Raw genomic sequence first — 144,179 nt, forward strand, 5'->3', positions numbered from 1 at the left:
TTTTAAGAATCCTGAACTTCTTTTGCCAAAGAACTAAAGTTCTGTGTTCAACAGAATAGTAGGTCAAAAGTAAAAAGTTAGTGAATTTTAAAATTTTACACTACATCAATGTGAATCCTTTAAGTCTGAAAAATTAAAAATATGAGTCTTTAATTTTCTGCATGTGTGAATGTTTAGTAGCAAAGCACATTCTCTCCCTGGTCAGTGCCTTCAGATACATTAAGGAAGTCTTCTGGAACTAGGCATTGGTAAAGACATATGCTCTAAGACAGCAAGGAAGGAAATACGAGTGGAGTGAAAAGAAAACTGCTTGCCACAGAAAGCCTGCAGTGCCAAGTATTGATAAAAACAAGGAAAACTCCCAAGCTGGTTCCAAACCTCGTAATTTTACTCTAGCACTAAGAAACTGTGTAGAAAAAACCCCATCAATAACAAAAAAGAAACACCAACAAAATCAGCTCATTTTGATAGCTAGTGGTGCTGAGCTACAAGAAATTATATAAATATTTATGCATGTTAGTCATTACTAGAAAATAGATACTTTCAGTGAGATATATCCCTACTGGGATATAAAGAAGATCAGATATATAAATCAAATCTTATATTTTGCATTAAAACTCGATGAAAGAGCAAAAATATATCAGTTTTATCCCAGAATAAAAGACACAGTTGTTTTTTTAAGTCCCAGTGTCAACTTAACCATGAAAGTTTATCTGGATCCATACTTGAAGAAATATTAAAGGGCATATGAGGGGTACATAGAAGGATCACATTTTTGATGAAGTTTTAATGAAAGGAAGATATTTAGCAAGAAAATACAAGGGTGAAAAAGGAGAGGCAAATATTCTTCCTTCTTAGTAAAAGGAGGGGCTCTAATATTCATTGTAGAACATAATCACAAGAACTATTGCTGTGTCTTTATAAAAGTAACTAAAAGTCCTCAATTGTTTTAAAAGCTGGGATTTTAAAAGCTGGGATTTAAAAGCTGAGGAATATCAGAATGTGCATCATATAGCTAGATCTCATTATTTGGTGCAGAAATTAAAAAAAAAGCAGCTCTGCTGTGTCATCAAACCAGGACAGGGTCTATATGCCATTCCTTGCATCATCAGGGGAAGGTTAAGAAGCTTGGAAGTAAAACAGACAGAGACCCACAATTTAATGAACTGATGTTTACTCATGTAAATTGTCATTTAAAAGAAAAACAGTTATATTAGGGGGTATAGAGAGGTGGGTGGGCACAGTCTGCATTCTGAAAACCTGCACTTAAAATTATTCAGTTACCATAAAGCCTGGACTGCAGCAAGTGAGGCTCAGAGGCTAAAGTACACTGATAATAGAAAGCATGGTAAAATTTGTTGAGGGTTAAAATGCATTTTTTGTAATCCTGTAAATACTTCCAGCTATTATCATTAATGTTTTTATTGGTATGTCACTGAAAGTGCATACAGCTTCCCAAGCTGCTTAGCTTCAAGAAATCAGACCTGTGGGGTTTGAACAGTAGAAAATTAGTCTTTGTAAAATCCTGTTTTATTACATGGAACCTATTTTGCTGGAACAAACAAAGCGTGTCAAATGTCGTCAGCAGAAGACGATTTTAAGCTTTGTCTGAGACAAATTTTGCCTAGCAGGAATAGCTGGCTTTAGCATTTGATTTGTGCCAGTGCAGTTAGTATCTGATCCAATTTGGATGGAAAGTGCCTTTTCCAAATGTTTAGCAGATGGAAGGGTGGTGAGTAGTCACAAGAAACAGGTTATTTCTATTACAATAAATTGCTTGGAAAACTAGGTATTCCTCCACTGCCACCGACAGATATCATTATAGCAGAGTGTCTACTGTCAACCCAAGAACAAGGTCTCTCACTCTGCCCAGTGCTGCTTTGTAAAAACCAGTTGCTTTCCAAAGGAGTGAGCTCATTGCTCAAGGCCACAGTTACATTCTAAAGAGCTTTCCTGGCACATTCAGCCATCCCTTCAGAGCAGGGTAAAGCTCATGGAGTGGAACAGGAGACCTTGCCACTGTAAGGACTTCGTGTTCAGGCCTCTCTGTATTTCACTGCTATTTTGAAAATTTCTTGTATGAAGGAAATATTTCATAGTACTTCTGCTGCTGCTTTTAGTATTAAACATAAAAAGTACAAATAGGAAAATAACAGAATTAGTATCTCTTTCTTTTCCATACTGTCACTTATAATTCTCTCGGCATGAGAGCTGCCAGACACTTTGACTCATGCAGTCAGAACTAATATACCAGTGTAAAAATAAGAGATAACTGAGACAGCAGGAAGTGTTCCAGAAAAGCAGTCTGATCTTCACACAGCTTCTTTTCTGCTTTCTTCTACTTGGCATGCTGTATTTTGCAGCTCATTAGTTATCGTATGTTCACTTTGCTCTCTGATTCTCATGATAAATACCTCTGGTAAAGAAGAGCACAGCTCAGAGGATCTGCCTCCCCATTTTAGGTACACTGAAGAAACTGCTTTTAACTCCATCATCCCTAGTTCCAGATTGAAGTTGTGATTTTGGGATCCTCATCTCATAATCCATTTGCTGTTGCTTACTTAAGAAAATATTTTAAAAATGTAGCAATAATACAATCAGTTTAAGCTGATTGGGTCCCCAGTATTTATTTGGGCTAGGCCATATTCCTCACATTGTTTTATCCATGCAGTGACAAATGCAGGAAAGATCATAATTTTGGAGTACTCACTTAACCCTGATCTACTTCACTGTCTATAGAGTACTCAGTTTCCTGTCTCTTTGGCCAATTGAAGAGGAAATTCTCAAAGTATTTTAGAAATACAAAAAAAAGGTTCTGATTTTCTCACAACAGATCTTTTAAATGTTTCTTTTTAGAAGACTTGAATAATTTCTTAAGTGGTATTTGAGTATTATTAGTATGTTAGTTTTATCTTTATTTTGCTAATTCTAGCATGGCAATTCACAGCTGTCTGTGATGGCAGGAAGATTTGTGCCTTAGTATATATCAGCGATTGAAAGCTTTGTGATGCTGGAAGCACTGTTACCACTGTGCTTCCAACCAAATAAAACCAAGGACGGGTGTAAGCATAACTTTGCGAGCAGCACTGAAGATGCAATGTGACCATTACAAAGTATTCTTCCTGTTTCTGTATCCAGAAAATCATCATTGGGTGACAGAAATATTCTACAGGCTTAAACCATAGCAAATATGGAAGGGCAGAATGTGCAGTCTTGTCATTTATCTGTCCTCTGGCTCTCTCACAGACAGATATCCCCATCTGATTAGTTTTACTTATTCTTCAAGTTTAGGTTTGGAGTTTCTCAGTGTTTGGATAAAGCCACAGTAGTGTCCAGTGTTATCCTCCCAGTGATTCAGTGTGTGGAGAGCACTTGCAGGTAGACAAGCTTGAACTCTGCAAGATTTATATTCTGATCTCAAGAAGGCACAGCGTTTTTCATCTCCTGTGGGTCATCTTTTTCTATGTATGCATGTTCTTCTTAATATGTAGTAACAAATATATCTGTATTTAAGTCAGTTCTTAAATGCCATGGGAATTGGATTGAGAGCAGTTCCCACATTTCAACAGAAATTAAAAATTAGGAACTGGGAAGACATCCAATACATATGAATTATGCTTCTTCACTTCCGCTGGTTTCCATTTACAAAGAGCCAGAGCTGGTAGTGCCACTCTGAATATTAGAGTCTTACACTCCAGTGAAACTATCTTCTGCCTCCTTATCATTATTATTCCTAGTTCTTACAAAATGTTACAAAAATAATAAATATGAATAATTAAACAAAATATTATTAGTTTCAATATTACAATAGCATTTGCTTTAGGAAAATGAACTGGAAAACTTACAGCCCAAACTTGCAGCTGGCCAAAAACATTTTCCCTAATACAGTTGTTCTGCAGCACAATTCTCTCAAGCGTGAGAATTTCTATTCCTGCCAAATTTTTGACTATTATAATTTTTGTTACAGTTTTAGGTATCCATAGAAATAGCTCAACACAAAACTTGTCCAACTCCTCATCTTTATGTTATCATATGTAAACATGTAACATTGACCAATGCTGTCTTGTGAGAACATTCTTTAAACATTAATTGGTTTGAAGTCTGCCAGAGAACTCTCAAAGCTATCTGACCAAAAATATTGTTAAAACATATTGAAACTTCTTTGATGATAAAATATTAACTTAATCTTTTAATTATAAGTTGGGCAGGAAATGGAGCTTTCCACTTTGAATCTGAAATACAACCTGCATAAAAGTCTAACAAGAGAATGTCTTGTCCAGTTTCAAAGAACCAAGAGTAATCAGAGATCTGGTTTGTTTCATTCTTTATAGAAACATTTTTCTGTCATTGTGATGATACTTTAAAATGACTAAATGAAAGAAAACACACATACTGTCTGTTGAACAAAATATCCAAACCCTAGTTGTATTGCTCTTTGGGTTGCCTTGTGGTTCTCCAGATGCTGATGTTTAAGATTTAATGTCTACCAGCACTACCTGGGTGTGAAGCTCAACGTGTTAATGGGAACACCACGTCTTCTACATGATGTGCTACCACTGTACCTGATTCTTTGAAAGTTCCCTGTGATATGGCTCGTTTTAATCTGAATCCAGAATAAAAATATTCTGCCTTTATTTTCTTAGCAACATACTTAGTTCTTGTACAAACGGCAAATGTTTTGAGTCTCCCCTGTTTTGTGAGCATTTTTAACTCTTATTCTGAAGCTTTGCTGAGACAAACCTCTGAAAAATGAAGGAATTCCTCATCTCAAATACCTTCATCTGTGCTGATCAGTGCATTTGTGACTGTGCTGAGTTGTTAAGGTGCTACACAGCAGATTAAGGAATTTCTGGGAAAAAGAGAAAAGGTAGAGAAATCCTGATTCTCTTTTGCCACTGAAATAATTGGAGCTGGCTAGAAAATCAATTTTATTTCTTGTAATTTATTCCATGTGACAAAAAGGCCTTTTTCCTTTGGGGTCCTGTTTTTGTGAGCTCCCAAAAACCCCTGAGACCGATCTAACTTCCCTCCCCTCCCCCATAAAAGGGAACCAATAAACACCAAAAAAACACAGGGAGAGGAATGTCCTGCAAGCAGAAAGAAGAATCTATTTGTGGATCCTAGAAACAGAAATAAACGTGTTCATAAAAAAGAGAAAACAATTTGAAAAGACAAAACTAGACTGACAACACCTACATGACATGACTGTACAAAGTGTCTTTTAAAGTAATCTTTGGAAAGTGACCATAACAACAGGCTCCAAAATGGGCTTTTAAATGTTTCGGAGGTTTTTAATCACTAGCAATGAGAGTTTCCCAGTATTTACGTTGTGAAATGTTTTATAGTTTTAGAGGAGGATTGATCAGAAATACTCCTAAATTTAACAATTCCAGTGGCAGAGTAAAAGTTCCCGTAATGTGAAAGCAAATCTTCCTGCTCAGGCAAAAAGATACAATAATTCAAGCTCTGAAGACTGGTCAAATATGGAATATAAACATGTTTTAGACAAGTCTCTTTGTATAAATTAAAAATTCTCCTCATGTCTCTGCCAATGTATCCTTTTCCAGGAATATGAAACTGAGATCTTCCAAATTTGGCTTTGTATGTTTTTAGCAGCTTTTTGCAACTGGACCTGCTATTCAAACTGATACGATAGCTCTGTTTTTCTTCACTGGGTTACTGCAGATTGATGACAGATTGCAAAACAGCTTCATATGGAAAGAGTTTCAAAAATCTTCCCAAATTGTTAGCAATTTATTTATTTTTCTCCTTACTGTGGAAATGTTTTGGCTCTGTATTGCAAGGTAGCATCTTTAACTGGCATCACTCAGCCAGTTTCAGGCCATTTCATTCTACAGCAGCCCTCTGAGCAAGCTCCAGAAAGGGACCCTTTGAACCTTCACAATTCTGTCTTCATGGAGTCACTGTTATGTTCTCAGTAGAATCAAGATTTAGGCACTTCAAATCACCTGACAGGAGTCAGACATGAAAGAAATCTATAGAAGGGCAGTATTTATGCAATCTATACCATACTCTGTCTTCAAAACCCAGTCATTGTGCATGCACTTGATGAACCAGAGCCCTTTCCTGCTCTGCCTGCCATGTGGCCTTTATCCCCTTCTTTTCTATTAGATTTGTTCCCTTGGCATGATCATGGCCCTGAGCAGCGCTGAGAGCAGTGGAGGGGAGGAGCAGTTGGGTGGGAGAGTTCTCCACCATGAGTTGCTTCCCTTGAGAGCCATGCAGGATGCACAACCATGCTCAGCTCCTGCCTTGCAGCGTCTGAACTCCAGTCAGACGTGTGCTCTTCCGATCTGAGCAAGAGTTGAAATTTCTGCTTCCCTTGACAGCCATGCAGGATGCACATTGGGACAACCATGCTCAGCTCCTGCCTTGCAGCAGACTGGAGGAGAAGGAACAGTCACTGTTTCACTTGTGACAAAACAAGAAGCCAGCCAATATCCCTATGTGCGGGTTGCTGTGCAAACAAAACACTGCTTCTAACCCAAATAGCAAGGTACTATATATGAAGACAACTCAGGGGGAAAATAGCATTTTCTGGATCTTTACATGAAAATGTGAGAGGTTTTATCCTCAGTTGTTCAAGAAAGAGATTTTGACGAAAAAAGAATCAAGAAATAGCCATATGCACAGGTAATTTTTACCCATGGAGTTAAAACTGACCACAGGAAACAAGGCCTCTGTGATTGAGGTAATCTCAGAATTAACACATAAGGCTGTCACATCTCAGATCTGATCTCTGTAGAGACAGGTGGTTCATGAGGTGGTTCACCTCAGGCCTATGCTGAGCTTTCTGCTTGCAGATATAAACACCTCCTGGTCTTCGTGGTTAACTTCTTCAGTGCAGCTAAGGTTTACTTCCAACTTTTCTTTTTCTTAGCATTATCTATATGAATATCTTATAGCTTAGTGGTATGCTAGTCTAATTAACTTTTTTATTCTATCATCAATATGTTTATTTCCTTTGAAGCCAGGTCTTTAAAAAAAAAGTTTCTCTAGAACTTAATTCTTTGATCTTTTTCTCTGGGCATCAACACATAATGCTTCCAAATATGTAAAACAATTTTTAACCTCTTCACTTTATTTAAATACCCAAATTTTGCATTTGAAAAAAAAAAAAAGAAAAAAAAAAAAAGAAAAAAAAAAAAAGAAAAAAAAAAAAAGAAAAAAAAAAAAAGAAAAAAAAAAAAAGAAAAAAAAAAAAAGAAAAAAAAAAAAAGAAAAAAAAAAAAAGAAAAAAAAAAAAAGAAAAAAAAAAAAAGAAAAAAAAAAAAAGAAAAAAAAAAAAAGAAAAAAAAAAAAAGAAAAAAAAAAAAAGAAAAAAGAAAAAAAAAGTTTCAACACCAGATAGGCTATCTCTGGTGTGTCTTCCCAAAGAAGTGGCAGCTCTAGTGCAATGATCCCATTTCACAATACCAGTCCCAGGGACCTGCTCAAAATCTATTGGCAAGGCCTATCATGGAATCACGGAATCATTTAGGTTGGAAAAGACCCTTAGGATCATTGAGTTCAACCATAAATGCCAGGTACGTGGCATGGTGGTGCCATTAACAAGAACACTGTGTCTGAACTGAGATTCCTCTGGATGAATGTTGCTGTCTGTCATAGGAAAAAATAGCTTTGCCTGGTGTCAGGGAAAGCATCTACATATTAAAATGTAAATAAAAACATAGTATGTGACTTGTGATGGGTAAACATCTTAAAAGGTCATGCCAGATCTGTGCAGACAGAAGGTGCTCAAATGCAATTTCTGAACCCCTTTAAAACAGGAATTAATCATAAATAACTGTCTCCACACATGTTCTTCCTTCTCTGTGACTTTTTATTTAGCCAGTCACTCATTGCATGCAGCACTCAGCTCAGTCACTGAATAATTGCCTTGTCAGGTTTTGTTTGTTTGTCTGATGTGTCTCACTTCCCCTGCAAGTTCTCCCCCTTGCTGCTGGGTGGCCCGCTTCCTCTTTTGATCTGGGATGCACCATTGCATATTGAATTTGCTGGATTTAAGGCCAAAATGTAGCAATTGACATCCACAAGAGTGTCTGTAATCCATGTTCAGTAATTTAGGGAAATTAAAGCTGCTGAAGACAAAGAAATAATGGTAGGGATGGAACTTAATCCTGCAGGGTACCACTGAGGATTATTGTGTACATTTTCACAAAGCAAATGAAATAAACAATGTAAGAAGGCACAGACAAATTTATTCTTGCATGATAACCCCTTCTTGGGTCCCTAAGGATGCATGCCCATGATTATGAGAGGCAGATGGAAGAATATACAGACAAGCATTCATCTGCACAAAGGAGATCATCATTCAACTCACACTTTCCTGAATGTGCTCATTCACTGCCCACAACTTGAACTCCTTTTAACCTGCAAACAGCGGGTGGAGCTGAGATTAACTTCTCCTTGGGCACAGGGATCTACCTCATCCACCTATGGCACAAAGTGCAAATCATCACGTCCCCTGGGACATATCACACAAGGAGCTGCTGGCTCAGAGAAGACAGGCTGGGCCATCAGTCACATTCCAGACTCAGTAAACACTGATTACACACCAGACTTGCAAGTAAACAAGTCCAATGTAGGCCTCTTTCTTCAGATGAGCTGTACCTAGGTGTGGGCACATACTGAAGTACCCTGCTGAGTCAGATAGACTCCATCATCTGCTGGTTCAGAAAAGATATCTTCAATTGCTTCAAGTTTGGAGTGATTCCAGAAAAAAAAAAAAAAAAAAAAAAAGCTATTTGACCATCCAACATACATTTGTAGCTACTTTTCTGCATAATTCCTAAAAAATCATGTGTGCTTTTGGAAGTTTTTCCAAACTACTGGTTTACTTAAAAGGGCTTAAAAACTTTGAGACAAATCTGCTTCTTTTCAGCAAGTCCTCAGCTTGCTCTATTTTATCATTAATACTGAACACTTACCTTGGAAGGTAGATATGAGAAAGATAAAAATACTTTCATGCTGCAACACTGGTTTCATTGATGAAAAAATTGGAAATTAAGCAGAGTGCCAGAAGGTAGGGATAGATTCAGAAGCTAAATGCTTTCCAGTACTTTCAAACATAAATATCTGTTAGATGAAAGCACAAGACAAGAAAAAGGAAAGACCATATGGTTTCAATGCTGTCGATGTGAAAACAATGCCACTCTTAAAAATTAACTGATGATCTTTCTGAATTAGATCAGACATCTTCCTGCCATTGAGAGGAAGAAGACATAATACTGCATGCCACACAGCATGTTCTAGAAAAAAGAAATCCTTGCATAAAACATATATGTAAATAAATTATTCTACTGATTCTAACAGCTATTTTTATAGGCATTCTTGTGTTTCATTGGTTTCTTGGGAAGAGGAAGAAATAAGATAAAAGAACTATAGGAAGAGACAGTTATGTCCCAAAAATGGATTTCCTACAAGCTGTGTAAACAATTTATACTGAAAACAAATGAATTTCAAAAAGGTTTAAATATTAACTTTTCAACAGAACATTTACAAGAAACTTTCCCCCCTCCCCTCCCTACCAAGTTTTGGCTCTCTTGGAACAAAAAGTTCACAAATCTCTGCAGCCTGTCTCTGAGTTTGACATGTTAAAAAATATTGGTTGATCTCAGATTCCTCGACTAATGCAAGTATTTCTGAATGGAAATGTCAACTGAGTTGCAGAAAGAAAAGCACTGGACAAGGTTTCTGGGACAACCTGGGAATATTGCACTGTATCAGGATTTTCACATTTTAGAAATTGATGGTGACCCACTTTTGGGTCGCCTTTGGAACCCAAACCTATCTCTGGATCAGCTGACCTCTTCTGGAGGGAGGAAAGAAAACCTGTGCCTGATTTTGAGTGTTTCCTCTTAATTCCGTACAACCTCGTAGCTATCAGCAGGAACTGCTCAGCCTGAAGTGGATGTGGCATTGGCTTGACTGCAGGTACTGGAGTGACTTGAGACCACTGCTTAGGGCCTGCTTTCACTCTTCTACCTTGGGAAATCTGGTCTGCTGCTAAATCATTCTGCTCTGCGAGAACCTCTGTGAAACCTTTTCTTTCTACAATCCACATGATGACAGCTTCTGATTTCGTCAAGCATATTGATTTGGTATTCCTGAGTTTTACATTGTGCATAGGCTTGTGACAGATGTTTGGAGCTTGATTTTCCAGCCACAACCAATGTGAGCCAGGTGAAATCACTTGTAGATTTTTAATTTGTACTTGAGGGCAGTGCCAGGGCTCAGGCATATGGGGCTGCATGACTGGGCAGTTTGGCTGAGCCCCTGCTGCTGTTGATGGTCTTCACAGCCCCTGCAGTCTCCAGTGTCATTCACAACATTTTTCCTGTAATGCTGACACGTAAATAAGACTGTATCCACCAAACCTAAGCACTGAGGTTTTGCTTTCAGTAATTTTCACTGCATTCAGTAATTATAAAGAAAATATACAATTCCCACATATGGTGGTCAGAAAGATTCCATCACACTTTTTGGTAGGGAGAGAGAGCAGCAACCAACCCAATAATCATTGAAATTGAAAAACTCTCTGAAAGGCCAGAGACATCATCAGTGTTTGGGCCAGATTTCCATGTTCAATTTTTCCGTGAGAAACTAGGTTTACATGTTATCTGTGTTCATGCTATTTACAGTACCAACTGCTAACACACATTCATAATATTAGTGGTGTGTCCAGCTGTGTGCACTGCTGAGGGATAGAGGCAAAGATATTGAAAACACAGCCCAAATCCTAGCTATTTGTGGTGTTAGGATAGCATAGTAAGGCTGACAAATGGAGAGGAATATAAAAATTGTTCTATTTATTTCCATGTGCAGCTTTCTGTTTATTTTATGTATTCTGTTATTTTTCATTTCTTACGGATTAGTCAGTAATCTCCCAAGGGATGGTAAATTTCAGCAAAATCAACTTAGCACTAGAAACGGAACTCCTAATGAGCTGAACATTTACTTTGGTGTTTCCTTATACAAGCCACTCTTTAGTAACAGGAAGTCTCATGTTAAATAAAGAAAATGTTAACTGGAAAAATATAAGCTACATTATGTTTTGAGAAAGGCCTTGAAGTTCTTGTAGAGTAGCAAAAGGATGTAGCTTCAGTTTCTTCCCATATCTGAATGTGGTAACTATAAATAGTGAGTAAACACTTGAAAAAAAAAAAAAAAAAGAAAGAAAGAAAAGGTATGCAAGAATAGCACATGATTAAAACATGAAAAGGGACTTTACGTCCCAACACAGTCTTATCTAAGGGAGCTACCTTGATCATTGAGCAAAGACCAGAGCCAAGATGTTTAAAAGAAACACCTAAATTTCTCTCATGATTATCATAACACATACTTCTTTTTCTCAGAGTTATTTTTACTCATTCCTGAACATAAATTCATTACTTTAATATTGATCTATGAAAAACCAATATAAGTTTTTCATCAATAATCTGAAGATTTCAGCTCACAAAGTGTTTGTCAGTCTTTTATGCTGGCCAAACAGAAAATGTCCTCTGATCAAAACAGAGATAAAGCAAGAATGAAACAAACCCAAATAACTCGTTGGAGGTGAAAACATAAAACATATTTTCAGCCTCTCTTTCTGTCTTAAAAACAGCAGCTAGGTAAGCTCAATCTGTTCTCACTGTGATGTGAAAAACTGAAATGTTGGATGCTTTAAGAAAGTAGCCATTAACTTGGACTCTGAAAAAAAAAATCTTTATCCTCTGTCTATGCAATGTGAAAGCAATACCCCTTGAATTCTGACACTTGTCTGTGTTTTGTTCTGAAATTAACATCTTTTTGTTTAACCTTGTTTTGATACGTTGTCCATTTATTAATGCTGAAGTCTTACAGTTCTGCTTTTCTCTGTTCCTCTCTTGTCCCTTAAGATATAAATCCAAAACTTTATACATCAGACACTTAAACCCAAAGCCTTTATTAATGTTAATGAGGATTTAAATAATCCCAAGGCCTTGCTTTTTGTTTTCACTTTTGTTTGTCCTCTAAAGTGCACTGTACTGATCATCTTTGAATTCCTAAAGGGCCCATCACAAAGGAAATTCAGAATCAAAGGACAGCAGTCTTCTCCTTTTTATAGGACACTATCTGAATGAAGACAGAAAAGGGATTGATATCCATGGCCTTGTATTGAAAAGCTGGTGCAAATGCTGTCATTAAAAAAGTTAATCCTTCTTAGCAGCTGAAATTATATAGGGAAACAGCCCCTGTGGTAGCAGGATCTCTCACAGAGCTTAGTCTTCAGTGAGGAATGCTGACAGGGAATTTCATTCTGCATTTCAGTGACTCTGCAGTGGAAGACCATAGTGTCTATTCCACTGTTTTTCCTCCTCTTTCTTCTGTAGTGTCTCGATATTGAGGTGAAAAAAAACCAGATTCATTTTGGCTAGCTCTTATTCGAAGAAGTCAGCATTTCTTGCTGATTTTATGAGAAGCATGAAAATTCCAGTAAGGAAAAGCCTCACTCATATGTTGCAAAAACCGGTGTGATTTGAGTACATACATTTATCTGACTCCTTTGAAAACCTTGCCTAAAAATCATTGAGGGATCTGCAATGTTAGAATATATAAAAGAAATTTTAAAAAGTAGGGAAATATCAAACAAAACAAAACTCTGAGAGTAAGAATGAAACTCTAAACTCTCCTTTGGAGAACAGTTGTGCTGACTAGTAAATCACGAGTAATTCCTGTCTAACAAGAATTTCTTGCTGATATAGTCACTTTTTTTTTTTTAATTTTTTAAATTTTTTTTTTATTCATAGGCAAAAAACAAACCACCTGAATAGGGGTTGGATTACCTCAAGATGCTGAATAAATGCTATAACATATTGGTCAATTATCAACTTTATTTTCACTCCAATGGAGCAGCAGAAAATATCCACACTATTATAAAAACAGCTATTTGCTCAGCAGGATTACTTAATGGAATGATAAGAATTAAGAGAGAAAACCCTGCTGCCTTAGCACAGCAAGAAATAATTCCCATGGCTTGAAAAAGAATTTGCGAGGATAAGACTGCTAAATATGGCCATTTAGTCAAGTAAATAATCTAGAAAATCCATATATTATCAGCTGAAAACACAATTACTAATTAAGAGTACATATAGTCAGATGCTCATAAGCTAACTTCCAGGAGAGCACTTGTAGAGTGACAAAAAGATGCCCCTATGATGTTGGTTTTTCTGTTCATACAAAGTTGTCTTTTATTTCTACAAAGCTGATAGCTAAATATAGTTGCAAATATAATTAGTAGTCAGCAGTTGAGCATATATTTATAAAAGTGCAATCTTACAAATACTATAATACTTATTATTAAATTCATAAGGAGTGCAGTGCTGTCTGTATTTCTGATTTCTTGTTGTTGAAGCAGATTAGATTTAGCATCATCATTTAATTTTGCAATAGGTCAACAATAGAAGTAACTTAATGAGGGTTTTGTTTCCTTAGTAACCTCCATTCACGATGAAAATGTGATACTTGGTCTGTAGATTTGGAGTAAAGTTCATGTTCCTCTAGTAAAAGAGTTTTGTTTTGTATAGAACTGTCACTCTACAGGGTAATTTCAGAGTAGATAGTTCATGGCCTTCTTTAACTGCCTGCTGAAAGGATGCTTCATTTCAGCAAATAGTATATCCATGGTTTCTGAACTTTCACTGAAAACTTATCAGACTAGATGTAAGGCTGCATTCTGGTATATGACAGTAAGCATTGTGCCCCGGGGAAAAATACCCACAACAATACTATAAAAATATTAAAATTGCCTGCATATTGCTCATGCAGCTCATGGGGACACACCGGAGGGCATATGATGTTAATATTGAAGCCAGTGCATTTGAACTAGAGAGACTTGAAAGCCAAAGAAGATGCCAGCAGGGAGGTCCACAGCTCAAACCTGGACCCAAAAGCAGAAGCCATCATCTAAACCACAAATCAATGCCAGGTGGGGGCTGAGCTGTTGACTTCCCTCCATGGCACAATAGGGATTATTTGGCCAGAGCACCTAGGTGGCTCCTGTTACAGACAGGCATGAGGACCAGAACTGTCATCACCCAGTCGAAAGATCACTCCTCAGGAACTGCAGAGGAGCAGAAATTTTACATTGAAAAAGGGATGTCATTCTCCAGATATCTATATGAACCCATGAATTTGTTTCACTGCTTCCCTGCAGAACCCAGTACTTTCTAATCTTTTCACTGCAATCCTTATACTGAACACAAATAAACTAAGTGTAGGCAGAAAACACTTTGCAGTGTATCAGGAGAGTATCCCATAGAAACAGATTAAGAGCTGTTCTAGAAAACCAAGCAAGCCTTTAAATTAAATGCAGCTTCGCTTTGAAGTTGGTGTACAAAGTGTTTTTGATGCCCTTAAGACGCCTTTCTCTAAACAGAGGTTCCCATTGTGACATTCCTGTGCAGAGCAGTAACAACATGGGTTTACTCTCTGTTTGATAATGTTGCGTGCCTTAAGTCTGACAACATTCCCCACACTGTGTTGCCTATCAGTACTTTGAACAAAGCTCTATTTTTTCACTTGAAAAGAGTGCTGATGCATTATTAATCCAGGAATAAAATTGTGGGTTATCAAACAGTATTTTAGAAATTGCTCCCAAAACACTGAGTTTTACAAACCAAATTTGAAATTTCTTAACAGTTTCTAGTTAAATATTAAGCATCATTTGCACAGAGACACTGTTGTGCAGTCAGTCACAATGCAATCTAAACAATATCTAAATGAAAATTCTATTATTTCTGCTACTTGTAATCAATTGTTATTCTTACTATACCCTCCCAATTTGAGGACCAAGAATTCAGAAAGTTTCAAGGAAGCTTTACAAAATGAACATTAGCTAACAACATAAGGTCTTCTGTTCAGGAGAGTGAAAGAAAGACTGACAATGAATACAGCAATGGAATAATCATCTGTTGAATAGTCCATTCAAAATATTTCTCAAATTATTAATAGACCTTAACTGAGTCTTCTGGCAAATTTTCAGTGATATCAAAGCTGTTATCCTTAGCTGATTAAGGACATCACATATAAACAATTACTTAAATGAGGATTTGTAAAAAGAACAGGAAAAAATGTTGAAAAGATATTTAGGAGCCTTATTTTACATGTATTTTTTAATCCTGACTTCTTCATGACCTACATGAATGCAATTTGGCTGAACATTAGAGCTGCTTGGATCTGGATTAGCTAATTTACTGAAATAGCTTAATCACACTCCAGACATGTCTCTCTCATCTATTAGTTGTACAGAAGCCTTAGAGAAATGCAAAGCTTAATTCAGTCACTTCCTCTCAAATACAGATGCTGAGTGTGATTGATCTGTGCCTTCTTTTATGGTGGGGTGGTCCTTCCAGGCAAAGCCCAGCCAGATAATCACTTTGATCTAACTGTGCTGCTGATTCTTGACAACAGGCAGCCTCTGTTTACCCTCTCAACTTCACAGAGCTCTTCCCTATAGCAAAGAAAAAGAAACTATGGCAAGGTCCTCATTGGACCCAGTGGGACCAGCAGCCAGGTTAAGGGCAGCATCCAACAAAGATCCAGTTTTGCTTTTAGCAGCAAATACAACTTTTTTAATACCTCAAAGACTACAACATAAAAAATAAATGCAGTTCCATGTTGACTTCTCCAGATTACCATTTCATCCACCTCTACAGCCCAGTTCTCCTGCTAGCTGAGGTATCTCCGTACCCCAGTGAATTGCTTGGTGTGGATTCTACATCTTGCTTCAGACCCACCTTGAGCCAGCCCCAACACATACCCTGCTGCTGCCCTGGCTCCAGGAAACAGCAGGGACCTGGGGCTCTGATACACAGCAGTTGTGGCAAAAACCTGTTCTTTCCCTGAGTTTGGGTTTTCAATGTCCTACTGGAGCACACTTCCAGATTAACACATTTCAGTATGCCTATGTCCTGAACAGAAGCTGCAGTGGCTAGTCAACCTTGTGGGAAGTCAGCATTGTCTTCTGACTTCTTGTCACCAGTCTTCTGACTTCTTGTCACTTTTACACTTCTTGTAAAAGTCTCTCAGGACTGAGTAATAACTGCTCAGTTCTCTGCAGACGCAGTCATTAAATGCTATCTTGTACAGCAGGTTTTGTTATGGACTTTTTTATAGACAATGCCAAAAATGTAGAAAACAGATCACTTGGAATTCCAGAATATCTGGCAGTCTCTGAAAGCAGTTACCCTGCTAAATTAATGGCCTACTGCTGGTGGTTAAAAGAAAGCTTCAATATACTACTATCACCTCTACAGGCTGCTTCAAGTAAACACAAGACCCTATCCTTCTCCTGAAATTTGCTGTCTATATTTTTGTTCTTGGCAAATTTGGACACTCCTATCATCTGTAAAGCAAAGTTCCAGATGTGTTTGCTGACACTTAAAAGCTCATAAGTATATAATGTTTTGCTTGTAGTAATGTTTACATGATTAAGTACATTTTTAATTAAAAGTAGCAGAAGACGTTAGATCATAGAAATTAAATAACCGCCTCATTGACTGATTTATTGGAAACATTTAACAAGAATATTTTACTCCAATAATGGTGATAGCACCAGGTTCCTATTTAATGTACGTTTTCAGAGATATTTAGCCCACAAATATTTCAGAATTATCTCACACATAATATCAAGTTGTTATGAAGAAACTGTGTAGCAATAATCAGAAATACGAGATTTGAATTACTAATACATCTTTTCCCCTTTTCAATTTAGGTTGGGAAAGTTTTTAGAAAAAAGGGTTCATCTTCTTAAATGTTAAACATAAATTGTAAAATTTATGCAAAGATTGATCAAATTAAATAATTTGAAGCAGTGGTGCTGTAAACAAATACAATAAACTTAATCAAAGCTTTAAGAGATTATATATGATTTAAAGTTAGCTTCAGCTCCTATGCCATCATAATTTTTTAAGGTAAAGACATATTTGAAGTGATAAGCCACCAAATTCCAAGAAGAAAACTTTTCAGTAAATATTGAGACTAAACCACTACTTCACTTTTTTTTTTCATATCCGTTCTCTGCATGCATTTTAATTAGAAATATTATTTCAATAGCAAAATATGGTAAACAAAATCAAGTCTCTCTTGTGATCAAAAGATCACCCATACATTACTTGAGTCAATGAGTTTTGTTTGTAAAGGTTTTGTCTTTGTGAAATAGTTCTTGCCGAATAAAGACAATGCTACCTTAAGCTCATGAAAGGTGAATCCAGAAATTACCAGCAGATTGCCCCCACATGCCAGGTATCCATCAGGTTTACCTCGGGTTTCTTTGTTTAACCGGCCCCACACATCATCTGATCGTTGGTATTTTAAAAAAGGAGGTGGAAAATGGGGAAATCCTTTTCACTGATTTTGAATCACAAACGTCTGAAACTGGCATAAAATGTAAGGTGTTTTATTTCACTTCTCAGCAGTCCCTAACAGCAATGATGATGTTAATGCCAAATGGTTCTGTAATAACCACAGGAACATTGTAAAGTCAGTGAATTAAATCACTTCGGCATTACTTATGCTTGTATTACCAGAGCCTTTATCTCTTTGCAAGCTTTCATTACCACCGTGATTCAAAAATAAAACCAACTTCCCAGCCTTCTTTTTAATTTACAAGAGATTAAATAACTATCTGTTTGAGGAACATGCCCTAGCTCTGTAGCTATTTGTGCATACAAAACCAATTTAAAAGCAATAGAGCAAGCTGGCAGTAGTACAACGTAATAGCTCCTCATTTTTTAATACTACCCAGAAGTCTTGCTCAAGCAAGCTAAACATTCTTCAGTGATTTTCAAGTATCTGGGTTTACCTGAATTATGGGAAATTTTGATTCAATATTTGCAGTAGAGACTACAGACAAGATGGAAAAATTTGTGGGGCATGACAGCTCTATTCTGAGCCAGTTCTTCTGACATTTCTACAGTTCCAGTGCGGACCTGACAAATTAATACCTCAGGCAGGTTGTAACTTTGAAGTTAAATGTGCAATTCGTCCAGTTGAATGTAAAATATTTTCATGACATGAACTGCCTGTGAGGCAGCAATTCATTTACAAGACTACAAGATAGAAGGTTTAATATCAGTCATATAAATGGCATTTTGATCTTTTTCCATCCTGAACAGAAATACTTGTTGGGCCTCCTGGAAATCAGCGATATGATCGTCCTCAAATGCTTTCCTTTTTTAAAATTTGGATATCTGATTCTATTACATGATTAGGAATTCCCTAGTGACAATTTTCCCAGTGTTCATGAAGATAACAAATCTTTTTTTAGAGGGTGTGTAGGATGAAAAAATTAATGTCAGTTGTAGGAAGAGGACTGCATGTGAATGCAGTGTGAAACCAATAGAGCTCAACTGCTGAGCTCAGAACCCTGACTGTTCTCTCCTGCATGTAATGTTAAGTTTGCATAGTTACAGAAAACAACAGAAAAGCAAAAAAATACAGACATCTCTCAACAATTTCTCTAAAACAGAGAAAATTATTAAGACTGAGATTTTGTAGCAGGAACTTTTGGTACATTTTTTTTTATAACAGTAAGTGTAGACTTGCATATCATTAGATACACATATACCTGTGCATGCATACAAATATATCTGCATATATTGATTTATGAAACCATGAGCTGAGAGATCACTCATCCATCCATTATAGATGTACACACAGTATCCTAACCCAAGAAGTCTGCCATTCTTTCTGGTGAAGAACAGTCCAAAACATTCTCTTCAAAGGAAAGGATTGGAGACAGATTCTACTGAGATTCTTTTTGCTTCATTGGGAGCCAGAACTATCTTATTCTCCATTATTTTTTTCATATCAACATATCTAAACAGCCACTGAAATGAAAGGACAATTCTCAAAAAATACAGAATTTCACTAATTGTGCTAAAAACAATGTGCAAGATATCTCTGTGAAGAACAGAATCAGATGTAAGGAATAAGTTAAAATATAGCAAAAGATCTTCTATTTCCTTTTGTCAACAACAAAACTGTTTTGTCAAAACAGTTTAGTTTTGCAAATAAGTTTGGGAATAATAGAACTGAATTCAAGTTACCTGAGAATCATGCAGATGAATTCTGACATACACATATATGTGGCTTATGAATAACATTATGACCTAATTTATTTATTAACTTGCTATTCAAATTTCAAAGTGACAAGGAAAGGCAACCCATTAAATTCAATTTTTGTTTCACAAATTGCACATGCATCCCAACTCCATAGCCAGATTTGTTATTCACTCAAGCAGTGTTTAGTACTGAGAACTTCCTGTGAAAATCCTGGCTGCTGGCATCAGAGCCTGCCCCAGTCTGTCAAGAAATGAGACAAGAAAACCTGCACATCAGCAACCATGTTCAGCAATAATGCCAGATGTGAAGCTCTTGTTAACACTGAGTGAGATCCTGGCCCTGAGGAAATCGATGACCCCAGACAGGCCCAGCCCCCTGAGACTTCCCTTTAACACAGGGATGCTGCTGAACGTGTTAGCATTGATGTGCAGCTGAGGAACAGAAAGCCTCAGAACAGACAAAGCCCCAGTACAGACAAAGCACAGACAGGTTAGTATAGCGAGGCAGTAAGCTGCATTTTAAAAGATGTTTGAATCAATTGCTATCAAATTATATGACAGCTCATATTCTATTGCCAGTTAACAGTTATGTTAAGGCATTGTCCTGAAAATGGTTGGTTGGATATAATAAATCATAGTGGCCCTAAATTTCTACTTTATTATGTCATGCTGAGTCTTACAGAATAATCTCAGGGCAATCTCTCTTTTTCCATTTAACATTATTTTTTTGAGTTATTTTGTCTCTCTCATATTTTTGGAGCAGAAAAAACTAATGGAGCAGATGGTCATGGCAGAACACTGATTTCAAATAGGAAAGTGTGAGTCAACCTGTACAGAGATGCAGACAGAACAGATTAGCAAAGAACACTGACCCTCTGATCAGGAATTCAAAGCTCATGTAAAAGGGAAGCCTGTGAATGCTCATGGGTATTTCAGACAAAGTGAGAACGGTGAAGTTGCACCAGGGGTCCGATAGCAGCGTTACCCAGAGGGAAGGAAGCAGATATTTTTCTGGTGCCGGGGAGAGGCTGCAGCACCTCCCTTGTCCCCTTTCTACCACCCACAAGGAAACATAAGCCATGCCATTTTGTGCAAACATGTATTGCAGCATCTGAAAGGTTGAATGCAGCAAATATTTTATTCAAATTCACAAATACTTTTTTTTTTCCTTTCAGAAGTAATATATAAATGTAGACAAGGGCTGCAACATGAGTCTAGAATGGATCCATGAGAGTTCCTTAGCCTCCAAAGGTGTTCCTATAAGTGTGACAAACCAGAGAAATTCAGAATAATGATTACACATCACATTTCTGGTACCATTCCTTCTCTAAAGATCTTTTAATGATGTCTGGATCTTGAAACATGCAAGATTTTTTTTGGCACCTACAGGTTAATTATATGTTCAGGTAGTATCTGCATACTACTGTATCACTGTATTCAACTTTGTGCATGTATTCATGGAATTTAAAGCAGAAAGGACCATCAGATACTGCTGTTTCATGGCCTGCTAAACACCTGTTAACCCAGTGTTCTGACAATTACTAATGTCTGTCTTGAATTTAATTAGAGTCTATTCTGCTGCAGATCATCAGTTCTTTATTTGAAGGAAAAGTGTGACCATAAGCACATGACCTTTAAAAGCAGCTCATTCTAGTTGTTCATTTAATAACATCTAATGTTCATCTAAGGTTGCTCTAGCATGCCTCATTTAAATTTCCCTGGCTTCAGCTTCCAGGCACTTGTTCTTCTCATGGATTTTCCACAAGGTTAAAGAATCTGCAATAAGAATTTCTTCCTTTCATGTGGCAGATATTTGTGCATGGTATTCAAGTCACCTCATTTCAATGAACAAACTGAATTCATTGCCTCTCTAATTCAATAAGTTTTTAAAAATATATGTTCTTCTTGAGTGTCACTGCTTTCCAAGGTTTAGTTTATTATTCTGGGCTGGAGTTTGCACTCCTAGTCCCTAGACATATTTTGCATTTAACTCTATCTGAATACACTTTGCTTCAACTTTCCCAGCCTGACTTTGCTGGGATTCACCCTCTGCCTATTGTCATCTGCAAATTTTACTTACAGTAATTTTTCCAGTTATTTGGTGTGAATATTTATGTGCCCTGTACTGGGCAGGAATGGCTGCAACTCTCTGAAATGACTGCATAAAAACCTCCTGCTTTAGTCCCAAATGAAAAGTTAACACTGCGTTGTATCAATAAATCTCAGGTGGTTTTATTAGACAAGTCTAAACAAATACCTCTCAATAGGAAGGGTACATCAACTATCTGAGCAAATCTTGATACATCTATGTTGGTGCAGAATGATTTGTTAAGCTCTGCCTTTCCTGAAAATTTTTTACTAAGTTCTCCTGCCTATTTTGAGTAATCTGGCAAGAGAAATTATTCTTGTTTCTGCCCCTTTTAACATTTTCCAGCTTGCTAGCTTTTTTGCTTCTGCTATTATGTTCTCATATTCCATAAATATTATTTTAAATTGACTATTTTAAAAAATATTTTTAATTTTTAATTCAAACAGTTAAGCAAATGCTCTATTTTAGTTTTCTTTGAATAAATGTTTCTCTTTTTTTTTGTTTTCCTCAGATGTGAAATTGTAAATACTTGTGCATGTAGACGAGTGTACCTCAACTCACAATATGATCATTTACTCACATATTCTTCTGAAAATTTCTGTATTAGCCACAAATAGTAAAAGACTGATGTTAAAAATATCTTTTAAAATAAACAGAAAAGCCTCACAAACATTAAAATTTGAATGACAATATAACAAATTCCTAAGCTGTTTAAATAAGAAAACGTTTTAAAGAGAATATTTAGTTAACAGAAATCAAGCAGTATCTCCTGCTTTATAATGCATAAAACCTAGGTCAGTCAGTATAAGGGTTTTTACTCTGTATGCAATGTACAAATAAGGTAAGCTCAAATAGCTCTTTACAAAGTCAAGTCAAGTATTACTCTCTCCAACCAGAATTTTCCAAAGGTTTTTCTCCTCTGCTTTAAAGTTTCAGCTTTGGAACTTCAGTTTAGGAAGGAGATGAAGTGGCATACATTTTGAGGTCAGACAGGGAATGATTTTATAAGTGAACACAAGTCCATGCCTCCTAACTTGGAAGGTTTCATTGTGTGCTTCACTAGGCTTTTGTTGGAGTTTTGGTTTGGTTTAGGCATTTGTTTCTTTATTTTGAAAAAATTCTTATTCTGAAATTACTAATATAATGTGGGTGGAGAGCAAGACCCTGTTTCTCCAGTTCCCACAGAAAAACTGCTGGGATTAAGAGACATCTGTGTAGGGAAACCAATGTCTTGTCTCCTGTGGTTCTTTTAAACTGACACCCACTTAAATTTTCTTTAGGCTGCCAGAGAGCAAATAAACATTAAAACTTTTGGGTATTTTTCTCTGTAAATAAAGGAACTTTCATAGATACTTTGGTTGAAACACTGCCTATTAAGCTCTTTTAGAGCCTACTGTGGATAATAATGATGTAATTACCGTCCATTTAAGGCTATATTTTCTGCATGATAAACTAGCAGTTACCTAATTAGAAAAATTTTGGACACAAATATTAAGTATACAATAGACAAGTCAGGTCAGATAGGCAATAATGGACAAGAATTCTGTTGTTCCAAACCAAAATGTACCTAAAGGCAGTGTTTTGTGCATGTGCAAAACATGTTTAAAACCTGGATTTTCCTTTAATAAGATAAAACCATAGCAGATGTTAGTTTCGGTTGAAAATTACTTTGTTGTTTTGTGTACTTATTTTTAAGTTTATTCTAGTTTCCTACTAATGTAAATCTGCCATACCAGGTGATACATTGTGAATTCTATTTTTAACCTAACTCATTGGAGGGATGGAAATGTATCCAGTCTATAGAAGTATAGATGACTTATTAATTACAGTGTAAGAACTTTCCCAAAAAAGTAAACTTACAGAAGTATGGAAAGAACTTGGATCACCTTTCAGGTCCAGTGGTAACTTAGCTTTCTCTACATTCTTCGGTCTTCAGTCAAGGATTTGTAGGACATGCAATCATTACTATCATGTGATTGTAACCTGCAACAAAGTCTGCAAAGGGCAGGAAAGTTAGAAAGTTGGAAGTTGGAAATCAAATCAGACCCTCATAGTGTGGGGAAACATTTAAGTAAAGCATTATAAGTTTCGTATTTGGGGAAAATATTAAATTGGTCTGTAATAACATGGGAACCAGGGGAACTGAAGAAAGAAGTGACCCAGAATTGGCACCCAGGTAAATGTGTTAAAGGAAACAGAAAAGCAGGCCCATACCCACCTAAAGTGGAATGGGTAACTCAAGTGTAGGATATTTTATTAGGATCCAGTATCTGTGGCATGAAAATCCTACCACAGGCTTGTCTGGAGAGCCTGGCAGGAGAACAGAGATTAGCCTGCTGTGAAGAGGGTGTGGGGCCCTGGGGAACATCTCCACCCCATCAGAAGCTATGGTCCACCAGTGGCATCCCCGTGATGACAGAGCCTTATTTTGATGGTGCTAGAAGAAACAGAGAAGAAAGTGTCTGGCCAAGGGCAGCTGGGGCAGGAGATCCACAGCTCCTGCCCAGGAAAGTCCCTGATTTCGCTGTGATGGAATCAGCAAAATGTTATTGTTGGAAAAGTTTCTGTGCGAGTACATGAGAACAGAGATAATCTGTGTATTTGAGGTTATTTTACTTTCAAATTAGAAGAGTAAGCAGCATGTGTAGGAAGAGTAACTGTCTGAGCTGATATTATTTAGATATTGTTAGCAGCCCACTTTCCTGAATTCTCACGTCACTATTACATACAAGTGACCACAATATCCAAAAGGCAGTGTATGTAAACATTTGGAAGGGCAGCTATTTTAATTCCAATTCCTTTTTTTGCTCCTGAACCATAATAGCAAAGAATCCAACTGTTTTTAAAAACCCTTTCACAGACATTTTAATGATTTTTTTATGAGAAACTGGCATTTACACACACATTTTTGTAAATGAAAATCATACCAGCTTCAATGTCAATGAAAATATACTATCCTATATCTGGGGATTTGTCTGTGTCCTGGGAAGTGCCCCTAGAACAGTTCTGCTGTAAAAATATTCTTGCTTGGATCTCAAGCTGTATTTGATGGTTATGTTTCCCATTTGTGATAGAAACAGACAACTTTCCTACCATACACATTTGTGAGTTCATGAACTATGAGAGGAAGTTTTCATATTGTGAACATCTGGTTTTTTTCCCCATTCAGCTGCACAACTACAGCTGGTAAAGACATGAATTGAGCTGTTAATCATTTCTGAAATAAAAATAGATACAGTCTATGACTTTAAATTTTAGCTACGAGCCTTTAAGGCATTTTATTCCACTACATTTTATTATGTTAACTTACATAATTACAGGATTCTTATTTAAGAAACTATTTTAAAAGCATACAAGAAAAGCACAATTTTTTTTTTATTAACTAAAACCCCTTTTTAATGGACCACCTTCCAAAGATAACTAATTTTTTGTCTCTTCTATCATTGACTAGCCAACACACCACAGAAAAAACATATGGATCCAAACAGTTGAAAAATTGTCATGCTTCTTAATCTTTCTACAGGAAGCCCTGATTTCTGGAAGTCATTTCATGTAATGGTGTGAGTTAGGTGTGGCCTGTGCTCTCTCCCCTATATTTAGTGCTAAGCAGTACAATAACATATTTTTAAAAATCTAAGAAATACTTATTATGAACAATTTTATTTGAGAGCTAATTTCAACACAGCAAATAGAAATTTAGGCATTCTTCTGAAGAAACAGTGGTATTGGGCAAGTTTATCCAGTGGAGACACACATGGAAAGAGTGCTTTCCAACCCACCAACCTCTGCTGCATTAATGCTTCCCTGTCTGGGATATCTGGGGATCTCCCAAGTGAAAAGAGTATGAGCCAGGAGTGGGATCAAGGACAATGGCATTATTTCCTCTGTGACTACTTCACAGTTAATGGTTTTCCAAGGCCTATATTCCATGTTGCATTTCACTTTCAATAATCCTTTAATTCAATCTAGTGAATAAGCAAACCAATTTCAGGTGACTGCAGCTGACCTAGGTGTTTCTTTTTTTTAAATATACTTCTCACCTCCTCCAGGAACTCTAGTGGCATGAGTATTTTTACAAGGTTTTGCAATGATCAGTGAGCTCTCCAGTGCATATCAACATCTTCAAGCAGCCCCTAAGACAGCTCATCAGGTGCCATGACAGCAAGCACTGGCAATATTCCTGTAAACACAATTTTACAAGAAGATATCATATATCAGCAATTACAGTCAGTCTCAGTCTTTGGAAGATCAGATAATGGAGAAAAGAATGGCTTCTTTAAAATGAACCTCACAAAGAGAGGTGATGTTGAACTGTGAAGGAAATACTCAAAGATGTGTTTGCAGACATGCTGCAGTCCTTTTAATGGTACACTTATATGACTCAGTGGTTAATACACCATTGTAAAAGTCATCCAAGTAAGGTGCTCTGCTATATCTGGTAGTGGAATGTGTCCCTCCCTGGCAGATGGTGGCTTCATCCTGCATATGTGTCTTCTCTCACTTCTTGGAAAACAGCAGCACATCTGGCCATAAAACTGAGTCTTTAGAAAGCACTGATAGAGACCAGATGAGTATGGTCCCCTAACCATTTGTCTCCCAGGAAGCCCTTCCCTGTATCTGCACCTTCTCTTCCTGTTTGTAAAACTTAGGAAGAGGTTTAAGGCTGGCAGAAGAAATCCTTACCATAGGGCAAAAATTCACCTATTCAGAAGACAGTGTTTTACTGAACTAATCTCAGACTAAAGAACAAATCTGCTTGAAACAGAACAGCCACTGCAGACAATCCTGTCTTTTCTCATACAGGTGCAGTAGGACAGACCTGTGTTATTTAAAAGGGAAAAAAAAAGACACTAAAAACTACAAGTATTATTTTTTCCCTTAATGACAGAATAAATAAAGAAAATCACTATGTGATAAATATTATGTGACTTAGTACAGTACTTACTCTGACTGCTATTTAATGTGGTGGCAAGCATTTGTGTTAAAGCTTGTGTCATCTGTTTTGCAAATTCACCTCATAAAATGGACACAGAAATGTTTTTCTGATAACATTTTCCCATAAGTGTGTTAAATGCTCTTTCTGTTTACAAAATGTGTGAGTGAGACTCAGTGTGGGAGAAGTCATCACAGGAGTGCAATGGGAACTTGGACGAAGAGGAGAGCATGGAAATCATTTCTATCCACTGGCAGGATCAGCTGTCCTCCCTCCTCCTGATCTTGTTCTGCTCTTCCTACCCCACTTCCTACTCTCCTACTGTTCTCTTGTTTTGAATTCCAGCATTACACATCTTGTTTAACAATTCCTCCCTCTCCTGGAGATTTGAGTTAACTTAGATCACCATCCTCAAATATCTTCTCTTCAAATATATTTTTTGTGAGATACTTTCAAATGGGAAATCATGAGAAGCTGGATCAGCATAAGAGAGCAGGATTTATCTGACAATAGATAATTTTCATGAGTTATCATTTACTGTAGATAAAAAGAGAATAATTGATTGAGTCTTGCTCCACTAGGGAATGGTATTTTGCTGATTTGCAAATTTTTTATTTGCCCCCTGTCTGCATACAGGAAGATAATAATACACCTATTAACTTCCTATGTTGAAGAAAATAATAGTCATTCATATGCACATTTCCAAACCAACTCACTCACCATTTGGAGGTTCTTGATATTGACACCTCTGTCCAGGCCTATGAAATGTGAAACAAATGCCACCTATGCACTTTTGAAGAGATTTTTTTCTTTTCTCTTTCAGCAAGAGCAAGAGCAAGCCGCTTCTGTCCTGCTTGCTCTGGCAAAAAGCTACAAGTATATGCAACATATTTCTTTAGCTGAGATATGAACCCAGTGCAGAAGCTAGAGGAACTGCTGATGTCTTATTTATGGGCATAAAGATGCATTAGCAAAATTCACTTTTTGGAAAGATGTGGATGCATTTAAATGCTGCTATTTTTCTGTACAGTGTTGTCAGCTAATGAAAGGGAGAATCTGGGTGGTGTTGATGCACTACATGAAATGGTGGGGAAGAAAAGGCTGATGGACAGAAAACTGATGCTGCTGTAGCTGTGATTAAGTGAGAAGTAAATATGCAAAACCACGTATTGGTATTTCCTCTGATACATCTGCTTCTATGGCTCCTATGACTGGAGCATCTGCACAAACTCCCCTGCTTTTACTCTGAAGATTGCAACAGCTGCTGTGAGAATTACTTTATTTTCCTGCACTGCAAATTATTATTCAGTATTTCTCACAAGTATTACAGAAGACTTGAATGCCCACACAGATTAAACAGATAGTATTTTTCTGCATATTTATCAGCACAATATACAATGGCATAATGAATGTGTTGAGCTTCCTTTTGAGAAGCAACTCTGGTGTTGCAACTCAAAGCCTAATAAAGAAAACTTAAGCAAATATTTCCTGAGGTTTTTGAAAAGTCCAGCTGTCTTTTCTAAAGTTGAACTGCTCCTTTCCTTTAGCCTTTACCACACCCTTGATGAAGACTGAGACCCTGGAATTGCAGGGGTACCACTAGTACTCACTATGGGTGAGCCCCAAGCACCCTCACTATTCTGCACAGCAGTTTGGACAGGGTATATCACTTATCACATATCTGACCCAAAGGGAATCACACAGAATTTGAGCATGAACCTGGCTTAACTTTCCCTGTTGATGTGATTCCTTCTGGTGCAAAATATGACTGTACCCCCTGTGGCTCCTGCGGGCCAGCTCCTGAAATCCTGCTAAGAATACACCTAGAGCCTTTAGGTTATGAACTTCTTTGAGCAAGTTATCAATATCTTGAAGGCAAATCGAACCATATCTTCTTTTCCAAAGTGTTTAAGTTTTAGTGAATCTGGGATACAACTGGGAAGCTAAAGGGGCCCCAACAACCATCTCTAGCTCAATCAGACAGGAGGCACAATGGCAGCTTCAGGGCCACCAGCAGAACTGCCTCAGAACCTGTGAAGAAACCAGTTGCATCTATATACAGGAGAAATCTTTGCCATTTTTGCCCCTGCGACTTTTCTGAGCTTGGACAGGAATCTGCACTTGTACGAATATACTCGCAGCATCCGTCTTTTAAAAAACTTATGTTGTTAAAAGTATCTTTTAATGTTGTTAAAAGTTCAGGAGCAGAAAATAAATGAGTAAATGGATCAGTGACTGAAAATTGAAATTGGTTTTGGAGTAGCTTCTCTCATTTTCTCAAAGACTAGCTAAATAAAAGGCAGTGGACTTGACAGACTCCTCTCAAACTACTAAACAACATATAGAGCATGCAAAGGTTCCAGGAAATATTTAGTCATGCTTTCATTCCTTCTAAGAGAGCACAGACTGGTGAGAAGGTCACTCCTTGATTAGTGTAGAATTTGATTATGATTTGGTTTTAATTTCTATTTAATTATTAGGGTTTTTGGTGATTTCTTTACGGCTGTGAATATCTTACAAGATGAGGATGATTCTTAGATCCTTGAGAAGAGCTGTAGTGAAAGCAAGAGTTTGCTCCAGATTTCAGAATGGAAACCACTTCTTCTTTGAATGTATATAATGTTGATTCTTGTCTTTGATTTTGCTTTAATTTTGGATGTTAAAAATTCAAATTCATCTTTTTCCACCATATGCTGGCCAATAGATTTCTACAGCTGCCTAGTGGGAAACTGAGATCAAAACAGTCATTCATCTCCATTTGTTTAAATGTCACTTTCCCCCACTATCCTCTGATAACTCATGCTTCCATATGTCTATCATGAGGTCTCAGATTATGAGGAAGGCCCATATCCTAGGAATGCTCGACCTCCATCCCATCTTAGTGGTTTCTATTGGACAAACTTCTAGAGCTGGATGTGTAAGATTTTTATTGCTTTATCTCAACAGATGTGACATTGTCCATCAAATTATAAAACTCCTTTCCTGAAACAGACTCCCAGGAATAGCTCAAATCTGTTACCAGTTAAAAATTCTGATATCCACTGAGCATCTTTTTTAGGAAAAAAATGTATTTTTAAACTTTATGAACTGGACCTGCACATCTTTTCAAGTTTATGTTTCTTTCATTAGCATTTTTTTAGGTTTGTTCAAAATTATTTGTCAGTTTATATTAGCTCTGTAGATCAAGCACAATGAATTGGGTGCTTAATTTAAAATTTGACAGGCATTGATTTCTTTTAAAATCTTATGAAGGTTATCTTCCATATGACTGAAATTTGTAGCATTGGTGTTCATTTTTCATCACTCAAAACATTTGTGTAGAAGAATATTCTAAGATTATTTAAGATAACTAATTTCCCATCAAAATTCCAGAGGTTCATACACTTTTGAAGGTACATATTTCAAAAAATTTCATTTGTGAGGCTTGAAATGATTCCTTGAGTAACATAGAAAAGATTTCAATCCATAAAGAAGTTGGTATGCTAAACAAAATGGAACTGCTTTGGGAGCAAAGGAATACATTTTAATGTTTAGATAAAAGCTCCCTTGAATTTCACAAGACAGAAATGTACAAACATCCCATCTAACATTTGGCTGTATTATATCTGATATCCTGAATTACTACAGGATGAGAGGCTGAGAAATTATCTCAGGACATATGGAAATGAAAATGTCTTCAGATCCATATGGGAAACATCTCTGAGAGCAGAGAAGTGATTTGCAGGCTGGTGTTACTTCCTGTGGGAAAAGAAAATTTTTTCTACAGGAATTGATCTTATCCTGTGTATTTCCAAAATTTGTTTCCAAAGTTTTATATATGGATGGGAAAGTTTTTCAGTGTCTACTGATTCTATGTTTGGCTTTCATACTGATTATAAAATTTCTGTTAGCTAATTCTCTTTCTTCAGTGAAATTGTTTAGCTGGTTTGCATTCTTTACAGAAGTTATCTTCAAAATGTGTAATAAAATGGCTGGACTCAATGATCTTAGAGGTCTTTTCCAACCCTAATTATTCTATGAATTTTTTCTTCCTTCACATGCAAAGTCTTTGAAATGTTTAATCATGTAGAATAAAACTGTTTACCTAGCTCAAATCAACAGCAGACTAGAGACTAAATTTTATCCTAACCATGCTAGAGCTTATTTCACAAGTACCTTGAAACGAGTGTATGAAAACCTGCCAACACTGAGCAGTTCAGAAGTGGGTGTTTAACAGTCTCACTGAGCCCAGACAGACGAGCTGACGTCTGTGGATAAGCTGGGCACCACCAACCAGCAGGAGAGGTGAGCCAGGGCTTGGTTATCTGAGCTCTCAAAAGAGGAGCATCACATCTCTTGCCTGCAACTCACATAGCTGTGGTGGGGCTGATAAAATCTGAGGCAAGGACTGAGGCTGCCTTCAGGACAATGCCCTTTGTTCAGGAACAGCAAACACGAGGGCACAGTGTTTGCTTACACGTGCACATGTATATATGTGAACTTTTTTTTGCCAAATGTACAAAGGGCAAGATCAAGTGATTTATATTTTTGATAAAAATATCAAAACCTATTTGAGGGAAACAGTTAGAAAAACTAGTTATCTAGTTATGTCGGGATTGCTGAGATTACTGGAGAGGATGAGAGAAGGCATTGTGGCAGGGACTGCTTCCCCACTGCAGCTATCTGAATAAAACCAAATGTTGTCAGCCTCACTTGCTGATAAATTCAACTTTGTCTCTCAGTACCCAAATAGAAAAAGGAAAAGACAGTAAACCGTTTGGCTACTGGTCATGCTGCTAGTTGCACTATCCACCTGCAGATATAAAGAAACTTTTCCTTCTTACCCCGCAGATATTAGTGTGTTCAATAAGAAACACATATAGCAAATTCACCCTTTACAGGATAATTTGTTTTACATTGCTAACATCTGTGAAGTCAGTAACCAGTTTCAAATGCTGACAAAGGTATTTTTTTGCCTCATGTTTTGTACTAAAGAGAAGAATACTACCATGTATCTATCTGGCAGTTCTCACCTCTGGCTCTCAGCTTTAAGTAATATTTGGTACCTGAAGGAAGAAAATCTGAGCACACTCCTACTGCTTTTGCCACATGTCAGGAAGTGACACACGGTGCTGAGACTACATCTTTATTGCTTCAGGCAGCATAGACTGGAGAGCAACTGAATGGTGCCAGCCCCATGGCTCCCCCCTGCACCCCAGCACCCCTCAGGACACCTCCAGCAGAGCCACAGGCATGCCCAAAGGTTTAGTGCATCCAGCAAGGCCAGCAGCGCCTTGTCTGTCACCTGCTGGCTGTGGCAGTGCCCACTTGGCCTTACTGCAGCCACAGCTGTCTACAAAGGGGAGCTGAAAATTAGCTGAAAAATGGCCTGCCTGACTTCTCTGCCAAGCACAAAGGATGGAACTTCAGTCTGACACAATGCAAACAGCTGGGTGGCTCCCAGTTAAACACATGGGACAGTGTGAAAACACAACAGTCACCCAGGATGTCCTACATTCTGCCATTGCTCAGGGCTGCCCTCAGCTACTCTAGTCCTTTAGTGAGAATCGGGGCATAGATGAGAAAAAATTCAACCACCTGTGGATATTACAAGTGCACTGAGGAGGAGAAGAATTATATGCCCCTGCCTTGTTTTATTTCTTGTGACGTGCATCACCTTACACCTGCATGTGTCAAAATGTATTATGTCTCATGGTACTTTGGGTGGCACTGAAAGTGTCTGTCAGGCTGCAGAAGTAGCTTACTCACGACAGACTTAAAATGAACAAGAGAGAAAAATGCAATAAGTTTCCAAGGCAGGGGACCCAGCAGAATTTACACTTTAGTCTATGAAATCATGCCAGCTGGGACTTCTCTGCTCACAGAAATGCATCCTGAGCAAACCACCAACTATTTTGCCTCAGTTGTATCTAATCTCTATGAAGCGATGAGCTGAACTTTATTAAGCAAGGGAAAAGAAAAACAATCAGTCAGAACTAATACTTTGTTAATTCAAAAGATTTGTGATGTTTGAGGCTTTCAACTGCAAATTTTTCATTTGGCTGCCTCAAACAAGTATAAATGCATGTTTCTGCAGAGGGAGTTATTCTTTCATACTTCACTACTGCTAAAATAATGTTAAATTGATACTATTGAATATATAGTGTAAAAATGCTAACTTTTAATTTAATTTCCTTTATATTGTTTAGATTTTAAAACTTGAATTCAAACAAGAATGATGTTTATCTTTCCATTTAGCACTTTGTAAAAGGAAAAGAATCTTAGAAATATCTAAAAGATCCAGTTAACCACAAAAGCTCATATCTCACTGAGATGACTGGGTACAAGAATATGCGGAACTGTTGCAAGTGGCTGAATTAAATGACGGAAGTAAAGAGCAATATATTATGGCTGAGTTATATTCATGACTGTTAAGTGGCAAAAACATATCCCTCTTTTGAAAAAACAGCCAATATATCTTCTATAACATGTATACACTAAAAATGGGAAGAAACTCTTAAAATACAACATGGATTTTCTTCCTTCACTCACGTCTTTATTTTCCTAAGCTTCAAGCAGTTTCTATTTGCAAAGCTTCTCTGGAGTTGTTACACTGGAAGCTCAGCAATCTCCTGCATACAACTAGCTCAGCTGAAGCCTTGTGGGCTTGCCACTTGGTGAAAGGCACCCTGATGCCACAGAAAGAACTTTATAGCTCTGTAATAAAACTCCTGAAGTGCTAGTAGGAGGAGCCAGGACAATGGCTAATTTAGGAGAAGCAGGGATTGTTGGCAGGCAGAGCAAGTATCTTTTGTTAGACCAACGAAGAAAAGAAAGTGGGAACACATCTGTGTTCAAGCATACAAACATGAGGTTAACCAAACCCAAAGAAGGGTTCACATCCTGCAGTTTTGCCTATTTTCATACAGTTTAAACATTTCTTTCAGGTATTCTAATAAGATTAGAAACTTTAAAAAAAAATCAAAGTAAATTACTCATTTCAATGATCAGTAAAATATTAATTGGCTGATTAAGTTCCCTTCACAACCAGGCTCTCTTCATCTCTGCCAGCAGGCACACTAGAAACAGTCTCTACTTTTTCAAGTTGTGGGTGAAATAGGCCTTTTTAATTCTGTAGCAGAAGAGTATTTTGGTGTTCATGGTGTGGATTTGAAAGTGGTGTTCCTTTCAGTCCAAAAACACAGTTTCCTCTCACTTGTAGTTAAACATCAAGAGTTTTACCCTGAAGGATGATTTTTTTCTGTCTTCATGCGAGTGAAAATAGGACATACAGTGCAGACCAGAAAACACGTGTTTCAATTCTTATTGAATTCTAACCATTATTGATTTAGTTTTGATAATGTAAAGATATAGAAACAAAGACATACAAACTAATACATTTCTTTTAGCCTATTTCCATGCATAGAAAGAAAAAACAATACAGAAGCAAATGTGGTTCTGTTTCACTTTTTCTGCACTCAGCACCAAGAAATTGCAATACAATAATGAGAGCTTCATGTGTGCTTTTGACAAACAGCTAGTGATAACTTGTGGTCAAGGAAGTGGTTTCTGTTTTGTACAACAGCAGGTACAAGTGGTACTTGAGAGGCTGCTTGAGTCAAGCACAGAATTTCTGTAATACTAAGAATGAGAAGTCAAAATAAGTTCAGAAGCAAGTAATGAGAGATACACCTTTTAGTCTGCAAGGCACACTTGGCCCTAGACGAGTGAAGAAAGGACACAAATAGAAACTTCTCGTAGCAATTCCATACAAAAGTTGCTTTGCTCCCAGGATTTAACCATCCTTACATTGATAGTGTCTCCCTTGTCATTGTTTTTACCACTACCCCAAGCTGTGCAAATACAGAACTTCACACTACATGAAGTTCACACACATATTTCCCACCATTTAGCCCCAGTGTATCAATACATACATATTAGCTTTCACCAGAATTCAGCGCTGATATTTTACTACTTCAAGATTGTCCCAATTTGGCTGTTGTGCTTATTTGCACTTCTAGCAGGCCACAGTAAAACCATAATTTACACCTTTCAAGGGAGAAAATTCAGAGGCAAAGAAGGGAAAGGTGTTACTGTTCAAAAGCTGTCACAACAGAAACTTAATCAGGGAAATACATATGAAAGGGAGTGTGGGACAGTATGTGATGACAGCCTCTTGTTGCCATGCCTGTGCACAGCATGAGGCTTCTGCATCACACTACTTCTGAGCAGCTGAGACACACACTCTACTTTCCAGGTGTCGGAGCTCGGTAAAGCAATCTCTTCATCATCTCACTTCCTCTGTAATGTGATCGAATCCGTCATTCCTTTTGTTATCTCCTTTTGTGTTTGCTTTGCCTTGTGGTAATTTGCTCACTGCAAAGCAGGCAAGTGCTTAAAAAACATACAAGGCCACTGCAAGTTAAGTCATACTTATCAGATGTGCTGGTAATGAATCATGCTGACAGATTGGCTCTGTTTACCTTAAACAAACTGTCAGAAATTTTCAGTACACGAACCAAAGCATGGGAAAGGCTTTCAAATACACACGCAGATCAGAACATAGCCCAGCACTTCATATTTGCATATTTCATAAAGGTATCACATGTACATTTGCATGTAACAGTCTGAACATGCTGCTTACAAAGATATTTGGTATCTCTACAAGAGAAAGCAATTAAGATTCATGTAGCTAATGGGGCAGGAGTGGATTTTCTTGCACTTGTTCTGCTCAGTGAGGCTGTCTGAGGGCTGCAGGAGCTGCTGCAAACACTGCTCTGGTTCTTTCACTGCTCTGTCTCTCTGCTTTGTACCAGGCTCCCAATGGTTTTGCGTCGCCCTGTGCTGTGCTGTACTACAGACGGGCCGTGGGAGCATGTGGTAATGAAAAGTATGGGGGAACATGACAGCACAGTCTGCAGGAGTGGCCAGAGCACTCATGTGCCACAAAGTAATAAGCAGCATTAAAATGTTTGTTAATTTGCTTTACATTGCCTGGGAATATCCCTCTCCATAGAGGGCTGTAGAATACAATCTTGCTTTCCTTTCTCTGCTTCAGCCTCACAATTTTGGTTCAAAGATCCATTTTCTTAGTAATTTTAGAGACATTTTTTAACTTCTTGAAGAGACACATTCTCTTGACACGGTCATATTTCCAAAGCCTTAAACAAACATGCATACAGCTATGTTCATGTACAGTTTGTTTCTGTGTTTACCTATTTGCCATAGACACCCCTCACCCCTTCACCCCTCAGTGAAACCAAGGTGACATTCCCAAAAGTATCCTTAGACTCCTGTGATTCCATTTCCAATGCTCTTAAAAGAAACCCTTTCTTTGTCATAAAGATCTCCTAAAATAATGTATGGCCCCTCACTTTACAAACCCCAGTTGAAATTTGTGATTGCAAGTTCAATACTGTAAAGTCTGGGGAAATAAATAGTTCATCGTAAAAAATGTATCCACAGCCTTCCCAATATTAAAATGGAAGTCAAGTGGCACAATCTAGAGCAGAGGAAGCAGCAGAGGGTTGTTTTGTTTTTCACTTCTCCTCAGTTTATTTTTTGTGATTTCTACCTGTGAAAGTAGTCAGAAAGCGTCCCCTGAGGCTGTGAGGCATCATGACTGACTTTCCTGAGCAGGCACCACGCCCCAGATGCTCCAGATCTGCACTTACCCAAAGGGGCTGGCAAGCGTTAAAAGAGTGAGCAAGGTTTCTCACTGGAAATAACTACAGCTACGTTTCAGGATGGGGAATGTCCTGATGAGAAAGGGAATACTGGTTACAGCTTATTTATGTGTACAGGAAATAATTTATGATTGACTTGGGAACCCAGCAACATTGTTGGGATAGGATGACTTACATGAAAAAGGTTTTCCAGGGCTGTGTTCTGGCTTAAAGCTGCAACGCCTGTTGCTAAGTCTGCCTGTTCCCCAGAAAACCACAGCTTGTTTGCATCCAGTACCACTGAACATAGCAAATAAGGCACTCTGAAGGGTTCTGTGGTTAGAAACACAGCAAGTGGATGTGATACTAATGCTTATTTTGTGATTAAGATACAGGACAGGTTTGCAAATTGGCATCTCTCCACGCTAGAAAATAATTAAGTAAAAATTAATTGCCTCAAGCTATTTTGCTGCTGGTGAAAAATCAATTTGTTTATATAAGGAAAATAGGATGGATCAGTAAATTCTTGACTTTAAAGGCAGTTCTTTGCTGCTAGGTGAACAGAGCTCCTGACTTCTTACCCAATGTGTAGTGCTACAACCATCAGCATGTTTATGAAAGGGACTAAGAAGACTGTGCTATGACTTTTTGTGCTTAACTTTCATTGTTTTAGTTTTGTTTCGATCTCAGTTTTGTGATTTCCAGCCATCCTTTACCATAAACCAAGAGCTGCAGAGTGAGGGAAGAAATGGTGAGTTGTTCTAGCCAAAATACCTGCAGTATTGTGGCTGCTAGCAACTTCCTTTCCCTACATTTATGGACATCTGTTATTTAGGGGGAGACAAACCTTTGTAGAGGACAAGAAGAGAAAAGTCTAGAAAGATTATTCTGGGTCATTCAGACAACCTGCAGAAATTCACCAGAAGGAAAGAAATACAGGCAGAAGCAAAAGCTGCCTGAAAGATTTCTTTATATAGATATTTCTTTCACTTTTTTTTAAAGCGTTTAGCAATAACATTTTAGTTTTGTAAATATGGCAGCCAGAAATTTTTCTATTTCTGTATAGCTTTTCACATTCATAAATTGGGAAATAATATGCCACTTGTCAACTCCAAATGAAAATGCAACCTTCTGTTCCCTCTTGAATGGTATTATCTATATCTATAGTACAGGCTACAGGAATGGAAAAAAGCCAAGCTAAGACATTCTCCCTGCTCTATGATACTAGAGCAAACTGCAAATACATTTAAAATATCCCCTTACAGTACTTTGCATGTTATATAAAATCCTGGAAATGAATTGTCCTCAGATGGCAGATACTTTTAAACAACAAGCTAAAATGAAAAAAAGTTTCCAATGGCATTCACAGTCTGTGAAACAGACTCTGCTCAGGCTTCAGCTTTGGGCTCAGCATTTAAGTGACTGAATCTGCCAGTCACCAAAGGGCCCTGGGCTCTTTCTTGTCTCCTTGAGTTTGTTGACAGCAGCTTCTCAAGTCTGCAGTACCCAGATTCACCACCTACACAAACAGATGTACACAAAACATTTTAAGTAAAATACCTTCAACAGTGGTTTGGAAATAAGCTTTTTCTCATGAGATGAGAACAAAATTGTTGTGGAGTATTTTTAACACAGTTACAAGTATGTTTCTTTAATGGCTCCTTCTCAATTTTCCTTTTTCTTACTGAAACCATTTTTATTCAGTTCACTGATAAAACCACTGAAAACCTATCCTTGAGACAGCATAATAGGACACTTTTTACATCACCAGAGAAGACACAAGCAGAAGAAAAAATTTCACAACCAAAGGGTCTAGTGTGAGATAGATATGCTAGCATCTGCTCTCCTGGATTTATTTATAATATTTAATGTCTAGCAGTTTCAGTGGAAACTTTCAAATCTTGACAGCGGAGTGGGATGTCCCCAGCTGCATATAAAAATGAAAGATCCTGTTAGTTAGCAGTTTCTTTTTCCAGTAATAGACCCCTGGTTAATCAGATTTTCAGTCATATAAGGCACAGGAGATGAAAAAATTCTGACCTTTTTTTTTTAGATATATTACCTAGTTCACTGGAGTTTTTTGTCTTTCAGACAAACTTTCTTGCAAGTAGCTTCAGGTGTCTCATGGCAAATTTCTGTTCATTTAGTCATATTAGAACTGTCTCTTTTTGTGTGTTCTGTAAACCCCTAATTGTCCCTCCATTTATCTCTTCCTCGTTTCCCCACTACCACTTTTAAAAAGTAGCATTATGCTTTTCTATGTTGCTATGGCGACATTTACACTTGCCTATTGAAGGCAAAATATGTGGCTTTCTAGCATATTTTTGTCAGCTCTTGTGTTAGAGGGACACACAGGGGAATGAAGGCAATTGCAGATAGAGCTTTAGCAGCAGACTGCAACTTCATTTATCAACATAAAGGGCATTTAAGTGTGCCTAGTATGGATTTACCTATGTGTTCCCCTAAGACAGATTTATTTGTTTAGTCTTCTGAATCTTCTTCAATGCAACAAAAAAAGTAGAAACCATGATGACTTCAGAGCTGCCTCTCTCTCCTGCCTTCTCTCATGCAGGCAGGAAGAACAGCAACATTAACAATGGCCTTTGTTTCTAGACCTTGTCAACTCCTTACAGAGATGGAGAGCAGCTAAAAGCAACCAGAGGTTCAAAAAGGGTGCAAGTTACTTTTTAAATCAGAAGGCAGAGACAAAGAGAAAAAGACCTTTTGTTTACCCTCCAGTTTCTCAGAACAAGGCCTTTGAAAATGCACATTGCACTGCAAAATTATAGGAACTAATGCTTGCCCCTGATAAGAGTGACGGTTGATTCTATGGGCAGAGAGGGGGCTGTGCTCTCTCAGCAGAATCCTCACTGCCTTGCTTTCCATATTGTGAACAGACTGACTGAACTCTGCCTCTTCACTAGCAGAATCCTCACTGCCTTGCCAATGACTTTCCATATTGTGAACAGACTGACTGAACTCTGCCTCTTCACAGGCCTAGGAGCTTGCTGGCAGCTGGTCTACAGAAGTAAAGAAGAAATCTCCTCCAGAGATGGAGGTTTTGAAACAATTGGGTCTTTATTGGAAATGCAAGGAGCTAAATAAAACCTCCCTTCACAAAATGACTGAGTCTCCTACTGGAGCCACAGGATCTTATTTAGTGAAATAAGTCTTACAGACTTCAGCACTCTGTGTTTGGAACATAAAAACAGATGGAGACATCACATTCCCTCCAAGCAATAGAGTTGGGCTGGCTTAGATCATGCTTATTTCAGATCTCTTTAGAAGATATGCAGCAGATATATCTCTACATTTCTGGCACTGTTAGCAATCTGAACTGCCTTCTCCTTACCAGGGTGTGGAAGCACGGTCCTCTGTTTAACAGAACATATCTCTGAAACATACTAACACACCAACTGAAAAAAAACTTGTTCTTGCTGAGCATGGGAAAATACCAAACTCTGAACACAGCCTACAAAGATGCTAAGCCAGGTTAACAGGCTATAGAAGTAACACATTTGAAAACAAAATGTGTTTTATTTAAGGAGATTATTAGCATGTTCTCTAGGTTCTTTGTTTTGTAGTGGTGCCAGGTGAGTGGGTTTAGAAAACTCACTGCAGTCACAACAAAGTCCTATGAGAAGCATGAAACTCCAATATTAATCTAGCCTGTCTGAGCACATCATGAATTCTGGGGGAACAAGGGCCTCTCTTTCTCCAGCACTGAATCCTGGATTGTTGACTGATTTCCTATCACACTCACACACAGAGATATCCCTCAACAGAATGCAATCTAGACAGACTGGCAGTTAAATAAACTGAATGTTATCAATGTAGAACAAACATGATTTAGCATGCTCAGAGGCCAAATCAAGTTTGCACAATGCTGGTGACAGTTCCACTTTTGGCAGAAAGGCTGGATACTGGCAATGTCTCTTCGGCACCCATTTCCAACTGCAGAAAAACAACTTAGCAAAATAAGAAACAGAAGGTGACTGCAGCTGTCATGCAGAGAACCTGATGATCTCCATCCCCAAAGGCTGAGGTCTAAGTCACATCTCCATTTCTCAGTTCCATTTTTATTGCCCTGTGCCTTTCTGTCTGTGACAGCAACTACTCTCTGGATTTGATTAGTGGTGTCAAAATTTTAACCACTGTCAGCTTCTTAATGTTTGGGGGTTTTTAATTTAAAGATTTATGTTAGAATTGAATCCTGCCACCCTGAAGGACACTGATCTGAAGAACTCAGATTTTCTACAGATTTGCAGCATCTGGGAGATACAAAGCCATTACTGAAAGAGGCAAGTTTTGGCACACATCATTAGCATGTACTACATTGGTGATGGGAAATGTTGTTCCTGTGTAACATGAGAACTCAAGGGAAAAGACATTTGGAGTAGGGGCCTCTCAGTTTCCAGACCTTTAGTCTTTCAGAGGGCCATTCTTGCACATGGTCATTTCTGCCCACTGGAGAGCAGAGAGCAGCTCTGGGTGGGATGTGCTGTGGTGTGGTCCAGGGCACACAGGCAGAGGGAAAACCCTGGTGCCCACACAACAGCAGAGATGAGGCGCAGCACGATCCCCCTGTGCCTCAGTCCTGCTCCCTCTTTTCCAACATGTTTTTATGCCTTTGCACAGATTGACTGTGGCACATTTATATCCAGCAGTGCTACTCTACAGCAGGGAATTCATGTTGTGAATTTATGGCTGGATTATGTCCCTCTTTGAGTCACCTCATAGGACAAAGCTGCTGTAACACATGGTCCTCACAGCACTCCTGCACTGGAAGCAGGCTTGAGTAATGGGCAGTAGTCTCACTCAGCCTCTGTTAATGTGTTGTCACAACAAACTCCTCTAATGTGGTAAGAAAATTTAGACAACACCCTTTTCCCTGAAGTAAGCAGATTTAAAACTTGTATTTCAGCTGAGTGGTTTAAGAAAAAAAAAGGAAATGTAGTACACCTTTCTTCTGAAAGCATATTTTTGGAATCTAAACTGTATATATTTTGGTTCATGTTATATCATTCTGGTTAAAAACTCCATTATAAAAAATCCACAACATAAATATAAAACAGCCACTTGGGTTTTTTTCTTCCCCCAAGTCCTCAGTGACATTACTGCATGTATGCAAATAAAGCCATATTTATTAGTCCACAGTACAGTCTCTCAGCTCATTTTTTTCTGTCCCAAGAGAGCAGTCTTGGAATTTCAAGTTTCCTAAATCAAATAATAGTAAATAAAAAACTTCACACTAGAGACAGGGAGTATTACCAGTTCATGCTAAGTTCCCTATTCACAAGTACTAGCTGCTGTACCATCCTGTGGTGACATAACACTTTGTATATTCCCAAAGGACTAAATGATCTGTACCTGTAGATCCTACCAAGCACATATCATAAGGTATTGCTTTTATTCAGATTGTGCGAAATATCAGTCTGGAGGCACACACGTGGATGTAGAGGTTACAATTGGTGAATGCCTGACCCATTTAGGGTGTGTTGGTTGCTGTTTTGTTTTTATCAAGAAATTGGTTGCTTTGTTTTGGTTTTAAAAGCCAAACAATGAAACTTTAATAATCAGCCATGGGAAACAGTTCACAACCTGACATTTCCATGACAAGAGGTATCTTGATTTTCAGTCTTAATTTTCATTCGTTTAATTTCTACTTCTTATTTATTTGTTGTGTATGTCATGCTGACTACTTTCTCTCCATTATGTGGCTGTAGTCCTGCACATATTTATGTATACATTTAACTTTGTTATCACAAGGCATATGAGATAAAGGTGGTAAAGCAATGAGTGTGTTTATGTGTACAAGGTGTTGGGCATCTAAATATCCTCAAATATCTCTTCACTCAGATGGCTACAATCTCCTTAAATGCTGCATTGTCAACCTACACTTTTTGCCTGCATTAGTCTCCTGTCTGAAAGCAGTCCATCCACATCATTAATCATGCACTGATTTTCCCCTGTTAAATATCGTGTCTCTTCAGTTAATCAGGTATCCTAATATGTACACTGTATTCCACGTTTGATTTCTTTGCATCTTTTCACTATCATATAACACTCATTCACATGGTTGGTCACAACCATTGACATACATCCATGTTCAGAAAGACACAGCTCCCAACTGGAAATGCTCCTGGGGTGAACAGCATATGCTCCATTTTATGACACTGGAATGTGTGTTGCTCAAAAATGTTCCATACTTTAAAAAATATATAATTAAATAGGACAGAAAGAGTATGAAGATTTCATAGACCCAGAGCATTCTCTATTAAGACAAATCAGACAAGTCTAAAGGTACAGTATCTAAAATGCTCTGAACAGCAATTATCAATTTAATGTAATTCAGAACCTTTTTCTCAATTAAAAGGAAATTAGGAGTACTAGAAGTTCAAGGGTTCTGTGGTGTTCCCACATGAAGAAAAAAAAAAGGCATAAGGAACAAGTAAATAAATAAATAAATAGGAAGTGCACAAATATTAAGTAACAGTATGGTAATCACTTTGAACAGAGAAATATATAAATAAATCCTTATTTAACCCTCATTCTTACACCCTTTTAATGTCTTTCTCAAGTACAGAGGATCTGGCATTAATGTCCAGCAAATCCAGGCTGTGCCAATTTGTCAGCTCTCCCTTGTATTCAGCTGATATTATTATCAGACAAGTAAAAAAAAGAGTTGTATGGGCTCTTCCCACTACTGTAGCCTCTGCAAGCAGTAGCAGGTGGAAAGTGTTAGAGCAAATACACAGTGCTTTTTTAATAATGATTTTTCCACACATTATAGTACATTTAAGTGCTGTGCTTGCTCTTTAAGACGGCCTCATCTTGATAATCAATGTAGCCAGTCTAGTGAAGTGCCACTTCCCTGCTGTGAGAAAGCACAATTCCTCTTACTACCACAGCCCCCTGCTGACATGTTTTACAACATTTAAAGAAGGAAACTGTTAAACCTTACTTCTCACTTTTCCCTCAGTGCAGACAGAAATCTTCTTTCCTGCTGAGGTTTCTGTCTTGAACTAAGAGCCGTTAAGATGTGCCCTGACTTTTACACTGAGCATTGCCCTAACTTTAACCTTGTGCAACGGTTATCTTAATTTTACTCAGATTTTTGGATCTGACTCATTCAATAAGACAAACTGAAAGCGTCTGGTAAAAGAATAGATTTCCTATAAGCTCGGTAAAAAGGTCATCTTACCAGGCTTTCTTCAGAGGCAGCAGGAGTCATTCTTAGTGCACTGACATACAAACCCCATCTAGTCAGACTGGGGCATTCTTGCTGCTGTAAAGAATGTAAAATGCAAAGAGGCTGTGCTTGGAATTCTGCATCTGCAACGTCAGGCACACGCCTTCATGGCATGAGCCCCACTTCTCACCAGCAGCATTTTTAAAGAGGGAAGGGAAAAGTGAAATATAGGAGTCGATAAGTGAAATATAGGAGTCTGTCAAGCTGAATAAGCACTATTAATGGATGTTAAAATTATGACTGAGAAGATGAGCAAGTTTTATGAGTGTGAAACTTTACCTTGACATAATGGGTAAAGTTGAAGCCTGAGGTTTTTATGCCATTATGAGAGGCTCTGTCAGTGAGCACTGTAACCTAATTAGTTTTGATGCAGCAAATCAGCAAAGCCACCATTGCTTATGACCTCTGCCAAGAGCATGAGAGAGCCAGACAAATGAAGCTTAAGATGTTATTAGTTGTTCTGTTCCAAAGTTCCAGATAAAATATGACAGGATGTTGTTGCTTGACTTCGGCATCAGCTCTCCAGATGGCACTCAGCACTGGCTTGTAGCGAGGCTCGCAGGGAGGCTGCCACATTGTCTCTGTCAAAACGAAAGTTTTCCAATTACAAAGAGATAATTTGAAGAGATGCAAACTTAATCTCCTGAACGAAAGGTTGCAAGCTGTGTAATAGCAGTTGAGGGGAGAGATTTCGCATAGTTCACTTGCTGTAAACACTGCTGCTCAGGAAAGCTTTATTATCCTGCCTGGTGAAACAAAGTAATCAGATGCTCTTGACTCTGTGCGTTGGGACAGCTGCGGCTGGACACAGCCCCGGCACAACCTCTCCGGTGGAATTAGTGGGTCTGATCCATCTGCAGGGCTGTTTGCGATGATCAGGAAAGAGATGAAATGGTGTAAGATGAATCTAAAAGGAAAATCAGGGACTTTTGAATTAGCTGGCTGAGACCTGTACTTGTATTTTATAGTAGACCAGGTAATTTCTGCCAGTTTGGTTGAGGTGTGTTTTTTCTCAAATTATTATGAAATCTGTAGTGGATAAAAGAAACAGAATGTCATGCAAGTGGTGAACTCATGGAACGTTTTAAAATATCTTCATATTTATAGCACTGTACCAGGCATGTTGAAGTTATTCAGCCGCCTCTGTGACAGAATGACAAGGTAATGGTTTGATAACAAGCAGAAACAGTATCTAACCTGAAGATCATTTTGAGTTGCTGGGAGCATTGGGAATTGTATAAAGGATAGAAGACAGAGCAAAGAAAATATCCGCCTCTTGACCTAGGTACACAAAGAACTTTTGAATGAATGTACCACGTTCAATTTGGAAAGCTCTTAGTAGTAAGGCTTTTATATTTCACTCAGTATCACTAAGTGAATCACAGCTGTGCTTTTCAGAGTGTGTGTCCCTTTCCACCTGACACTCTGCTGACAACTGAAAGCAATATGTTTCAGGAACACTGTTTGAAATACGTGAACACATGAAATTCCCTTTAAGCATAAGAGAAAGTCTTCACCTAGTGAGGATGGTCAAACACAGGAACAGGTTACCCAGAGAAGAGAGGCATTCCCATCTCTGGAAATACTCGAAGCCCAGCTGGGTGGGCAGTCAACTGCCTCTGGTTGACCCAGACTGAGCCAGTGGTGGCATTGGACTAGCTCTGGAGACCCCTTCAGCCCCTACTGCTCTGAATATCTATGAGTCTATTCAAATTATCATCTACTAAAAATTATTATCTACAACAAACCAATTTTAAAAGAAAGTCACACTCTCTCTGCTTATAGGGAGGTGCACATAGAAAATATGCAAATGCAGGCAAGTAATATAAAACCATGAAGCAGCAGGATTAGTTTTGATTCCCTGGTTTCTAAGATGAAACTGCTCAAGCAGCCCCACCAGCACAAAAAGTAGGGGGTTTGTTGCCAGGACAAAGGCAGCATGAGAGCAGCCCTGCACCATTTTGGGCACTGGCAGCCTCCCAGAGGGCTGAGCACTTTGTGGGTATCCAGAGCCTAACCCAGCCTGGCTTTGGCACTTCCCTCTTGCCCCTGGCCTGGGTGCTTTGTGCTGCTGCCATGAGAGGGGTCTGGGGCAGCTGTCTGTGTCTCACTGGGGCTCTGCCAGGGAAGGAAAGGGGGTAAGCTGAGAGAGGGCTTTTTCCTCTTTCTGTTTTTAAAAAGGCTGAAGGACAGTGAAGCTGTATGAGTGGGGCAGAATGACAGGGGTGGTCAGAAGGAGACCCTACACATCACAAAGTGGAGTTACAATTTTCTCTCTGAAGGATGAGATGGCAAGAGAAAAGGACTTGGAGGTCTACACAATCTTCCGGATTGCGTTATCCAGAAACAAATCTCCAGATGGATCTTTCACAGGGGTATTTCTGTGCTTAGTTTTCAATTTAGTCCAAACAGGCAATTCAAAGTCAGCAACTTCTGGCTTTAAGATGTTCTTTTTTCCCCCCAAATTCTGTATTTGTACACTAGCTATGTTGGTACATGGATTCTCTTGACAGTACACTAATGGCTGTCATAATTGCCACTGTGACTTAGCCGCAAATATTTAGTAGGTAAGAAATACTCTGCTTATTAAAATGAAGAGGAATGGTGACATATTGCATAGGCAGAGTCAAAAACAGCCTCATTTTCACAGATGTTACTGTCAGTAGTTTCTCTTTGAATACTGCATCTTTTTTCCTCTAAGTTAGGACAGGACTTTCACACAGGTACGAACAGCCATGGCAGCCTCAGGGATGCCAACATGGAATGAGAGAAATCCGGGAAGCAGGTCACTGAATGGCAGAAGGCCTTATCTGCAACGGGTTCTTCTGGTGAGAGCAGAATACTTTGAAATTTCCCATCAGTGGCATAGTTTGAGATACTGAAATCCTGAATCTGAAGAGAAATGTGAGAACATTTTCACTCTTTTGGAGTAACATTTGTTCAGACAGCCAAACATGGCAAAGAGTTAGAAGATTTTCTTATAATTAGAGTATTTGTCTTCTCTAGGGGCCAGAATGCAACTGTCCCAGATTTTATTCATACATATAGTTTTTAAAAAAATGTACCCTTCCCAAACAGCTGTACCCAAAAGTTGAAATAACTTATATTGGAAATGGGAGCTGCACCATGAAAAGGGGATCCTACAAAAGAGCACCAAGTGGGTAAGAGACTGCTATTAACTGCCTTGTAGGCAGCAGCAAGTTGGTAAATGCTCAATAGAAGTACGAGGTGTGCTGGTGGGTTTCCCCAGGGGACTTCATGCACAGAGGGAGCTCAGATGTCCTGAAGCAGTTTGCTGGGGCTCTGCTCTATAAAATAGGGAACAGATCAGAGGCTATGACTGCAGCACAAGCCCTCATCTGATGAGTGAAGTTGTGGGATGGACATGGAAAGCCTATAAGGGAAGAAAACTCTTGCATGTTTGATTTGGTAGAGATGAGAAGGGTCTTTTTCCTCATCAAGTTTAATGTTCCTTCAAATGCAGAGAGGTAGAACAGCAGATCAGGGCCTGCCACTTCTTCCTGGTTTAAATTATATTTTCCGTTGTGGCTAAAAAAAGCCAAGGAAAGCATCCTACTCCAAAGTGTAGCTATAAATTCAACATTAATAGAATAGAATAAGAGAAGGATATTTCTTTTCCCCACTGAAATAGCAGGGTGTATAAATCTCCAGTGCAATTGAAGGAGGACTGAAAGGAGGGCTCCATAAATGGGGACTAAAGAAATAGATAAATATAAAATGTAAAGAGAGGAAATCAGAAATTCATGCACAGAAAAATGAAAATGTCTAAAGCAGAACAGCTTGGGGGAAGTGATTCTAGTTTCACACAGGTGTGGATGAGAACAAAACAGTGGTGAAGGGAAACGCCCTACAAAGTGTACATATGTATTTACTGAAATTTTTGTAGAGCTATGGGGTTTATGGTTCTAACTTTGCATTGTTCACAAAATTTGCAAAACCTTTTATCTCTAACCATCCCTGCACTATGAATTGTTCCCTGCTTTATCTTTCTGAAGAAAAGTTCTTTTTTTCCTTACTGAAGAAAAATAGGCTTGATGCAACAAAATTTTTGCAAGAGCACATCAATTTTCGTCAGTTTCATGGGAATTATTGAAAATCCCCTCTGTGCTTTTGATCAGGTGAAGCCACTTTGTTCTGGCTGCTCAGATGCTGACGGTGGTGCCCTGGAAGGCACACATGCAAGTGGAAACACCAAAATGAAAAATCCTGATCTTCTCTTAGCTCACTGTCCAATAACATTCCCTTTGGTATTCGTGAAGTTTGTGATTTTTTTCTATTCCACAACTTCTAAAATGTCAACTCCTAATTCTGTTTTGGGATGAAAGGACATTCTGAAATGTTAAGCCTGGTATTTGTTCATGTTCGTGCAGCAGAGGCAGAGAGTTCAAGACTTAAAATTTTCTTTTGTTGGACATTATATATGGACAGTATTTTAATAATAAGATCCTGTAGCCTGGTTGGAAACATTCTTTCACAGCTGTTGATGTATTAATCCAACATGGGAAAGAGAAACCAGAAAAAACATTTCAGCCATAGGGTTTATATTTTTAAAAAATTAGAATGTTGTTTAAAGCTGACAGCATGTTTACATCTGGATCCTGTATGATAGCAATTGATACATTTAATCTGGCATGTGGCATAAAACAGGATTAGATAAGGTTTTCTTCTTAGCCATGCTTCTCTTGTGCAAAAGAATATTTATAACAGTGCTCCAAACAAATTACATCTCAGTGCTGGATATTGTGTTGAAATGCATTGTGCATCAGCAGTATTTTCCAAAGGTTATGTTCCTGTGATTTGTGTTAATTAGCAATGAATTGACTCTGGAGTAGATGATATGCTCAGGAGCATAGAGGTTTGAGTTTAAAAGCTCAAACTAACCAGATCATTCCCCAAATTAGTTGGTATGAATGCATCTGAAAAAAATAGTTTGGAACAGGACCCCACATAAAATTTGATATTTTGGAGCTAGATTATTCATAATTGAGAAAAAAAATATATATTAATGTGAACATTGGGAAAGACTGTACTTGAAATCCTAGGCAAGGGCCCAGGAACTATTTTATTATTTGATGTTTCTTATCCAATTGACTTAATCTTCAAGTCCTCCCAGATTCTGAAACTGCACCAACTTCTATTTGCACAGTCCTTTACAGCTGCTAATTTCTGTGTGCTTCCCTTCCCATCTCCTCAGCTCCTACAGCACTATTCTTCCCAAACTGGACACACAGGTCCTGAGCATGATTTCTTTGTGAGAAGCCTAACTAATCTGTAATTATGCATTCAGCAGAAACCTTCTTCCTCATATCCTCGTGCTGAGCATCTCTGTGTATGTCACTAGAGTAGCTGACACTGTGCTGGGGGCTGGAGTGCCTGGCACTGTGGTCCCCTGAAAAATAGGAAAGAAAAAGAGTGAAATGTGAACCAAGGGAAGCTGCAGTGTGTATTACTGATTGCTGTCCATTGGAACTCACTATCCAATACCTATCAGTGATGAGTGAGGGGAATGGACACTGAATATACTTTCCAACCTGCAGTAAACAAGAGTGAGAAATCATGCCTCTACATGTGCTGCAGGTACACATTCAAATCCACTTTTAGGTAATAGATACATATATGGAGTTAAAAGAGATAGGGAGACCATGCTGCTAGTTTTTCCCTAGGCTACAGGTATAAAAACAGGCAATATTTGATGCTGTGAAAAAATATGCAACTCACAGCCTAGAGAAAAAATGCAGCTGTGTTTTTATATACGTCTACTAAAGACTGGAAGGAAAAATGCACATTTCTGTAGCTATTAGTAAGCCCTGCTGACATCTGTCTGAATAAGAACAAATAAATATCATGAATATAGAAATAAGGAAATAAAACAGGATTTGTATTTGAAGAGAGAGACAACTTATTTCACTATGTAACTTGAGTCCATTTATAAGTCATGAAGTCTAAATGAGAGAGCTAAAGCACCAGAGACAGGTAATAAATAAGGCCTTAGAAATGCCTGCTCTAGCATGTGCCTCTCCATCAGGAAACGGAAGCATTCAGTAGAGAGGAAAATTGACCAGACACCGACAGGAGATAATGGACTTATCTGTTAAAGGAGTGGAGATAATGTAATGTTTAATATGACATTCCTGATAACTAATCAGGAAGATCTACCTGTACCAGATTTCCAAGGTTATTTGTAATTGAATGCAACTGGATATCACTAGAAAGCAATGTGAAAGGAAAGGAAGAACCACAGTTGTTCGACAGGAGCAGAGCACCTTCAAATCTGAAGACAGGGTCTCCATCTTAAAAAGCTTACAGGCCCCAGTTTAGGACTGATTTATATTTAAGAAAGCAGCTAAGCACTCTGCAGGAAGAAGGCAGCTCATTTTCCTGAGAAGGGCAGATATCTTCCCACCCCCCTGTCTCTGTGTCTCTGCCCCTGCTCACAGCTATGCAGTCTCTCCCATGCCTGTGCATGAGCTCTAGCACATATCTGACCCCACACTGAGCTGATGTAATGTAAGGCAGCTGCACAAAACCACATCTTTTTTTCCCTATGTTCCTTGTTTGCTGGTTTAATGAGTTGGGTTGGCCTGTCAATCATTTGTCAGCTGCTAGAGGGCTGGAAATTGCAGCTCTCAGTGGGCACAGTCCTCAGTCCTCAGTGCACGGTAGTAGCCACTGAATGTGTGGAGAAGAGTGGGGCTGACAGCGCTTCCTTCCTATTGTCCTAATAGTGTGATGCCTGATATATGTTGAATGATTGTTTTTTCATTTAGTGTAGGCTCAAATCCCCCACATCTGCAGCAGTGCAGTATCTGTTGGGTTTGGTGCAGCTGGTATAGGGCCAAGAGAAAAATTTAGATGGTGATGTTCAAATCTTTCATGGAAGACATCTGGGCTACTCACTGCACATACGTATAAAATCAAATACTTATTTTTTTCTTCTTACCACTTTTTTTCTCCATATTTTCAGCCTAGGTGGAGTTCCTCCAGAAAAAGAGCATTCATTTCTTAATGCTGAAGGCATTTAAAAAAGATGTATAGGGCAAGCAAAGTGCCAGTAAGGGTGTGTAAACATTTAAAGATGATGACTAAACTGTGGTACTGATTTTTTATTTATTTTCTTTTTCAAAATATATCTTCATTCATTTAGAAAAATGACAGCATATTTTGGGCACTTACAGGATAGCTTTGTAAAAATAACATTTTGTCTACAACAAATAGAGTTGTGGTACTTCTCTTTTTTCATTTACAGGAACTTTCTGTGGCCACTCAATCTTAGACTTCCAGTCTTCCCATAATTTCTTAATTTATTAAACAAAATGTGCAATAATCCAACAGTTTCAGAATCAGCTTTGTCACTAACCCTAGTCCTTTATCCCTAACCCATCTCAGGCTGAGCCTGAGACACCTGGCCAGGGACCAGAGGATAAGCTCATGCAGAGACCAGTCTTTGGGCAGCACAGCCTCTCCCTTGGTGGCCTCCATCCTATAGCTCTCCAACCCAGGGCCAGGCTTTGTCTGCCTCCCAACCCCACCCCTAACCCTAGTGGGATGAGAGCAATAAAAGCCCAGTGGGCTCAGAAGATGGCAGGATGGAAGCCAGGAGGGGAAATCTGCACCTTCCTGTCCATGTCTTTTTTCTCACAGTTGAATGACCACCCCTTTCCCTGGGAGGAGGACGAGTAGAGCTGTCCATCTGTCAATCTGCCACCAGTCAGGTCTAGCTCCAGAATGTGTTTTATTTTCTTTGCTCCCACTGTCTTGCTCCTCTTTTTCACAGAAAAGTTAGACAGACTTGTCTAAGCTTTTGGGTTTTATGCAGTTGGGCTTTATTTCTGCCATTTGCATTGTGTTGGATTTTTGTAGCCACAATGGAGGCTGAGCTGGCCCTCAGTTATGGGCTCTCTGAGGAGCACAGACTCCCATGCTGAGCATAGCTGGCTCCTTGCCACCTGCTCCTGTGATAGAGGATGGGTGTCAGAACAAAGCTGGCGGCATGAATTGGCATGATGAGGTGAGAAAGTAGGGTGCACTGTGCTCCAGCTGATGCTTGCCAATGTAATTGCCCTTCAGGCAATAATTCTTGCCAGTGTGATGGCCTCCAGGGACCTTCTGCATGCCAGCCAGAGCCACTTCTGCTTTCCCATCACTCAGCCGCCGTGTTAACCTTATATTAATTTAAGACTGAAGTGCTACCTTCACATTAGTATTTCATAATAACCAATTGAAGGAAATTAACTCTTCTTTCAAAATGCTTAACGTGGGTGGTAAAGAAAACATTAGTGAGGCTTGGGAGAAAAATCTTTTGTACTGGTGCATATGCCACTAGGAAGGTGTACTCATCTGGTGCTTGCAGCCTGCTTGGCACTTACTACAGTAAATTTGTTGGTCTTAAACCAGCAGAAGCAGCTCCCAAAGCCTCTTTCACAGTGCATCACTAAAAATGGCTGGGAAGGAGAGAGTCAATTGTACGACAACGAAAGCAGAAGGTACTGTAAATTTAAGGGTGAAAACAGCAGGGGGACAAGACCTGAAAATTCAGTTCCCTTAGTTGACTGTAATGAAAAAAATCATTAGTCTTAGATTCCAAGAGACAGTCAGATCCTCACAGCAAAAGTCAGTTCTGGCAGGTGAGAGCAGGTAGTAACCTTATAGAATTTTAAACTTTCCTGTCTCCAGGGCTTCATGTTTCACAAATGTGTGCATTGCAGGACACTACCAGGACGTCCTCCACTCCCTCTGAAGAGCTGGGGCTTTAATGCTAAGGAACAGCTTGTCAAATTGCTCTCAAATAACTTTTTCATTTAATTCTCATTTTGTAGGTACACAGTTTGTGGTAATTGGGAGTGGGGCTGTGGCTGAGTCTCATCCCCAGTGGGCACAGCTGTGTAGGACAGGTGATTGGTATTGAAGGTAACGAGCCATGGAGTGCCCAGGGGCACTGACCAACCACCAAAGGGAGCAGAGGGCACACAGGTGCAGTGCATGAACATGAGGGGCACACAGGTGCAATGCATCAACAATGAGGGTATAAAAGGCTCTGCTGAAGAATAAGAAAGAGCAGATGCTTTCACCCTTCTGAAGTGTCATGACAGTACTCTGTATGGGCAGATGCTTGAAGCCTTCTGATGTGGTATCGTGTTACTCTTTTGGGTAAATGCTTAAAGCTTTCTGAAATTGTACCGTGATACTCTGTGTGCCATGGCCACCTCAGCTGTGACATATGCTGGACATAATTTTGTGAGTGTTTTTATGTTACTGTGTGGCAAATGATCCTTAGCTCTGAATGACTGTCATTATACAAAAAACTGAGTTGGGTTGTGAAACATTCATCCTTTCTTTGTAGCTCCTCCTTTAACTAGAAATTTAAAGGTTCACAAAGTCTAGCTAGACTTAACAGCAGGTAGAAGGCCCAATACTCCAAGGGAGTGAGCAAGAAGGAATGGGGCAGATAGGCCATGCAGTGCCTAGGGTCAAGTATAGTGTCATGAGACCTCTCAGAGTACTGCCCTGTGTCCAACTTCCAACCTAAAACCTGGTCATTTTTTAACCAGCCTTTTAACCTGCTGCTGACTGTCAAAATTGCTAAATGCTTAAAAAGCCCACAGCTAGGCAGTACTGGCTCCTCCCAACATAGTCTATGGATGTAGCACAGGATTTCCAGCACATTTGCAGACAGTACAACACATTCAAACATAAATCTCACAATTTGCATCAAACATCCTCCTTTACAGTTTATGGCTATGTAAATGTCTTTAATAAAAACCCTACCACAGGAAACATCTTAAGACAACTGCTATTTCACAGCTTCACTACAGGTTCCTAATATAAGTTAATAAAGCAAACACAATACCTGATGTTTGGAATGGTAATTGTGCAGGCCTCACTGTGAATGATGGCTAAATCCGATTGTGCATGACTTCCTTTGCAGAGTGTCTGAATTATAGTGTAGGTTGAAGCTTGCAGAATCAATGGCTGCTATAATCACTCAATTAAAGCCTTTGAAAATCATTAACAATTTGGTAAATTTAAAATACTTAACCATACGTCATTTTTAAACAGAGAGTGCCAGACCAGCACAGCTCCATTTGTTACACTGGGGAACTGCTGCCAGAGGGGTAAACAGGAACAGCATCAGGCACTATGGCTGAGTAGGCAAGGGTATCACTGGAGCTGAAAGCTGAGAGAGACACAAGTCACCTCTGTGAGCTTTACCTCATTTACAATGTTTAGCTGAGGTTACCCTTCAAGTGGCCAAATACATGTCAAAATCTTGGAAAAGCCTTGCTGGCCTACAGAGCAGTAGTCCCCTTACAAATGCCACAGGTTTGGATGAACTCTGAGCCCAAGAAGCAGAGGGGACTGCAAAGGTGAGGAAGCAGCACCATCAGAATCCTTTGTTACTGAGAGAAAACCAGTGGACAGCAAGGCCTGGTTTTAAAGTGGGACGTATGAATGAATGTGGCCTATAAAGAGAGGGAAAATAACTTACTGATGCCAGGAGTCTAATATTTAATTTCCTAAACAAAATAGAAATTGAATATGATATTTTACTCCATCTGGACTAAATCTGTCCATCTGCAAAGATTTAGCTTTGAAAAGTAGTTGAAAATATCTCTTATGAACTTGCATGTTTATTTTCTTTGACAGCCTGTTCTTTGGAAGCAGTGGCATCTAAGTGCAGCAGCACCACTATTCTCGATATATGGTCCGTCTGTCTGAGAAGAAAGAGACACTCCGAGAGAATGAGCAAGTTGACACTGGCCAGTGCACCAACCCTCGCGTTCCCCTAGGGCTGCTGGATTTATGTAAGTGCTATTTAACTTTGTGGAGCTAAGCAGCTTAATGAACTGGAGAGAGATGGAGTATGGGGCTAGGAAGAGCTACTTCACTTAATCTATTGCAGCTTCTAATCTTTAACAATTTTGGGGTAAAGCTACATTTTAAAGCGAGTCGTCTGTCCCTAAGAGCGCAACGCGCGGTGGTTGTTGAGCAGAGCAGGCAGCAATCCATCCCCACGGGCAGGGAAAGCCCCGGGCCGCGGGGTCTCGCCCTCCTGTACCCAGGGTGCCGGTGCGGGCTCGCAGCCCCTTCCGCTGCTCTGCCGGGCGAGGGGGGCCCGGAGCGCAGCTCGGCACAGGCGGGGCTGGCGGCGGCGCGCCCGGAGCGCACCCGGGCTCGCCAGTACCCGGTGCGGCAGCGACACCTCGCGGCGTCCGGCCCGCCCCTACAACTGCGTCCGGGAAAGGCCACTCGAGGGAAAACTTCTCACGGGCTTTCACTGTTCCTCTGGCTCGGTATTTACTTTTTGCCCTAACTTTAGTTTTTCTATATGGCTGGGTCCAGACACTAATGTTTTTCATTTAAGAATGGTAATTCAGGTCATTTTTATAGTAAAATATCCACTGAATCAATGAATGAAGCTTAATTGATACCTTAGTGTTTTTAGTTCTTCATCAAAACCATACTGATGAAAAAAAGCTATTTGAAAACAGTAACATGTAATAGTGAATAGAACTAAAATGTTAATTTTCTGTGATAACCGGTATTCCAGTGAAATGGCAACACATTTGCTTCCCAGTTAACAGGGAAACCTAGGTAGGAGCAGAATAGCATACAGTGTTTTAATATTTCTCCTCAGAAACTGACTATGATTTTAAAATTGTTTGTCGCTTAAAGTCCACTGCCTATAAATTAGGAACTGTAAGTACTGGTAACTTTTATTTAACATGTAGTCAAGAGTCTCAGCTTGGTGCAAGTTTTCACAAAAGTACATTTAAAACACTGGAATACATAAACACAACCCTAGACTTCTGCACTTGCACAAAGCTGCCATCCTGAGTGTAAGAAATGCCATCACACTCCACTGTACCTCAACAGTAGCTTCCTTGCTTCCTTCCCCTCCCATTTATCACTTCTACATTTGCAGCCCCACTATTGCTGCCTGGCACTGTGAATGCATGCTAGGCTGCAGATTTCCAGCCCAACTCTATCCTTCAGACAAACATCCAATGGCTGTGTTCAGAGGAATGGTCTCCCACAAGATTTGTGATTCACCCTGTCTACCTATATGATATCCAGGAAACTAATCTCCAGGATGACAGCTCATTCAGCACTCTGGAAATTTACCCACGCTGAGCTCCTCTTTAAATAATGACCTGACATTTGTTCTGTAGAGGGAGACAAAGCCCAGACTGATGAAAACGGTTGGCAGCTGCTTTCATTTGTGCCATTCAGAAGCCAGATGATAATTTGTCCTCAGGGACCCATCACTTCTTGGCAGTCAGACCTGTCCACTGCACTTTGCTATTACTTTTGCTGTTACCTCCCACCCCTGGTGCATGCAGCACACACACAGAGTCAATATGCAAAGTAGACTAAACTAAAATTTACTGCCAAGAGTCATGAAGGATTTAATGTTTCTGAGAAGTGGGAGATAAGATCACATATTAATTTGGTGTTGATAAATATAAAGCAGTAGATATTGGGAAAGACATGTGTTAGATCCACATAAAAGGTTAAATTAGCTATTGCTCAGAAAAGAGATCCCAGCCTCTCTGAACAGTTTAATGAAGGCATTAGCTAAGCAATAAAGCATTCTGAAGTAGTAGGCAAACAGATCAAACCAGAAAACATTGTTCCAGGTGAACTTTGAGTTCATATTTTGCATGCAGTGTGGAGCTCTCATTCCTTTAAGTTAGCTAGAGAAGAATTACAAAATGTACAGACAAGGGTGACCAGGATCTTCAGATATACCTTCCATATAAACACAGATTAAATAAATGAGGACTTTCCAGCCTGGAAAAAAGAGGTTACTAGGAGGTGATAATGATGACATATAAAATCATCAATGGGATCCAGGAGAAGAGATGTAATTATTCCTTATTTTTCACAGTATAAAACTGTGAAAAGACATAAAATGAAGCACTCACATACCAGATTGTGTGAAATAATTACCTAACAAAGTGCTTTTTCACACAGCCAATACATACCTGTAGCATTAACTGTCAAAGGATGTTACGGTAATAATTTAGCATGGTTAAATGAGGTATTTACCTTGGACCACAAAGTTAAAAAATCCTTCCCAATACTTGGAAACACTATATAAATAGATAGGAGCATCCACACCTCAGCTGTGGAAGAGTGATAGCAACGAGATGACTCTGCTTTTATATTCATGCATGTGGTCCCACCACATCTTAGATCTCTCTAAATGCAGAGCCTGTGGTCCCCATGAAGGGAGAAGATATATATTTTTCATGCTATGCCTCTTCTATCTATCCTGACAGTTCTTATTTTTAAGGATCCTCAAATTGTTGCTAGTATGTTGGATGCCATTTCTTCTACCCAGCAACAGAGGAAGTCATAGCTGCCCTCCAGAGACATGCATGCAGAGAGATGGGGAGAGACAAACTGAAGCAGGCTTCCCTTTTTAAGGATTAAAAAAGCAAAAGCCCCGGTGTTCCAGCCACTATTTTCCAAGTACATGATCTGCTCTCTCATCTAAGCTGAACACTTGAATGTGTCTAACTCTCACGGCAAGGTACAGGCAGCCGTGCCCTGCTTCTCCCTTTGGAACCAGTGCTCTATTACATAATCCCTCCTGTGGCACTGGAACCTGGCTGCAGCCACCTTCAGTCAGGAGTGGTTAGTGAAGGAAAGGGACTGGGGGTTCAGCCTTGGAGTTGCTGTGCAACACAAATGCAAGTGGTGCCACCAAGGAGAAGTTGAAGGGACGCTGTGCATAAAGCAGTTCTCAAATGTATCTGTTTCCCTGGCTATTTTGGCACAGGCTGCCAAAATACAATGCTGGTTTATGGCTGAGTCAAATGACACTTTAGTCACACTACTGTCATTGTCCTTTGCAACTGCTTTAGTCCAGGATTCCTGCACAAGCCTTCCTTCTCCCACAGAAGTATACATTGATGATTTTTGCTGAAGAAAATGCAGGCAAGGTGGAATTCCCTCTTCTGCCTGGAGTCAGGAGTCCTTCCTTTGCTGCTTCTGCCCACGCAGACAAAACCCCTGAGGCACAAGGCCATGAGCTTTTTGTAGAAGCTGCCGTGAAGCTTTCTTCCCTCCAGCACTGAGGGGACTCGGGCAGGGCCCTGGGGAAGCTGTGCAGCCAGGGCTGCACTGTGGCTCAGAACTGCACCCAGCCACCGCAAAGCCCTTCAGCTCTGCAGCTTTCCTGTCATGGTGCAGGCATGTGAGAACACCTCAGAGAGGCCACAAATCTGGTTCTCACACGTGAAGGTGAAAAAAGGAAGAAGCTTGGTCTCATTTTCAGCAATACTAATGGCCAAAAATAAGCTGGTACAGAGCAGGAACTGGTGTACCACAAAGCCTGAAAGAGTTTCCTTTTCCCCCAAAGAGTAGGGAGGGAGCAGAGCATGAACCCCAGATCTGGTGCAGTTGCTTTCCTTACAAGGCTGCACAAGCCTGGCCCATGGCTTGGGCTGCCCTCTGGTCTTGCTTTCTATGACTCCGTTCCTGTACCTTCCTGGCTATAGACTTGGAATGATCACTACTCAGCACTGATTAGTGAGATTGTCTCCATGTCAGGCACACCACACATCACTGAGATATCAAGAACATGTTAGTGCAGAAACAACAAGGCTGACATTTATTAGCCTCTCCACTGTGTGCAGTATTTTTATTTTTTAAACACATTTACCTATCCCTTCTCATTTGCTCTGAATGTAGCCACCAGCTCAGCTGAAGAGGTGCTTACCCCTCTGTATTCCTCAGGTGTGTCACAGACTGGGACTGCTGGTTTCCACACCACATCTCTTTATGCCAGGTCATCATGGAGCCCAGTTTGGGCAGCTTCCCAGCCAGATGCACGCATTCCACATTCAAATCCCAAAGAGAACAGAAAAAGAAAAGCCCATCCAAGTTGGAGAAGAAGAGGGCATGCACAGTATCATCAGCTTCACACAAAAATGTCATTTCAGTTCACTGTTTCCCAAACACAGAGCCCAGTGATTGGTGATAATTTTCTGTTCTATCTTCTTAAAACTGTAAAAGAGGATCAGTGCTATTCTTTGGTAGCATACAGTATTCACCCCAGCACAGCCAGGAAGGAAATAGTTTGAAACACCAGATGCTGTTTGCAACCAGTGCTTTGGATATATTTCCAGCAGGGGTTTCTTCCCTCCCCATGAAAACAGACACACATTCTCATTTAACAACTAATTGATTTATTTAACAATACAAATTTCTTTCTACTGCATGGTTTAGCAGAGAGAACTTGAGAAACAAAATTAGCTTCTTTTCTTTTTCTTTTAAAGTTTAAATGTTTACACAAAAACAACCTTTACTTCCGTAAATATAAAATTTACACACAAAAAAAAATCTACATTAAAAAAGAACAGAATCATGACAAACCAACAAAAAAAAGAAAAAAAAGAGGATGGGAATTCAGTGTAAAGGATCCAATTGCAAGGAAGGCAAGATGGGGCAACACTAACAAGGCATCCCATTTGTACACCTAGGTGTCTGAAGTTGTAGGTACGATACAAACCCAAAATACATTAAAATTAGAATTAAAACCTGTATTTTTATAGCAGAATATTTTATGATATAAATATCTGTAAATTCTGTAGGCAACACAGTTAGTGCATGAACTCCATAGCTTGCTCTCCCCTGGAAGGTCACTGGAGTGGTGTAGGAGCACGCTGTGGCCCACGAGTGCACTAATGGTCAGCAGGGAGCAGACTTCAGACGTGCAGCCCAGATGTGATAGCCCCTTGTTTCTTTGCCAATCTGTGCTATTTCTCACACATCCAATGACATGACAAGAAATTCTGGTCACCTTCAGCAGTGATTTCCAGCACTTCATCTCCTGGCATTAGTCTGTTACCTGACTTAGGCATATTCACCTGCCAGATCCCGTTTCTCATTCCCTTTTGCACTTCTTAACCTGAACTCTAAAGCTATCTTGTAGCTACCAAGAGAGATTGGCTTCTAGGTTGAGATATATGGGATACACAGTTCTTCAAGCCACCTTCAGGCATCTGTAGAAATATTTAAAGTAGGGTGGACAATTCATGGTCAAAGGTTATGTGATACAAAAACCAGGGACCTGTATAGTAATGGTTAATTTTAGATCTAAATCTTTAGTATTTTTTGTATTGATTTAATATTTAAACTTAACATTCAGCTTTCATATATTAAATGAGCAGAGCATCTTATTGATGCAAGTGCTACATTATCTCCAAAAACACCAGGTAGTAAGGGAGACTGCAAAATTTAAAATTAAGTGTAATTTTAAAAATCATTTAAAGGAATCAAGTGTCTTTTTTTTTATAATCAACACTGTGACTGGCAAACTATAAAAGCTTAAATTATAAAACTATTAGTGACTCTACCTTTTAAACTGTACTATAAAGCTGTATTTTTGTACTTACAGATGTTACAAAATTTCCAAGGCAGGAAGTGAAGGGGGGAAAAGGTAGTCTAAAACACTTTTACAGATTTCATTTTTACTAAGAAAGGTTATATCCCCCACAACTGTTTTTATGTCATATAAATCTGATTAAATTCATTGTACTCCTCTCTTTTCTGGGTAGATGATACAGTGTTCAATCATGCTTTGGAAGACCTTTTTCAATGGATAACTCAGTTCTCTAGGTCAGCAAGTCCAACTTGCTTTACTCAGAAAAAAAGCACCAGACTATCTCTAACTTGGCCATCCTCCTGCAAAAAACCTTTGTAGCAAGACTGAGGCAGCCTGTTCTGACAGCAGGACTGGCCCTGAAGCAACCAGCTACATTAACTTCTGGAGTAAGGATATGAAATGTGATAATTTCAACTTGAGAAAGAGCTGAAAAGTATTAAATTTCAGAGAATTTTAGAAATTTCACTTCTTCTGTTAAAAACAAACCAGGGAAACTTAATCCACAGGTGTGCATTAAACATTTAATAGCAAGTCTTTGCTTATGTATATTAATTTAAAAATTATCCACAGGGATCTGTGATACATTGGCCTTGCCTTGTTACTATAACTAAATTTATTAAAATATTAATTTAAAATAGGAAAACAAAGAAACTACTCCTTGGGGAACATGTTTATTGTGTTTGAGATGATACACTGGGTGCTCTCTGAGCTACAAAGGGAAAAAGGAAATCCTTTCATTACAAACTGACAAAGGTAAAAGTTAAAACAGTTTCCACAACAGCATGTACCACATATTGGAAATAGATCTGGGTTTAATACAAATGACATAATTCCTAGTAATCTACAGCTACCTTTAATAACTTCATACAGATAATGAATTAGGCTAAAATGCACTATAATATTTGGTTGACTTCAGGAACAGTATCCTTAGTACATCACAAAATACATTTTGATATCCCAAAGAAGCAAGACTTGCAAGTAGGCATTTTAAACATAACTAATCTACAGCTACAAACTTCTACTCTTGATAGCATTTACCTTTTTGGGGGGCAGTATCCCAGTCTTCAAAAGGATAAAAGCAGAGTAGAATCAGTATAACATATACACAGAAGTCCGTATTGTAAAGGCTATAAAGATTTGTTGCACACTGCAAAGTTGCCTTCTGCACCTTCACACTGCACAAGTAGTTTGTCATTTATGTTGCATATCTCTTGGTCCACTGTCTGGCTATCCTGTCATGTTCTGCTCTGTTGGTCAGGTATTGAGTGGCTATGCTTCCAACCAGAGGGTCAGCTGCAAAAGGCATGAGAAAATGCATCACAATCCATCCCACAAGTAACAAAAAACCCCAAGTAAAAACATCGTTTAAAACACAGCTTCCATTCCAAAATATAGTTTAGACCACAAATATAGTGGAGCTCTTATCATGTAAGAGATTTTCAAGAAAGCACACATGAACAAAGCACAACAAACAGAAAAAGAAAACAGGAAAAATCTATTGTGGTTATCTGCATATGAATGCATCTTGCCTCGGGCAGGTGCTCTGCTTTCAGCCCTTTGCCTGCAGGACAGTTCAGCAGTGCTGCCTGGCACCCTCCGGTCAGGGAGGTGTGCATGACTAGAGTGAGTTAGAGCATTAGGGCTGCAGGACACACCGAGGGGGGCCCTTCAGGAGCCATCCAGCCTTTGTACCCAAGAGGCTGATCCATTTCTCCCTAACAGTGACCACTTTCTGTAAATGAACGGTCCCTTAGCACTATTGCTCAGTTCCTGCCCTGACCGCAGGCAATTAGCATCCATTGCCTAATGACACTGGTCACACAGTTGCTGCTCCTCCCCTCCCCACAGGATCCAGGAAGTGTCTTTGAAAGAGGGAGAGTTCTCTCTGAACATCACCTCCCTCACATTTGCAAGATTAAGCCTTTCAACTGCTGTCTTAAGAGACTTCCTGCAGCCTCTTCCGACATGCAGGATTTATAACTCAGGAGAATGTTGCTCCTTTCCTGGACTGAACACTCATTTGCTGGACCTCCTTCAATACAGACCTTCAATGACATCAGCTTATTTTCTCCATCATATCTTGGAAAAAAAAAGAACTTAGTGCTATTTACTTTCTTTGTGTCATGGGAGTGAAAAACATCATTAAAAGAAGGACCACATCCAATATGGAGTGCTTCATCGCAAATTAAAATAAATATTAAATTTTATTTAATCTGCATGCAATCAAATATACAAATTACACTCCATGGCAACTAAGTCAAATGACTGAGAGTCTCTCAGTGAACTATCAACTCCTTACCTGGGTTGCAGTCTGTCAGAAGTGAACAAATAGACAGCAGAACCTTTGAAATAGTCAAAGCAGGGCTCCAGTTGTCTTTCAGGATATCCAGACAGATGACTCCCTGACTGTTGATGTTGCAGTGGTAAATTCTGGTGCGGAAAGTAACCTGAAATCACAGCATAAGAGACAGAGAGAGTCATTCAGTGCTGCCCAGGGATGGTGCCCCTTGGCTCCAAGCAGCCTGTGGGATTCCCAGCTCTGCAGAGCTTCTGCAGATGCAGCTTCTCTCTGCTTGGTTTCCAAATCACAATTGTTCAACAGAAGAGTGACTATTTTCTGTAGCCTGGGCTGCCTTTAAGAAACCTACCATGATGAGATTAGGGGCATAAACTGCTTTCACACTGGCTCTCTGTACGGTACCCACAAAAATAAGGACCTACTTTACAGTATGGTAGCTATTTAATGAACATACCACACGTCAGGAACATTCTAATCACAAATGTAACTTTACTGTAGTTTCTGAAGGTGAAGAAGTACACAGAATTTGTCTGCATGTGCAGTATTAGCTGATCTTTTTCTTTCTTTCAAAAGCCTAAATACAGACCATGAAAATTAGTCTTGTTAAATTAACAATGAAATATTTGTCCTTACCTTCATTAGGCAGAATATAATATACAGCCAAAACAATGCTATTACACTAACTAAATCCATCCTTAAATTACTTCAGATTAATATGGATAGAGCATTTGAACATTCTGCACAAATAAGAAGTGAGAAATATGTAACTGCTTTAATTATACAAAGCACAAGAACATATGGAAATTTTTCTTTTTCATACTGATTGGAGGGAGTGGAATCCACAATATATCCTGAAAATTTAAAAACTATCATGCTCAAAAAAAATCTACAAGATTTGAATGAGGAATCTGTCAAAAACTGTGCACCACTTCAGTATAACATTCGTAATTCAGAACATATTAATACAGAGTGTATATCCTTTTAGTTGCAATCATTCTAGCAATGAAAGAAGGTATTCAATTTATAGTAACATAATTATGGCCCCCAAGGTGTAAGTCGTAGAAAATCTTGTGTGGTAAAATGTATTCAGTCATGAGAGTTTTGCAGTGTCTTTTCTGGTGACTTGGTGAAGAGCTGTAATTTGACAGTAAGGGAGGGGAAAAGGGAATGACCTTTAAATTCTTTCATATCCATTAGTAAATTACCATTTATTAGGTGTCCATGCTATTTCTGAGCAAGGAATTGACATTTTAATTTAAGATTAGTTTAATTTAATAAAAAGAGCTTTTGCTCAGAAACATTATCAAACAAGATTGCTGATTTTAGCAGCAGTAAACAGACATTTTAAAATAATGGAAATTCATCACATTAATTTACCCAATTTTCAGTCACAATATAGTATAACGTTCCAGTTTTCTACATTATTTTAGCTTTTTCTTATTTTTTAAAAAATTACTGATAATATTTATTACAGAAACTGGCTCATAACAGGAAAAACTATTATGCATATATTTTAGTAGCTAGAATGACAAGAAGGAAACAAGACGGTCTTGTGTTGTCTTCTACTAGAACTAAAATTTCTTGAATCTCACCTGTTGATCAGAACTATCATCTCATCTAACACTTGGTGAAGTCTGGAAATCAGTACTGACAGTGGTAATCAGGAAGTAAATTAGATGGGATTTTTCTGAGACTGCAAGCCAAGATTTTGGACCTTGTGGTTTTCAAGACAGCATAAACAAATTTGATATTCATAAAGTGATGTGCAGTCACTTGGCTGCAAGCTACATTCTTCTCACATGAAAAAATGATAAGCACAGTACAAAACCTTACTCTTACCTTTGGTGGCTTGAATGGATAGTCAGATGAAAATGTGATATCCAGGAAGAAAACGCCTCCTTCATATACAGAACCTGGAGGTCCAAGTATAGTAGATCTCCATTCATAAATGTTATCTCCTTTAGGACCGGCACTGTGTAAAGAAAGAAGAGGAGAGGGAAAGAAAGAGTCAGATGTTACCTTTGAGAGAGGCATTTTATGGATTTCCTTCAGCATTCATTTACTGAATAAAAACCATTTTGTTATTTTTAACACCTGCCCAATTTCCAGCTGATTTCAGTGGACTAGGTGTTTTAAACTGGCACAAAAGCTGGGTACTCTGCTGTCCCTTTGAAGATACAGCAATGAAACGGAATGACCATGCACTACTGGTTTTTCACTGTCCAAAACATATCCTCAGATCTATTTTCTTGAGTATGTCATTGCTCTGAGTTTCCACATCATTTCATCACCTTTTCTACACCACCCTTTCCAAGCCATCATATTCAGAAACAAAAGGAGTTTTACACCTTGACCACATTCATCTTCTCCGAGCATTTAACAGATCACACCTTCATAAAAAACGTAGCTTTCAAGTATATTGATACACATTTATTGCTACTTGTTTCCTAGGCTAGAGTGAAATGTTATACCCTTGGGCAGCAAAACTGGGGAAGGGTGAGAGAATCAAGTAACGTGGAATTGAGCTTCTTGCAGCAGTCATTCCAAATAACTGTTTCTTCAGGATATATTTGTGTTATGCCTCTGGGCAATCAGCAATGAGACAACGAGCCAAAAATATTTTATTTTAAGAATGCATTTCTCACTAGGAGAAGGGTTACTGTATAATTAATTATTAAAGGTTTGAAAGAATGGATAATGACCCAGCATTTTCTCAACTTCTGAGCTGTCACTAATGCTATTATCACACAGTAATCATCTAACATCCTCAGAAAAACCCCTAACCAAACAATAAACCCCTCCACCTTGCCCCCAAAGGAACAATCACCAAAAAAATCAAATCTTCAGCAAGCCTGGATAAATATTAACCTAACCTTCCACAAAAGGTCCTGAACCCACCCTGCTGAGAGCCAAACTTATTGAACTGACTGTTATGGAGAGCAACAGCACTGAACTCATGCAGACACAGTGGCTTGATCACATTTATGCAGATAAGCCAATAACACAGCACTGTAAGAGATCCTTTCAGTTTTCCCCACCTGGGCAGTTTCCCAGGCACCACCTCCATTTCCCAGACATGCTGAAGCAGCCCCATCCTTCTCCCTCTGTGGTGCCCAGGAACAGGCCCCGAGGACTGCCACACGTGAATCGCACATGAAGCGAGTGACAGCGCATGGCACCCCACTGGAGCCTGGGAATTGGTGGTTTCTGGAACTGCTCGACACACAGAGGAAACTCCCTACAAATAGAAGGCTTTTCCTATGTCATGTCACCTCACATATTTGTCACAGATACGTTTGCAGTCTGTAACACAACATGTTGGACATCCATCCTTACGAGGTAGTCAAACATGGAGATATTCATCCGAGACGAGGAATGTGAGCAGTCTGCACTATGGATCTGCAATCCTCCCCCTGCCAAAATGTAGCTATTTTTACATTAAGATCATATTTGAGAAAAAAAATGCTAATTTTGATTAAGAATTCACTTTCAATTCATAATTTTCCAAGATGCTTTTTATCTTGTAGACATTTCATGTACCAAATGTTGCAGTTCTTTCACAAACAGGACAAATAATGGAATTTGGATGACATCCTAGTTAATTAAAAACAAAAAATTATTTTATTAAGCTAACTAGATTATTTTATGAAGCTGTAGCTATTTTCCTGTTGCCAAAATGAAAGCAGGTAACAATAGAGTGCTGGCCTCCAGAGCACAGCTAGGGAAAAAACCCTACAGGTGCTGTCAAAAATAACGTTTGGATGTAAAATCCTACTTTCTATTTGCAATGCATACATAAAAGTGGAAGGAAAATACTACATACATTTTAAGGGGAAAAAAAGGGAAATCTAGAAGCAAACAGGTCCATTTTTGGTAATACAATGAACCATTTGTACCATCAGTCACTCCAGAAGATAATTTTATTCACGCTCCCTAAAAACCAATTAGTGTAAGAACTGAAAATATTGGGGCAATAACGACAACATTTAAAACCCACACAGGGCACTGAAATGTTTCAATTAATTCTTGACATTCATCAAGCTTACAGCTAATTAGTATTGTGCTTGAAAACCAAATTTCTGTGGATCAAATCAATTTCAGTATAAGATGACCTAATGACTGCTTTATAGTTTAATGCAGAGGTTAGTGCTCTTGCCTTGCATGTCAGGTACCTTTCTTTCATACACCGCCAATGGCTGGACACATTTCAATCAAATTAATGAAATTGATGTATCAAATCAGTGACATGTTTCAGCCCAATGAATCAGTCATGATCAAGTGCAGCACCAGTCCAGGGTCAAACTCTCTGGTAATCACTTACCAAGTCAGAGCTAGGGCATCCATGAGCTGGTAGCCACAAAACACAAAATCTTGGTGGAGCAACAGGTCCAAATGACAACTTCAGTATTTTGGCTACAGAGCATACAAGTGCAGCCCATTGCTAACAGCCTGCTGTCCTCCTAAATTAGCTTCAGAACATCATAAATTCAGTAAAGGCACCAATACTTCATTCTCAATAAAAAATCCACTTGATTAATTTTTTTACAATATGGGCTGAAAAATCTCAGACAAAATAACAAAGCAATTTAATTGAAATGACAAAATATTATTTGCAAGATTAGGGGGGTTTACTTCACACATTAAAGATGGATTGCTTTTTAAAAAATAAATTAGAGTTAACTGGCTGCATCTGCTTCCTAAGCAAATATTCATTATGCCACTTCACTGAGGGATATATACCTGATTCAGATAAGACAAAGGATTTATGACCATGCTGTAACCAAGCTAGTTCATGGAACAGATTTAATTTACAAGTGTGACTTCAGATGGTAAATTTGAAAAGACATGAGGTTAAACTTGAGGGGCCCATGGGTTCACAGCAGGTCTGTCAAACCTAACTCTGCTGAACCCTGGCTCTCAAGTTTCCCGAAGATGAAGGACAGCTTTTCCAGAACAGTGTTAAGAGCATTCATGCGGATGCAGCGGCATTCAGACCCGCAAGAAGCCTCTTAGACTCCCATTGCAGTGGTTACAGAAATCCAAGTTCAGCTTTTATTGCAGCTTATTAAATCAAAATGCATTGAAGCAGCCCATATGGAACTAAATGCAGGACAAGAAACTAGGACAAGAGATTTCCTATCTACAATGTTACTGGTAGCATTTTGCTTTCTGCATTTACTAAATGCACTGCTGTCAACAGCCCTTCTCTAAAACACAAGGCTCTAAATCTGGCAACAGAACACAATTTCTTAGTACCAAAACTGTGCTAATGGAGAAGAAAAAGGATGAAAGAAAATGTTATTTGGCTAAATTTGATGTTAACTCTGTGTTATGCTTTATTATGATATAGAATATGGGTCTGTAACAACATACAACTGGGGGTGGGTGTCCTTGTTTTTGCTTTCAGCAGTGAAGTCTTTCAGACTCTAAAAGCCTTATGAGAAATGTCATTGGTATCATAGAACTAAAGGTCTGCTGCTCTACATCTCAAAAATCCACCAGAGGTGTCTACATGGCACAGGGTTAAGTGGTGGAATATTTTTTCACATTCTCCTCTCAAAGTCTCCACCCTCAGGTGTGATACCCAAGCAGGCAGAATCATAGAACTGTAAAGGTTGGAAAAGATCTCTACTCATTATTACAAAGGCAGCAGCTAACAAACCAAATGGGGCACCTAGGGTGAGAATGATGTAAGGAAAGACCTTCCTCCATCCTTCCCAACGTTGATTTCAAAATGAGATTCAGCCAAAGTAAAACTCTTGTAAGTTCTTTACAGACTGCTCAGCCACAACTCTGTCACTGTGTAATTTTTACAGCAGTGTAAGTGAAGACAGTGCTTTAAGAGAGGGATAAGACATCTCTTTTGATTTTTCTTATTTCAACTGAAAGCACAAAGTAAAGAAAGAAAAATGCCCTCAAGCATGTTCCACAACCTTGTGCTTGAAAAATCCACTTCATAATGCTACAGTATAGTGAAGTTCTACAAAATCTTCAACACAGCTTTGGAAATTGACTTTTACAAATCCTGCTGGAAGAAAGACACTCAGGATGTTACCAGGACAAAAGTCTCTGTTTTGGACACCACTGTCTCAGCTAAAGCTGTTGAATTATCTAGTTCAGTGCGACACCACGAGATACTAAAGGGGCTGTGACAGATCCCACCCGCATATACTATTCAGGTAAATATGCAGACCCCATCTGCAGGGAGTCTGTCTGCTTCACCATCTCAGCTTCTGAGCTTGGTGAACTCATTTCCAGTGAAAGAAAAATGCCCCAGGCTCAGGTAACTTCAACTTATCACACAGGTGGAGATTCATATTTACCATGCAGGATATCTGATGTTTGCCCCTCAGGCTACCCAGACAATCAAGACAGAGAGAAGACCTGGAACATCTAAATGCTCCCTAACACCAATGTGTTTCATCTCTCCAGTGACACCTACCTTTCACCAACAGCATGGGGAACATGGCTCCTCACTCAAGATGCTAAGCTCAGCACTTGAGAAAATCCTCCTCGCCCCTCCATGCAGTGAGAAAGTGAGTTAAAACAGAGCTAGACAACCATATCTAGTAGCACACTACCTTTTTATCTAGCTACAGATACACACTGTCATACTGCTGGCAATTAAAGAACAAAAAATCATCTCACAAGCAACCAAAGGATCTCTATATAGTGCAAGCTTGCTCAGTGAGGCCTGGAGAGAGCACAAATCACTTAGCAATAGTTATGTTTCAATGTCAAGCATGGGAATAGAAAATGCTCAAAATATTTTCTTGCTTTCATATTTTCAACATTTTGAAGAAAATTTGTCCATTATCCTTTTTTTTTCTTAATTCTCTTTTCCCAGTGTGGAGGCACTCTTGTGGTTTTGGTGTCGAGTGCAAGAAAGGAAATGAACATTAATTAAAAGGCATATGTTTGTGGGTGGCTTTCACTTCTATGACCTGTGACAAGCATGGATAACAATGTCCATTTTCTTTATTTTTCAATGCCTTGTTTACAAGGCTCTCTGGAGTGCTTATTCTCAGCACTCATATTATCAGTACCAGTGCCTAAGCACCGCTACTTAAAGAATCTGGGTACTATATCCTGTAGACACAGAAAGCATTTCTGGTTTCACTGGTAGGAGCTACAAGTATAGTCCTAATTTTAGGATTACAGCATTTTTCTAAGGTTGGACACATGAGGGCCGTCTATAGCAATGCATCAAAACTGTGCAGAAAACACATTTTGATAAAGTGCTCACTATTATTAAGGTTTATATGTTATGTGCAATTTTTTACAAAGAAAAAGTTTCTGTCTATTGCGTTCTTTATATCTACAACTGTTTCTATTTTACTTGTCACTGAACTACCTCCCACATTTGTTTGCTGGAAAAGGTTATTTACTGCTTCTAGCAGATCTACAGAGGCTCTGTGGAATTGAGGCTATAAGGATCTAGTTCAGTGTACAAATCTTTCCTTGTGTTACCTCCCTAAAGTCTATAATGTCCTTATGATTGAAATCTAGAAATTAGCATTAAAAAAAACCAAACCAAACCTATTTTTATCTTATGGATCCCCTGATAATTCAGCTGGTTGTGAAGCAGTGCAGGACTTGTGCCCAAGGACATGGTTCAATGCAAAGCAAGTGCAACTTGAGAGCTCCTCAAAAGCAGTATGGCTACTCCAAGCAAAGTGTTGATCCAGCCTAAACTAACTTGGCCAAACCATACACGTTCAAAATCATCCATGGATTATTAGCTTCATGCTTAATCAGGTGTCATTTGCCCTCCTGCAGCCAGAGCAGGGCATGAACTTTACTTGCTTGCTCTGGCTTAGAAATGTAACCACGTGGCTGTGTTTGGTTCAGGTCACACTGTACCACCAGGGGAACTCAGCCAGGGCAGATCTGCTATTAATCACCCTGAAGGAAAAGATATGTTTCACACCACTAGAACCTCCTGTGCTAAACTTGCCATTGCTGTTGTTACCAAAGGAAGCTAAGTAACAAATCATTTGCTAATTCCATCAAAGCTGTAATATGTAGAAAACCCAAGAAATGTATTTTGGAAAGCTGACAGTTTTCCCACTGCCTAAAGCCCCATTAAATTGGTTCATTGCTACAACAGCTTTAGATTACTTTTCTCCTGCTACTTCCTAGGACCTTTCTTGCTGCAGTTAGAAGTCTGTGCAGGTCCTTCCCATCTTCCAGAACAACCCAAGCCAATTATGGAGGCGGAATTCCTTTAACTTTTCTTTTGAAAAAGTAACTAAATACCAGAACACAATTTGCTAAATTACAACAGAAATACTTAACTTAAATCATGAAATTAAACACATCAGATTTTCTATGTCTATGGTCCTGACAGAGGAGTTGTACCCAGGCAATACACAAAAAAGTTTATCAAATGTGAGTTGTTTCTGAACACAGAAATCTCATAGGCATGAAGAAATTTAAAATAAAACAAATGTTCAGCAGGAACTAACTTGAAATATGCACAGAAATCCCTCTCATATGCCCACACTGGAGAAATTATCCACACTACCTAATAAAACACAGAGCAGGACAGTCAGTAAAGGGAAACATTTCCTGCTACTCCACCATGTGTTCATAATAACAAAGCTTTAATTTAGCATTAAATAAAAGACCAGATCCCTTTCATCACTGTTAAAAGACCTGTAGTGCTAGTGTCAAAACACTATTTTCTTGCTGTTGATATAAACTCAATTTGCACTAGGGCTAAATAGTTAAAGAATTTCTTTCGTTGAAGGAATTTATCTAGCGGGTACACAGTCCCCATTTTTCTTCCAGTCAAAATTACTGATGAACCTGGGTTTAGCAAACATGGAAAATTTTGCTTTTCTTCTGTGAGAGAGGATCCTTCTCAACTCCCTAACACAAACAAAACTCATTTGGGATACACACATATTTTGTTCTTCAGTATGTTTAGCCTCCATACTGATTCTAGCAATTCACACTGAAAGAACCACATGGTACCTGAGATCACATGGTATCTAGTTTAAGGTGTCCACCCACAAATACATCCAGAAGATGTGTGCTGTGGAGTATGACTGCAACATACAACTCCCAAATCCCAGACCACCACCTTACCCTCAGGAAATTACATTATTAGTAAGTCATTCAGTTGTTCTGGGGCTTCCACGTGTTTCAGGCATCAGCCACCTTCACCCTTCACTGCAAAATCTTCACGTCACAAAGCTAAGTGACACTGACAAATCCAGTTTAGGACTTCCTCCCAATATTTTCAATAACATTTTTAATGTCAACAAAGAGAAAAACCTATTGTTCCCAACATCCCTTATGCACACCTTTCACATGAAGGAAGAAAGAAGTTGAAACAATTTCACTAAAAGACCTAATTAAAAATACAACTGGCCTTAAAAATGCCATAAACTTATAATTACTCATGCCTAAGAACAGAAGTGGGCAGTTTTCAGCAGAGTAAGCCTGCAAGTTAACTAAGCTATTCAAATGAATTCCCCAGCTAACAAGCTACACCAAATACCTAACTGTTAGGCATTTTCAAATGTATTAAAAATGTGACCAATGTATTAAAAAAAAATCTTCTACCTCTCTGCAGATTATGTTTTATTTTTTAAGGAAGGTACCTTCTTCCAAAAATTGAAAGAAACATCTAAAAACAGTATTTTTCAAGACAGAAAGCACATAGATGAATTAGAGAATCACCACCATCCGATAATTCAAGCCCCAAGGCAGACTCTGTGATTAAACTTGTGAACCGCATTAATGTTGTGGAAAAATCTGATTCTAACATCATAAAAGGATAAAGTGAAATTTATAGAACATGATTTATTCAGGAACTTCATGAAGGACCAAGAAAGAGAGAATTGCTGAGAAGTCATCTTCACTGAAATGTGTGTGTATCCACTTGTCAAGAAGATGAACACTCAACATGCCTGGTGCTCCTCCCACAGTGGAACCTCCTCCTCTACCTCCAGGATGTCCAGGATTTGGTTTCTCTATCACTTCAAAACAACAAAGCTAGAAGCATTTCCCCCTCCTCTAAAAAATCAGCTTTCAACTTCAGCAAAGAAGTTTCAGCTTGCCCACGCAGTAGTCAAGACAAGATCAGCCAGTCAGATAACCTTGCCTCCACTACCACACATTAACACTCTGAATAAGAAGCACCTACTTGGTTTATGCATTAGAAGTATGCATGTATATCAGTTCTGTACTAAGAGCTGTTTCATACTAACTCCCTAAAAGTTAACCTGTAGTGAGGAGTGAATATTTTCATTTAAAAGAAGCCTGTATTTTCAGCATCTAAGTCAGTTCTTGGTCCAGCCTTCCTAACCCTCTAGCACAGGCTTTCTCCAAATGTAATCCTTTAAATATGTTCTTCCTCCTGCCTCTATTTCCACATCAGACTGTACAGCATAACAAACCAGAAAATGCTGTACCACAGCTCCCTGTGTCAGATGCCTACCTTGAAGCCATAAAAGTCTGATGCAAATCTCTGTAACTAGAAAAAGGCTGTATTTCTCAAAAAAGAATTGTTCTTTCCCAGTTCATACACCAAGTCTTTCTCCAGCTCGCATGCAATATGGACACGCTCTCCAGTCCAGCTCCTTTCCAGACGTGCTTGGGGTTACCATGTGGACTAGCTGAATTAATTACCTGTTTTGAAGGGGCATGAATCTGACTAGACAAAACTCAAAAACTTTGTTCAGCACAACAGTTCAATGTTTAGAAGGTTTGTCTTTAGTTATGTCTCCACACTGGCCAACAGAATTTCCTACATTGAGGGTTGATTAAATGAGCTTTTCACTTTTTTTTCTTTTTCACTGAAATGAACACCACAACTCTGGCTATGAGCTTTAAACTCTGCTTAGAGCAAAATGATGACAAGCTTCACATTCTGTGCAGGGGACAAGTTTATCATTGCTGACAATTTTTACATATCTCATTTATTATTTGATATTAATTGCTTCGTGGTGCTGAGCAAGTTGAGAAGCTACCAGCAACTGCTGCCAAGACTCCTGGAAGCAGCAGCTGGCTGCAGACTGGCTTGGATGCCAGCACCAGCACAAGAACTGCTGCAGTGGGGAGGAGGGCAAAAGTGGGGGCTGCAGCAGCTCAAGCCAAACTCGCTTAACACATGCTGGAATTACACTCTGCATGTGCAGCTCCAGAACTACAGCAGGGATAAAGTCAGGGCTCAGGATCCTCTCTCTGACACTGTTCCACAATGTTCATTTAGTATGGGAGTTGTAGAGTGACCCAACATTATGGGCATATGGCCCTGTACCAGGACAGGGCAGGCTCCATTTGGGTTCTGAAACATTAGCCCAACAACGTCCACTTCACTGGTTAAATAGGAGTGCTTGGAGAGTTTCAAAACAAATCAACTGAGGATAAGAATCTGTTTTGTGTAATGCAGAACTGGAGACAGATGAAGCAACACTTGGTACAGAGAATATATAAATGTAATTTGTGGATAAAAAGCATTAAAATACCCTGGGAATACCAACTTTAGTTCCAAAAGCAGAGCAATTCAAAGGAATAGAGAAAGCATCATGCATAAAAATACACATAAATCAATGTCTGATATGAATTTATTTTGCTCCACAAAAGTGTTCTATACTAAATAAAAATGTGAAGATAATAATTTCAGGGGAAAGAAAGGTCAATAATCATCTAAGTGAAACAAGCCTCACCTAGTAAAATCTGTTTATTGAAAATCCAGATCCAACTATTGCTTTCTCTACCAATAATAATTTCATATTCCAAGCAAATATTTTCTGTGGATATAGCTGTAGTGTAAGGAGCAGAGAGTGTACCCCTCTCTAAGGGTACTCCACTGCTTAGGACAAGCTAGGGAATTTGTGACCCCCATGGAATTCTGCTGTTGAGCTTGGACCACTGGAACCCCCGGACTAAGATATGCTGGAATCCATTGTGAGAAAAGTCATTTTCTCTCACAGCCCAGACTCGAGGCAGCTGTTGGGAAGTGTCATTTTACCGCCTGCAGCAGATACAGAAGCTCAGACCCTGGGCAAATCAAAAGCACATGGACAGCACAGACACTGGGTGCTAAATCCTTCTTTGCAATGGCTCAGGCAGCTGCTCCAGTTGCACCACATTCAGGAATTAGATACTGCTACAACACAGACATGGAATGGCTGTGATCTTAAGAAAAAAAGGCTCACGCTGTGTATGGTTTTTATTTGAAGCTATAAGCATGATTTATCAGTGGAGATAATGTCTACTGCAGCAAAATTCATCAGGTTATATACAAATTAAGTATAATCTCTTCCAACATGTCCTAATATTATATATTCATACGTAACTCTATTTCCTTCATATTTTCAGTCAGTTTAATTTAGTGAACATCATTAACCACACATTGGCTTACATTTGCAATCTAGGAAAAGTAATTTTCTTTCTGATAACAAATCTCAATCAAACTCTTTCTCTGCTGCAAATGCCTAATTTTTAAGTAGTGCACTGCTATAAAATCAGCTTAAGACAGGCTGTCTGCTCATTGCACTTAATGGACTCAGAGCTGAAAAGATAAACATTTTTACTAGTAGTGAGTGTGCTGGGACTGCCTGCTGATGTTTAGATGGTAAAATATTTTTTTTAAAAAAAAGAAGTAGTAAATATATCATTTTGGTTTTGACTACTTTTACTGCAGATATCTAAGACAAGATCAATATCCTGTTTTACACAAAGAATAATAAACATGACAGGGCAATGACTTGATGAAAGTACCTGCACAGGTAAGGGGCAGAACAGGGTACAGAAGCAGTCTCCCAAGTGTCTGACAAGTAACCAAAGCACTGGGTCTCAGCAATTCCCATTCAGTGCTTGAAGGTTTATACATCTGAACTTCAGAAACCCCACAAACATCCCTTATCCTTTAACCAGGTGTAGATAAGTGCTCCCAAGAGACAACTTACAAAACTAACTCAAACGGCAAGTTTTCTTTCTTGCTTAAATTTTCCTTAATCAAACAAACAAACAAACAAAAAAAACCCCACAAACAATAAAAACAAAACCAAAAAATCCCCAATAAAACCCCCACAACAGTGCTGGAAAATAACAATAGTAGTAGTAATAATAACAACAACAATAATAATAATAAAAGGATCAAGCTCTGGCCTGGCTCCAGGTCCCTTGCACCTGAGCGTGCTACCTTACTTCCCTGGAGAAGGGTGCCAGCTCCAACAGCAGTGCCAAGCCTCTTTGGCATTTTGGGCTGGGCAGGGGAGTAACCAGCCAGTCATGCTCCAGCACCTCCCAGCTGTGGTGCAGCCACTGGGGAGTACAGCAAGCTGCTGGGGGCAGACTGACACATTGGCTCAGGCAGAGAAAGCCATAAAGAACTCTTTGATAGCTTCTTCCCTTTCCCCACTGTGCCAAGCAAATGCCAGAACAGAAGACAATCCTGCAATGGGAGAAATGCTGGACTTTTTTTTGGTAGGAGTTAGTTTTCCAGAGGGGTAGTCATAAAGTCATAAAGCTTTCAATAGGCCACTGATAATTTGTGAACACAAAGATCCAGCTTTTCAGAGTCAGGCTTCATCTCACCCCTGTTCTCCATTCACCAAGCAGCAGCAGCTTTCACAGGGCAGGACTCCATAAGAACTGGAAGCTAATTACCAGATGTCTTGGAAATCTTTCCAATCTGCACAGCTTCATCCAGTTTCCAATGCTTAGCATTAGCTCTTTTGGAACCTCTTCATCCTTATTTTGTGTAACAAATTTTCAACAAGGCAGGAGTTCTTTGTTCTCTCCTAATAAAACAACCTAAAATGTTAACACTTCAGCATGAAACTAATGAACTAAATGCACTTTTCTAGAGATCTGAGCAGACATACGAGCATTTCCAGATTTATGTGAAAACATATTATTTCTGGAAGAAGTCCTTTAGGCTGTGTTTTTAAAATAGCTTCAGAACAACAAAAATTAATACAAACAACAGTTGTAAATTATCTGTGTTTTGCCAAGCATATGGCCACTCAAGTGCTGCCACTATCCACTTATTGAGGATAACCCAAAATAAAATCTTATAGGGGGATGAAAAGAGAACCAAGGACCAAGTCAGACATTTACTTAGATGCAACAGCTTCGTCCACAACATTTTACTGCAAATAAATGATAGTGGCAATGCAGAGCACTGAGCATTCAAGTCGACAACTTAGAAGGATGGAAATTATTTTAAAATGTCTCCTCTTGGGGGATATAGCGAAAAAGATGAAGAGTTGATTGAATGTTTCTGTTCCTGCAGTACTGCTGACACAGGAGACCGTCAGTTTCATACAACCTATTTCACAGGGATACTTACCAAGTAACTGGATGGATTCTGTACAAAGTGGGAATATAGACCCCATTCACATGAATCCTCCAGCTGGCAGAATTGGGAGGGCTTTCAAACACCACAGAAAGCAGCTGGCAGCATCTCTGTATGTGCAGCTGATTGCAAAGCAAATGTCTGACCACGCTCTTACTGTGCTATGGAAGGGGACGTAGTAGGAAATGTATCCTATGCCCAGAGCCAAGAGGAATGGGTGACACACAGATTTTTGATAGCTGTACAATGGCAATGTCCTGTTTAACATCAGCATTGCTTTATTCTTTGGACAAAAGAGTTTTCACCTTGGGCAAAACACGAAGACTGCTGAATGCCACCTGCAGAAAGACTGTCATGACTAAAATTGGAAGCAATACCTTCACTTTTATTTTGTACAAATTCTACCCTGTGGATGTTGTCAATTACATACTATAAATATGAGTAACCTTTATCAGCAGTCATTTTTAAATGTATTTCGGTGCATGCATTTTAGGTAATAAGCCTACAACACTCTGTACTCCTTGAAGACTGAAGGTCATCTGCTACAAGCATCATCTTACCTCCCTTCCCCAAAATACTAACTTAAGTACCAAAAATACGGTTCTTAGCAGATGATAGTCAAAACCATTCAGAAACATCAACGTCCCAAACCATGTGATACATAAATCACAATCATAATTTGAGCTGGTTTTTGAAGGAAACACTAATATTCACTGAAAAAACTCTGTGACTAAAAGGAAGTGGCAAACATAGAATTAGCTGTGTTCACATGTGGATGACTATCCAGGAAGATTGTGATGACACGAAGCTGCCCTTTTAGCAGGTACAGAATGACATAATCCCTCTGTTTCTGGCATTGCCCAAGCAGCAAAACTTGGAAATGACTGGCCCCTTCTACTACAAGTTACATCCTCTGTGCCTTTGGGAGAAAGGAAGAAGCCCCATCCATTCAAGGCAGTGCTGCTCCTGAGCTACACGGCTGTGATCAACTCAAGGCCCACATGGGCTTCCACATGGGAGTCAAAAGCGTAATGCTAAAGTAGCAACACTGTTTTTTTTCAATCAGACTAAAAGTAAAAAACTGTTTAGAATATATTCTATGAAGAGAAGTACTGCAAAATGTGGTACTATTCTCCTGCTGACAGTCAATGCTGAACTGATCTATCAGTCATTTCTGACTTTTTCCACAAGCTTTCCTTGTAAATTTTGGCAATCCTTGGCAGCTTTCAGGAGCCCATCCTAAGTTTTTGCATATTTAAAAACAAAGAAAAGATTCACACCATTTTCCTTTAGGGCACTTGGCTCCCCAAGCTATCCTGAATGCCTTAAACACTTATGTGAGTCTTCTTCTTTTTTAAATGTTAACAAATTTCAGTCGTTATAACAGCAATTTTACGAGTGTGGCTTTTTTAAAAGATAGATCACCTAGCATGCTCTGAAGCAGTCAGTCTACAACACTTTCACATGCCTTTCAAACACTTCAGAACTTGCACCTCCCTTTCAAGATCTGCCCTGGAGAGACCTCCAGCAGCTGGCATGACCTCAATAACCAGTGACTCATCTGAGCCATGGAAGATGCAGCAATCCATGCCTTATGCAGGGCGTTAAACCACTCAAGGTATAAAGAAAGTAATTAGCAGTATGAAGTGGAACGTGTCATGGTGATATATTTTTGATGATGCTTCTTTGTGTTCCTCTTTTCCTTTCGAAACCCTTATATATACTCTGCAGATTGGCATTTCTGTGCTTCTTGGATCAACTTAGTGGTTATGCGAAGCCTTCCTACGAACAAGAATTACATTAGTCACTTAAAAATCAACTGCCTACACAGTCATAAACTAATCCACTCAGCTCAATTATATTTGAGCTACAGATCCTGACCAGACCTGCAGTGTGATGTGGGGAGAACTTTGTGGAGCACTGAAAAGGGTGAACCTGCCAGACTCTGGAGAGAGAGTGCCATTGGGATGCCTCTTGGAGACCCTCCCCACACAGCAGGAATGGGGCAGCAAGGACCCACCTTGCAAATATCCCAGCCTTCAAAATCCCTAATGCTCTGAGTCAGGCTCCATCCTCAAACCCAAATAGGAGCCAGGAGGCAATTTTGCTGGCACTTCCAATAAAGTGCTGCCTAACAAAGAGGCACAGGCTGGATTTTAGCTTCTGAATGGTCTCTGGGCACAGCTCCAAGCAGCAGATCATAGTCAAGCAAAAAGGTGAAGTAGGAATAGCTAAGGGTTGTAACTAAACAACATGGTACGTTTGATATGCCAAGCACAAATAATCTAAACATAGCTGTCTATCTGGCATCAGAAAGCAGCCAACAGAGAAATAAATCCCAGCTTTTAAACACTGACTTGCCTCCAGCTTTATCTACTTGTTGATTGACTAATTTTGACAAGTTTGGTCCACAGAACTAATGTACCATTTCTGCAGACTGTATGTTTCCAGCCTCCTTATAGTTCAAATTTTCAAGCTCTTTACACCTTCCCACTCTATTCACAGCCTTCTCAACCTCCCTTCAGGAATGCAAGAAAAAAGTATGTCTTCACAAAAACTCAGCCAGCAGAGACTGACTGTGGTTCTCCCAGAATGCGCATACGTTTTCTCTACCTCTCTTCCTCCATCTGGCTCAGCTGAATGCCTCCCATCTCTTCCAAAAAGATCTTCTGCCCTTTCCTTGAATAAGCCCCTAGTAATCCTTCTGTCACTCTTCTTACAATGAAGGCAATCCTCATCCCATGAAGACAAAATTCCTTTTCCTAGACAATCCCTCAGATTCAAAGAAGAAACATTAATTATAAATGACATAGTTACATGCTTCCTATCTGTTGAAAATACATATCAGACACACAGCAATACCAAAGTGTCATTCACCATCACTGATTCCAGCTTGCTTGAATTACTCACCTTGGACTCATATTCAAACTGGAGGAGTTTTATTTACAAAACTTTACTTCTGAGCATGCCATACAACTAACAGCAACTACTGAGAACTAGAGCATTTTTTCCTCCTGAATTTCTAGTCACGTGATCCTCTTTTTCTGTAGTTGTGTGAATCAATGCTCACAGCTTATTGTGGACAACCAAAAAAACACAGCTGAAATATTAATAATAAATTTATTTTGTTACCTCGCTGGCTAGAAGATCCCAAAATCAAACTGGGTGGCAGACACCCAAAATGAGGGTGCAGGCACCGTCAGGCTCAGCCCAATCCCAGGCAGGGCATCAGGGCTGCTGTTTGCACCCATTTATCAAAGGGCCACGCATGCATGGGTTAACACCATGCTGTGATTTTCCTCTCTGCTTTTTATGATCTCTGTTTTGATCCCTCTCCCAAGACAGGGAGCTCAAGCATGTCTGGGAGAGGGCCTCCAAGTTTCTGTAAACACCTGTGTTATCTCTACACAGAAATTCCTCTTCTCAAACAGACAAAGGATAAACAGCAGTAGCCATAATATATGGTTTCCCACACTGTTATTCTCCAGGCTGTGGCATTCTCAGCTGCAAGGTCACTTGATGGAATCTACCATCCTCTGTGCCATTCTTCCACTTTCAACCCTTCCCTCCCCACACTGGCAAAATACTTCTTAGCTGGTTTATGTCTGCTGTGTAATATGAAAATAATAATGTTTTTACTATAAATTAGGTCTAAAGAGGATGAGTCTAAACAGCCTCTAGCTGTTTGCATCTTAATCTCAAAACTATATCAATGCAAATCTGCTGCAGTTACCTGAAATACTTTGATCTGTTAACAGTGCTTGCATTCCTCCTGTCAACATTTATTTTTCCTCAAAAGTCTTTCTTTTAAATCTAGAAATATTCCAATAGTAAGGAATAAAAAAGGAAAAGGAAAATGAAAATGACAAGGAAATATTAGAGGAGATGATTAAATATTCATAAACTAGGTAATGCTAAATTCAAAGTTACACATGTCAACTTTAAGTCTAAACTCTCCTATAAGTTCCTGACATTCCCTTTAACTACCTGACTGTACACTCTGTCTTATATAATGTTCCACAATTTCAGAGACAGCCCCTATTAGTAAGACAAATATTTTGTACCTATAACATACACAGCAAACTGTCTATACCCAGCTTCCTGCCAGTCAAAATACCAAAATACCAGAGAACAGCTATGGCTCACATGCCAAGCTGAGTTCACCACTAACATCCCCTGAGAGAATTATGAGGGTAACTGCTAAAAGGAATTACATGTTATATAACCGTTAACTTTGATAAGGAAGAAAAAGTCTTGGAGAATAGGAGGGCCTTTTTGCTAGGAAAGATATCAAATTAATGCCAGTGTCATAACAGAAGAATGAGGCAAATACACAAGAAATAAAATACAATGGGATGTATTAAATGCACATGAAAACAGGCAAAACCAGCATCCTCAATTTGAAAAACAAACAGAAATTTAAAGCAACTCTACAGTACAAGACAGTAGTATGCAATTTTAGAGATTCTGCAATCAGCCTGTTTGCCATAAAAATACATGTACACATTCAGATTTGCAATTGTTTTACACTTGGGTATTTGCAAAGTTGTCCAAGCAGCAGCAGCAGCCGCATTCTTTCTGAATTTAGTACTCCAAATCCTCATTTTTTTGTACGAAAGCCTAAAAGTGGTAAGACATAAAAAAATCCTCTGATTTCTTCACAGTCAGTTCTCAGCCGAATACGCTGAGAGTTTCCGTGCTTGCTCTCAGCTCCCTGACCACAATGCTTGCCCTGCACAGGGCTGCTTCCCTGCCTCCTGCTTTCTTTCAGATACACGACACTGATATTATTTTTCTACAACTTGTATCTAAATCAGAGCTTGAGATGACACATGGCAATACTCAAATATTCACAAAAAGACAAAGGATTGAATAATTTACTCTGCAGACCCCCACCTGTGAGAATGTTTTTCATCTGTAAAGACATTATCTTATCCACTCTCTGTCTCAATAAACAAAACTGTAAACAGACCTTTTTCTAAAACACATAACAGAAACATTTGATTTCTTTTGATTTAGTTTTCTCAAATACTTCACTTTTACTTTAGCTGAAGACTTAGATTCAAAACATAGCTGCATTACTGAAGAAGACAAAAAATGATCCCAGCAGTAGCACATCTGAACTAAAACAACTCTCCCTGAAAGACAAAGAAAGTTCTTCACGTGCTTGAGGCTGGATATCCCAGTCTTGCTGCTCAGACACACCCACAGAAGACACACTGGCAAAAGCACACACAGCACAGTTAAAACTTACAGAAACATTCTCAGGAATTTCTGCACAGCTACTGAATTATGACTGGATCCTTCAAGAATGATCAGGCTCCAGCAGCCTCTCCAGAAACAAGCAACCAGAGTAAGGAGGAAAGAGCAGCAGGAAAACTCCACTGGTGTATGGTGCGCACACGTAATATAGAAAAATGTTAAAGTTCCCTTTCTCAAAACTCACCTCAGTGCCACACTCTGCTCTGGGAATATATGACAAACCAGTGCTGAGGGAGGCAGGAGCAGGAGTTCATGGTGACTTCATGAATGAAGTCTGGAAACAAGCCAGCTGAGTGCTGCATGAATCTGTTTCCCTGCCCAGCATAAGACAAGTGATGCTAGGAAGTTAAAGCTGTCTGTATGGTGTTTATTGGCCTCTGGGCCATGCACTACTCTGTAGCCGAGAGGCATTTTCCAGGTCAAATGCCATCTCCAGACTTCAACAGGTCCTACAGGTGTTGTAACAACAATAAGCCAGAAAGACCCAATGCCCAAAAACTAAACCTACAAATTCTATGCACTTGGCTGCTTTGTTTTGGGTTTTGTTTTTTTTTAATCATAGAAACATGAAAAACAAACTCTGCTGAGGTAGAGATTAATTTGGTATTTGATAAAGTAAACTGGACTCTCTCAGTTGACTCACTGCATTCCAAGCCACCGTTCATCAAATGGAGCTACTCACACAGGATTTTAAAGAAAGTAAAGTCTGGGAAGGGGTCAGTACTGTTCCCTCAGCCTGCCTCTGTACCTTCTGCACCGAAAGGATGGACAAGATGCCCTATACAAGAGCTGTTACTAGTCTTAGATGGGAACACCTGCTGAAGAAGAGGTTAAAGATGTCATTGCCCTGAGAGATGTACCACACACACAGGAACTAGCAACACCCAGTCTTAAATTTGACTCCAAGGCAACATTCAGCATCTTTTCTGTGCTGACACAACGTTAACTTTTGAAGCCTAATTATGATCATTGAGATTTCAATAAACTTACTCCACTGTTGAACAACAAACAGAAACATGTTATCAGGCAGGATTTGTTCAGAGCTGCCAAAGAGATGCTTGGCATGTCCCACTCCTCTGTTCCTTTCAGTGGGGCTGTTCCAGGACAAACACGCTTTCAGAAAAATTTAAATAGTCTGGAGCAGCTGGATGCAATCTTGATGCTTACTTAGAAGTGCAGCATAAAAAGCATGTCCAAAAATGAAACAAAAGCTGTGTGCTCAGGTCCAGACTTGCGGGGAGAATTCACATGAGTGCTGAGGAGCTGTCAGCAGAGCATCAGTGGGAACTTGTGGAAAGGAGTGGAGCAGAGAGGACCCTGTTCCCGTGGTTATGGAAAGTCAGGCTCAGTTTTACTATCTGGGAAATGTAACAAATGCCAGCAACAGGAGGTCAACTAAATAGAGTCTTAAAACGATAAATCAGATCAGAAAATACACAGTATTACCTTCTGTTCCTAGAGAGGTTAAGAGTTTATGTTGTCTGGAACAATTTTAGAAACATTCCATGCAGAACACACTACATGAGGAGATCCTATTGCCCCTTTTTCTAAAGATTTATCAGAGACCTTGATTAGCCTCAGGTAACCAGGGGATCTAGGTAGAGGAGCTGATTTCTCAGCCTGAAGCTGGACTACTCACTACCTATGTCAATGTGATGAGCAGGTTTAGCTCTTGAGCTGTTAATGGCTTTTAGTGGCAAATCCAAGAAACATGCAACAGGGCAGGAGAGAGGGAGGCAATAAAGGCCAATGAAGACCCAAAACTGAGGACATTTTCCTATCTAGAGGCTTTCTGGGTAGATGCTCTCCCAACTTTAATGGAGGAGATTGAAAAGCTTTCAGCAGAGCTATTTTAATCTGCAGCACTTCACAGGATGCGTGCAGGGTATATAATGGCTGGTATGGAAATATTTTGCTGGCATAGGCTATGCAGAGAATTATTAAAATGAACAAGTGCATTCAGTCCTTTTGGCCAAATTCTGTCCTCAGTCTTGTCTGAGGCTCAACTAATGTCACTGATGTCAGTAGAGTTGCTTTAAATAAATACAATGTATTATACTTTGGACACTAGGAAATGCTAGTAAGAATCAATTTACTTGGTTCAAAATTCATTAAAAGATAGCAATTTGCGCTTTTATCTAAGGCATAAAGTACACTTTAGTGTATATCTAATAAAATAACAATAATTAACATTAAACAACTAACAACTAAATTATTAATACTGAAAATGTATAACTAATGAATTAGTTTAGTCAATGAATTAATAAACAATGTAAAAAGAGGCAATAAAACTAAAAATTAATCAGACCTCCAGTGCTTTAGATAAAAATCTATTTATAATTTCTTCAGACTGTTTTACAGAAAAATCTTAAAGAACCTCTACACTCTCTCCAAATAAGATACAAAGTCTCTTAATATAAGATACAATCTCTTGGCATAAGAAACAAAATCTCTTCAGGTTAATTCACTGTTCTGAGCAAGGGCAAACCCCACAATCTTATTATTTACTTGGTAAACAGATTAGATCCATATTCAGCTATGGCGTTATATATGCATGTGACAACTGCTGGCATATTGCTCTGCCAGTGCTTAAGAGTGTTTCTTTACCAGTTAAACAATCTTTCCAGAAATAAACACATATTTTTCTGTTATCACAAGCTATAAAGCAGTTCAAGAGCCTGAAATGATCTTTTCATTAGTTTGAGATGCTTAAGGATCTCAGTACTGAAACATCCCCAATAAGCCTTATGAGTCAGGAAGCTAATAAATCCTGCTCTCCCATTCCCCTAATGAGAATGCCTAATAAAAATGTAAACTAATTCTCTTGACTGCCACTATCCTGTCTACTGAATGAAATCTTCCTTTTCCTCACCATATACTTCTATAACTTTAAAGCTACAATATATTTACGGCTGTTTGAGATTACTCAGCCAATGCCACAAGCTGGCACTAGTTTCTTAACTTCCCTCATTTTTTTTCCTTGGCTGAGGCCAGACAAGATCACCCGCCCTGCTAGTGAATCCATCCTCTTCAAGTCAATACTGTAATAACCTCAGCCAAGTCCATCCTCCATCAACAAAGCAATCACAAAGCCCTTAGCTTGCAATATTTCCTTGTTGGAGGTATATTTCAGTAAATTTGAATTATCCATTTGATTATAAACATTTATGGGTTTTTAAACTCAAATGAATATTAAATAGACTTAAACTGTGCTTTCCTTCCTCTCTCTGTAAATGTCTCCTTGTCCTCCTAATGCAAACAAATACAGACATTGCTTCTCCCCACAACATTTGTCACTGTTAGCAGCCAGGAGAACACTTCTGTCCCCAGTTCCACCTACACAGAGGTCCTTGCTGAGCCCTTTTCCTGCATTCCCAGGGTCTCTGCAGGGAAGTAAGAGCTCAAGCAAGCAAATTTACCTGTCCAGCAACAAAAAGAAGACAGTGGAGAATATTTCAGCTCATTTTATGCCAGACTTGGAAGCCAACTAAGAATTCCAGCAGGACCTCTGGACAATTTGAAAAGCTGCAAAAAACCAAAATAATCCTGAAGCCTTCAACTACAAGCCAGGAGTTATAAGGGAGATTCAAGAAACCTTGTGATTATGCAGAAAAGCAAGTTATCTGGAGAATGGGTCAGGAAAGAGCTGAAACAGGCATCATTCTCACACATGGCCAGTAACTGCAAAGCAGAGCCATGCCACCCATAGCAGCCTTTTACCTCTCTCAGGTCTAAAGCAGGATCATGAGATGTCTTTAAGGCAGAGTTACCACGGTGGAAGCTGCCAGAGAGAACATGAAGAGGATGAGACTGTTGGAGAAGTGGGCTGCCTTTCAACACACAGTGCTGGAAGCAAAAGCAGGTTCCTTTGGTCCTGATCAGCCATTTAAATTGCTGTCAAGCCTTCTGCTAGGGAAGTGTTTCTCCAAGCTCTCTCCTGAGGGAATACATCTTACCAAGGGCCAAACAGGGAGAAGACTGCCAATCTACTCCTCCCCTCTGCAGACTGCTGCTCCTTGCACCATGGTGAGCACATGGAAATAAGTGCTAGGCCCTCAGCTACCTATGGACACAGAGGACATGGCTGGACAAACTGAACTTTTAGGTGTGCTTCTCCACACTTTTGTTGGGCGCTCCCTCCTACTACCTCACATTTGCCAAATCACAGGTTCAGAATGGACTGGCAGGCACCCAAGCTTGTTCCTGGCTCTCACAGCCAAACGTACTTTCCCTGGACACAATGATCCTCCCCCTCCTTGTCTCAGACACACACCTAACAGGCTGAGTGTCTCCCTGGTCACAGAGAAGGCTCCCAGGCAGAGACGGTGCCTGGGAGCTCTGTGAACATCAAGGGAAAGCAGGAACTGAGCACCATTAACTCCTTTGTGCATTTGTACAATAGGAGTTAGACCACTTAGGAGACAGCCTCCTTATTTGTTTACTGTAAGGGGCCTAATGCATAATTAGGCAGAGGGTCCTGCCCTTCCAAGTCCCTCTTCTTTCAGCCTGTGCTCTAACCTTTAGATGAAAAACACACAGAAGAAGAGAACTTAGCATGTTTTGCCCATGTAATATAAGCAGGTCTGGTGGCATCCCTGTCTCCAAGGAGAGGATAGCAGCTGTCTTGCTGCTTCAACCTCCTGCTCCTGAGTTGATTCACACAGTGTTTGAAAAAAAATAAAGTCACAACACAGTGGGTCAGAGCTGGGAGACAGGCCGAGCATCTTGTGCAAGTGACATTACACTGTTCTGCATACAAAATGTCCTGCATCATCCTGCATGAGACTCAAGTGTTTCCTCCTGACAAGCTCCAGTTGAACTTTCTAAGTAATAGGGGTTTTTTAATTAAAAAAAAAAAAAAAAAAGAAAAAAAAATTTTACTTGAGTATTGATGTTTTCCTGGAGTACTGGAAGATACAAAGCAAGGGAAGAGCTCCTTCTCAGAAAACATTCTGCCAGGACCCTCCTGTTGTCTTCTCCACACAAGTGCAGGGTGTGGAGGAAGTCCCCCTCAGGGGCACTGGCCATCCTGCCTTTGCTGTGCTAGACTCTGCTGTACTAACACAGCTCCTCGCAGGATCCAGTGACAGTTCTGTACTGAAGGGCAGCCTTCAAGATGAACTTAGGCCAGCTGGTGTTCCCTTACAGTATTCATGCCTCTGTGGAGATCTGCTTCTGGCACTCTGTGTCAGGCCTGGCAGCTCACCTGAGCCTCGTGCTCCTTGCCCTCCTGCCAGCAGCACAGGAGGGGGAGCTCACTGCAGCACTGCCTCAGCCCTGCTCCCAGTGCTGCCAGGCACACCCCCATTCATAGGGAGAGCACCTCCCAGAGCCAGCAGGAAACCAAGGCAGACCCCCTGGTAGATGCCCACTGCCTCCAAGTCTGGTCTATACTTTTCAAATATGCACATGACTCCATGCGAGAGCTCGCTGATACCACAGTGACCCTCCACACGGCCCTGCCTGTGCAAGGGCTGAGGCCCTTCTCAGCTCCCAGCTACTGGCACTTAATATGACTTTCTTCCATGTTCACAGAACAGACTCCACAAAAGTCATCCAAATTGCTTGGATCTGAAAAGACAGCTGGGATGAAATCACTGACAATCATAAAGGTGTGTTTCAGGTGCTGAGGACAAGCCAAAGTGTTTTTTTTAATTATTGCAACTGATTAAAAGCCAACAGAGAAGTTCCCATGACTGGCACTGAGTTAAGCCATCAGATCTGTTTTATATGATTTCCTACAATGCTGACTTTACACAGTCAGTACTGTGCAGCTCAGCCCTGTGCAGAGGATGACAGCTTCTGCAGTGATGGTAGCCACAAGTAACACAGATCTTGAAGTCTGCTTTTCACAACCAGTAAAAACTACATTTGCTTCCATTTGGCATTTTTCCCACCTTCCTGGAAATGCCATGGTTAAACAGTTAGGTTTTCTTCCAAAAAATGGTGATTTAAAATAAACATACACAGTTTCTTTGAGAAATGAGAACTTAATTCTGATTTCAGTGATCACACAACTGCTAGAGGAACAGCACTCAGCACCCAGGTGCGGCAGACAGACACACAGAACAGTGGCAGCTGGGCAGCCATCTCCAGACAGTGCCATTCCTGCCTGGTGCCTGAAAGGGACTGATGATCTTCTGGGGTGAGACATCCTAATTCTCATCTCCTCCCACCACCACAGATATGCAGACATTTCCTATTCAAACACAGGAGCTGCCAAGGAAGGGAGTGAATGAGGAGGATCTGCAGCAGCAGGATTATAACGTGCTCCTGTGACAGAAGAAGGCAGCTCAGGAAGAAACTGACTCCTGATCTGATATTTTATTCCACCACTCATCCAGATTACAGCCCAAAGCATTCACAGTGTACTGTGAATTTGAGCCCCCTTTGGGTCATTTCCCATTTATGTGCACTGCTAATGAATTCAACAGCTGCAAATCAGGGAGGGGAAAAGGGAGTTTGAGATCTATGAGAGCTTCATCTGGCCTACACCTGCACTTCTGGCATATATGCAAAGTGCATCCAGATCATACTCTCTTCACTGTAGGTAGGGAACACAAGAATTGCCTGCATCTATCATGTGGAAAGTGTACTTAACTGACCTCTACCAAGGACAAAGTTCCTCTGCAAGACACTCTGAAAGGGGTATGTGCCACCTCCCTGAGCAGAGCAGCAGCCTGAGCCCTGTTTCCTAACTATGTCTGACCTGGAGGACATCAAGATAAGCTATCCAGATCTCTTTTCAAACCAAGCAGGAGAACCATTGGCTACTGCAGATAAACCCTTCAGTGCAAAAACGGTCCTTCTGGACATGTCTTTGTTAGGATTAGCACAACAGGGCCTCTGAGAAGCATCCCAAGTAAGAAACCAAAAGGAAGTACTTGTAGTGTTGAGGCCTGTACAAACAGACAGTGCAAATGAACAAGAGCCCATGATGCCTTTCAACCCTCTTACTTACTGGGTAGTGCTAGGGTTTGCCCATCCTTCTCCCACATGTGAGCCCAGAGCCACTCCTGCCCTGAGCATTACACCCTTCAGCACTTACTGATGACAAAAGAAGGTGCAGTTTACACTTACTTTTACAGCTCCATTAAAAGGTGACCTGCAAATAAAAAAAAAATCAAGCACATTTAGTATTATGTGCTGAATGCCCCCAAATAAACAGGATTAAATGAGCATTCAGCCCTCATGTAAAATTTAGATGAAAAGACTGGAACTGAATGTGTACTTTGATTTCATGCTCATGAAACAGAGTCCTTCCAAACAGCAATGTTCTGAGCAGTTCCTCAAAACCACTGGCTCCACATTTCTGCCTCTCCCTGCTTGCAGATAGCACAGTGGGATGGAGGTGTGGCAGAAATATTATCCCTCTGAATGGTGTATTTCTGAAACTGCAAAAAGAAAGCTGGCAAAGCGAGGGGACAGCAGGCAGGCTCTAGCTCCCCTTCCTTCTCTTCCCTTACCCTGCTCAGGCACCAAAGTCTAGGTTTTCCAAACACACTGACCTGGCATTGGGCTACACCCCCCGTGGAGGCACTGGGGGCTCAGATGTATTTGAAGATGAGGTTTTGAGGTCTGGCACAAATTTTAGCAGTGCATTGCACAGCTACAGGTAGAGCTTTTCCCTGTAAAATAATGAGCACAATAGCTATTTCCCACTTGCAGTCCCCAAGCTGGTTTCCCCTCCTTTTTCTGTGTTTCGCCCTGCTTAACTGACTCCCCTCCCTCAGACCCAGTTTAGGAAAGTGTTTCTGCAGGTGCTCAAAACCCAGTGCCTTCAATGGGAGACAAGCACGTGCCTCAGTACGTTACTGGCTGGGGTGTTCCCATAGATACCTTTCCCACCAGTGTTCTTTTGTACCAAATTTTGTACCTTTATTATCAATTACCTGGTATAAAGTGATCAAAAATGAGCTCATAAGGGACTTGATCACTTTATAGCTACTCACATTGTTCTGATTTAAAAACATGGCTATGTAAAAGAAGAGTAAAGGTTTTCCTGTCCTGGTGTTCTTACACTGCTTCCCCAGCGCACGTGAGGAGCGGTTAAGCATTGTGCTGCAGTTCTCAAACAACCTTGCTCTCTCCCCACATGTTATTTGACATTTCTCTGAAGTGAGGCTTTGCAAAGAGCCACCTTCACGTACAGAAATACACTGCACAGGTTTCCAGAAAGTTGTTCAAATAAGGTCTAGCATCTAGTTTTAAATCTCTGTTATAAACAGAAGTTTTGGTGACCAACTTCATCAAAAGCATCTGGTACATGCTTACTGTTTCTTGGTTTCTTTAACTTAGCTTTTTTATTCCTCATTCTCTTGTGAAATGTGATACTGCTTTATAGGTGTCCAAACTGTAAACCCTCACATTATCCTACAACTAGTATTCTACCATAAAGTCTTTAAAAATACTGTTTTGTAAATACAAATGTTTTAAAACAACCAGAGGTGTGCACACTCCCTACATCTAAATGCATAACTACAGGCAAACTGATTGACATTATCTAGAAATATTATTTAAACTAAGAAACTAAACAAAAGAGTTATACCAATTCCTGTCAACAATAATTCTTTCATTTTTAGTAGACTGATAAAGACATCTGCAATGGGTTAAGAAATAATTTAAAAATAACTATAATGTCAAGCAGGAGATCTTTTAAATTAAAAGTGCTAGTGAACTAAAAAAGGGAGTAGGTTATGCCAAATTCTCACTTACAGTTTAAAAGAGGCAGGTGATGGAGCTGAACTGAAAGCCCAGAACAAAAGCTGCTTGGTTCATCATTTCTCCTTACCATCCTCCCTGAACAAATCCACCTACCTGACATCTTTTTGCTTTCAGCTAAATACACTACTCATATGAAAGGCAGGTTTCCTCCAGCCTCGCCTGGGAAAAGCACACCAGAGAACAGTGTGCAGGCATGATCATGCCCCACGTGCAGGCACAGCAGTGTCATGTTAGTGCTGCTGCCAGAGCATGACTGACCACTGACTAAACAGAGGAAACCAGCCAGGAAGAAAAAAATGTGGCATGGTGTCTAAACCACAAAATAAACAGAATAAAAGCCCCAAACAACACCTCTGGGGTTTTTTTGCTGTTGTCTGTAATAACAGTGGACATCCTATTTTAGAAACACATGTCGTACCAGGAGCTTTCTATAAAGTAAGACTGGCAGAATTTTTGTTGCCCGTTTCCTCTGGCATCCTCCAAGCAGTCCTTCTGCTAATATTTCAGCATTCCATTAAAGAGGTATTAATTGTGTACAGAGAGAACCATGCATGAAACAGCAGCACAAGCTCTGGCTGAGCCACAGTCCCTCAGCACACAACTTCAAGGAGTGTTCAAGCAAGCCAAGGAAAAGCAGAACCAGCAGAAACTACAGCACACTCACTACTTGCTTAAGAGCTGCAACAGGCAGAAGTTACACTTCAGCACAACATCCTCTCTTCAACAATTAGAAGCATGATTGAAAAGGAAAAAAAATACCTAAGACATACTCAGTGAAAGGTTTAAATGTTTAAATTACTCTACAGATTTACGTTAATTTCATTTCTTTTCAGACTCTCAGCTGTTAGACTACTAGGCAACGCCATCTAGTGATGCTAGCCAAAAAAGTCATGCTTCATTCTTTGTTGAAAAGAATCACTCTTGAAAAGGTTCACTCTTGCAAAATTCGTTTTTGTGGAACCACAGGATCAAGAGGTGCAAATATTTCAGTACCCATAAGCATTTTCAAACCTGCAGCATTAACATAGCAAAAAGGTCTGAGCTATTTTAGTTATCCTGAAGTAATTTCCAGAACTGACAGCACAGAAATTGAGTTGGGTTAATCACATCACAGTTTAAAAATGCACACAATGTGTAGTGTTGATATGATATTGGGATACAGTGCAAAGCCCAATAAATTACCTCCAGATTTGGAAATACCTAGAGATATTATTTGTATGATAAAATAATTTACCTAAATTTTGAAGATTTCTGTTTTTATGTGTAAAATATGTGCTTGAAAAATGCTATCCCTTACAATTTTAAGGAAAAAGAAACCCCTGTGTGGGTTTAAACTTTCTTTTTTTGTGAGCTGGAACCAGTCAGTCATCTGCTGGTGATAGCTGTGAGCTGTAATTAGCTTCTGGTGGAAATTGCCAGCAGATGCAACTAAAAGTTTAAGTCAATTGGCTCTGCTTCCTCCTTACAAGAAAATTGGCATTTCAGGGCTGCATTCCAGCATGATGGATCTTAGAAACCAAAGCTAATTTGACAAGAAAGGGAAGTGTCCCTTTTCCTGGTCTGCTTTAACCCTGAACATGCTGCTTATTCCTGCCAAGGATTATAATTTTTTCTGTTCTTTTGTTTGTTTGGGTTTTTTTGGTTTGCCTTTTTTTTTTTTTTTAATCTGCAAAGAAACTAGCTATGATTATATAAGAAATATTCCACTGAAGAAAGGCCAGTGTTTAGTCCCAATTACTGAAATCACAGCTGTGAAGATGAGAGAGGAAGAGGATGTAAAAAGTCAGCAATGGTGAATGAAGGCAGCGTGTGAAACAGGACTTGAACAGGAAGCTCAGCAAGCTTAGGGACATGAAAAGCCAAGCAAAACCCCGAAGCACCAGCACTGTAGCTGGTTCACACTCAGTCTGAACCATTGGTCTGTGACAGTTCTGCACTCTGGCTGCACCACACTGCACCCTTCAACAGTTCCACAGCAAATGCAGCATGGGTATTTGCTCTCACCCTGCTTCCCAGCAGTTTCCTGCATTTGATTAATATTTCATTATTTCAACATTCAGGCTTGATCAGCCTGGAGTGGTGCATGGGTTATGCATTCTTGTGACCTGTCCTGATCATGTCCTTCATATCTGTTGTCGAGTAGATAGTGAAAGTTCAGCCATGACAAGTAATTGGTATCATTGCTTTGCCAGCTGGGCTTTGAACAAGCCTTGCTGGGATTTAACTTCCTAGTATCTAACTCCCAGGGATATTTGAAGACCTCAGATAGTAGAGAAACTTCACTTCCCCAAAGCCACCGTTAGTTTGCAATGACCACATCTAACACGTAAGTGTTTTTCAATGAGAGGATATCTATTCACTGAGTGTTGGAACTTCTCTTCAGAAACAAAAACTTCTTAACACATCAAGTAAAAATCTACACCTCTGTGTCAATGGCACACAGGCACACCTGCCTTATCGAACCAGGCAGCATGAAGAGAGGAAGGGTTTCTGCAGGCTGCCTTTCAGCACCCACTTCATCTGCACACTACAAAACTCAGCTGATGATGTCTTCAGGCTCACCAGAAAGTAAAGTGATTTGGGATACATACGGAACTCACATGCAAAACATACTAAATACAGCACTTACACAAACGCTTAATGGAACAATGAGGAGTTTTGTCAAGCAGAAACTCAAAGTGGCTTTTTCTGACACTGGATAGACTGGTCACATTGTAAACTACTGGAAATATGCAGATCTTGCTACAAAAAAAATTATACTGGTGACTGTTTTGATGCATTTCCTGAGGAGACATGCAGTGACAGCACAGCAGAACTGCCACAACGATTCTCACTCCAGCTGCCCCATATATGTACAACTCTCTCCTAAATACCTTTGAATGCTCACTTTTTAATAGATCAGCTTCTCAAAGATATGTTAAAAGGTGGTTATTTACCACAATTTTTCTAGCAGATGAACCAGAAAAAACATACATGCACATGCTTGAGTACATTATCCTCACACAATATTGGATTTTTCACAAGGTTTAAGAGCACTCTTAATAATTTGATTTCCTTTAAAAAAAGCCCATTTTAATATCAACCCTGTTCCAGTATGCTATATGGCTTTAGCTAGATGGGATCCTTTCCCCTCCAATTCAGAAGGAAAAAAAATCCTGTAGATCTAATATCCTGCCTACAGGATAACTTGTTCTCCTTTTTTTTTAAAGTTAATCCTTACTACTTATTTATAAATCTAGTGTTTTCTGCAAAAATGGGATCTTTCTTAAGTACCCTTCTGTTCTATCTTCCTCTGAACTGCAAACTGTTTACCAAGACTTTTATCACGTCTTTCTTGTTAAAGTTATTCTTCCCATTAAACAAGCAATAGAACAAATCCTGATTTCCTCTTAAAGCAGTGGAAAAGCAAAGCTTCTGCCAAAAAAATCTACATAGCCAAGATTGCTAGCTAATGTACCTTCATTGCTCTTAAGGCTAAAGCATGTTCCACCACACAGGAATCCATCCAGGAGCTGAAACTCTCAAGATAACAGCTCTTCAGGCAAAAAAAGGAGCAAGATGCCAATATCTGTACAAAGAGAGGTAGCTAAAACTGGACTCATACTTAGCCCAAGGATTCCCTGCACACCTAAGTGCTGTGGAGTGCTTAGCCCTGCAATATCCTGGTTTCACACTGAGTGGCTCCATCCCCAGGTGGGGTGGCGTGGCAGGACACAGAGCCAGCCCTGCCTCAGGTGGTTCCCGACGGAAAGCAGGTGGCTGCCAAACCAAATGTGCTGTGTGCAAACAGCACCTGCACCATTCTCTGCCTCCGTGAGACACCATTCGAACAAACCCCAACATCATCTTCACCCAAAGTATCCATCCGGGCAGAAATATGGCTCACAGGCTTTGCTATTCCTTTTGAGATCTCAGCTCAGTTTCTGTATGCTTGCTCTCTTCTAAAGGCAGAACAAAGAGAATATTTGGCTTTAAAAACGTCTTGGAAACTACAAATGAAAAATTGCATGACAAGTGTACAGCTTTAATTACATCTCTCAAGGGGACAGATAGCATTTCTGCATCCCCATCTTGTCTTCTCTCTGCCCTGGAAATTCGTAAGATGATCGGAGGTACAAATGTTCATATTTGTAGGGGGAAAAATGACCTACATTACATTCCTAGCAGATCATGTAAATAACAGGATGTAAAGTCTCACAAAATTAGTTTACATTTGAAACATTTTCAAAATATTGTTTTAGCTGGGTATAATAGACCACCACAAGATGTGACACACAGCAAACACAGGGCTGCAATTAAACAGCTGGCAAACAGCCAGAAAGAGATAAAGGCCCAGGCTGTCACTTGCTAGACAATATATATGGCTATTTTGGCAGCCAAAATGAATGTGATAATTGAGCCATGACACATTAAAAAGGCACACAATTTCCAAGGAAAGAGTTCCTGAGCACTAAACAGGGAGCATCTACAGTGTGCTTACAGCCAAGCGCAGTTTATGAGTAATAACAAGAGCGGTCTGATGACAATTCAGCGGTGCCAAGCCAGCCTTGTCTCATGCACTGCACCACTGTATGCACTGATTTACCACAGACACAGAAATACAGCAGTCAAGCCCACAGTGGCCTTCAGAAACAAAGGGAATCTGAAGAGTGTGGGCACGGACTTGAAATGTTTCTCTGGATGTTTTTTATACTAATAAGGATTTCGTACAGTAGCAGTTCTATTTCCAGAAGTCACAGTGACTTGATTTGACTTCAACATCCAGAAAAGGCTCAATTGATATAATTCCGTTTTAAAATAAAAATACACAGTAACACATGAAGAGTAAGTAACTCTTCAAAACCATACTTTTGCTCTAAGGAAAAATGACTGTTTTGTCTAAGACATGAATAACCTTAACATTGACAATAGCTGTTTGGAAGACAAAGTCCAGGAGCTTTTCTAGTGTTTCACTGCATGCTTTATTAAATAACCTAAGGACACAGCAAACAAACAAATGTAGCAAATGAAGACATGGTTTTAAGTTAACACCCAACAGCTATATAAAGCTTCCTATAAATGTACTCCATCAAATTAACATGCTGACATCAATTGCATTTCCTTCTTGAGTAAAGGACTTGAAAGCCTATACTCGGTCAGTCCCCAGCCCATTCATTCACTAACCTCCCACAAAATATAGGATCTTCAAAATCTAAAATTATGCTCATATAAAAGAAGGCTACATTTAGGCTCTTTTTCATATTTTCATAGGAAAATCCCTATGTGGAGTTTACTTCCAGATCTTAGTCTAAACTTAACCACATTAGAGGTGTATTCAAATAAAGAAATTGCATGTGTAGCTTCCCCAGTCAAAAGGCGCAGTGCATCAAGAGAGCTTACAAAAAGGGTAAGAACCCACTTGTAGATCCATTCACACCAGTGATATCTAGAAGACAACTGCACAGCTCTCCATGGCATCAATACCAGTGAACCACAACTGACCTGAGGGATACTGGCAAAACTTCTGTAAATTATCCCCTGTACAAAGCATCAAAGAAACAGAGGAAAAACTTTGGAGACATTAAAACAGGGTCTCTTCAGTGTAAATTAATTTTCTCAAACAAAAGTTTGAAAGTGCTCTAAACCATTCAGATTTCCTCAGAAAAAACTCCCTATCCACCTCAAATAACCAACACAGACTTCCAAATCCAACAATCAGAGCAAACTGGCATTGCCATACTGGGCCAAAATAAAGAACCAGAATCAATACTTGACTTTATACTAAACCAGTACAACTACAATAATTACATAATCTACTTTTACACAATTATCTTTAATGGCTGTGATAGTAACTTCATTAAGTGTGAGTAAAGGAAATTGAAAGGCTTAAAGATGAGGTCAGAACATGCACTTTTGGCTGCTTCCTCAGGAGATGCATCAAATATGTTATTCTAAGGACAAGCAGACTCTTGAGGGTGGCTGCAGTGCCCAAAAGAAAAATGAAATCATGACACGCATTTTTCTGACCCACAAATTAGAAGAAGTATAAGGGGACAATTGCAAGAATAAATTAGTTGACCCTCATCTGAAAATTTCATACTATTACATTCATAAATGGCATATTCTAATAGTGAAATATATTAAAGAAATATAGTCTTAAAGTTTTTTTGTCCCCAGTACTGCAGCAGACACACAGGCATATATAATCCCCCAGGCTCTGTCAAGCAATGTTTTGTAGCATCCAAAACAAGGCCAATTCACATTCCCTTCGGAAAAGCATTTAAACACACACATGGTTTCCTGGAAAAGGTGACAAAGGTGGGCTTCCTCTGATTCAGGGCCACAAAGCAGAAAGGCAGTAATTAAAAATGTAGACACAAAAGAGGAATGAAGAGAAATAAGTCCCAGTTATTTAACATACTTCATATACTTGCCCCTTGTCCAAATATCCTATGTAATCTCAGTAAAAAAGAGGTTTTGCACAGATCTTGTATCCAGCCTGATTGTGAACAGACAGTTATGGAAAGAGTTTCAACAAATTAAATTGCAATAAAAAATTAATTTTTCTTAAAGGTTAGGAGACAATAGGATGGAAAACTGGTTTAGGACAAGAAACAAACACATTTAAGTAGCTGTGCAGTGTGAGAAACTTCAAGGACTGTGAATCAAGGACTGACAAAACTGTGTCAGGCAGAAAGGGCTGAGTAACTCAGAAGAAGAGGAACTACCTACTACAAGTAGTAGTTTATTTACACCTATCAGGGAATCAGAGAGTGTTTCTCATTATGGCAATGTTAACTCAAATCAACCCTTGGCCCCTTGTAACGAGCTGTAATTGCAAAAGAAAATTTGAAAATACAAGGAATTACAGGAAAACTTTTTAATCTTCTGCTGCAGAGAGCAGTAGCTCAAAAAAAGGTATGTCCCAGTATAACGCAAAGCACTAATCCTCCCCATAAAGCAGAATACCCTGGAGTAGATAATAACATTCTCTGTGAGGTAAATCCTCTATTTATTTATACTTTGGCACAGTTTCCAAGAGTTTACATTTATTCAGTAAGCCAAAAAATTACTCAGACTTATTTTTTCTTTATATTTAACATATAGACGAATGGCAAAGCTCTGAGCACCTGGACCATAATTAAATCTATAATTCATATAGCAGCATGAAGACTAATACATAAATGAAATCTACCTGCCAGAAGAATTAATAATATTAGGAACAACTTACTGCAGATTCCAAAAATGAGAATAGAAAGGTTTTATAGTAAAGCTTCTGTCTTTCAAATTCTGTCTTTCAAACTTCCCTCAGGAAAACCTTTTTCTCCAAATTTCTATTCCAGTGGTGATCCAGACTCCACCATTAAAACTTTAGAGGCCAGAAAAAAACTCAGAGAAACTACTGACAGACTGAGAGGTGCAGTGCCCATTAGCACAGGCACTGGAGCCACGCTGCTACAAGCACAACACAGCTGCACCACCAGCACGCTGGGCCCAGCACTGCTCCTCGGCAGGACAAAGAAGTGCCCTGGCTCTGTGCTGCACTGCTGGTCCCTTTGGAGCAGAGCCAGGGTGCCCCAGGAACACGCTCACTCCTAACAGAGGTTTCAGCTTCTTAGGAATACATGCAGCTGGTGCAAATTCATGCTGCAGTTTATCCACCCACCTAAGACAGAACAGCGCAATGGGGTGTTCCTGTGTCCTGCCCTGCATCCAAACTGGATAAAAGCCAGGCTCTGGCTTGCACCTAGCTAAGAGACTGTAGTTACAACTCCAGCAGTGCCAGGATGACTCACGGGGCTTTGCACTCTGCCAGATGACTTTGAAGGGAACAGAGAGTTGCATATGGAAAGCACAAGCAGATGCAGCACAGCATCTCCCAGACACTCGTCAAGCACTCAGTGCTTATGGCATCTACTGCAAAGCTAACCAGAACTGGTCTGCGATCAGCAACCAACTTCAGAAAAAGATCAACAGAATTACTTTCAGAAATAACATTCAGTGCACTGCATGGTCTGCTCACTGCACAATTTAGAGTTGCCTTTTTTTTTTTTTTCCATTCAGACATCAAAAGCCAATGGCTCTTTTAAAGTTAACAAACATGGAACTCTTCTGGGCATAAATGGATTCAGACTAGGACCTTGGGCAATACAGTCTCTCATAATTACCTGTTCTTCACACACTTTCAAGCAGCAGAAAATCCAAATGATATTTCTATTGGTGCATTTTTTTCAAACAGCACTCTTATGTTCCCATCTCCTGAACCAGCTGCTATCACACTGGTGGGCACGTGTCATCTTTACTGGAAAGCTGCCCAGCCTGGAACGATGATTTTAGCAGGGAGGTATCCAGCTTATCTCAGGTGTGGGGAGAGGTGTGTTCACAGTCATTCCTGTCTCCTTACTCCCATGTTTGAAAACAAAAAGAGAGTACAAGCACAGCTGAGTCTGACAATCCAGATAAGAGATTTTATTTATATTTATTTTTCCAAGGTCAGAATCTGGGAGTTAAGAAAAATTAAGTACATCAACTTGCATTTGTCAGAAAAAAAAAATCAAAAAACAACCCAGAGTTATCAAAATCTCTCTTACAGTCCTGCCTGAATGAAAAGTGGGCAGTAGCCATGTACAGCAAAAATATCATGCTGGCCTGCAGAGAAATTCAGAGGCAATGCAAACAGCATAAACAGCATCCAGAATGATGAAAAGTAATTTCTCAGAGTAGTACAGCTCACATTCGTTTCCATTTTGTCCATTCATGACCCCACCTTCTCTACTTCCAGGAAGGCACACTGTTCACTGAACAGGAATTTTGCCAGGATGCCCTTTACATCTGGGAGAACCACACGGTGCTCAGCCTACATAGCTGTTTTAGTATCGAGAGCTGCTACTGTTAGCTTGCCTTGTAACTGATAAGAAATGACTTTGCTTCTTCTATTCCTAAAACAAAAAACCCCAAGCAGGCTTAACAGAAAACAAAAGACTTTAAATAGAGCTAGTGTGCAGTATTACCATGAAAAATAAACCAAACAAAACACTTGAAAGTAAAATGCTTTCACTGCATTTGTTTTCAGAGAACCTTGAAAGTAACCGACTTCTCCACATATGGATCTGTTTAAGGTTTGCTACTCTGTATTATCAAACAAATCACTGCTTTGTTTTGATGATGTCCCTTTCACTTCAGAAACTTGTTTCTTTTTAAAAAAAAAACAAGTTGTGGTATGTTTGCTCTGGCATAACTAAGTACACCACCAGGAATTCTGCCTTATTAAAAAAAAAGGAAGAAGCAAATCACACTCAAAATACACAACACCCAGGTTGCTACTGCTACTCTTCATACTACTCCAGCTATCCAAGACTCTGTGGAAGAAGGGCAAGGTGGAGCTAGGCACTGCCTGGCTGTATAAAACTTGTATGGGTATCATACAAAATTTCTACTCCAGACAAGAAACACTTTTTCAGCCACGGACTGTGCTTCAAAGAGTTTATCATGTGAAGACCACCCTCTCAGATTAATGTTTAATCATGCTTGTAGAATTTTAGGTTCTACAGTATTTCCAACCTTTTGCATAAGAATATATATCACATGAGTAATGCTTAATGTGCAGTAGGCTGTGCTGTGTAACTTAGATCATTTAGATTTGCTTCCACGTGAATACAGATTTAGAGTATTCAGTGCAAGTTGATTTTAGTCTCTCAAGACCTCTTTTTGCCTTAGCTTTATAGAAATCAAACCAAAACTCATTATTTTTCTTCTAAGTCCAAAGCTCTGAACAGAAGACCATATATTTGCATAAGGATGTTGGTTCTTTGGGCCCTCAGGGCGCAGAGGGAGATGTTGCTAAATCTGTAATGTCCAACTAGAGCATTTGCCATTGATATTAATGAAGTAGATACAGCTATGCCCTAGGTATCTATGAACAAGTTAGGACAGGCACTGATGGGCAATGACAACACAGAGCTCTGTGTCACAGAACCATCCCTGCACCACTCACTCATCCCTCGGATCCTCCAGCCTGGATGAAGTCTCTGATGTGAGGATACCAGGGAGAAGGACAAACACCAGCTAAGGTATTCACAAACCCGAGGCAGTGGGGACACAGTAGACAGGTCCTTAGCCAGAAAAGTTTTATTTGGGGAGGAACCTGCCCAGTCTGCCGCAATAGCAGCCTTCACAGCAAGAACCACCATCAGCTGAACATCTTTCCTATTGCATAGCTACTGATCTATTGAAACACTTTCCACACCCTCTAAAATCCACTCTGCTCAAAGCATTTACAGCATAAATGCTTTACTGAAACTGCAAAAAAAACCAGCTTTCTGCTGCTGTCTCTTACAGAAAGGAGAGAACCCATGTTTCATTTGTCCAATGAAATCTGACCAGCTGATGCTCTACTGATTCACTCTAACATTTTGGTGACTTCTATGTCTAGGCTTCAGAGTGAAGTGATAACCTGAGTTCAAACCTAAACCACCTCACTGCAGCTTCAAGCTCAACAAACTGAGCCAGCATTGATTGAGAAGCCTTGGCTTTCTGCAGCAACTGTACTGCTAAGTTAGTCAGTAGTACCTGTGCCCAGGCCTGAGTGCTGGGCACAGCCACCTTTGCTCAAGCTATGTTAAACAAGCTCCCAAAAGGCAGGCTGGCTTTGTAATGAATGAGAGCCTTAATTTTCATACTGATTTCCAGCCCTGCCACTGAAGCTACATGAAGGGTTTCTGGCAAGGGAGGAACTCACCTCCAAGACAATTCGTTGTGAATCCCTGAGGCTGGCCTTTAGCTTTGCCGTCTGTTCTCTGACTTTGCTGGCTACCTTCCCAGCTCCTGCACCCTTCTGCATGCCTCAGAGAGGAACTACTCAAGTTTATAGCAGCATTAACTCATCAGCTGGAAACCTGCCAGGCTGCTTACATTTTCACTACAATCGTCTGAGCTCTGATTCCAGAGGGTGCCTCGAGACAGGATCCATGGTCACAGACAGCACTACACAACTGCTTTCTGATGTGCTTGATCCATTTGGGGTGCTGGGCAAGATGCATTAGTGCTTGCATAGCTACTGCAAACTGCCTCTGTGTAAGCACAAAAATGCCCCTTGTTTTTGTTTAGCTCAGTGTTAGAGATACTCATGTGCCTGTGGAACATAGAGCACCCCAGCACAGAGCTTATTAAGTATCAGCAATCAAGATCTCCTGCAGATCTACTGTGCTATTTGCTTCTCACAAAGGTGACACACTTCTGGAGAGCTGAGGACATGTGCCTAGTTTATTTCTAGTTAGCAGAAGGTGACAACTTTGTGCAATTAAAGTAGGATTAGGTAACAATTAAAACAAAGCCAAAACTGGGTGGAAGAGGGACAGAGGGGAATAATAAATCAGCAGAAAAATCACAGGACATTTGCTTTTTTTGACTGACAACAGCACAAAATCTGTACACTTGAAGTGACTTTTTAAACAATTGTTTCTGCTGCTTGGAATCATAGCACCTGTGTATCTTCCAGGATGATTATACTACAAAACCCTGACTAAATTACAGTTTTTAAATGAAGTGAAAATCACTTCCCCACAAGCTTTCCTTTAGCATTATAATTTAAATCCAGTATAAATGCTAGTTTGGTCAAACTGGTCTTTAAGAGGTCACTTAGTCTATTTCCTGCTTGAAGTAGAAACAACTGTATCTAAACTGCTCCTGTCAGTCCTTTGTTAAAAACCTCGTCCAATGCAGACCCACCACCTTCTGCACACTGTCTTTATGTCCAGGTACATCAATATTAGGTGTTCATTACGGCAATTGAAGTTGCTTTGCATAACTACCAACCCTGGACTAGCAACAGTTGCCTTATTTCCTTTGCAGCAACTTTCTTCTATACCTGAAGATCTCTTCCTTTCTCTCCTTCTTCCTTCAAAGCACATGATCCTCAGAGAGGCTACACCTATTGTGAAGAACTGCTCCTTATCCAGTCTTTTTTTCCCCACAGATCTGTGCAGCTGATTATGCCTACTAAAGTGCTGTATGTTGCAGTGCTCATTATTAAATTACACAATATTTTTAAGGTCACTTCCTACATTTGCCCCCATCACTTAGCATTCTAGTCCTGTCCTCCAATGTGCTACAACCCTTTCATGCCCACTGTTAACTCAAAAGGCAGTATTTATGTGCTCTAGGCCAGTATACTCATCAGTAAGGAAAACATCAATTACTAGGGACTGTGAGATGGTCCTCTACAGATTCTTCCAACCTCAAAGTGACTCACTGCTAACTACAGGTCACTTTGGTGTTTAACCAAAAAAATCTTACCCCTCCTTTGTTTCTCAAAGTGATGCTTACAATGGTAGTTTAATCATTGTCAACTGAACTTGTATCTGAGTTTCTAAAAGGTCTGGTCAGTCTCTTTCACACTAAGTGCTATAGAATAAATAGCTGCTCCAGCCACAGTTCTGAACTAGGTAACAGTATAGTGCACTCTCTGCAGAGGGAAAATTAATCCAAATTAATGCAAGCAGGCTAGGACTCATTTATCACCAGCAGTTACTGGCTCAAAGTGAGGCATCAATGTAAAGGAACAGCACAGCTCCTGGATAGTTTAATGGTACACATGCCCCTGTCTGAGATGGCAGCTGGATATTCCTGCTCCTGCCTACCCAGCCCTGAATTCAGAAAATATGCTCAAGGTATTTGTCATTATCTGTGTATTACCTATCTCAAAATGTTCCCCCATCTATGCAAACCCAAGTTACACCAGCTCCAGGAAACCTCCACACATCAGTTTTATAGGAATTAGGGAATTTTACATGAAGGGTTTGATGCTGTTTAGTTGATTCTCTTGTACTTGCACGTTGTTAAATAGAATTTGAAGTAGGTCTCCCAAGTCTATAATAGGAAAGAAACTGATACACAGAGACAAGTCAGTGTGAGGGGGAAGCATTCAGTGCTAGGACCTTGCCACACATACTACTGATCACAAACCAAGTAGGACAAGCTGGCAGGGGTGAGCAATGTGCAATTTGAGTGTAAAAAGAAAGAACTATACCTACACATGGCATATTTTAACCAGTTTTATCACAGAGCCTGAAGGGCCTTTGTACAGTTATACAAATCCAAAAAGCAGATTTGTCCTCAACTCTGAGACCCATTACTTGGCATTTTTCACAATTTTTTGCACAATACCTAAAGAATTGTTTAAAAAACTGGTCAGGCTTTTCTATTGTTGCCAGATAAAACTCAAGACATAATGAGCATCAATTCTTTAACACCAGTAGCTGAATAAAAAGCGTTTGAACTATTTCTGCAACTTTATAGTAGATAGACAAACATTAATTTTATTTTTCTTTTCATTCTGACAGTAGTGCTATTAAAAACTAGCAAAGTATCTATATAATCTTTGGATTAACACACAGATTTCAGAGCAGGTAGGACAGTACTGTGAACACTGCTCACGCAAGTGTCAAACCTGCAAATCTGCAGGCATGAAAACTTACTCCCATGAGTAGATATGTTGATTTGTGTTGCATAAGCCTCTCTTAATTATGCCACTGAGAATACTTGCATGAAAAATTCACTGTGTGGGGTCTGATAAAAACCCTTGATTTATAGCTTGCAGGAGGTCAATACTAAAAAGGGGAAAAAAACCCCAAAACTTGAGGCATTTTGAGTTAGTGGATCTGTCATCTAGTCTCAACTGAAAAAAAGTAATTCAAATATTCTCACAATTCAAAACGTTCAGGAGTTACACAGTCTTTCACTAGTGCATTTTTTAAATGAAAGTATATTAAATAACAGTGCAGTCTGGCTCTACTTAACACTTAAATATTTTACTGAAATGCCTTTCTAAATTTACATCATCCCTCTTCCTTAAGCAGTTTCACTCATTACCAGCAAATAAGGTAAAAGCCACACTGTAACATAAAGGTTGCTTCTTCAGCTGGACAGAAATACAAAAATACCAGACTTCTGATTGCTGTGCTAAATTACACCATTCTTTCCTACTCTGACTATAGTCTTCTGGCTAGAAAAAAGGAAGGAAGAAGGGGAAGGGAAGAAAATGCTTAGGAGAAATAATTATAGATAAATCAGATATGGGCAATACTAAAAAGTAGAATTTCAATATTTATTTGAGAGTTGCTTCAAATATGTTTGTAGAAGAGCAATGAACCCTCTTCACTATTTTTTTAACTGTAAACTTCTGTATGGGGAAGGAAGTGTTAGAAATAATCTTGTGGGTTGTATTCTCGAAACCATTCTGCAAACTTCAGCTTTCTTTTCATGTAGAATGCATTTATTGCACTCAGTGGTGACAGTGCTGGGCAGGGAGAGACAATAAAAAGCATAATGTGTCACAAGATACATTATCAAGTAGAGTTTGGGTAATTTTTTTTTAAATTTTGCTCGTTCAGCTTTAGTACAAGCATTTGGAGACATACTCTTCAACATAACTATGTCTTACACACCTTAATCAACTGCTCTTCTATAGGGAACCATTTAGTGCTCACAACTGGGTTTTCACTGCAAAGGTGGAAACCAGAAAAATGGACAGATTTTTTTTTTTTCACTGGGATTTAATATTTAGTACTATGAAGACATTTGCCCAACAAGACATTAACAGAATAAACACAAAACTGCGGGACTTACACCAATCTGAAAAGTCAACACCTTGAGTGGAAGAAAAAAACGTACATGTGAAGAGGGGCACACACTTGTGCTACTGTATAAAGACCTGCTATTTGACTGCATGCAATATACTCTTTCTCCTCCTGATTTCATAAAAGCAACAGAATGCCTGGTTTTGACAAAGGGGAGATGGAAACTTACTATATTTGAGAGACAAAGGAATGGATTGGCTTATTCATATCCTGGTGTGTGTGGCAAAAAGCTTTGTGTGAACAATGCCTACTCTGAGAGGAGAGAGGAAAAACCCAACAGAGTTCATATGAATCACCTATTTAAACCATTTAAGCAAACTTGGATGATTTTTTTTTAAATTTTTTTTTCCTTTTCCCTCCCTGGGGAGCATTACAGAGTAATCACATGAATCTGCTTCACTTTCTGACTGAAGTAGTCACCTCCGTGGCAGAACTGGAGCAAACCACAGCTGTGCAGTAACATCTTCAACAGGCACAACTGTTTGCAGAGTAAACATTTGCCTATAACCTTACTGCAGACAGAGTATGTTAACAAAAGGAATGCTTCTACAAGCTTAGCTGCAGCACTTTCCTCACAAACACAAGGCTTCATTAGCTCAAATTCTGCGCTACCTCTGCACGTGGACGAGCCTGCACCACCAGCACAATTTTTCATTGCTCCTCATTGTTTCAGACAGCTCAACTGAAAGAGCTTAAATTGCTGGTCTGAGGAATACCTTCACAACATTGCTTTAAACACATACTGCAGTGCTCCCACACTGATGGAATAACAAGCACAGTCCGACAGTTACAAACATCTGGATTCATGGGTCCATAACCAAAGCAGTAATAGTGTTCGCCTGCCAGGGTTTTGCAGGCATTCTTCTTTGTGTCAGACTCCAGACCCTGGCGTTGGCAACACTCTGCAGGGTGAAATTAGCCCAAGATGTGGCAGTAATGAAAGGGACAAATGCAGTTCTTAGGAAGCAGAAAAATCCTGTATTAAACCAAACCACTCACACATCTTCATTCCATTTGTTCTTAGTCCACATACTTTGGGAGTGTTATTTTAAAATACATAATTTCAAAATTAACTACTCATAAACCATCAACCTATTTGCAAGTCTAGGAGAGGCTACAAACAGCAAAATCATCAACTGCCACCTTTTGTAGTACTGCTCAAGAAATCACATTAGTATGTATTAGCATACAAGGCCTGAAAAAGAAATAAGAATCAATAGTGTAATCCCTGTTAAGGAAAATCTTTCCAAGAGACCTATAAGGTCAGGCACTCACTGGCTAGAGGATGAGACAGAGCAGTGAGCCTTTGGGGTGATCCAAGCAGCTCTCCTTCAGCAGTAAGTCCCATTTCCCAGCAGCTACAAAGAAAGCAAGTTGCTTCTCTGACCAGTGCTCCAAGGCATGTGTTTTGCCTGGCCTTTCCACTTTACTTTTTTCTTTTTAACCATCTGTTTTCAAATATCTGATTTTCACTTTAGTAAAGAGAAAAGATTAAAGCCAATTTACAGCACAGGGTATAAAAGACTACATTCTCCTGCTTGCCTGGGAAAGATGCACTATTTGAACTCACCACTTTTTAAACCACATGAATTAAGCTCTGAGTGGATACACTGAATTTGGTGTTTGCATTCATTTCCTGCAAAGTTTACACTAAAGTGGATTTGCTGTAAATGGGCTGTAAACTATAAACTAAGCTGACATGAGTGTTATTAAATAGAACTTCAGAAACTTTTCCACAAAGAAGAACAATATTTAATTTAGGAATGGAAATGTGGAAGAGTGAGCAAAGGAAACTGGGAATACACATTTTTGTTATTGTAGATCAGCAGGGCAGCCAGGAACAGCTGAAGGAAGCTGCTATCAATCACAGCACCCCTGGGAACAGCCCCACTTGTACCATCCCTAAAATCCAGGAAATACAATGAGAGCTGGAGACAGCAGTGCCCTGCTCCACCTGAGCTGCAGGTCTCAACAGCAGCCTCAGACAAAACCTTAACTGCAGAGCAGTGACCTCTGATCTAAACAGTTTTATGCTATGAGCTGAAAATAGTTATTCCAGATATGCCAAACTTATTTAAGAGCATCTCTGCAGCCCAGATTTACCATGCACTATATACAAAATCTTTGCAGCATTTACCTGAGAGTCTGTAACAGTGGGGTTTGGCACACTTCCACACCTTGAAGTATATATAAGTGCTTGGCCATGGTTTGAAACTGAGCTGCCTAGGAGCAATAGGGCCAAGATCTTTTTAGCTTTGCTTTATGCTATTAAAAGCACAAAAGAAATTAAATACAGCACACTGCATCAAGTAGCACAGCTTTGAGTTAAGATGGCAAAAGCAAGAAAAAATGGAATCAGATACCTGTCCTCAGTTTACCTGTGTCCTAGAGCTATGGTGTATGTTGGACAGTAAATGACTTGGACTTTTCTGTAGAACAGGAGAAAACATGAGTGGAAAGCAGCACTTAATTTTTCTCCATCTTTAGTGGCCTAAGACTGAACTGAATTTTATTGGTTTTGATGCTTTCTCTTTCTTGAAAATCACAGGAATTTAGTACTACTGCATGTTAAGGAGTAAAGCTATCAGCATGTAGATATTAAGTTTTATAGCTGGTACCCCCGAGATGCAGCTCGTATTCACTGCTCACAAATGTGACAGCATGATACATGACAACATGATTTTTTCAACAGTTCATTGTCCAATTAACAGAATCAGAAATCAATCCTTACTGTTGAGACAGGCAAGCAAAAAACTACTCTTTAGTCAGTTTTACCGTGCCTGTCATTCTGCTATCCCAGTGCCTAAAACAGAAGTCAGTGCGCAGCCCAGGCCTGCTCACCATACCCAGGAACGGGGCTTTCTTGGGTGCTGGCATTTTTATAAAGCAGATGTTACAGCAATGGATGTGACTGCAGGAAAAACAACTGCTGGGGAAATCTACACCTTTTTTGCATGAGAATCACAGTGCAGCCAGTCGGTGTCATTCTAAAGTAGCTAAATCAGCCTCGGGTCACTCCCACGGGGTGACTCTGGGCAGTTGCACTAGCAGGTGAGAAGTGGCAGCAGATATCAGTGTTTAACATGATATGAGAGAGCTCAACATATTTGTACTTCAGTATTTGTACTGCATCATGTTAAAGTAACATTTAACATTTTATATGTGCCATTACTGCATTTTAAAAATTGCTAATTTTTCATTACTTATGTAACTGAGTAAGCAGAAGGACTATCAGCATCCAAGAGCATTAGTTGCCAATTGTATTCTTGTGAAGTTTGCAATATGTGGACTGCAAATAAGATTGTGCTCTAGAACTGGAAAAGAAACAACTGTACATGGAAAACTGGTTTTGGGAGAACTTAGACACCAGGTTTTTATTTTTAAAGCACATGTGAATATACCCAAATTATACAGGCTTTTGAATTTTTTTTACAATAAATGCAATTAGTAGCATCCTGCTGTTTGTTGCATGATGAGCAGTGCAGAGGTCTCATCAGCCTGCTGTATCTGGCTGTAGCCTAATCTGTGCTATACACCCCATAAGAAAGTAAAAGTGCCAACTGTTTCTGCACATAACACACAGCTGCATTTACTTCTTGGTACCAGAAAGGCTACTTCTAACAAGTCAGTTTCAGTGGAACAGTAAATACTTTGGGCACTGAAACTCTGTTCAAACTGTTTATCATGAATACCCAGATCTCCTGTTACAGAAGCTTGTTTCTCTTGTAGATTTTTTTTTTTTTTTGCCAAATGTAAAAATGCACTTGTCATAAAGTTTTTACTGAGTAAATCCACTAAATTCCTCTTAAAAATACCTATGGGAACAGAACAGACTTCCTCAATGGCAAAAAATTTCCCATTTTTATCCTACTCTCTGTAGGAAAGAAACTTGAACAATTTTGGACACATTGGGGGGTTTTCATCATTCTCAACATAATTCCTGGGCATCTGGCTGTACCAGCTCACAAGCAAAATGCTCTGCAATACTCTTGTGCTAATATGAGAGGAACAGGCTTTGCCAGGGAGCCAAGTATCAGATAGTGCTGCAGAGTGTGAAAGCTTCTCTTCTAAAAGCTGTAACTTGCTGTACCCGAAACTGCTACAATTATCTTTTTGGCAACTGTAAGCAAAGCGACAGGGTTCTATTTCATTTAAATACTTTCTCTTCTGCCATGCCCCTTTGATGGTCCAAATATAAAGTGCAGGACCAACACAGAACTAGATCCCAGTAATTTATTTAAAGTTATCTAAAGCAGTTATTTAAAACCAAACCAAATGCTTCTCCCCACAAAAAAACCCCAGCAAAACAACAAAAACAAAAAACCAAAAAACCATCACAAATCCCAAACCCTAATCAAACAGAGCCACTGACCCTACATGCAAATACATCAGACTGCCACAGGCAATCTACAGCACAGTCCTCAGGACAAAACGTCTTCACCACAAATTCAATAAAACAGTGCTCTAGTTTAGCCCCTGTGCTCATGCATTAGTGAGACAGAGGAGCAGCTCATATTTTATCAAATTCACAAAACATCCACCAACTATTCAAAAGCCAAACAATTCCAACACAGAATCAGAAAGAATTTCCAGCATTTTTAAAAAACATGTACATGGCTCAGTGTTACACGAGTTATTAAGATACCTTCCAGTCAGAAGTCTTACTGAGATGCCTCAAATGAAAGCAACATTATTTAAAGCTAGCTTTACTGCAAATCTGAACACTGGATGATCACAGCTAATGACAATTTTTATGCATCCTTTAAACAAAAGTAAAACATGCAAAAGATTTAAAGAAATCAGCTAACTGTGCTACTATCTAACTTTTCTACAGATCAAGTGCTTCAATTCCAAACCACCACTTTAAAACTAAATCACTCAGCCTTCCATGCTTAAAATTTCATTTCCTAAAACCAAACAAAAGTGCATCCCATGTTGGGAACTTCCTTAAAAATATTCTTTATCAAGAGACTGCAACTTAGACCAACAGACACATAAATTTAGAGGCAACACTTCAGTTTATCTGTTAAACAACATACTAAAAGAAAGCATATAAAAATCACATACAGTTCTTTACTTCAGAATTTAAAGATCACTCTAGAAACTCAGCGCTCAAAAACCCAATTCAAACTACATGCAGACATTAAGTTGAAAGCTTCAGCATATTTTGACATTCATATAATTAATGTTTCACAAAGGTAGTGACCAGCTATGAACAACAAACAGAACAGATTTCACTGCGTACATCAATCACTAATGACTACACCTCCAACATGCAAACAAAATATCAAACTTCAGTTTCAAACGTTTTGTGTGCTTGTTCAATTCTCTGTATGCAATTTCTGTCTAACAGTCACCCGTCGTAAACACTAAGTTTGCCTTTTGTTAACCCGAGCACATTAATTTCCTACCACCGACCACAATTTAAGAAGCCATTACATACCTGCAGTTAGGAGGAGGATCAAGGGTTATTTCAGCTAGCTCCTTCTGGATTCTGTTGGTGAAATGAGAACAGACACAAAGCATTTGAGATAGTCTATAGAATAAATCAGGGAATTACACTGCCCTCTACCACCATGCAGTTAAATGCAAGATTGGCTTTGCCTTCAGTAATGCTAACATGGCTGCTTCCTCTTTGTTCTCAGAGGCATAACCCAAATCCCACAGCTGAGAAACTTTGCAGCTTTTTTCCTGCTCCATGCTGCATGTAAACAGAACACTTACAGCTGAGCTGGGTAGAAATTTCCCACAACTATTCAGAAAAGTAACTCTTTTTCACATCCGAGCACTTTTTACCAGGGAGATTTTCTTTTCAAGCTAATATGCAAATGAGGCAGGGGTGGGGGGGGAGCCTGCACAGGCAGATTTGACAATGACTTTAAACCAGACCTACAGGACCTGTGACTGAGGCTCAAATGAAGCATGCTGGCAGCAGACACACTCTTTTCACAATATTTTACCTATTACTTTGCAGTGTGTTTAAAAAGTGGATTTGCAGATCTGCCAGGCTGTCTGTTACTGGAATAATCTCTCTGGATCAACTTTGCCTCTCTTCATATCTTCTGCTGCCTTTCCTCCTGCAACCTTATACAGTAGCTGTATTTATGTGATAAAAATTGATACAATAACTTGAAATAATCTGTGCATAACTTTACTCTATTACAAACATTCACAAGGAGTTAAGATCTGAAAAATGAGTACTGAAAACTTCCTGTCAATTTAAATTTATTCAGGTACATAAAAGGTGCAATTTCAAAACACACATGGTTAACTCCTCTTAAAAAGATCAAGGCTTCTCTTCACAAAAGGACCCGTAAGAGCAATACTGTGAATTTCATGCAAATAGCAGGTGTTAAAAGGTGAGCTAACAGAAACTGCTCTGGATGTCCTTGCATTAATACCAATAAGCTCAGTCAGCCTACTGAACTATCTGAGATGCATGGAATTAGACTTGCAACAATTAAATGAAGAGAGTATGGGAAAACTCTGTGTCACAAACCTGTATCTTAGGCTTGTCAAATAAAGACAAGTAACAACAAACTACAAGTGCTACATAGTAGTTGCAAAACTTTTTTCTCCTTAGCCAGTCCTATTTCAAACCAAGTTCAAAAGTCATCAAAGCCATGTAGCCACGCTCTGCAACAATTTTAACATATTTCAAAAAGAATTGACTAAGTTTAAATCCAATACAAGATTACTGAAGTGTTCATAAAAGTCAGAACTACAACAGTCATGCTGAATAAGCAAAATTTGAAGCTACTACAGCTATTTTACAACTTTTCTTGTTATAGGATACTTGTAAATGTTTTCAAAGAAAAGCAACTCCAGGGAAAGAACTGGAAAGTTATGTTTCATCTCCAAAGACAGCTGGAATTAAAGAATTTAAAGTTTGAGTATCTCACACAGCTGATCTTTGAGAAAATTACCAGAGCATACATTTTGAGAGCCAGACTGCCAATAAACTTATATGCAAATGAAACCAATGCAACCAATATAACTAAACAAGCTTTCTGAAGATTCTCATATTCAAAGGTAGAGGCTGCTACCTGTAGAACGTCACAGTTTAAATCCACAGATCCTAAGGGAGAAAACTCACCTAAGTTTCTCCCAGGAGAATGGCAGAATGAACCCATTCCTTCAAGGTGCATAAGGCTCTCCTGTGCATCATCATGAAAAGCTCTCATAAGACCCAGAGAAGTCATTGGGGTTTTATGACTTCTTTAATTAGGCAGCATTGCCTGTCATCAGTCTGACCATAATAAAATACTCCAGGAGGACTCCACCCTATACCAATCAGGCATGGAAACCTAACTCAGGAAAAAAAGCGCCAAAGCTCTCTCACACATTTTTGCAAATACAGAACATACCTAGGTGCCCCCTCCCAGTCAGCCTGTAAGTTATCAAGCTCTGTACCAACTCTTCAAAAGACATAGGGCCATTCTATGTAACTGTTACCCCAACAAGTCTTGGATTAATTAAAACACTGCTTAGCAGGCTCTTGTCAACTACCAAAGTTGGTAGTTCACTCCCTTCCACACAGCTTTACAAGAAGAATGACTCTGCCCCAACAAGTGCAGGGCAAGTACTGTGACTCCAAATGCTGCACAACAATACTGCAGGATGTTCCACTCCCTCACCTTTTTGCACTAGTAGATAGCTTAGCAGTAGTTTTGCTGGATAATTTGGTGTTCTTCTTCTGCTGGGTGGCAGAGGGTTTTCGTTCTTCTTGCTCTTCAGGTTCAGGTGCAGGCGGATCCCTCTGATCAGCATCTGAACTACCACTGCTGGTACTTGGACTTTCATCGTCTGACCTCTGCCTATCACTGGACATCGTGGGGAACTTTTTGGGGAAAGAAAAGAGGCTGAGTTAATACACAAGGAAGGACTCTCTCTTGTCATTCCCCAAGTTCCACTCACCTCTGCCTACCACTGGGCATCATGCGGAACTTTTTTGGGGAAGAAAAGAGGGAGAGTTCATACAACAGGCAGGACTCTCTCTTGGCGTTCCCCAAGTTCCAGAAAACTTTGAATAGGTGACAAGTCAGTTTCAGTGAGAAACGAATCAAAATATACTTCCTTGTCTCATACCCGAGGACTGGAGTTTGACAGCTACAAAGCAATATTTACACTTCTGAAAATACATATATTTCCAATTTTTAAACCCACTCACATTTTTTTCATACTTTAAACAATATGCCAATTGTCGACTTTGTTCTAAGACATGAGACAGATTTAGCAGGGTACTTAGGCAATGAACATTAATAACTTATGACACACCGTAAATAACAGACCTCACTGAAAATGTTTTTTAAAAAGTCACTAATAACCTGTAAATATTTACACTGGAGCAGAGCATTTTATTGGGTCCAAACGCCAGACCCCCCCCTCTTTCCCTCTCTCCGAGAAAATACACTGCCAGTAACACTTGGGTTAATTTCAGATGGAAATGTACACTTGCTCTGAGCATTTAAAGGGCTGGCACAGGGGGGAACGAGGTTTGCTTTTTTATTGGTGGTAGCCTTTTTTTAGTAAGGGGAAAAGCCCCGCGACGCATTTAAAGCCACTGGGGTAGCAGCAGCCCCGGTTATTTACATGGCCAGCAGCGAGAACTGCATTTGGCCACCACAGAGCTGCCGGAGGGGGAAGAAGCATAATTCAAACTGCACCTTCTGCACAGCTCTCCCCGCCGCCGCTCCCCGCGCAGCTCCGCCAGGCAGACCGACATTTTTCCGCCGATCGGGAAAAGCGGGGGGGGGGGAAGAAGGAGGGGGCTGCCCCGGCGGCCGGGGGGGCCCGAGGAGGAGCGGCGGGAGCTGCGGCAGGGCTGGATCCAGGCGGCCGCCCGGCCGCGCTTTGTGGGGAGCGCCAGCCCGCCTCGGCTCGCCTCGCCGGGCAAGGACAAAGCGGCGGCCCGGGAATGGCGGGGGCGATCGGCCCTCGATGGCCGTTCGGGCCGGCCCGGCGGCACCCGCAGCCGTAGCTGAGCCCGGCTCCCGAGGGGCTCCAGCCTCCGGGCCCCCGCGGGACTCGCCGGGCCGGTGCCCAGCAACGGCGGTGCCGGGGGCCGTGCGGTCTGCAGAGCGCTCGGCCCCGGAGCCTCGCACCTCGCACGGCTCGGCTCGTGCCTTGCGGCCCGTGTCAGGGCCGGGACGCACTCGTGAGGGACCCTTGGTGGTTCCTTACCCGCCGCCACAAACGCCTGCCCTTGGCACTTTGTCGCACATGGGAACTGGAAAAACACCGGCCACCCTTGCAGCCTCACCGCTCCAATAGAAGTGTTAGCATCAAAACCAGCACACCAAATCACAACTGTTTTGTAGAGGAAAGGGGACAATTGATGGCAATTGTGGTGTCACAGAAGGGTGGTGTGGTATGGAGATGCAGTTTGTTTTCTGATCCGTTCCAAGTGCACCGTGGTGGCGTGCACTGGAACAGCTTCTCACGCTGTCTGCCCAAAGCAATCCACCAATTTCCAGAATGTAAATACTCCAATCTTAGAGCCTGATCATGCTGACATTAAAGTCCGCTTTCTTTATAAAAGATCTTATCTGTGAAAAGTAGATGAGGTTGAGGTGGTGAATAACTGCCTTCTGCAGGGGAGAAATTAACAAGTGCTATAAATGTTTGTGAAATTTACCTGAAATCTCAAGACTAACAGTTGCTGTCCAGCACAAGGGTTTTTGCCTGGATAGCTTTCATCATCAACAGCCTAATGACTTAAAACTACTGTGTTTTCTTAGCTTGTGCAAGATCAAGGGCTCAGAGAGCATATACCATGCTCTAGAGGGAGTAAACAATTGGTGTGTCAAGGAATATCCTTCACTGGAGTTAGCTGAAGTAAACTCAGTTGAAAAGTATGCTGAAGATTTGGCAGGAAAGTTGAATGATATGATGTGGGGGAACACTGGAGGTTTGTTTGTTAAAGTAGGCTATAGAGAATTCCCAGCTCACCACTACAGGCAATTTGCCCCTGAGGTATGCTGTAGAAAATTCCTAGCATAAACAGTATCTGGCATGATGAGCAATCTGGGCATAATTAGTAAAAGGAAAACACAGCAATATCAAAAATCTATCAGTCAGCACTGAGAGCCTTTCCCCCTCCTCTCCTCCCATTCTGTTGATGATGTTCAAGACAAAGCTTGCTGGAACTTTGAAAGTCAGATGAAAATTACTTCAGGTGAAAAAAAAGTAGCAGAAGAATGTATGTCTAGAGAAGGAAAGTAAGTAGATTGAACAAGAGGTGTACACACCACATCAGCTACTACATCTGTGGCTTTTGTGGCTTTCAGGATACAAAGTGAAAATTAAGAAAGCCCATTTAATTGAAACTAACAAAAAAACTATTATAGATTTTATTTTTTCCCAGCATTTTTTTTACTATATTAAAATGAATTTACTACAGCAATGTGTGCACATAACAGATATTTATTTCATTGAATATTCATTCATTTGACATCAGGTCTCAAAGGATGACACTTTGTTCTTATGAGGTTGTATGTTCCTTGGGTGTGTTTGTTATTCACAGAAAGAAAGGGTTCTTTCTTTCTGTGTTGTCATCCACAGAAAGAAGGCTGCACTGAAAGGTACAGTATGAAGGAGAGGGAAAAATGCCAATTTTAGTAGCCATTGTTACAAATCTACATCTCTGTGACTTTTCATATGCCTCGTAATCTGAGTTCAGTGTAATTTTAACTGATGTAGAGAATAATGAATGTGTTTTCTCTGTCAGTTTATTGTGTGCTCAAATTGTGGAAGTGCAGCTGGCATTGCAGAGCCTTCCCAAGGAAATCCTGGGCACTCAGGTTCAGGCCTATATTTTTTTCCCAGTTGCCTTTCTTGTTTGTGTTTTGTTGCTTTTGTGTTCTTTGGGTTATTTTTTTAGAAGCCCCGTTTGCAAAGGTGGTAGATGTTTTTTGGGTTTTTTTTTTCCAGAAGCCCAGTGTCTTTTTGGATCTGTCTCCCTCCCTGTTCTGTCAGAGCACAGATATGAAGTTTCTGTTAGCACACAGAGGTTGAACAGCTGCCTTGGACTGCACAGACACCTGAATTTATTTTTTTAGGTTTAGGAATTCACTCCTGCATCTGACATGAAGTTCTTAGATAGCAAACAATGGGACCAAAACTAGGTGAAAAACATTTTGATCTCCTGGTCCCAACCATTTTAAGGACACACAGGTGCTAAAATAAGGCCAGCATATATTTTTTATGATTAAGAGCAGCTCAACTGAAAATTCTACTTAATGTTTACAGTTGTGTACTTCATCTTTTTTATTACAAAGTCATAGTTTCCTGACAGGAAATTCATCACTTAGAAATGCATCTTTCTGTCCTAAGTGTATTCCCATTCCAGGTTGTGTTAAAGCTCCTGTTGGACCCCTACTACAGTGCTACAGATAGATAGGGACAAGCTGCAGAACCAGGAAATGAACAATTTTTATATTTTTTTTAAGCAGGTGGGGTAAAATTTAGATTTTGGTTGTTTGTAAGTAATGTCACAGTAGCAGCTAGTGCTCCTTGTAATGTAGCTCTTTTTCAAATATTCAGTGTATCTTGCCCCAAGATAATTAACAGTTTTAACAGAGAGTTGTAGGAAGGCAGATGATGCAAAAATCTTGGGCCAAGAAGGGATGTAGTGACTTACAGGAGGGAGTACAGGAAGCCCACAGTACCTGCAGCTCATCCTGTTGTGCCTTCACCATAACTTTTGATTATTGATTTGACATTGTGATGCTGTGGATTCTTTAGGGTTTATGAAGGAAAAATAAGCCCCTAAAGAACAATGTCCCTCCTTCATTTGTGTTCTCAAGAATTTACAAGAACAGCAGAGGTAAGTTTTTTGAGAAATAAAGGCAACGTGGCAGTGGACAGGAACCAGCCATTAGAGAGCCATGTCCTGGTGCCTTTGTCAGCTGGTGTTTAGCCCATCTGTTGGTTTTGTGTTGCCACCTTACAAAGTTTGGCATGGGAATATGGGGGAGGAAGGATTGGAAGGGGGCTGGGAGGAAGAGATGAAGGCAAGAGCCAGAACACTGCTGTGCTTCAATTGTTCTTGTTTGAAGAATGACTTTTTGGAGGCTGCTGTAGCTCAGCAATAATCTCGAGACTGCTGTAATGCAGCCAGTCATGAGGCCTGGAACTTGGGCTTCTTACAGGACTTTTCAGAATATCTTTCCTTCTCTGAAGCCTTACATGCTTGAATAGAATCAGGAGAATTTTGCTGACATTTTTTTAACACGGGAGTTAGCTGTTTAGCTAGGATTCTTTATAATATTGAATACTGCTGTATCTAAATCCACAGAAAAATACTTAGCATGCACTAAAGCACTACATCTATTAATTAATCTTCATTGTAATCCTAAGAAGTAGACCGTAAGCCCTACTGTTCAGCATACATTGTGTTTGACAGTTGTATTTTACACACTGGAAGACTAAATGGCCAGTTGGCTACTGGTTTTTAATGGCAGATTAGCATTAGGTGCTTAAAAACATAACAGATAAATGCATGTTTTCAAAGCACAAAGTTATGTGGATGTGTTTGTTTACAGTGTTCACATGCAGTTCTTGTGTTCTGTTTTGTAAATTCTTTCCTTGTGTGTGGATTATTGATGCAAGGAAAAAAAACAGTGGTCCTTTGGAGTTCCTGTAGTCATTCATATTATTTCAGTGCTGTGCATGTCAAATGAGTATCAGTGCTTTAAAAAAACCCATACTTTATTTTTTGTTGAAAGCAGCTTGTATTCACCAGCATTTAATTGCTATAGTTTTCATTTTACTTGGAAAGCTTTAGGAAAAATGAGAAAAATTAGGGAAAATTAAGGTGGAATTGTTATTGGCTACTGAACAAAATTAATTCGACTAGGCCTAGTAAAATTTACACTTCCCTGTTACAAATAGAGATGTTCCATCCCTAAACTATCTCAGATTGAATTATGTGTAAGTCTACACACAAGCATATGTCTTAGTGCTATCTACAGACTGCTTAGATTGGAAACCTTTGGCTTCATAAAAGCTCTGGCTCCAAAAGACCAAAGTTAGAGTGAAAGCAGAAAGTGAATAGGCTGGTAGTAATCGAGCTGATATCCTTATTCATGTCAGCCAAGGGAAGGCAAGATAATTATAAAGCCAAATTCACCTGACCAAGTTGAGGTCAGAAAGAAACGTACACATGAGGCAGACATTATTCATAAGCTGATGGATGTTTTTATAGAAAAGTAATAATTAAAAAGTACCTGACTAAATTGGCCCATCCTGAGTGTGTTATTAAGAAAAAGGATCCTGGACAGCTCCTTATTGCCTCAGTCTGACTAACCTGTTTATTTCCCTGGGATTAGGTGAGTAAAAGGTTTCCTTCATAGCCTTTAGGGCTGGTGACAATTGCACAAATAGCTTTATCTGGTTTATCAGCATTTTGGCACTTCAGCCCCCATCAGGCTCTTCAAATTCTGACATCCCATCCAGGAAGGGACCTATCAGCATTTAAAGAAAATCTTACAGATTTCCTGAGAGCCATCACACCTTCTAGTGATGAGTCACAGTGCTTTACATTTGCCTGCCCGGAAAGCCAGAGACACTTCTGAAAGCACCCTAATTATAGGGTAAGGCCTCTACATATTTCCCATTATCATGTCTGCACTGTGTAAAGACTGGCTTGACTGATGCTGTTTTGCAATAAAGAAAAGCAATACCTTTTTTAGCCTATGAAGATCAGGATTACTAAAGACTCCTGTGGAGTAGCTTTGTGGCATCTTGCTTTTTTGACTAAGAACAAAAAATGATCTGCATTTGTGCACTCCCTTCATGTACAGGAGCCCTGATCTCCCACAAAGGGACAGGAAAGTCAAGTCAGGGCCCTATCATGATAAATCATCCCTGCAAATAACTGGGCAGGGCTGGTCTTCCACAGCCCTTCCTCAAGCATGCTGGGCAGTGTCTGCAATAGCAGAGGGCGCTGCAACTCCCAGCAGTTTCTTTTGTGCCCTGGTCAGTGAGACTTGTTCCTGTAGTGGGGACTTGTGTCCAGTGTTTCCAGTTGCAGCAGGAGAACGGATCTCCACCCATGGTGGTGGGGAGGGCTGAGACGGGAGGGCAGCCTCAGCTAAAGTGTTCTCATATGTTTGGTCTGCTGCTGGAGCAGTAGAGCCTGAGTGGTGAGGTCTCAAATAATGGCAGCTAAAGCCATTTAAAATGGAAAGTCAGGCCCTGGAAATATACTGGCAAAACTCAAGAGCAAGAAAGGATTGGATCCTCAGGGCAAGTGGAGGCCTTCTGTTTGTCATTCAACATGTTGAACTGTTTCTCTGAAATATTTGAGTGGTGAAGTGGTGCAAACTTAGAATTGAGCTGCTTTAATGTTACAGTAATTTTATCACCCCCTCTGTGTGATGTCAAGATGTGACTGTCTTCAAGTAGCTCATTTAGTAGCTCAACACCAGCCAGAAAACTTTGCGCAGGAAGGAAGTTGTGATTAGCAGGTGTGAGACCAGTCTGATTTTAGTCTTGTCCCATGGTTTCAACAACAAACTCTTCTTTGAGCTTTTGTTCCTTTTTGTAGTGAGAATTTCTGTTTTATAATTTGCAGCAGCACCCTCTTTCTGAGTGAGAACTGAACCAGGCGCTCTCCGGAGTCCTTCACTACTGCTCATGTGGCTGGGTGGCAGCTGAGAGATGAGCATCCTTCCTGGCCAGCCACTGTGCTGTTTCTCCTGTGCTCCCAGCAGAGAATAAGAGACCAAGGATGTTCTCTGTGCCCCTCTGGAGCACAGCTGCACTGCTGAATGAAGGTATTTCTCAAATTCTTTTTGTCCTAAGTAGCTTTTGTGCCGTTTCCCTACCTTCATTCACACGTATGTCAGCAGACTGACTTCTGTGTGTTTTCCAGTGCAGTAATCCCCACTGCTTCTGGAGTCCTCCTACACAATGCACTGTGGCATTACAGTTTGTACTTTGACTTACATTGTTTAATAAATATGTAAATTAACCTACTCCATCTCTTCAGGTAGGAGACTTGTATGACTTCACTTGTGTATCACAGAATATGCTATTCATGAAGATGGCACAGTGGGGCAGGAACTTGAGGTGGAAGTTTAAAAAACAATTAGCACAATGAAAGTGTCAGTTAAAGCCTAAATTTAAAGTATCTTAAGGTTTCCAACTGGAGTTGAGCTGAAATGATGCTCCTGTGCAACACTGGTGAGAAAGTGTAGGAAATGCAAGCTTAATTCATGCCAGCTCTGCTTGGATCAGACTACCTGTAGTATTGCCTATTCATACTGGAATTTCTAACAGTTATTGTTTACTACCATTTGGTATGTTTTCACTAATATTTAACGTGAATATTAACATACTGTGGTTTTATGAGTGCTTTTGGGTTAAATAAAAATAGAGAGCACTGTGCTATGGCAGAACAAATAAGAACATGGTGCTAACTTCAAAACAGCAGAAAAAAATATGCCAGTGAAGCTGCTTCTACTCATCTAACATCAAAAGATGACTTTACTTTGTACTGTATCCATGATCATGAAAGGCACCAAAAAATCTCTCAGGGGTGTTCTTATTCCTAAGTTACCTTACGTTGTTTTAATTAATTAGCTAAATGGAGATCATTATTCCTGAGGTCTGCTTATTTTTGCCTCTCTTTCAGCCATGTGTGAGAATGAACTTCTGGCCTTTGCTGTCAGGCTGATCATGATTTTAAATAGTAATGTTCTTCCTAGTAGACTGTATTAATCCTACTGGTAGAAATTTTAAGAGAAAACATCTTGGTCAATCAAATTAATCTAATTGAGTTAATTAATTCTAACAGGAACACAGGTTAAAATGTTTAAATGCCAACATATAAACAGATGGCCACGTTGTTTTGAGAAAAGCTAGTAACTCCCATCAATGCCTTACATATGATATCTCCTAATATCCAATATATAGTTATCTGGTGCATTGGTGTGGTACTTTATTGTCTCAGTATCAAATCAAGGATGACGGAGATATAGAACCAAAATGGTTCAGTTAATCAGAAGTATCAGCATATCCATTTAATAATTTTGCACTGTGCATTAAAAAAATATATGTTTTTCTATTTGCTTATCTTTCTCAATCTTCACATTAAAGTATTATGGTGCTAATATAGCCCTGGCTGAAACACTTGTTTGATATCTCTTTCAATGAAGAAATCCTGAAACAAACAAAACTCTTTTTAATTACATATTATTTTTCATTGGTTTCTTGTACCAAGGAAGCAGTGAAGTCAGTTTTACATCCACAAATTTATCTTTCACAGAATTCTACACAACAAGTAAACATGTAAATGGATAAAGAGTTTTAAAAGTGCAACACGACTTCTTTTCTTTGCATTTTTTCTTAGCAGTTACTATGCTATTGATGGGGTCTTTCTGAACTATTCAAAGGCACGGTTCATAAAAGCAGAATGCAGGTTCATATCCAGCACACTAGGAAGTGCTTTTGTGCCTGAGGATCAGGGCTGGCAAGTGATAATCTCTGGTTCTGCCCCCTGTAAAAAAACAAAAATGAGAAATGAGTGGGAGAACTTGAAGTGAAAGGGGAAGGACTGTACTGTAGGGAGACCTGAGCATACTGAGCAGAATAGGTCGACCTTCTGTGGTGGGCACTAACCATGCAGCAGTCACAGGACTTAATATATTTCAAAGAAGTGGTTAGATTTCTGGGAAAAGGCACTCCCTAGAAATGTACAAACTGCTTGCTTCTGATTTGGGGTGATGCCTGTCTGCCTTTGCTACAGAATGCTTCAGCACCTGGCAAAGGAGCTGAGAGATTGCCGGGGTCGTATCTGAAGAAACAAGCTTGTATTTTGTTCAGAAGTGTTTTCAAGTTAGAAACATTTCCTCATACAACAGAGCTTCCAACTGAAAAATAAATAGAAATAAATAGCTCTTTTCTGCCAAGCATTAGAAAGGGGAGATTGCTATTCTGTCTTTGGGTGTACCTGCTCACTAATAGTTACCCTGCTGCCTGGAATCTAAGAGGTTTGCTTCCCACTGTAGGCTGGCCCTCCACAGAATTTGGGTCAGTTTCAGAATATCATTATTCAATTTAAAAGATTTGTTTTCTAGTCACTACCTGGAACAGCTTATTTTCAGACAATGTTCTCTCCTGCCATCTACTTTACATTGTGAACAGCGTTCCTCCTAAACTCAAGGGTAAGTCTCATGACAGCAGAAGACTTCTGAGGCCCTTGCAGAAACAGAGAGGAATGATCACAACATTCAAAGCCTTCAGGGTAAAGTATAACATGTTCCTTTAGCTCTGCTAGCCCCACAATGTACTCAGCTTAAAGCATCAATGAAGAAAAGAGGAAAGCAGAAAAGGTCAGAATGGAGAGTGAGAAGAGGAAATAAGTCAGGTAAACCCTGTCTGGGGGAAGGAAAGAGCAAATTTAGAATTATGGCCTGTTGTAATATTGGGTATTAATTTGTGAGAGAAGATCATATACTGTGGGAAGGGCAGCAGAGATTGACAGATGAGATAGATAGCATTGCTGCGCTCTGACCTCAGAGTCACAGAGCCATTCTGTGTCTGAGTTCCCTCATCTGTAAAAGGAGAATAGTTCCTATTTATGTTTCAGGGTCCTTGGAACCATTAATCAGTGCATATTGTTAAGGCTTATTGAGACCACCAGTTGGAAATACAGAATAACCTGTGCCTTCTGGGCTGTCTTTTGCATGGCTATCTAATCCAGCCAAAGTAATATTAAAAACAGGTACAGAATTTAAAAATTCAAAGTTTGTTGAAAAATAATCAGTTTTAAAATTAGGAGAAGAAAGAGTTGTTGTGAAATACATCTAATTTTAAGGCAGGGGAGCACTACTAATACTCTCCCTCCCCATTTCCGTGAAACACAATCAAGCCTCAGACTTGACTGCCCAGGCTTCTTGTGGGACTATTTTCTGGAAATAGAATTTACATTTTCTTTTGAAGGAAAGAGTTCATTTCTTTTCAAGAGCTGAAAATGAGACACCAACCTCACCTTTTCCCTCCATATCATGTATTTTTCCTGCCACCAAAAGAGAGAACTGTTCAATAGTGGTTGTTATAGGGAAGGTCAAACTATGGCATTTTTTCTTGAAGAGGTGCAATCGGGAAACAGAGATCTCAGCTCTGTAGGGGAGGTGATGCAAATAGAGCTGCAGCCCTTGTGCTCCTCTCTTGATGTCTGCCCTTCCACAGTTATGTGGGGTGGGACTTGCACCAGTGATGTGGTTGTGAAGAGCATGGTGGGCATGGGCAGTTATGGAGAGCTTTGCTTTTACATCGTGTTCAGCACTACCCACCACAATGCTCTTAATAGCAAGGAGACTGCAAGAGCTGATGAAATGTTCTGGCCGTCATCAAACCAATGTCAGGAACGGATTAAAATAATTCAGTTGTGTTTTTAGGTTTTAAATTAGCATTAAACTCACAATAAATTACTAAATAAAACCAAGACCTTTTCATCGTCAGATCAAGTTGTGATCTTTACAATTATTCACATTTTTATAACATTTCCAAACTAGTTATAGTGCCAGTGACTATTTACATTTACTGATTATTAGTTACTCATCAGCTGTCACAGAGCTCCATAACTTCTCTCACCATGACCTCTTTCCCAAGGCAATCCTGGAGCATGAGGCTTCTTTAATTGAAGATTATTTTCCAGCATTGTTCAAATACCTATTCAGAACAGCTTCTCATTCTTGCAGTTTCAGTATGTAACATTCTTTCTTTTTGCCCTCTCTGCTCCATCTTGGAAAATACCAATGACATCCAGAACCTCTGATAACTGCCATCTCTTATGTCACATGAAATATAAAGATTTTTTTCTTTTTGTATGTTCCATTGCTTCCATCATTCCTCTGTGCTCCCACAATTGCTATTCTCCACAGGAGAATTTTTCAAACTGTTTGTTACAGCCCCCAACAAACTTCCAGTGGATCACAGGAGCTGTGGATTTTTAGACTCTCATCTTAAAGAAGGAATGAACTACTTTGACTGCCTGACAGTCTACATCTGGAGCTGCTATATAAAGCTAGTTTTCACTTCCTTGTCTTGGAAGTGCTGAGCAGATGCTGTTTCCTCACAGAAGTGGAAGGACTGAGTGGATAAAATCTCCTCTGAGATGTCCTACTCTTTTTCCTCACATAATTTACATGAAGATGAATGAATGTTCTTGCAAATAATTTGAGATTATATCCTCCAGAGGGTCTAGTTGCTAAGTAGTGTCAATCTTTACTCCCCAAAAGCTAGTTTTTAATCTTCATATTCTCATCCATTATATATTTATTTCTTTTTATCTTCTCTGAGTTTTTTTGTCTTTCTTACTTTCTCTTTGTGTTTGTTTGCTTTCAAGTTCTCATGTGTCAGGTTGGCCACCCACCTCACTGCCTCATTTAATCTTTCATTCCAGCTCTTTCCATTTAAGTGCCTGCTTGTCCAGCCTTGTCACCTCTCACCAGAATAAACCAACGGCTCCTTGTTAGCTCTTCTGTCATCTAGTTTTAAGACTGGTTTTTTTGATTGGTCTGTGATTATACTGCACAAATGCATTTTAAGCCTTTGGCAAAATTTGGAAGAGGAGTAAAGGATTTAAAGCATCTTTAAGTGCCACACAGAAAAAAGGAATTTATTTTGTATTCATCTGAAAAGCAAGAATGCAGTTTGATCTTATTTTTCCTAGACAGTAGAAAATCCCTGCAGAGAACTGAGGGACTCAATGTATTAGGTATTACAGAGATTATAGTCTTAGTCTTTCTCTCCTCCATGGACTCTTCATAAAGTTTGATTTGGGGTTTTTCCACAGACGCAGCCTTGAAATTTTTTTCTCCTATGGGTATTCTTTGGTGTCCAATAAAAAGTGAACTTATGGTATATCATTAATATTATTGAGTACCAAAACCAGTCAGCCATAATGTGCAACTCTAACAGAAAGAAGATTTAATGGACTCTGATATTTACAGAATTTCTGGGGACTAGTTTCTTAATCTATTGTATTGTTTAGATAATAAATATTTTGGATAAGGCAACATCTTACCATCTTTGGGGTTTTTTGATCACTATGTTGTGTTGGAATAGTAAGTAATGGTTATAGTTATAAAAATGGTTCTCAGAGTTTTTAAACATTTCTATGTGTTACATATGTTTTCAGAAGATTAAAGAAAACACATGCTTTCAGTTGCAGTGCCTTTTGACAGTAGTAAGTTTAAGATTCCTTAACACATTCTTGGAATGTTTCAGTCTTAACTTGGTACTATGAAATAAAGGTGTTTCCCAGGAATACAGAACAAGTATGAAACATGTTGTAAGAAATAATGAGCAAAAATAAGTAATATACCAGTTGAAAACAAAGCAGGAAATACCTAAATCACTTGACATGAATTACAGTAAAGTAGCTGTGCAGTGCATAATGATGAGAAATCACTGTGGTCTGCAGTAGAATGGACCTGCAATGAGCAAGCCCAGATCCTATAAAAGTAGTGGGGAATCACTCCTGGCCAGGAATAGGTACTGGAAAACACCAGAAAACATGTTAAAAAACAAAAAGCTAGGTTTTCATAAAGATAATTTTTAACAAATATTCCTGGAGGACTCTTGCTGCACTATGTAAATCACTGTATTTTGTTTGATGTATATATATAGAAGCAGTGAGTACATGTGAGATGTTTTCATACACACACACTCTCTAAACTAAAACCAAGGATATAGAAAAAATTGGAAATTTTACTTAGTTGGACTTAGTGACGGTTAAATATTAATCTGAGTAAAAATGGGAAATTTTTTTGCATCCTGTGCAGTACTCAATGTTCTGTGTGTAATTATTAATTTACACCTGTGTGGAATGTTGCAATTCTTATTTCATAATATTTTGCCTCGGTTTAAGTTATACCATAGCTGCATGGGTTTGGCAAATAAATGATTTTTCTTATTTAGTTATTTGTTTCCTCAGATAGAATATATTAAATGTGTTTCAGACCTATCTGGTTCCAAATATGAATAGGTTTTCAGTGGCCACATCATATATCTTAGTTGAAGGAGTGAAGAAAATGAAGAAAAAAACAAAACTGTTTTAACTCCAGTGCAGTGTTTTCATGCTTCAGCATACTTGTGTTCCCTAGGTGTCATGTAAGTGATAAATTATCACTTTTGACAGCAAGCATATTTCTATATTACCTTCTTCACAGAAAGTGACTAGTTATTATTTTAATTGCTCTCTGGCCTCTGACTCTGAAATTGTTGAACACCATAGAATTTCAGGGACAGGTTTGCAGGGAAAAAGGCATAACTAGATCATAAGAGGGGGACAACCGTGTATTGTATTTTGAGTCAGTGTTAACTAAGTGGTTAATACAAATAATTTCAATTAAAACCAGTTTGTTTTTACAAACCTGCCCTTGTCAGCCAACATCTTCAGTCATTAGTTTGCTTTTCCTTTGAAGATTCTTTCTCTAGGTAAAAAGCTGTGTGAAATATCACATGTGAAAAATTAACCCACAACATATTCCTGTTTTAGGGAGCTCCTTGTAGATCACTGTGAAAGCTGAATCCCTAGGAATTTTCATTTTAGCTAGGAAAAACATGTATAGATGATACCAGTTGAGTCACCAATTGATGATCTGGTGGCTGGAGCTCCTGTTCTTTAAAGACAAGCTGAGATAGTTAGGATTGTTCACCCTGGAGAAGAGAAGGCTCCAAGGAGGCCCTAGGACACCTTCCAGTACCTAAAGGAACCCACAAGAAAGCTGGGGTGGCACTTTGTACGGGGCCATAAAGGGACAGGAGATGGGGTAATGGCTTCAGACTGATAGAGGGGAGATTTAGATTAGATATGAGAAAGAAGTATTTCACTATGAGGGTGGTGAGGCACTGGAACATCTTTCCCAAAGAAGCTGTGGATGCCCCATTCCAGAAAGCGTTCAAGGCCAGCTTAAAGGGGGCCCTGAGCTGCCTGGTCTAATGGACCCCTAAGTGGGGTTGGACCTAGATGAGCTTTAAGGTCCCTTCCAACCCAAACCATTCTATAATTCTATGAATTCAACACTTCCTTGAGCAGCACAGACCGTGGAGAATACCAAAGCTGCTTTTACTGTCAACTTTCCATGCTTTTGGTAGCACTTAAACTATTATTGTTATCCTGGGGGAAAAAAAAATTGAGGAGGCTAATTTAAAATTGGTGTAAAACCTGAAAGATTTAATTCAGACCCAATTTGCACAGTTTAAATGTTTGATTTCCATGGAGTTGCAATGACACTGCAGCAGGTCTGGATCTGGATACATGTTCCCTGCCAAGAGCAGTTGTACTGCCAGTGGTTCTCTGTGTCAGTGTGTGTCAATTGCCTCTCCTGCTTTGCCAGCTTTTGGTGTCACTAAATTGCCAAATTGCCTCAATGCAGAAATGTAGCTGTGATTCTGGGATGTAATGGCTCCTTTATTTTCTTAACTATATTCACAGTGTTGCATGCTGCTATCATCCCTTTGGACTGCTGGGACAATGACTGAATTTAGACCTTCAACAACAGCAGTTTCAGTACCCTTATTAAAAATGAGATTGTCATTGCTACAGTCTACATTCATCACACATTGATGTCTTTGATCACATCCTCTCTATCCCAGCCAAACCTACGTTACTGTTTTCTTTGAGGACTGATGTGCAAATTGAACTCACTGTTTCTGATGTAAAAGCTTACTTAAGTTTGAGTCCCCCTTCTGTCCCCTAAGTTTGAAGTCTTTTCCAGTCCACAGATGAGCAGTGCTAGCCTGTATATTCTTCTCTATTTTTCTCATTCATTATTTGCCAGAGGTATAAATCAATATCCAGAGGTATAAAATCCAGCAAGTACAAGCTGTGCAGAAAGCACTTAACTAATTAAATGTGGTCATCTTTTCCTGAAGAAAAGAAGTCAGATGTTTTGATAAACTACTCACTTAGCAGCAAGAAACAGAATATGTTAGTTGGTGTCTCTTCCATATGTATTTCTTCTCTGATTATGCCAGAAACAGCTGTGTTTAGAAACATTTAACCTTAGGAAATGTAAAATTCTTAATTTACCTAAAATAGGAAATTGTCATTTTCTGTCTACAAATGCTATGAATTGAGTATTTTTTCCTAGGTGTATTCTGAAGAAATCAAGGAATTTATCCCCTGAAAATTTTTCAGATGTTTGAGAACACTCCGGTCTTTATTGTCTATTAGTATGTATCTGCTTATAAGGGAATTTTTCTGCAGGCTGTTCAGTACATATGGAAAAAAGTTTTTAAATGTGTAAAGAAAAATTTACATTTTTTCCTTGAAGACCTAATTTTTATTCTATGTAAACAGAAAACATTCCCTACAAAATCCTCTATGAGATTATATATTTGTATTGTACTGTATACAATACTGTATAATATATCCTGTGTATAACTGAAAAAGAAATTGGTAGTAGCAAATTATATTTCTTTGGAATATGGACTATTCCCTTCAGATGAATTTGTCTTTTCAACTGAATGATCTCTAGTGAAAATATAAACCACCTGTCTTGTAAGAGTAGCACATTGAGGAGCGATGATGTCTTTTCACAAGTCACCACATCATCATCCACACATCATCTCCTGCTGAACACAGTAGTTTATCTTCAATACATAAATTCAGCATAATTTCAGGAAGAGAGATTTATGTTTGACATCAGGAAAAACTTCCTAGCCCTAAGATTACCACACCTTCCTAAGCGCAATGCAACAATAAAGCAGGTTGTGTGTGAGATTGTGAAGTTGTTGAGGGTTTCTGAGAAGGTGCTAGAGGAAAACATCTATCAGACATAGGTTAATTCTGCTCTGGAGTAGGGAGATATACTCCTGTTATTCCAGTCATGATTGTCTCCCTGTGGCCAGAAAAGCACAATTCAACATTGGCTCAAAGATGGAAAAAATTAAAGCATTTGACATCCATGAGAAAATTAGATTTTTCTCTTAGCCAGAAAGGAAAATGTCAGCTGTGAGAATATCCAATTTGTCCTCAAGGCTACACTTGCAGATGACAAAAATAACGAGTGTTCTAGATTATTCCACATTGCCTATGGATCCTTTCATGGAGGAGGAGAAGAAATCTCCACACAGGTGTGGCTTCAGACAAGGCACAGATGTTTCACCTGGTAGCCAAGGCGTGCCTCAGAGCTGATCTCTTGGCCCTGCTTACAGGACTGTAGGTGAAAACTGTTGTTACTTTTGAGTGAAAACTACTTGTTGAAGGGAAGACTTCTCACTGACAGGCTTGTGGCTTTCTTCTCATCTCTGCTGCATTCTGCCCCAGTAAATCAGGCCCTGTGTCAGCATAAGTGTTTGTAGAAATTGTGGAGAAATTGTTTCCCAAAATAACCCTGTGCTTACATAGTGTTTTGTATCGTTATGTATGCTGCCTACTTCAGTCATTTAATACTGCCCTCTATACTATGTTAATCTCTCTGCTTAGGACAGCATTGCAGGTGTTAGGGATGTAACAATTTTTAATTTACTGACTTACTTTTTGTATAAACTTAGAGCCTTACTTATCATTTCAATATCTGCCTTTATACCCATTTCATTGAATACTGCCTCACCTTCTGAACATACCTTTTAATGCAAGGTGTGATATTCATACACACTGATTTGTCAAGCATGACAATCCTCTCAAAAAAACTTTTCTGAAGTGTTTGCTATTAACAACAGACTTGAAATATTTAAATGAAACCAGTGAGCAATTTAAAGGATTTTCAAAAAGCTTTGAAAATTAGAAGTACCTGGGTAGAAAGGCTTAAAAAATTTCTTTCAACTATAACTTTTAGGTTGCTATAGCAATGTTGTAATACAGTCTTATTAACAGGAAACTACCTAAATAAGCCTTTAAAACTCTCTAAAAATGTGTTCAATATTTTTAGTGTCAGTGCTACAGCTAACAAGCTAACAGATCTGAAGACATTGGCCCCTTTGTTTTGGGTTGCTTCAAGCCAGGACGGAGCATCCTGATTTGATCTAATTGTTTAAAGGAAATGGTTATCTAAGTTTCATAGATAATGGAAAACCCTGCTTCAATCTTCAGTTCTTATTTGCATGCATCAACTGCATACACATACACACATACACAGCTCTTCTGCTGTGCACAATGTCTCCTGAGCAGTTTTGTTGCTTCAAATGGTGCCTGGCTTTCATCCCCTTGTTAGAATGTCAACTGCAGATTGACTCTATGCTGTGTGCTCTTTTTCTCCTCCTTCTGATTCCTATCCCTCCCAGTGTGCTAGTGGCTATACAAGCCCCTGGAACTGAACAGAAACAAACCATAGAACACAGCAATATTCCACTAACTTTGGGTGAAGGGTCTGTTGGGGGCTGGGGGTTGTAATTGCAGCACTTCCTGTTCCTGTTCCTAAACATAATAACGAGTAACAGCAGGTAAGATGTCACACTGCATGAGCAGTTAATGCATTTTTCATGCTCTTTGCAAAAACCTTTTGAATGTCTACCACTGCTTTGAGGTAATTTCCTTCAGGAAGGAAATAAGACCACTGGGATCAGAAAAACAGCCTGTCCCAAGCCCTTAGAAAGAGTTAACTCCATAATCCACAAGACTTGTATTCACAGGAGCTATTGCAATCTTGATTTTTTATTGATGTGGACAGTTTATAATATTTTGTGAGCCAGGCTACTTTTTCAAGATTTTAATTTCTTCCACTGTTTTATACTTAGTGAAAGGTGTAAGGGAGTATAGCAAACAAGAAAAAGTAGGGAAATGACAAGAATTGTTGATGTCATGACTCACTGATTTACCCAAATTCATAAAGCTCTTTGGTATAGGGAAATAATTTTTTCTCTTTCTGTACTGAAAACAGGACATCAGATTATAGTGTTGATGATAGTCATTGAATCCACTTATTATTTTAAAAGTTAATAAGTACTGAATAAGATGAATGTTTTCAATTTTGCCTTTCAAGATTTTACACATTAACCAGAAGATACTTAAATCACTTCTGTAGAATAGGACACCTTTTCAGGAATGTTCTTCTGACTCATCAGACTTCTTAAAAATTGCCATACTTTTAATTTTTTACTAGAATCACCCCTCTGCTTTTCTCAAGGTTTTTTTTAAGGAATTGTCATTTAGCTTTACTTTTTCTCTTTCTGGCCAGAACATTTTCATATGGCTTCTGAAGGTGATAATCACACATTACAAGAAAAAAGCAGTGCTGGTATGTAGAATACTTGATTTTATATTCATGGCTTCCAACCTAAAATTCAAAATAATCATTGTAGGTGCTGATTAAGGTTGATTGATGATGATTGAGATCATTAAGATGATGTATCTTTGTAACCAAGGGCTGACAGGGGGACCAAGGAAGGCCTTCTGTTGGTTTTTGATGCTTACTCTTCAGATTTACCTTAAGAGCTTTTGACAAATTAAGCATTCCTGGATAATTATAATAATTCAGATAAAGTTTTTTCAGAGTTGTATTCTACTGCCTTGGGTACTTTTGTTTTTTTCATGAAGATTTTTTTATTATGCCTCTTTCTTAGTGAAATTAAGTAAATTTCAGATATTTCTTTTTTAAAGATTACTAATAGTTACCAAAGGTTACTAATTATATTCAATATTATGTTTTTTTTCTAAAACCCAAAGGTTACTAATTATATTCAATATTATTTTGCCTTAATTTTGTAAAATTTTAATATTTCTATGGGACTTTTTCTCTGTGAAATTCTTAGGGTTATAGCTAAAAAACAGGCCTTTCTTACTGACTTAAAGCAACACTGCAGTGCATTAACTTCCACCTTTTTGTCTAGTCTCTGTATATGGAGTTTCCAAATATTTACTAAAATTTAAGATACAAATAATCATTTAGACATACATATGAAAAGTGTATTTTTCTTTACTATTTCATCTCTGTTTTATATGGACGTTCTCAAGACAGAATAACATCCTGCATCTGCTTCTCTCTCCCTATTAAAAGCTGATTATATGGACAGTCTAGGACAAGTAGGATGCAAAGGTATTTTTCCACCAAGCTGTGAAAACTAAATTTGTGATTACATTTCCAGGCTGAATTTGCTAAGGAAAACAGAATCATGTAGCTGGCCACTTTCAAAAATCAGTTTTCAAATGGTCTTCTAAGATAGTTTGACCTGTGACTCTTTAAAAATGCATTAAGAAATATTTCTGTAATTGAGAGACAAAACTTCAGGGAGCTATCTGAAAGGAAATTGAGTTTTGTAATGACCAATAAAACACCCTTATGTACTGTAAAATGATTGCATTTTTAATGCCAAAAATTAATAAGAAGCTATATATTTATTAGAATTACTGTAGTAATACAAATATGACTTTTTAGGTATCATAGAACCTCTTAGCTATCTTAGTAATTTTCTGCATTAAATAAAACCTAGTGTTGATAGCAGTTTTGGATAAACAAAATTAAACTAAAACCTTGTAGTTAGCTCTCTTCCTCCATCTGAAGCGTATTTGCTATTGTGTACATAGGCATAAATTCATGCCTAAAAAGGATTGTCATAAATCATCCTGACCTAGCAATGGAGCATAGAGAAAAATGCAGCCCTAATACCCAATTATTATACAAAAGTATCTGTTTGAAACCATTGCCTATGTTCAGTATATCTCAGCACTGGCTGGCAATATTCATATCAAATTCTAGAGGATAATAAGTTAAAAAATAATCAATAGTAATTTGTCATTTAATTTATTACTACTTCCTCAAATTCTAGAAGAGTGCTTGATATAATCAGCTGAAGATACATGATGATAATTTAATACATTAATAGTTAGAGGCTTGAATTGAAGCTCTCCTTTCAGGGCTTGATTATACATCTGTAAAATATTTCTTTCCAGCTACATTAATTGGTAATTTGGCCAAAAAAAAATGAAGCAAATTAACTTCTAATAATCATCTTTTACTAAATGTGTTTCTATCTTCTTGAGTATGGAAAGGCAGAATATTTAAATGCATTTTCCCCAGTGCACAGTGGGCACTTGTGAGACTCTGCCACTGGGCCCCTTGTCTGGAGCCTGGCCTTGGGACCAAAGGCTGTGTCCCATGGTGCTGGCTCAGCTAGGAGCCTTCCAAACGCCAGCTGACTAGGCTGGCCCTGAGTCTAGCCTTACACTCAGTTCCTGAGGTTCTTCTGGACTCATCCCTGCCCATAGCAAAAATCGGCTGCTGAGTCAGGTGATGGGGCCACAGAATTAAACACTCCTTTAGGATTCAGGCACTGGCTGCAAGCATCTTTTGGTCAGTAGGTGGAGTTGGGTAGGTCTGGGTTTGGGGCTAGCCAGGTCTGTGGATCCTAGTGTTGGATTGAGTTCTGTTGGGTGTTTATGTAGAAAGACAGGTCTGACTGATTAACCTGAAGAAATTGGTAAGTAATTAAAAAGTTAATTACTATTATCCTTGGCTGGCAGGTGACCAGAGCAACAGTCAGTTTGCTATGGGATTAGACTGAACTTTCAAAAAGAAGTTTAGGACTACAGTTCTCTATTTAAGATGTGTCAAACAAATACTATTTCTTCCTTCACCTCCCTTCTTAATTTATCACATATGAAAAAAAAAAAAATTCCTCAAAGTGGCCTGGCAATGGGTAAAGGAAGACCTGGAGGCTCAGCTCCCTCCAATAATTGGAAGTGATTAAGGACAAAAGGACAACCAACAAGCATGCTACCAGGATTTGGCAATATTCTCTGCCTTCTGAAATAGCATGCTAGTACTGCTGGTGAGACCATCCATCAGCCCCACTGACATTAAAAATGTGAATGACTATTTCTGGAAAAAACATTTGCACTATTTGTATTAGTTCTAGTAATAAAAACTCATGGCAGAAAAAACCACTCCAATTCATACTGAAGCAATTCACACTGACGAAATGTTTCCGTGGAAAAGATGAACAGAATAGCCAGAAAGAAATTTCTAAGAGCTACAAGGACTGTAACAAAAGCAGACATTGTGGCAGTAGAAAACAAATTGCCAGCTATTGTAAATCCTATTATTTTCTCAGTGTGCCTAAATAACATACTACCAGGACTCCTACTGACATTACTAGCATGGAAATAGAATATGATTGTGAATGCATTTTCAAAATATTATAGAAGCCAATAGGGTCCACGTAACTGTCTATAGAATATGCAATATAAGCTATCAAGCTCTCCCTCTCCTTTTGAGCCAAGAAAATGTGTTACACAGAGCGAGCCTGATTTCTGGCCAGGCCTGTTTTGCCACAATAAATATAAGTAAATAAAAATAGTGTATTCGCAGCTTTAAAAGATGTTTTTACCACCTGATTTCCATTTGACTCATGCAGTCTGCTACAGTGTTGACATGTTTCAATTTCATCACAAGACTTTTCTCTAGGTGAGGCATGTTGTGAAGAAATGCGACAAGTCATAGCTGAACATTGTATCCATCTCCTCATGCTCACCCAAGATCAGATTCTGTCTTGGATACAAAACAGGTGACTCAGTGCTGTAATGATGTTGAGAAAAGTTTAAAAAAAAAACCTTTCAGAAACAAGTGTTTTGCCCAAACCTGTCCTATCTATCAAAATTCTTTCCTCCCTCCATGCTAAATTGTTGGTTTATACACAGCTTTCAAAAGAAGCGAGAGGGTTTTTTTAAAATCTCATTTATGTTTCCTGCTCCACAGTTACATTGTAAAAAGCTTGGTCATACTTCAAAAGACTTTCGTTTTGTTGGTGACACATTGAGGAAAGTGTGTTCACGCACAAGCACGTGTGCTTGCACACACACATTCTACACTCTCTAGAATAAACTTGCATCAAAACATTTTGAAAAATTTCTAAGAGATTTACAAGTTTTAATGATCAAAACTGTTTGAAGATTTAGATTCTAAAGTAATTAGAAAAAACAATTTTTACAATTAAAGCTGCAGAATTAAATCACTGGCAAGTACAGAGAAAGATTTGGGTTCACCAATACAATTGTAAATTCAATTCTTACAGCTCAATTGTTTTCACTGTCATATGACACTATATAGATGTCCTCATTTCCTGTGAGAATTTCACAGTGTATTAAGATACAATAAATAGTTTGCTTCAGATATGTATCTTTTTAAAAAACAAACCCATCAAAGTGCTATGTAAGGAAAAATATGCATAATTTTAAATTCTGATTACGCATACACTCTGATACCTGTTTCTTACATGATCCTAGAGATTTCAATTTTTTCAGGTTTTTTTAGCTCACCCTATAAAATCCATGGCGAAGCAGTCTCTTAAAATAATTATTTTGAATAGATGGGTAATTTTATTGAGAGATAAAGCTTTTAATTCAGAGAATTTAGCATTTAGTATTTCTCCATAATTTTCAGCATAGAAGCTTTTAAAACAATTAAAAAATAAGTTTTCTGTGGCCAGTGGTGGCTGGTTTTTATTTGGACCATGTGCATAAAGCCTTGAATTTTCAGTTCTTGCTTTTCAATTTTAACATGAGTAATTCACTTAAAGTTTAAAGGATTCCATGTGTGTTTGCAAGAGGGAGCTGGGGCTGCATGAAAATAGCACGTATATAAAGACTTGGGGAGATTGGCAGCACTGGTTTTGAAATTATAATTTTCCTGAACAAACTCAATCATAAAACTTTAATTATGATTGTCAAGTCCATTAAAAGCTCATAACAAAAATATGCCTAAAATATTTTATGTAAGACAACATTTCCTATTTCATGCAGCATCAGGAAGATTTGAGGAAAAAGATCTTGCCACTGCTGTAGGTAGAGTTTTGGTAAAATTCTATAGTACCTTCAAGACCTTGCTGTCTGTGTGTGTATCTGTGTCTCTGTGTATTTAGGACAATTTTATTATAGTGCACCTTTGTTTTGGTAAAATTTGAAGTCCTGTTTACAGTGAGAATTTCATCATATGTATATGTTGTGAGTACATTGTGGGAGAGATAAGTGGTGCCTTCACAGGAAATTCAGTGCAAATTTCTCATTGTGCAGCTTGGATTTCTCAGCATGCATATCCAGTGTGGACCATTGAGTACAGCAGCACACCTGAGGGAAGTACACATGTTCACATGAGCAGCAGCATGCATGCAGTACCAATAGACAGAGAACAGATCATCAGTGTGTGAGGCACAATAGGTTTTATCTTGCCTGATAAAAATTTCTCAGCTCATTCAAGAAAGAACACAAATTTAGTAGCCTAAGTTTCAGGTTGTGTGTAAAATTAATTGCAAAGCACACACAATTACACTTTTGCAGCAGATCTTGCACTTCTTTATATTGCTGGAACATCATGAGCTATGCTGTGCACATTCCACATCAGGTTACATTTTTTTACAAAATACATATTTTATTGCACCTTCCAATCTTTCATGCAGGAGTCTCAAATCTCCTATGCAAACTTCAGGAGATAAGTGTGAATCCCACTAAGAAAGACTCACTCCATATTGCAGTATAATTTGGACACTACAGCTGAGCGAAACCTTAAATGTATGTATAGATTCAAAATAAATATGTCATACTAGCATTTCTAAGAATTTCAAAACAGTACCAGCAGTGTTCTCATATACCAGCTGCAAAAATTAATAGATTTTACATTCTAGCATATCCCATACCTGCAAGTGAAGGCACACTTCTGCCCACATACAATTATTCACTTTTTTTCAAAACAAACAGTGAGGAAAAATGAATCCCACAAATACAGAGTCATTATGAGAAATGTAAACAGTTCAAATGAGACACAAGTAGTGTTTGGATTAGGGAGTGGAAAGCCACTATCCTGCACTTAAATACAGTGGTTAGACAGCTAATGTATCAAGCAAATTCCAGCAGCTTGGAAATGCAGGCACAAAAAACAATGCAAATTGAACAACTGTGATGAATAATTGAAATCATACCCTTAGTGCCAGCTTCCCTGCACAATTTTGCAGCTTGACACAGATTCTAATTTTACAGTGTTTGTACAACATGAATTTCACAGAACACAAGTAAAATTATCACACATGGAAAAACTTCTTCACAATGGGGCTGTGTATGGGTAAATGCCCCAGCAGTGTGCTTTAATCTTTGACTTTAGTTCTCTACTGATGTAATCTAGTAAATAGAATTAAGAAGTACCTGCTAGAGACAGATGTCACCTGTTCACTTCCAGTTGTTTCAAATGCATTCTGTGAATTTGTCTGCTCTCCCTGCAGCTTGTACAGTCTTGATAGGATATGGGTTTTGTTGAGGACATCATGGGTCGTGTGTTGTACAACCATATTCCTGATTGTTGTTGCACAAATAGCTTCATCTCGATGCTAATTTACATTCAAAACAAACTCTGAAAACAATGAATGGAATAAAAAAGAGATAATGGCATGTATTTATTAATGGTATCTGCTTTAAATTCGGAGGAACAAACCTGTTTTATCAGTATATAATCTTGCCTCCTGACTTGGTAGCTGTTTCTTCTTCCTCAATCCTAGTAATTCTGAGGGAGCAATGACACATACTAGAGTACATTTCCTCCTGTCAGCCAGCCAAAGGATTAGAGCTGGAGCTGCTATTCACTATCCAACCTTAGCATCAAAACAAGTTGTTGTTTTTTATAAACTACAGTTTGAATTTGCTAATGACAAAGGCAACTCCCAGTGGGTGTGACAATCATGAGATAATCAGCTTTAGAGGATTAGAGGACCCCAGGGGTGTGATTAGCTCAGGTTGGCCAAGCCCTCTGTCATGAATTAATTCAGAAATTAATATTTGCATTCTAATACTGCATCTTAGTGAAACTGATTTCTAGCCTACGATTTTTTTTTCATTAGGAAAAGCAATTCACATTGCACAAGACAATTGGCAGCTGTGGTTAATGAAATGTGAGATGATTAAGCAATAAGGATCTGAATTTTGTGTGATTTACTTCTGCCAATGATCTTTCAACACAAAGAACACATTCATTGTTATTTTTAGTGTGCCTTTTTCCTACACTTTCGTTAAATGCTTGATGGAATATTTGCAATTCATTTGACTCCATGGCTGACAATCAGACAACGTTTCCTTCCATAATTAGCAATTATCAGTTGTACAGAAATACTGAATGCCATTGGTTTTGCATAATAAACAAAAACCAGAAGTGATGATAGCAAGTTTGCTGAACTGAAAATATACCTTTTGTGCACTTGTCAGCTATTTGGGACTTTGGAACAGGGTTCCTTACTTATGGAGACACTGGTGAAATGGCCTATATGTTTGACAGTCACATTAAATCCAACCAGGCAAAATTGTCACCTGAAAGACATTCAGCCAATGTGTTTGATAAAATAGGCTAGAGAAACATAATCTGACAATGCCGCAGTAATTTGAATCTGTTTTATCAAATAAAGGAAAACAATTATGTGCAATGAGAAGCAGATAGAGATTGTGTGGCTACCTTTTTTGCTTTAAGTGAGATCATTATGTGTGGAGGATAATAGACAAATAGCAATTGTGTGGGTGCTTAGTATGGCTTGCATGTGTACTCCCTCTCTGCTTTATATCCATTTGCCTGCTGGTTCCACAATCTGTTCTTTGGTGTTGGCAATTCCTTGGATACATATTTTTTGTAGCCTACTTGCTATGATCATGTGTCTCAATTTCAGTGTCTATAAAATGAATATGATAGTGGTGGTGAACTCTTGAGTGCCTTGAATTTAGTTACAAAAAGCATTATATACCATCAGTAAAGAAAATTAATTTTATAGGTTTCTTACCTGAACTTACTTTTTTTTCTTCTCTTTGGGGTAAATAAAAATAATTATCTTCCAGTATTGATTACATTCCAATCACAAATTGCTCTTCAACTGAACAAAAATGTCTTATAGTAGTCACTTCTTTCTGCTTTACCGTGCCATTCTTCTGTCATATTGAACAAATATGTAATCTGTTTATAAAATGGTGACCTTGAATTGTGTTAGATTTTTCTGTTACATTCCCTAGGAGAAACTGATGATTTTTTTTATGTTTACTTACATTGTCTGCCTAAATACTTCAAAGCACTCAGCAAAAGCTGAACTTTTATTTCTTTACCAGTAGTAGCAATAGTCACAGCTGTAGCCCTGGTGACAGAAAAGCAGTAAAATTGTGTAAAAGCCAATACTTAAGCCTCTTAGCCTGAGTATTAAATTGTTCTTTGCTATGTGGACCTGGAGAAAGGAAAGGAGTAGAGACTGTGGCTGATGGGCTTTCATGGACTTTCTTGAATCACAGCACATGTTAATCCAAAACCTGAAGGTTAGCTACTACTTTGTTCTTAATATTTGCATCTGTCTTGTTCCCTCAGGACATTTCTGTACTTAATATCCTTTATTAGCATGTTAAATGGAAATTTTAAGGGAGCTTCTATGGTTCTATGTCCTTGTTGAGGTTCTCATCCCTTAAATCCCTTTTGCAACCTGTTTGTCTTTCTTGTCCTGTTAATCTCTTCTTCAGTGCACTCCCACCCACTGAAAAATTTATCCATAGGTTTCATGGTTTGAAAAGTGTGTCTTAAAAGCTGAATATCTAAGTGGAGTGGTACAAATCTTATTGGTATATATTGCCATAAAGCATTAAATATAAAAGTAGACGTCTTGTGAACACTGCAGTCATTAACAGCCCATGGCTGTGGAAAAGTATTAGACACAATTCAAGTTTGATTTTAGTGGGTGCACAAGCGCCCACTAATAATTCTGGCTCCTGAGGAAAGATGAAGAAACAGCTTTTATAACTTTAAGAACAACACTTTAAGAAGAGTGAATGGTCTTATCTTACACAATGGGAAGCAGTCAGTAGTGGAGGCAGTGTCTCTGAGAAAAGATGAAGAAACAGCTTTTAACTGTGAATGGTCTTATCTTACAAAATGGGAAGCAGTCAGTAGTGGAGGCAGTGTCATTGATACCATTGCAGTTCTTCCATGATTAATACAGCACACTGCCAAAATTGTATTCTGTATTCTGCCTAATTACTACAAAGTCTGTGTGCATTGTACAAGGACAGCACCTTCCTGAGGTGCACATTGCCAGCCTCGGTAAGGGAGAGAAGAGGAATAACTGGGCTTCTTCCAATATGACTGCAGCCAAAACCATCACTATTTGGGATTTTTTCCCTGTAGCCTTAGTCAACAAAACCTGCAGAGTTGCTGCCTGTCAGAGGACAAGCTGCTGCTGTACACAACAGAGCAAATAATGCTGCCAGAGCGAGAGTGCTTTGCAGGGCTGGCCCTCTGCTCCTTCAGGGCAGCCCCCGCTGAGCCGGCTCAGATCCAGGCAGCAATGACTCAAAGGAAAAAGGCAGCAGAAATCCTGAAATAAGAGGGTGTGAGAAATTGCCCTGTGTCCTATGTGGGCTGTTTCTGTGCAGAGGTATTTGTTACAAACAGAGGAATAGAGGGATGAAAACTTAAAGCTGCAGACATATGTGTCCATCATGACATTCATACTGACAGAAATGTGGGTTGAAAACATGCTGGGGACTTTTGAAATTCCATGATGTTCCTTTCTGTATCTACAGTCACTGCTGTGTTTCAAAACTGTGCACCTTAATGCTTCCATTTCAGGTGGTAAAGTACTTTGCAGGTTTCATTTTTTCACCATTTTTAAGTACTGGTTCCCTTGATGTATAGGAAACAGATTGGTTTTTTTTATGTTTTACAATACATATTGGATGATTTGCACCATATCATTTTAGCATGATATACAACTGTAGTACAGCATCTTTTTGTATTTCCCTTAAAAGGGTAAAGAAATCTTTACAATTTTTTAAGCTGAGTTTTATCCAAATGAAAAAGCATCGACTGCATCCAATCACATAGCATGGATAATAGGTCACTGAACTGGATAGATTTTTCTCAGGCCCTTAATGGTGTGATGAGCGTGGATGTGAAATTCTTGCTGCACATGTTACAGATAATGGATTTTCAGCTGTCACTCAGAAAAATATCCTTTCAGATGCTGTATTGTGTTTATAACAAAAAAAAAAGTTTTGATCTTTTATTAGAATAAAACTTATGGCAATTTTTAAAATAAATTTATTCTGCAACCAACTTCCTAAGCTTAACTGGAAGGGTTAGGGTAGGTAGTAGCAATGCAGCAAATATGATAGAGATGGATATCTGGGTTTTCTAATGGTCTTTTAACCATTCTGCTGTTTGACAGCGAGGGCATAGAGAGGATCATATTTAGCACTCACTAAAATACAAGAAATCTGGCTTCTGTACCAAGTGTGGTTATGAAAATATTCTGGAATTTGTGTGTGGTGGTCTAAGTTTCTATTTTTGGGCAGTCACAGCCAGAGCAGTTTCCACCAGTGAGTTGGTCAGAGGCATTGAGGCACTGAGGTAATGGTAGGGAGCAGCATCTGAAATGCTGGGGGTCCTTCTGGTGCTCAGCCTGTCCTCAGTCCATGAGTATGGGCCACATCCTGTTACCGGGGTCAGCCATCATTTCTGCTCTGGCTCTGTGTCCACCCTGACCCTTGTGTGGTAAAAAGTGGATTCTTGGAATTTCACACAAGAAGAAGTTACAGAGAAGGATTTAAAAGACAAGTACCCTGAGCAATATTTATAAACCATGAACTAAAGTTTCTGGTCCTCTTTTGCAGGATCCAAGATGCACAGTGGCTCAGGGGATATTTGCAGACAACATGCAGCTGGCTTGCAGGAGATGGATCTTGACTTTTAATACAATTTCTGTATCCAGGACTGAAATTTTCTTTGAAGAGATGGGAGTTCACTAGGTTTGTCTCCTACAAAAGTAAGTATCAATAGCTAAGCCTTTTATAAAACTTTTCCTCTGAACAAGGGGTTTTCATAGAACCATGCAGAAAATGTCCTCCCTTAGCAATAATAGAAAGGACTAAATAATTCACAAATTATTTAAATTGTCTGTACCCTCTAAAATTTGTAGAAAGGTCTTTCAAAGACACCTTTTTAACTGTAAAAATTTGCTAACTTTGAAATTTGTGCAATGTTTTAGCACTGTTCTACTCTTCCCTCACACAAATTAATTGTAATTGTACTCAAAGTAATTGGGTAAGCATCATGTACACTTGCAATCCAACATTTGACACAGCTCAAATGCAGATTAACTTGCATGTTTTTTTGCATTTCTCTCTCCTGGTAAAGGAACTGCCAAATTCAGTGTTTCACGTTCCCAGAAGATTTTTCTTAACAAAAATGTAAGTACTAGATATCCTGCTAATCTTGTGTAAACACAATGCTGCAATTAATACGTAATAATTTTCAAACCTATGGTATAGGGTCAGTTTCCAGTAAGCACCCAAAGTATATGTAATTCTATGTGATGATTGTAATACAAATGTTCCCACAATGCAGTACACTAGAGAAAAACGCATACTGGTTTTCACTCCAAAAAAAGTGAGCATGTCCAAGCTGATGTTTAGTATAGAAACAACTTTGCAGTGTGCAGTGCTGCAATGTAATTATGAGTCAATTTAGAATTGTTGCAAGAGCTATTTTGCTATTGTCCCTCCCACAGTAGCAAAAGTAATTCTCTTTCTTTTTAGTAATAATTTCTAGCTGATCAGTATTCTCCTACCCTCTCCCCCTCCTCCCCACTTCCTCCTCAAAATATAGAAGTTTTGGGTTAAGAACACAAAAACAATGACTTTTATTGGTATTTATGAAACAATTTGTTCTACAAGAAGCTGTCCTTTCTGGAAAGGTGATAAATCAAAAAAACATTTAATGAGAGGCACATCGTGGGACACATACATCTTGAAATATCTTACAAGTAAACTTAAATATATGCATTGTACTTCAATTTCAAAAAACCTCCTGTCCTTTCCTAATGTAAGTCTTCTTTCAAAAAACAGAAGTCTTTGAAGATGTATGAGATAAGACATTGCTATCAGCCAACACCCACTTGAGAAAAACAGGCCGATTCACCAACTGACAGCAAGGTTAAAAATGAAATTTGATCAAAAATTTTCTCCAGAATTAATTACTGAAGGATAAAAGCTGATTTTTCAAGGCTAGACTTTCTCAGATTGCTCTACATTTATTTTCTGTGTTTTAATATTGTGATGACAGTTCTATGTCTGTCTGCTAGCAATGTCCAAATCCCTTTTGATTACTTTTAGAAGAAGCAGAGTGGCTGCTTAGCTGCAGGAAAGGAGCAGAGGCACAGATCTTCCTGTTCTCTGCTTTGCCTTGTTTGGATTAGGAGATGACCAGCTATGGATCTCATAGCTGCATTTTGGATTTCAAGAGTGGAAACTTTTAATAATCTTTTACTAGAATAACTTTTTTTAAAGTGATGTAAATTGTCTTCTTAATTGTCATGAAGTTGTTTGTTTTCCAAAATTATGCAGGTTTTTTTCCTAGTGTCTATAAAAAAAATTAAGGTATAGATGCAAACATTGCAGCTTAAGCCTGTCTCTAATATGTGTCTATTGAAGGAAAAATCCTTTGCAAGTGCATTTAATTCTTTGGATTAAAAGTTGAAAGGTGAAAGTAAAGCACAAAAGACTTTGTACTTCCAATTCTTAATAATTAATAGAAATATATCTGAACGGGAAATAGATGCAGCTTTCTTGACAGGAAGAAGAAGGTGAGGTGAGACAAATTATGCTAAGACTCTGCATTATAATTAAAATTTCTAATTGCCAATTCTAAAGCATACAATTTTTAAAATGCATACTTTTAAGGAAAAATACTATTTAAAGACAGAAGATCTTCAGGTTAGGACTCAAAATAAAAACCCCTTGATGAATTTCTGATTCTGAGTTATGTCTCTACTAGAATTGGATGATGTAATAAATTAATACAATAGCATCACAACTTAATGATTATTATCCTACTTATATATACTATTTCCTTGAAAATAAACACTTCTCTAAATTCTCTGGATGAAAATCAAACCTATTAATATTAATGAATTTTAATAAAGGTAATTTTAGATCTTGCAGTCATTCATAAATTGAAGCGGAAGCTGTCTTCAGAACAAACTTTGTATCACTCTAAATAAAATACAGGGAACTGAATGAAATGTCTGACATCCTGTTGAAGAGGTCTGGGTATAACTTTGCATATCAGGTTTCTTTTGCATCAATTTATCAATCTTCTTAGTGACAATCCTACTATTGCAATGAAGCGTGACTGCACATGCCTAAAGTTCATACTGGCCTTAATCCCACTGGTTAACAGAAGCAATGGAAAAGACCCTGAATAGAACAAATAAGGTATTTTAACATTCAGAAAAAATATATGAATTTGAATATAGAGTGATTTTAAACAGCTCTGGGATCTCAATTTGCCCCCCATTCTTATAAGATTATTGCAAGTACAGTTTTCATTTTAAATGGTAGACACACTTTCTCTTCTTTTTCCATTCATTCATAAAATACTGGATTTTAGCTTCTATTTCCTCAGGAAACATGAGCTCTGTTAGCATAAAAGTCTAATGGCAGACTGAAGGTAACATTGTGCATGGTGTGGTATAATCTGTTGTTAGCTGCCAGGGCTGGCTTCTGGTGATCTGGTAAACTGAACCAAGAGGAGCCCATTACATGCCCAGCAATATTTCAT

At 39.2% G+C, this 144,179-nt stretch overlaps 1 protein-coding gene across 2 annotated transcripts; it reads right to left on the bottom strand.

Moving 5' to 3' along the window:
* Positions 1–58,228: 58,228 nt before the first annotated feature.
* Positions 58,229–113,475, bottom strand: UBE2E3 (ubiquitin conjugating enzyme E2 E3). 2 transcript variants are annotated; one of them, XM_039696825.1, is made up of 6 exons: positions 113,331–113,475; positions 112,302–112,504; positions 110,108–110,158; positions 63,583–63,715; positions 61,744–61,891; positions 58,229–60,737 (listed from the first exon to the last, which is right to left on the bottom strand). In XM_039696825.1, exons 2-6 carry the CDS (start codon positions 112,493–112,495, stop codon positions 60,640–60,642), a joined length of 624 nt encoding a protein of 207 aa, XP_039552759.1. In that variant the 5' UTR covers positions 112,496–112,504; positions 113,331–113,475; the 3' UTR covers positions 58,229–60,639. The 2 variants fall into 2 exon arrangements, with proteins under 2 accessions (XP_039552759.1, XP_039552768.1); XM_039696834.1 differs by lacking the exons at positions 110,108–110,158; positions 112,302–112,504; positions 113,331–113,475 and adding an exon at positions 88,287–88,369.
* Positions 113,476–144,179: the final 30,704 nt, after the last annotated feature.

This window comes from Passer montanus, unplaced genomic scaffold, assembly GCF_014805655.1.
Source record: "Passer montanus isolate IOZ18808 unplaced genomic scaffold, ASM1480565v1 scaffold1, whole genome shotgun sequence".
Lineage (NCBI taxonomy): Eukaryota > Metazoa > Chordata > Aves > Passeriformes > Passeridae > Passer > Passer montanus.

Excerpts from the sequence above, each read along its gene's own strand:
- UBE2E3 (XM_039696825.1), bottom strand. The coding sequence starts at position 112,495 with ATGTCCAGTGATAGGCAGAGGTCAGACGATGAAAGTCCAAGTACCAGC. Across the intron at positions 110,159-112,301 it reads CTATCTACTAGTGCAAAAAG|AATCCAGAAGGAGCTAGCTG; the intron begins GTGAGGGAGTGG and ends TTTCACCAACAG. Across the intron at positions 63,716-110,107 it reads GATCCTCCTCCTAACTGCAG|TGCCGGTCCTAAAGGAGATA; the intron begins GTATGTAATGGC and ends TTCTTTACACAG.